Raw genomic sequence first — 135,597 nt, forward strand, 5'->3', positions numbered from 1 at the left:
ACTTCAGATTATTCAGGTTAGATGGTCTGCAAAATTATAAAGTGTATTTCTTAAGTTTTATTATTAATGACAATAATTAAAGGTTATTCCAAAAAGTTCCAAATATTTTTTTTATTTTGTTTTTGTTTTAGTATAACATGGTATAAATATAAAAATCTTTATACATCAATTCATTATTGTAGCTATGTAGTAAATATGACTCTTAACAAGCTGAACAAGGGCAGTAGCTCTAAAAAGAAGCTAAATAAATTCCTTAAAATGCAGAGGGAAGATGTGGGTCATATGAATTGATTATAGATCAAATAACAAACATATGATTAACATCATTGTTAAACTAAAAATAAAGATTTATTGGCAACCGTTACATGTTTGCATTATTTCAACACTTTCCAAAAAAAAAAAAAAAAATGCCCAAACTCCCAAACTGCTGTTTTTCTTTGGATTCTGTCCACATAACCTGACAGTTTTAGCTTGTTAAAATTCTGTTCCTATATGGCAGTACACTTTTGCACATATAGTTCATATTAGTACCTTAGAGGCGCATATTTGTACATCAAAAGTACACATTTTACCAAATAGCTGTACCTAAATGATACAAATTAGGACCTTTTTTAATTCATAAAGTGTAGAGACAGGAGCTCTCTCACACAACATTATCTAGATGCTTGAAGGCTCATGGCTTCATAAAGAGATGTTTCAATGGGTTTGGATAGTGATCACATTATATATGGCATATTGCTAAGAGAAGTAAGCAACTATGGAAATTTGCGGGCTGAATATGATAAGCCCTGTTTAACCCTGCCTACTTGCTTTATTAATAAATATTTTATTAAAAAAAAATAGCCTACTGCTGAATAATCACTAATCGGTTTTGTCTCATTTAATCCTTTCATCTCACAGTTTATGATTTGACGATATATCGAGTTTTGGTTATATATTTTCCCATACATCACTTCAAAACCTTCAACATACGCATTCTTCCTCACATGCATGTGTGGCTATAAAGCATACTAAATCAAAGCTACATTAATAAATAATGGAAATCTTGAAGCCATAAAATAATCTAATCTTGACCTCAATCCAGATCAAATTCGCAGAGGAGTGGTCTATTCACTTTTTTTGCCTTTCATTTAAGCGCTTTACACATCGCCATCTGCTGGTGAATAACTGGGAAGGCAAATGTATCACTGGGGAAATGCTAAGTGAAAGCAAAACATTTTTACAAAAATGATGATCCATGCAAAAATGAATCTAAGAAAGGATAGATGTTTTCCACAGTTTTGTTAAAGGGGACATTTCAAGACTTTTTTTAAGATGTCAAATAAATCTTTGGTGTCCCCAGAGTACATATGTGAAGTTTTAGCTCAAAATACCATATAGATAATTTATTATAGCATGTTAAAATTGCCACTTTGTAGATATGAGCAAAAATATGCCGTTTGGGGTGTATCCTTTTAAATGCAAAGTTGATCTCTGCACTAAATGGCAGTGGCGTGGTTAGTGCAGATTAAGGGGCGGTATTATCCCCCTCTGACATCACAAGGGGAGCTAAATTTCAATGACCTATTTTTTCACATGCTTACAGAGAATGTTTTACCAAAACTAAGTTACTGGGTTGTTCTCATACACATTTTCTAGGTTGATAGAAGCACTGGGGAACCAATTATAGCACTTACACATGGAAAAAGTCAGTTTTCATAATATGTCCCCTTTAAAGTTATATAGGCTGCAATGGCGCCATCTGCAGTACTGTAAATTACATTACACGAGCAGTCATCTAAGAGAAGCATCACTGTGAACAGGATTTGCATTTACTTTTCATTACTATATTTATTGGAAAATACAAACACCTAAATATTATAAACTTCATTAATTCTACTCTTTCTAATTTCCTATAGTCATCTCGGTATTACCCAAAAAGCCTATACAATTCCCACAGTCATATTTTTCACAGGTAAGATTGAGAGATTTAGATCTTTATTTTATTCATAAGGGGGGTCAAATGCATTTCACCTATTAAGCTAAAATGATCAATACTGATTTATTTAAGCAAACCAATGAAGACTTTCCCAAAATATTGCTCATGTCTAAATATAAATGAAGGATTTATGTGTGTGGTGGAGGTCATTCAGGGATTGAGAAGTAAACAGAACACACTTGTGCCACTTCATCCCAGATCAGAACAAAAAACCTTGTCGAGATGCATCTTTTATTAGTGTGGTTGCTCAAGGTCTTGTCTCAGGTCAGTCTAGTCCAGTATGGATTTTTTTCCCCTTAGAGCCAAAGCTTCTAATTTGTCTGCAGTAAAACTAAGCACCACATTCACAAATAAGGTCTTGAAAAATATTTAATACACATATTCCATGTGGGCTCAAATAAAATAGAAAAACACCTTGAGTATTCAGAGACCAAATGTCAGGGTTTGCTGCAGAAATGTTGATTTATATCGATAAACACATATAAGTGTGTTAAAACGCACGCACGCACGCACGCACGCACGCACGCACACACACACACACACACACACTTTTTAATAAGACATGTTTGTTAAGACTAGTGATATTTCATAATTAAACTAAGGCCTAGTCCTGGCTTAAGATAATCCTTGTCCGGAAAACCAACCCTAAATGTTTATACCGATAAAATAGTTATTAATCTCAACATAGACGTGTCAAGTCGGCCAAATTAGTCCAGTTAAAAAAATATTTAAAGGCTTTGTCCTGCCTGTTGGCTCAGAAGCTAGAGACAGCCCTGGATTTCCCATTTTTTATTCACTTCAGCATAAAGGAGGGTAAATGTCTGCTTAGATTCTCACAAAGGATATTATCTCACTGAGATATGGGAATTTCGTGACAGGAAGTGAACAGGTTTATGCCCCTTTAGCCACAGGGGAATTTTTATACAGCTTCCTGTGAATAACTGCAGTATTTTCTTCTCTCTGCAGGACCCAAAGACGTGAGGTCGGTAGATAAGAGTGAATCTTGTGCCAGGTACGTGATGTACAGCAAAGGTGACGGAATAACATTATGTGGGACAACATCCCATTTGGGACTCTTTGTGTTCGCTAAATGCTTCACACAGCGATAATTAAAGAAGATTGATTTTGTCTCGCAGGATTTGTTCAGGTTGCTGTCCACCAAACGATTTAAAACATGTTTTCTTTCTAAAATAAACATATTAACATAAATATCATTTATGCATAAGGATTCAGACCAATAGGGTAAAAGTAATAGCTAAATTAATTTTGGTTTTATATTTTATATTTTAAGGGAATAACATTACTTTTTATAAATGGTGTTAGTAATGAAGAGGTCATATTGTTTCATTTCTCTTAATCTTAAAGTAATAATCTGTTACTTTTCACTTCCCCATTATGATTATCTGTGATTTCATCTCTATCACTATCATAAAGCAACTTTCTCTGGTAACATTTTACAATAGGGTTGTATTTTTTAACATTAGTTCATGCATTAGCTAACATGAATTAATAATGAACAATACTTATACAGCATTCAAAAAGCTTAGTTAATGTAAATTTCACCATTTACTAATAGCCTATATTTTTAAAATCAAACGTTGTATCTGTTAATAATTAATTAATGCACAATGAACTATCATGAATATTTGTCATAAATAAACATTAACAAATATTAATGTATTATATATAAAAAACTATATGCTTATTATTACTTTATGCATTTACTAATTAACAAATAGAAGCTTATTGTATAAGTGTTACTGGTCTTTGTTTGTGAAACACGTGCAGAATAAATTCCTGTTTAAATTATTTATTTATGTAAATAAATTATTTAATCAGTTGTTGCGTTACATTAATGTATTATTTCAGTCATAAGGCCAAAATGGTATTTAAACATTCTGAATGTATATTTTGTTGTGCGTGTTTAATAGCCTGGATGTGTACATTTTAATTTACTTATTTACTCTAATTACTGAGTAAAATGCCAGTCCCATTGGGTTAAAAGGACATGTTGGGCATTTGGTGAAAATAGATTGGTACAGATACAATACCATTGTTATCAGCAGATGTCGAAAAATGTCCTGATTTGGTTACGTTTCTGCTGACTATAAATATTTCTGATCAATGAAGCACAATATTGTCTGGCTCCGCTCAGGTAAATCAGCCAATAGGATACTTCGTCTTGAGTAACACTTACATTTATGTTTAAAAACTAATATCCTGTTCATACATTTAATAGCCACCAGGGGGCAGTACAAACCCCATAAACATTTTCTTTTAATGATCTTGACTCAAGCAAACATGTGTCTGTTTTAAATACACAGACACTAATGTACAAATGTGACCCTGCATTTAACCCATTCTAGTGAGTAGTGAACACATGCACTGCAAATCGTGAACACACCCAGTGCAATGGGCAGCCAGCCCTACAGTGCCCGGGGAGCAATTGAGGTTAAAGGCGGGTACACAATTTTGGGAAACGTATTCGGGAAAAGTGAGTCGGACCGAGTACCAAAACACACTTGTAGCCAATAAGCAGTAAGGGGCATGTCTAATAACCGACATCGCTGCCTGAGTTGTGTATGTGTGGGGCGGGTCTATCAAAAGAAGGTCCAGATTCTATTGGGGTAGGGGTGTGATTGTTTAGGTGATTTCAAATGTCAATATTGGCTTTCAGAGATCGTGCACCCCGCCTTTAAGGTGCCTTGCTCAAGGGCACCTTAGTCGCAACTTGCCAGCCTTGAACTCTCGGGTTACAAGCCAGACTCTCTAACCATGGTATATAGAATATCTATTGACAGATGGATGTGTCATCTATTAAGGGTAAAAAAAATCTGAAAAACATCTTATCTAAATCTTTAACTATTTTCTTGAGTTAAATGTGTGATATAAGAGGGCAATGACCCAACATTTTTTTTTTTCGGATACAATAGTAAAATTGCCCATAATTTCATGCATGATTTGTGGTAATATACAATATGAGCCATTTGGCGTCCGTCCCAGCAGGTGTATTGCTTTTATTCTACTACAAAAGCCATGGTACCCAAGTAAATGACAGCATACCTGTTTAAAGGACAAATCACATCCAACAGGAGTAAATGTCTAAACAAGAGGAAGCTGTCTGTAAGGGGATTCTGGGTACTAAACCAGACTTGGTCCAAAAAAAATTGCTCAAATTAATGCAGCATTTAATACTCACACCGATTCTCCTGTTTCCATCAAAACTGTTTGTCAGGAGTTGCACAGGTGCAATATACATAGTCAGGAAAATGTATAACCATAATATAAAATATAAGTCAATGGTGCGTTCGCAGTGTAAATCTTACTCAATTAAAAATTGTACTATGAAGGTGGGGCAGTGTATCAGGATGACAATGCACCAATACACACATAAAGGGTGGTCACATACATACATGCATACATACATACATACGTACAAACACACACACACATATATAGCAGGAGCTCTGAACAATGTTTTTCGAGTTTAATAAACAAAATATCAATAAATCAAACAATATCTCAATGTGGAATGTATAATAAAAACTATTTTAGTCAGCAATTCATGTTACACAAAAAAGTCAATTATTCAGCCTCCCATCAATAATACAAGCCTCAGTATATGCACAAGAGAGGGAAGCATCTATAAAACACAACATATACATACGATATGCATAACAGTATTTACAATAGAAAAGATGACATGTTAACCCACTGTACTGAATACTTAAAATGCTAAGATATATAAATATATATTTAAATCAAAGCATTATTTATAACACTGCACAATGAAGTTAAACTCTGTAATACATTTTTTGATAACGTTCAATATAACATTACAATATGTGCGTGCTGTACACTGTACACAGAAGCATATAACTGGTATAATCTTTTGGATGCTGTTGATATATTCATACAGGTTCTGCTATTCTTAATTGCTGAGCTATACATTTATGTTTGGTGTAATGTATGGTATACAAGCACTGAGTCAGTAAAAGTGTTTTAACTTTCAACCCAAAATGCTGGCTTGTTTTAACCAATTTTTGGGTTAAATATAACTTTTTTCTGGGATATTTTAACCCAACAGCTTGGTTTGTCACTTTTTGACCCAACACTGGATCAAAAACATCCCAGCATTTTTGTGTACTCCATGATTATCCAGTCAAACACTGATCTAATGTTTTGCCTCTTCTGAAACATTTCAAATACTTGGTAAAGATTGAATTCTGATACATGATGATCTGTAAAAAAAAGAAGCTGTGATACTCTTACAAATATAAAAGAAGCATTTGAACTTTACAGTTGTATTAAAAGATATTTTCCTACTAATGTTTGGTCACCCAACAAATTAAACCCTTCCTCGGGAAGGAGTGATATTTCATACACATGAAGTCGAATTTCATATTGCATAAAAACCTATAGTCATGCAAAAATAAAGGCAAAAAACTGCATTACAGCATACAATGATGAAATATGACATAAATCAGAGTAGAATGATGTCACAGCTCCAGTTCAATCTACTGAATGGAGTTAACATCTTACTGTAAACAGGATGTGGATCTTTTCTACATCTTAGATTGTTCTGATCTCAAACGTTGTCTGTCATTTCATTCAGTCTCTTTGTCTGTACACCTCTCTTTCTTCCATGTAAAACACTGAAATGCAGGCAAGTTAAAAAAGAGCTGGATTTACAGATCAAATACCAAATCTGTGTTGACTGTGACTTTCATGCTGCACTTTTACTCAGCATAGGGTATAAACATGGCGCATAATGCCACTCATCTCTCTGACAAACAGATACCTGAAAAACCTGAAACTTTAATTTAACTTTAAATTCAAATTCAATTCTCTAATATTCCAGGACTTAATGTGGGGACAAATTTTAAGTGAGCGCAAGGTTACATCATGTTACCTTGTAAGATACATTGTTACAATTTTCATGTATCAAACACAATTATGCAAAAAAGCATTTTGGTATGGATCAAAATTCAGTATCATAAGCATTCATAACTAACAGTGTAGACCAGAGGTGCCCAAACTTGTCTCGCAATGACCTTTAATTTGGCCCATAATTCCATGTGAGATAAGGAAACAGAATAAAGGTAAATTAAACATTTTCTAAAATATAATTTTTTGTAAATTGAAATTAAATATTTTTTCATATTTTTATGTACAGTACATGGCATTCATACTTGAAGGTGTATAGGAAGCATAAAAAAAACTCAACAAATTCAGGTACTGTAGGCTTATAATGGAGATGTCACGCCAGTCGCACAAAGACGAAAGAAAATTTTTAAATTATTGGCAAAATAATTTTTATAGCTATAACAGTTATAACAGTTACCTTTGAAAATAAAACTGCATTAGTAAACAGTGTAATGTTTGCTTATTTATTTTTTTAAATATTATAATTTAAAAGTGCAATGTGTAATTTTTAGAAGGATCTTTTGACAGAAATGCAAAATAATATACAAAACTATATTATCGGGGGTGTATAAAGACCTTTTTATAATGAACCATTATGTTTTTATTATCTTAGAATGAGACGTTTTTATCTACATACACAGAGGGTCCACTTTAGGCTTGCCATGATAGTCGGTGAAACGGTGATAACCGGTGCTTCAGCCTCTCAACGGTTAGATCACTTGCCCACCACGACACGGTCTTTCCCCGTCGTTTTGATATTTTCGTGTAATTAAATCATTTTGTTTCGTTAGAGAGAGGAAACACACTAACAACTAAATTTGTCTGCTGCCTGAATTCAGCGGAGCTGAATGCGCGTCACGTCACAGAGCAGCAGGTGTCAGATTTCATTTATTTCTGTCAGAGTTTGTAAGGCGAGCTGACTGACCAGACGATGGCAGAAGCCGCGTGCTTACTCGTTTTTGTTATAATATACATATATGATGTTTAATATAAGCGAGATCGTTTTGTTGTGTTTTTCATCAAGAAAAATAATAAACCCATCATTCAAGCAGCGCTTTATGGAGAAGTAGCCGGTTGCTCTGCTTGGGACTGGCGGGTTCTTTGAGAATTACCTGCGCACATTGACTCAAGCACTTAAGTAAACCAGCTTTTGCACTCACATTGCACGCAAATTCATACGCGATTTAACACAGCGTACCCAAGCACTGTATAATGAAAGTAAAATGTGCACGTCTGCATGCGCATTTATAAGCCCCTCCCACACGGTGATACCGGTATCACCGGGTTTGTGACGCGCTGATTAACCGGTGGGAAAATAACGTCACCGCAGCAACCCAAGTCCACTTACGCAGAAGTCGCCATTTTGTGCCACCATGTTTCTACAGAAGCCCTTAACTCTTTCCCCGCCATTGACGAGATATCTCGTCAATTAAGAGAAAACGCTTCCCCGCCAATGACGAGATTTTCCGTCTTTCCGCAATACCGCTATTATCCACCAGGTGGCGCCCTTCCGCAACTTTTTAAAACCGGAAGTATTGCCCTATGGCAAGCTGCTGCATGTCCGTGTCTGTTTTAAAGATCGCTCTGAATGGGATCTCTATGAAAAGTCCGTCACAAATATGGAATTATTTTTGCTTTTTGCTCAAAATATGGTGTTTTTGCAAAAACCTACCCATATTCAAAAGCTGATTGCAAAAGAACCACTAAAGGTAGGATGAAACGGTTTTTTTTTGTTTGAAAGCAGAGGGTCTGTTCTTTCATTTGGTATATTGTACGTTTATTTATTTAAAGAAGAACATTTTCTGGAAGGCATTAAACTTTGGTGAAAATCATGAAAAACGCTGGCGCTGGCTGGCAACTTTTTTTAAAAACGCTGGCGGTGAAAGAGTTAAGGGACAAACTTAAGTTGTCTCCATCAATTACATGTTTTTCCGGTGGCGGCTACCATAGCTTCTCAATGCTTTTCAAAAGTGAGGGGTGAGCAGTGGACTGAGCCGTTGGTTGTAATTCACAACCTCACCACTGGATGCCGCTAAAATTTACACACTGCACCTTTAATAGAATCAGGGCAACCTTAATTTTAATATAACACAGAAACATGTACTTTCAGCCCACGGAAATAAAATTGATTTTTTTCCAGAAAACGTCTTGCACAAAATAGATTCAAGCACGTTCAGTGACCTTTATCTATGCGTGTTTATTTTCAAAAACCTTCCAGGGCCTTGTATTGTTTTTAAAAGATTCACAAACTTTCAAGGATTTGGCAATTGTGTCTTGTTTTCCAAAACGAATACATAATATTATCTTTTTTTAAAACAAGATGCATTAACGTGAGAAGAAAAGCTATAAGAGAAGGCTAAAGAGGAAATATATAACATAACAAAATTTAAGTTTACTTGCGTACCATATTTGCAAATAGTTTCTGTTCTACCTCAAAAAAAAAAAAAAAAGAAACACTATTTGCCATTGTGTAATGTAATATTATCCACAAATGGTTTTGTAATACAGTGCACAAATGGTTTTAACACCAACCCGTAATTTTCTTGTCGCATCTTGTTAAGACTTAAGCATTACATATTTTTTCCATATATTTGTGGTTCATTGAAAGAGAGATGCACTAAATCTAAACCTTAGTCATCTGAACTTCTCTATTCCTGCACCCTGGAATTTATTTACATCAAACGGACACTGACCCAGAATCCTGCTGTTTCAGAGATGAATCACTGTATAAAAATAGAAATAATATGAATATAACATTGAATGAGCAAGAGTACCTCTCACAATAACCATTATTTACAACCCACTTTTTTAATCTTTCGCCAAATCCCCCAGGAGAGAGAAACTGGTATAGAAACAGCATTTCAGTTTGTGTGGGTAACTTCCTCCAATGAGCACTGTGTGAATATGCATTAGACCTCATTATGATCGTCTTTCTTTGAGCTTAAAGCATTTTGGAAATGAGCGCACACAGTGTAAAGAAGCTTGTGTTACTCCCTTGTAGGTATAATTATCATATTTATATGCGATGTTGCTGATGTGCTTTGACTGTCTTCGGGCAGATCAATTAAATATAGAAGACACGCATGCCTGAAATGGACTAATAATGTGGAAGTTTCCTTGTCAGCATGCAGCTTGATTTTCATTTGTTATTTTCCCTTCTTATTATTTCTTTTTTTATCTATTCCTTCTATCCATGCTTGATTATCAAATGTACGGTAGGTCCATTTTTAATTTTTTCTCCTCATCTGTCTCTTTCTGTTGAGTTGCTTAACTACACTCCGGCTGTTTTTGAATAACAGATTATTTTAGGAGAACATTTGGCTCTGCATGTTCCACTTATATATTTTAATCGACTCTGAATGATCTGTTTCATCATTTCCACCGTCCCCTGAGAGTACTCACTGTTATACAGTCACTGTACTATCATCAGGGAAGAATATGTCAGTAACGGAGAATGCAGATGAAGGGATGAGACAGGGTGAACAGATAAATGCATGACTCATTCATGTAAAAGGAAGTATAGTTTTTGCAGTGAATACAATAGATAAATACATACTAAAAGGCATAGCAGTATACCAGAGTTGAGTGTTCTGCTGTGTGTGTCTGTTTGTTTGTTTGTTTATTTATTTTCTTTCCTGGTTAGCAGATGCTCTTATCCATCCAGACACACTGCATCAGGACCACTGTAGGTTTACACTCTAGATGGTCACCATGGAGATGACTGACAGCATTTCAAAGCTTCACTGCAACCACACAGGCTCCAGCTCGACCTAAACAGAGCGGCGCCACCTAAAAAAAATCACAAAATCAAATTAGCATTCTGTTTGGCAATCCCTGCATCCCAATTTGCATACTATCAGTACTAAATAGTAGTCAAAATAATTCGATTTAGCATGTCCCATCTCTTTCAAAAGAACTCAAATGTTTGTATTTTCCCATAACAAAAACAGTACAGGCAGGCATAATATAAGTAAGCGCATTGGGGTGCAGGCAATGACCTTCTCTGCAGTGCATTTATTGGATTGATGTTTGTAATTATCATTTATTTTTTTTGTTAACACACACACACACACACACACACACACACACACACACACACACACACACACACACACACACACACACACACACACAGTATTGCTCTCCACCACACTTTCATACACAGCTATATCTTGAATGCAGGAAGCACTGCACCAATATCAAATGACACACCATTTATAAGCACCATAGAGATTATATATGCATCCTTAAAGGGACACTCCACTTTTTCTGAAAATAGGCTAATTTTCCAGCTCACCTAGAGTTAAACATTTGATTTTTACCGTTTTGGAATCCATTCAGCTGATCTCCGGGTCTGGCGGTACCCCTTTTAGCATAGCTTAGCACAATCCATTGAATCTGATTAGACCATTAGCATCACGCTAAAAAATAACGTGTCAATGTACTTGGTTTTGTCACAGCTAGATCTGCTTGTGCTACTGCTATTACACACATGCTGTAATGAGCATGCAAGTGATGCTGCTAAACAGATCTAGACAGGTGGAGCTGGGGATGGAGGCGGGTAAATGACAAAGCTTGATAGCATGCTATGCCATACTGTACATTTTCTATGGCAAGGAATTACCTAAAAAAAGCAGTTTGATTCACACTGATGTGCAAGCTGATTGGTCAGTGGATCAAAAGTTTCATTACTGAACTGTCTTGTTTCTGTAAAGCTGCTTTGAAACAATGTATGTATTTAAAAAAAAGTTACAATACAGTCTTATGCTGCGTTTACACCAACCGCAGTAGAGGCGTGAAGCGCGAGTGATTTCAATGTTAAGTCAATGTGAAGACGTGTTGACGCGCGTCAGGAGGTCTCGCAGCACGGAAAAAGGCGTTCGGCGCGGAAAATGCGTTTCCGCCTCAAAGGCGCAAATTGAGCGTTGTGCGCGGTATGGTGCTTTTGTGCTTTTTGCGGTTCACGCGAATTTGCGGCTGACGCCTGAGTTGAAAAATTCGAATTTTGGCGGAAGTTCGCACCACGTTAACCAATCAGGAGCCTGCTTGCTGCTGTGGTGGCAGCCCCGCCCGGAGTCTCTCATTCAGCCAACGCTTGATATTGTCCGTAAGCAGTCACCAGGAGCTATACCACACAAGTTCTTATTTCTATAGAGGAGACAGGAATAAAAAGGACCTCGCTTGGAAGAGTGTCAGTGAGGACTTTGGGCAACCTGGTAAGTTGTAATACACTTCACTTTTGAGTCACGTGACGTTTATCGACCCGTGCTGTTTATTTTCCCCTATAGTAAGGTTACCAAATACAAACCGGTAACTCTCTCCATAAATACACAATCAACATCAGTCATCTTGCAAACACACAACCGCATAGCACTTGCCCCTCCCACAAGAAGCAGAGTTTGCCTCTGAATAAAAAGGACCTCGCTTAAAAACAACACATTAGTGTTGATTCTGGGACAACACACTAAATGCATTGTCCCAGAATCCACCCATCTCTGTGTTATTTTTGAAACAACACATTTTGTGTTTCTTTTAACACAAAATCAACACAAAATGACACATAATGTGTTAAAAGCTTAACGCACAAAGATGTGTAAAAATTAACACATCCTTTCTAAGAGTGTAATTGAATTGAATTGAATGTACAGTACATACACACACGTGTGATGGGTTGTGTTATTACAAATGAAACAATATGAACTCTCTGCGTGTGATTGAAAAACATCAGCTAAACACAAAGAGAAATGAAACCCAGGAGAAAGAGGCAGTTGCTACGGTGAGAGGTAATGACAGATGCTGTGATGCAGAGCAAAGCGGTGCCTGTGTCAAAGCGATGGAGGCAGCATTTACATACAGAACAAACAGCCCCATAAACAAACCTCCCCGGTAGGATCAAGACATATTGCTACTGTAGGCCAAACCATAAAAGAAACATGAAGGAAAGAAGACATGGATGAATAATGTAAAAGGGCAGAAATTGTCCGACACAGACAGATGATGTTTGTTTACCTGTGTCCACTCATTGGTCTGGGGGTCGTAGGCCTCCACGGTGTTCAGGTACACCTGGCCATCGTAGCCTCCCACAGCATACAGACGGTCCCCCAGAAGACAAACCCCTACCGCGTCTCTGCTGAGGCTCATGGGCGCTACCGCTGTCCACACGTCTGTCTTTGGGTCATATCTGAAAGAGGAGGCAAACAACGTTCAATGTATGTGCCTAGACCAGTCATTATGCAAATATTACAGATGCATACAGCAATAAATTGACTACATCTTGTTCTGCACAATTTCAGGGCACAAAGCAAACATTGACTGACAAGACCAAACTTACAGAGGCTCAGAGCAAGAGATGTTAAACAGACAGACAGACAGGAGGACATCTAGTTTTAACAAAGATGCAACAGCGGCAGACAGAGAAAGAGATGGCGTGAAAGACAGCTCTTGAAGGAGATGAGCACGAGTCAGTCACACAAAAGATCAAATGCATTTTCGGCTAATAAAATGCTTCCAAGAGTGAGAAGGACAGGAAGTGACATTTAGAGACCCACTAACCACTCTGGAAAAGATGGACTCCTGGTGCGCTGACATTTCAAAGCAGCTCATAAAATCTAAATGCTGTGGACCGCAGTGGTTCTTCTTTCAGCTTTTATTTAATTTATTTATATTCTAAAGTAAAAAAATCCTTGCTCACTGGGTCATGTATTAATAAAAACTGAAATCCTATATCTTTTTAATTGGCACACCAGCTCAGGGGTCATGTGGTGTTCAGTTGGTGTGATGAAGGGATCATTTACACCTCCTACATGGCTTTACACGCAATGAAGAAGCTACTGCCTAAATCAATAAACTCTTGTATGCAACATACATACTGTACACGCAAAGTTCATAAGTGCAACAAAATATTTGCATTAAGACTTTAAACCAGACTGTATATTAGTTTTGTAAAACGACTACAAAACGTGACCATTAGTACATTGTTCCATTGTTCCAAGTCACAGCTTTAATGGCGACACCTCATATAGGGAGAGAGAGGTGGGGATGTAATGCAATGCATATTGAACTACAGATGACTCATCAATATTAATTTTACAGAGATGGAACATAACCAACTCAAGTCTGTGACTTAAAAAAATCCTAAATAAATCAAAACAGAAACACATAAACAATTTATAAAAGTTAATAAATGTGTTTAGGAATTGAGTTTGTAAGTTTAGTGCAAGGTTTTAATAGAATCTTATTTAAGATAAGGTTAAGAAATATTTATACTGTTAAAATATGTTAAATACTAGAAAAACTGTATATTTACAAAAATTGTATGTTTTTTTATGTTAAAGGATTTATTTTGTGCCACCATACATACTTATGTAACTACTCATGTAACAGTCTTTAAATAGGGAAAACATGGAAGTGTTTGGTGGCTTCTTAATACATCCCTGTTTGGATCCTTAGGAATGAATGGGGCTAGGCCTAATGCTAACACATTCATGATGCACTGTACAAAGATTAAGCACATTGAAAAAAGATAGGTATGTATTCATTCCTCTAAGTTGAGGTAAGAACATGGTAAAATATTGAAAACGGTGGCGTTTTCCTTTAAAATAGCTCTGCGGCCCGCTGACAAGATATAAATCTCAGAATTGGCCCCAAGCCAGTTTGAGACCCCTTATGTAACCTTTCTGACTCTTTCTCATTTGTGACCCTGCCTGAGAAAATCCAGAAAAAAAATTTTTTCACATAAAATCGTGCTATATAAAATAAAAAATTGTGATGAATTTCAGTCTCAGAAAATATTTTTTTAAGAAATTCCAATGTTAAGACATCACATTTTCATAGATGGGCTCATATATTCTCAGTCTATTCTTTCCCAAAATAAAAAAATCATTTCAATTTTTTTATTTGTTCAGCACTCTTCGACTTAAGTTTCTCTACAGGGACTCATCTCAGAGACAGGCACTTTGATATAAATGCAATGTTCTGGGATTCCCGTATTGTCTTTCTGAAGTACTGCTTGAGATTTGAGACCTAACCAAAACATAAGACTTTTGTAATTTTAGCAATATATCTTGGTGTTTGGTACTTGCATGAAATGGAAACTGTACTTTTTTCGACAGAAATTGCTTGCGGAGATCATAAATGTTGAGCATTGTACTAAAAACACATTCAGACGTTTTCTCTGGGACCCTCTTTCCATTTATATGCTGTGCTAAACCAGACTGACTTTCAATTGAACACACTCTCTCCTCACAAGGGAGAAATTACTTTATATGGTTGCACATAATTTAGAAACTGAAAGAACAGTTAGCTGAAGAAGACATAGCTTAAGATTCGCACACAGTATACATATTTACTTTTACCAAATGTAGCAGAAGAACTTATTAACTACACCAATCCACACGAGAACAATATGTACAATAGATCTATCTATCCATCCATCCATCACATTTACCTTTATATTACCAAAGATTAAATACATTTATTGCTCCGTGATTTCATCCCATGACTGAACAGTGATTTGTTTATCATGGTTATGAAAGCTTGTTTTGGCGTTCTTACCTTTCGACGCAGTCTGACAGTCGAGACGCCAAGCTTGAGGCAGGGGCATCATGGCCACCGATGGCATACAGGAAGCCATTCCATGTTGCTACGCCAACACCGCCTCTGCGTTTGGACATGGGAGCACAGCTGCTCCATTTATTAGTGTGGGGATCAAAACACTCGACTGACTTCAGACATGAACTTCCATCCCGGCCGCCTACTGCATACAGCCTTGAAGGACAAGACACAGATGAGAGAATGTTACAGGTTACACACATAAATGGTATTTTAGATATTAAACTCTTAAAGTTCATTCAATTAAAACACAGACAAAGCGAATAACGGTTTGAATGTGTCAAAGCTTACTTGCTATTTAAGACCGCAACTCCCACGGTGCTCCGGGGTGTTGCCATTGACGCAACAAAGCTCCATTGGCGAGCTTGAGGGTCCCAGCGCTCTACAGTGCTTAGGTAACTCCAACCATCATGACCACCCACTGCATACATAGGGCCTTCTAACACTGCAACACCTACACACACAAAAACACACACATATACAAGGTCACAACATGCAGATAAGCTGTACGCTCAAAGAGACCTGAACCTTGCAGCTGTTACAAATGGATTTTAAAGAATGTTGCATCACCTTTAAAGGTGCAATGTGGGACTTTCAGCGCCATCTAGCGGTGAGACTGTAAATTGCAACCAATGGCTCAGTCCACAGCTCACCCCCCTTTTCGAAGTGCATAGTGACGCTACGGTAGCCGCCGCAGGACAAACAACGTATTGTAGTAACAAAACGCGCTCTGTAGTACAGTTGGTTCATTTAGAGCTATTGTAGAAACATGATGCCGCAAAAAAATGGCTACTTTCCATGTTTCCGCAGTGTATATAGATAAAAATGGCTCATTCTAAGGTATTAAAACCAATAGAGTTCATTTTGTAAGGTCTTTATACACCACTGATAATATAGTTATGTATAATATATTGCATTTCTGTCAAGAGATCCTTCTAAAAGTCCCACATTGCACCTTAAATACATGCTAAATGTGTCCCAAGCAATCCATGAATATAAAGGCACTAAAGGGGTCATTCCTTACCCAGGCCATGTCTGTGAGTGGACATGGGTGGCATGACGCTCCAGCTCTTGCTGCGAGGGTTGTAACACTCCACAGTGTTGAGGGTCTTCAAGCCATCTCGTCCCCCTACCACATACAAGCGGTCGTCCAGGACAGCAACACCAAACTGTAGACGCCTCCCGCTCATGACGGCCACTTGCCGCCACGTATCTCTCCGTAAACAGTACTGCTCAATACTAGTGGCCCCTTTAAAAACAATTCCAATCAGTTAAAATCCTAAACAACCAGGCATAAATACATCAGAATTGACGTTAACTTTAACAGCACTCTATACTAAACAGAGTCCTGCAACGGGTCAGGTACCCGCGGATACCCACATAAAAGTGTCTAAAACGGGGGGATTGTGACATTCCTAAAATTCATGTTGGCGGATAATTAACTCTGTGTGTGTTTATCAAAGTTAAGTGAATTTGTGCATAAAACAAGGAAAAACAAGCAAAAAAGTGCCAATGGGGAAAGAAAAATCTTGAAATAAGTTTTTTCTTAAACGCTTAATTCAAGTAAAAATAATGTAAAATTTGCATACCCCATCGGCAGAATTTTTTGTTTGTTTTAATCACAAATTCATTTAACTGATATTTTTTTCTAAACACTAAAGACACTAAAGGATTTTCTTAGGTAACTTTGCTTATCAAGAAAATGCATCTTGATTTAAGAATTTTTGTACTGAAGAGCATTCCTTAACACCTTCTGAGTTAAGTTTTAAAGTACAAACAGCAGTTTTTCAGGTGTTGTTTGAGTGATATTTTACAGATATAATGGTGAAGGTGAATGTAGCAAAACATCAAATATGGCCAGTGGAATTTTTCTATATATAGACTAAAAATATGGGAGAAACATGGAAATTAATTAAATGGTATAATGGGGAGAAAGAATGATAAAATATGGGAGAATGCCGGCAAAAACAGGAGTGTTGACAGGTATGACCAAATGTCAACTAGCTACAGCTAAAATAAAAAAGGAAGTTCTTTGTGTTCCTTTTTTTTTTTTGCTCTGTCTAGACAACCACAAAATAACTTTTGCTTTTTAAAACTTCATTCAACGAGTGTGTTTTCAGTAGGGAAGGCATATTAGCTCGTATTAGATTCATAAATCTTGTTAACATGCTTCGGCTGAATATAGGTTACATCTGTGCAAAGACACTGAAAACAAACTAAAGCCTACACGATTTGCATTTATCTCTGCCTTCAGCCATAATGTTCATCTTTAGCAAGTAGGCTACACTAACAGTCTCATTTAACATAACACATACAGCCATGCTGTATATCACCCAGCAAATATGCAGGTAGATAACAGATCAGCATCTTTCACCAAGAAGATATGACACAGTATAAACACAAACTGCTTACAGGCCTTTACACAAACTGGCAACACAGCATTCAAAACATTTTTCAAGTTAAACGCTCTATTAATTCAAAAGATCATTATGGCAAAATGAAAATGTTTATTACCAGCAGTCCACCGTACTAATGAATGATGACTGACAGAGAGAGATTGGAGAAAGAGAGGAGGGGGGCTTGGAGATACCTTGTTATCAGATTATGTCTGACATTCAAAGGCAAAGGCTGACCGAACTACAGAAACGGCATCAAAAGATATCGTCAGAAGTACCTTTTGTGGCATCCATGCCACCCACGGCGAAAAGCGCCCCTACAGTGGCCTTACGGGGGCGTGTCCTCGGGCTCTGGAGGAGTGGCCGTCTCTCTGGTAACAAATGATATTTCATGGCCTCCATTACCAAACGCTGACACTCCACACTGTCCCTTAGCAATGGGTTTGCCTCCATATCTGCTAAAAACTGTATATACAAAAGACATTAACTACATCCTTCCAAAGAACACACATAAAAAATAATGCATAAACAGCCCAAACTTTAATATGCATTGATATTTTTGTTTAAACACCCTTAATTTAATTAAATACTTTATTACCCCGAGTAATCAAAATACATTTACTGCTGTTCATTTACTAAATGTTACCGACATGTGAGTTCTAATAGCTGAAATCAAATTTGTCATGCTATGAAAACCAATAAAGACCAATAAGCTGCCTACCGACTTGAAGTTGATCATTGTTAGGTAAATACAAAGCGGGAGAAGATTAAAAAAAGCTTTAAAGGAATTTTCTACTTTATTAAAAAAAATCCCAAAATTTTACTCACCCCAAGTCATAAAAAACTTTCAGTCGAGAAGAAATTAAGTAAAACATTCCAGGATTATTTTCAATTTAATAGACTTTATTGGACCTCAACAATTTTTTTGCTTTTCAGAAAGTGGAGTATTACTTTAAACCTTAATACAAGCAATAGTGAAAATTGTACGAAAAGTGTCCAATTCCGTCTCTTCGGTTGAAATGGACTAACTTTTGGCTTTCTATCGCCATCTTTGTTTGAAAGTTGATAAGTAAAGTTATTTTCTTTACATGGGTTGTTCTTCGTGAATCTGATTGTTTGAGTTATACTACTGTATAGGTTGTCTGTGATCATTGCATAATATGTCCCACATGGACATGATAGTAGGAACTACCGGATTTTCCAGACTATAAGTCGCTCCGGAGTATAAGTCTCATCAGTCAAAAATGCATTTTGAAGAGGAAAAACATAAATAAGTGGCACTGGACTATACGTCACCTTTATTTAGAATATGATTTTTACAAAATCCAAGCCGAAGAACAGACATTTAATCTGGAAAGCCAAGTTATTCAACTGAACAATAGCACAGAACAGCAGGCTGAATAGGTGTCCGTACATGTTAAAGTATCTGATAGAAAGTGAACATGATGTATTTAATCTGCCACTTTTGTTTGGACCAAATAAAAACATAGATGCTTTAAAACATAGATCAATACACCAAGATAAATCATCTTCCATTCCTTCAGATCTCAAAGCTATTGGCACCTCTCAAGAGCCCTCCCGATTTTCTACTACACTCTTATTTTGGCACGGGATCTGTGACTTTCACTTATTGAATTCAGCCTTTCCACAGTTTGGAACTTGATTTTAACAGGATAAATCCTCAAATGTCAACAATTGTCTCTTAGAACTTTAAAGATTTAAAGCTGCCATTAAGATGAGAAGTTTAAATTTTAAGCAACTGTTATTGCACCATTCTGAGTACCAACAACACAAGCAAAATAACAGCTGGGTCCTCTTTTTGTGTAACCACTCATTTATAAAATTGCCACACTGACATTTCCTGAGAAATCTGTTTCCAACAGCTCACATTTACAGTAAAATCATTATTGTATACCTACCATTGTGAATCTGGGTAAGGTAATAATAATTCAATTTAACCCGAAAAAGTTACAGATTGCAGCTTTAACAACTACGTCACAGATACAGGTTCTTCCAGAGTGTCGTGCAGAAAACGTGTGGCATCATAACATTAGTTTGGGATTTTGTTAAAAGTCATGTGACAAACATAGCATTATCTGGAACCTTCAGTCTGACTATAGTTGAGGCCTGTTTCATAAAAACACATCATAACATCATAACCAGCTGTCGAGCATGGTGGTAGCAACATCATACACTGCGGTTGTTTTTTTTAGCAGAAGGAGCTGGACAGCTTCCTGGCATCATGAACAATGTGAAAAGAGCCAACATGCATGTAAATCCTTGAGGAAAAACAGTCTCAGTCAGCCAGATCTGTATGTAGGGTAAGATTAATTTTCCAGCAGGACAATGGTGCACAGCGCACAGCAAAAACTATGAGGGAATGGCTGGAAACAAGACTGTACATATTTCATCCAATGGCACAACCCAGAATCTAAACCAATTGCAGTCCAGAAACTCTAATTTTAGACTGGATACAATTTAAACGAAGAAAGTTTAAGGAAAGAGCTCAAAAAGACCCAAAGCTGTAACTTTAGCTAATAGACTACTACAGTATGTAAAGTGTGTGGTGGATACTGCTTTAAATAAGACATTCTTCATGGAAAATGTTTGTATACATAATACGATTACTGATATTACTATTATTAATACTGCATTTATTGTATTATATTGCAATATATACGCCACATTCCAATTTTACATGCATATGATATGATCCTTCCTGTTCACTTAATACGGCGCATCTTTTCGTGGTTAGAACAAAATTTTGTTACATAATGACATCCTAACCTAAACCCCAATTCTAACCCCATGGTTTAAAAATAGACAAAAACATGGAGAAACCTATATATTAAATTACATCCTAAAGCGAATCCCAAATTTAATCCCAAACCTAAGCGACATTGGTTTAAAAAAATTAAGAAACCAATTCATAAAAAGACACCAAAAGATGCGCCGTATTAAGTGAATGGGAAGGACTAGCAAATCATATGCACGCATATGCACATGCAGGGCACGTGCTATTTATATGCACTTCATGATAATGGGTTGCGATGTTATCAAATTACTGTATATATCAAAAACCACAGTATTTACATGGTACTCTATGGTATTTCAAAGAATATTGTGCATTACTTTTGCCTCTTTTCTACTGCGAGGTATGAATATGCTCGGCACGACGTGGCTTGGCTTGCATTACTTTGGCTCGGTTTGCATTTCCACTGCAGTTTACTACCGGTTTAAAATGGGAATGACTTGGAGGGCATGCACACCAAAGCTTTTACGCCAGCGAACAGCACATGTTTTCAATCGTTTCCAATGGAAGCTCTGCGTTTTTCAAAAAAGCCAGCAGCAAGCGATTTTTTACTGCACTGAAAACTGTCCGAGAGTTGAAAATATTCAACTTTAGGTGAAAAGCTCCACTCATCAATGTCAGTTCTCACAAGGCCGTCCAATCACAGTGAAGGAGGGGTGGGACATTACCACAGCAACCAACTGGCTCACAGCTGAAGTACCACAGCTACCAAAGCGCTCAGCTGAAGAAAGCTGACACTCAGCTGAAAAACAGCTGGGATTCGGCATCCTCCGCATTTTTAGCCGTGTTTAAAAGTTTTGGTGTGCACGACCCCTTATCGTTATAGTTTTAACGTCTCTACTGCCGTCACATCATTATAATACAACGCAATACAAATAAATGTGCAACACAAGAACAATTGAGCATATGGATGAAATGGTGTTCTTGAAGGTCCCTTTCTTTCTGTGTTTTTGAAGCTTTGATTGTGTTTACCGTGCGCAATATAACATGTGTTCATGTTTCACATGTACAAAAAACGCGGTATTTTTCAAGCAAAATTATCTGTATACCGCTGTATTCAGTGTCATCAAAACGGGCTGATGTCTTCCTTGTTCTATGAAGTCCCTCCTTCAGAAATACGTAACGACTTGTTTAGTGTGTTGTGATTCGACAGCAGCTTAGCTTGCCGTTAGCTTAGCTGGGGACTGACATATTCCTGTGGGCGGAGTTTAGTCAAAAACTGTTTTACTGACGTCATTAAAGCAGGAAGCAGAGGACTGTAGTCCAAACTGGCCGCTTGCTGTAGGCTTTGAAAGGCTTTGAAAGGCCTTATAATTTTACAGTTATTATTCATGCTATTATAGCAACATTACACATTAACTTTCGCCACCAGCGTTTTTTTTTTTTAAAGTTGCCAGCCAGCGCCAGCGTTCTGCCTTCCAGAAAATGTTCTTCTTTAAATATATAAACATACAATATACCAAATGAAAGAACAGACCCTCTGCTTTCAAACAAAAAAACTGTTTCATCCTGCCTTCAGTAGTTCTTTTGTAATCAGCTTTTGAATATGGGTAGTTTTCTGCAAAAACACCACATTTTGAGCAAAAAGCAGAGATAATTCCATTTTTGTGACAGACTTTTCATAGAGATCCCATTCAGAGCGATCTTTAAAACAGACACGAACATGAAGCCGCTTGCCATAGGGCAATACTTCCGGGTTTAAAAAGTTGCGGAAGGGTGCCACCTGGTGGATTATAGCGGTATTGCGGAAAGCCGGAAATACTCGTCATTGGCGGGGAAGCGTTTTCTCTTGATTGACGAGATATCTCGTCAATGGCGGCGAAAGACTTAACTAGGGTTTAAAAAATGGGATAAGGAAGAACGTGACCTTTAATTCTCGCCAAGTGGATGTTTTTCAATGGCAAGGGGGCATGTGCACACGTGTTTAAACGCACCTGAAAACAGCAGGCAGATGCCAACCTGGGGGCAATTGGTAGCGTTTTTTCATCTGGGTGCTTTGGTTGCTATGATACTTCTGTCCTGTTTATCAATCATTGTACAATGCGCCGGTTGGTTGTTGTAGTATTTGTCCCGCCCCTCCTCCACTGTGATTGGACGGCCAAGTGAAAAGTGACATTAACGAGCTGAGCGTTTTACCCAAATATGAAAATTTTTCAACCCTGAGCATGGAAAAACACATGCTTCCATTGGAAACCATTGCAAACATAAACCGGCCTATATGGTCTATATGCCCCCTAAAGGATGTTTTGTAACTTGTACAACAAAGATGATAATGATGACATCACTCGTTGTTTGTTCAATGTCCCACAAGGCTAAGCTAACCTTGCATTTAGCGATGTCGCTGGAAGTGACGAGTCTCACAATCAGTGAACTACAGTGTTTACACGTTATGTTTCAATATCAGTATGGCTGGAACCTCAATTGAGGTGGTACAAAAACAAGTCACTATGAAAAACCACCCGTACCGAGTAGTACTATGCAATTGTAAAGCGGCATTTGACAGGTCAAAGACTATTATCCATATCTAAAAAAAAAATGATATAAGGGACTGAACATTTAAAAAAATATTCAAAAAAAATATTCAACGTTAAGAAACATAATAAACAATGTCTGATTTCACTATGAATTAATGATGAGTTAGCAATTCTCAATTTCTCATCTTTCATCCACCTTTTGAATTCCTGATGTGTTCACTTAAAAAAAAAAACTTTGAATGAAATTGAAATACTTTTTAAAAACATTTTCGGCTGTGTCTGAGAATACTATAGATTTCCCATAACCGTACTTCTTCTCTGACAGGACATCTTAAAAATTCATAGCCGCAAGAGCTACAGAATTACAACAGGCTCCAAATCAAACCTTTCACTTTGACCACTTAAAGATACGCTTTGATAACCTGACAGTGTTGAATGTATCTCAGCTTCTCAGGAGAAGACTCGGGGGACTAAAACAAGCGTCTGGTGAAACATCTAACAAAAGGTCCTACCTACATCCTACCTAAATTCTTTTTTAAAAGAGGGATTCCCAGTGAGGGGGTGCAAGTATCCCCCTGGACCTCAAAAAAAAAAACAATGTAGAGATTCTTATATAGGTTACAGCTCTTGAGTAAAAGCTTTAAAGAAGCTGGAACAACGATACACACACACACACACACACACACAACCCATTTCCTGCTAGGAGTACAGCTCCAAATCATTACCACCTCATACATAAACATCACATAGTGCATTTGTTATTTTTCCTCCTTTCCTGTGACGTTTTCCCATAATGACACCTCTTTACAAGCATTCTCCTTGTACATTGTTCCTCTCATCTGCCTTGTTTATCTTCTTCCTCGGCTGGCTGCTTAAAGGAGAGGATTTTAATTAGAAGGGTGGCGTAGACAGTTACGGTAATGACAGTGAAATGAATTCTGCTACAGAGCAGATAGCCCCATAAAGACGCTCTTTAGTAGGGGTGGCGGGTACGATCAAATCTTAAAAAAGAAAAAAAATATTCGTCAAGATAACAACAACAAATCAGTAAGACTAGCAACACCGCAAAATCGATTGCATCACATTATGTAATGAATGAACTGAATGAATTGACTCAAAATTATGCATTACAAGCATTATGTGGATGAGTCATGCATTCGAACATCAGCTGCATTTGTGATCAATACACCGAGATCTTGCACTGTAAGATCCGATGTATTTTACTAGGTGGCTTATTCATATTAGACCACATTCATACATTTTTGTACGATTTGCTTTAGCCCCCTGTGGTGTTGGGGTTAGTGGTGGGGTTTCGCTGTTGTTTTTTTAATGATTAACTTTGTACCAATTAATACGAATTAGCCAACTCGTAAAATATGTAAAAATTCTTGTGAGATCAGGTTGACAAGAGCACATGTACCACTCAAACATCATGCATTTCTATGCAAATCTGCAAAAATATGCATATGCATGCATGCAGATGCCCGCAGATGCCCACGCAACAATCAGGATGATACATTTTCCATCAGCATTTGCATTGCTTGGTGCTGCTTGAGATATGAAATACCGTGCTTGTGTCTGTGTGTGCACCAGTAGTCAAGAACCATCTTACTGAATCCATAATCACATCCATCACAGCGTTAGGGAAAGAGTTAGAGCTCCAATATTCCCCCACACATACAACGCCACCTCCTTCTCACTCTCCATCCATCACCCCATTCCTCCTTATCTCCACCCCCCTTTTCTCTTTCTTCTCTCTGTGCTAAAACAAAAGCTAATGATTTTCTTCTCTCACAAAGAGCCTATGTCACATGCAGCGAACAAATACATCTGTCATAAGCTCCTATCGATCATGTCCGCTCAACGCGCAAACTGAAAAAAAGACGATGGAAAGAAATTAATGTTCCGGAGTTGAGCCGGCCGGACTGCGCCTAGGAAAGCAAGCTTTTACTCAGTGAAGAGAGCAGAACAACCGATTTACATTTAGATGGAACTGGACAAACTCTAGTAGCTAGGAATGAGAAAACGTTCACCTGGAATTATTTTCCCTCTCTCTCTTTCACCTAAGTGAGAGAGAGAGAGAGAGAGATAAAGGTAGAAAGGGGCAGTTCATAAGAATTTATCATGCATTGAAATGAAAATGTGCAAAATGAAATGAAAGCACTCTCAGTTCACGACAATAACGAATTCTGATTTATTTACCAAAACCTGTTATAACAATGGCATATGATCAGAACAGATGGACGTGGTCTGTGGAGGTCGTTTCTGGTATTTTTAGGATGTATAAGCCAAAAGAAACTTTCAATGGAGTGTGTGTCTGTGTGAAAGATGTTAAGAATATAATAAGAGAAGACAAGCCACAACAACATCTTATCACACTCACCACCAGGCTCCAAACACATCCCATCACCGAGTACAAAGTCACATAGCCTATAGCAGAAAAAGCATTGACCTTCACACACACATATAAACTAGACTGCAGCAGGAAACCTCAAACTCTACATGGAGCTCTATACACGTACATGAGCTATACAAGCTTGAAATTTAGTATAAATGCATTTCGAAATCAGAATTGTATGTAATTGCAAGGCCAATAGCTTGAAAAGAACCATGCTGTGCAAATTTGTAACAATTAGTTAAACTGTTAACACTTTTATAGCTAGCTAATAATGAACTGGCTATTGGAACTGATATTTTAATGTTCAACCCTGTCTCCCTTGAGTAATTAGGTTTTTATGGCCACAGCAACGCAGATGCACATGTTAAGAACGTCATAAAATGGTTTAAAATGGATTGCGTTAGATCATATCAAAGGTCTTGTTCATGTTTTAAGCCAAAAGCCTTCAGTTTACACTATAGCCTAGTGATATTAAGGGGACGGAAAGTCTTGTTTTAGAGAGCATTAATTGGACAAACGTTCAATGTGTTTGGACAATTTTGGCAGTAGTTTTTACAAATTTACAAGAATAAATTATGATAACCACTAGAGGTGTGATAAGACACTTATGAAAAGAGACGTGAGATTGGGTTCACAAGAACCAAACAAGATTTTTATACTTTTTAAGAAATCCTCAATGATAAAATATATGAATGCTAAACTTAAATGACAAAATAAAGCAATAAACCCCAAGAAGCAGTGGGTTACCAATGCATTTTATAACAACTAAGGGGCGTTGTTAGGCACGACGCGAAGCGTCATTTGGTCATTAAATGAAAGAGTAGAATCAATGAGAACACCAAGATTGCGAACAGTCGTAGAAGGTATTATTAAAGCAACACCAAAGAGTTTTGGCTCTTTGCTCCCCCTACAGGTTAGAAGCGTAATTGTCCATTACCCACTGTCATAAATACTGAGGCATAGCTGGCTCTGATTGGATTGTAGGTCTGCCGTAAAGCAAGTTTTTGTAGTATTCACTCGGACTACAGGACCACTACCCGACGTTTGGAAACTTCTTTAGTGCGGTTTTGGCCGATAGAGGGCTGCAAAGCGAATGTGAAAGTGCTGTTCACCCTGTTTAGAGTGGATGAACGACTGAAACTGTTTTGGAAGCGTTATTTTAAGGTAAACAAAACTCTTTGGTGTTGCTTTAAGACACCATCCAAATCTATCTGCTGACCGGAGAACCTAGAGACAACTGATTTAGAGCCAATCAGTATAATTTCAGTTTTATCAGAGTTAAATTTAAGGTAATTTCCTGCAAGCCAATGCTTGAGTTCCTTAATGCAGGTTGTTAATGCAGGTGGTGGAAACACTGAGGTGGGAGCTATGCTGAAATAAAACTAAATGTCATCAGCATAGCAGTGAAAGTTAAACCCATATTGTTTGATAATTTGTCCAATTGGTAACATGTAAGTGGTGAAGACAAGAGGGCCCAAAACAGAGCCTTGAGGTACACCAGAACAGATAGATCTGGTGGATGACTTGTGCTTCTGGTATACAACAAATTGTTGCCTCCCTGATAGGTAAGAGGAAAACCAGTCAAGGCTGTGCCAATAATCCCAATTGCTGTAAGCTGCTACAGGAGTATCTCGTGATTTACAGTGTCAAAAGCTGAGCTGAGGTCTAATAGAAGGAGAGTGCTGAGAGAACCAGGTGTTGGAAGCTATATATATATAGCTACTGAATAAACGTATTAATTGATACATTGATTAATGCAGATCAACGATTAATACAATTAATACCAGCATATTTGTCCAATTCTTTACAACAGATATCGAAACAGCCACTGTAATTCCTGAGCAAGGACATGCAGATATTAAATCATGTAAACTGCTGAGACACTTACAGGGTACCCCCAGGATTGTCAAACGTAAATTCAAGGCTTTTTAAGACCTTTTTAATACCACTTCAAATGAAATTTAATACCTACATCGCACCCATTCGGGTAGAATAAATCATTTTAAATAACGTAATATAGCTCAAATAATTACTATTTACAAGTGTTTGAACATTCATGACAACATGCCTCTGAAAGGCTGAGTCCAAGGCCCAAACGGCCTTACCCTTATCTTTACCCAACAATCAAAACTAACAATCAAATAGATTTAATAGATTTAAATGTACATTTATTGTAAATTTGAAAATCCCTAAATCAGGGATGGGCAACTGGAGGGCCAGGGGCCACATGTGGCCCTCTTGTGCAGCCCGCCACGTTTTAATATGACCATTATGTCGGATAAGGTAATTTATGTTAAAACAATAGCCTTGTTTGATCCATGAAATAAGCTGCAAATCAAACAATAACACCAATTTTAAGGTATTAATTTTTTTGCTGTTTAATATAGTTAAGATAATAACAACATCTAATACCACTCATCAGTAATGCTCCGAACCAGAATAATACTGACAAACAAAATTAACCATATTATGGCAAATGAAACAAAAACCCCTCAAACACAACAACAAATTAAAATGTAATGCTATTTTGACCCTAAAAAGACAAGAGATCTGTTCACTGCACCAAACAAAAAACTGGACACAAGCTCATACAGTCGTGGCCAAAAATATTAGCACCCTTGGTAAATATGATCAAATAAGGCTGTAAAAAATTAATCTGCATTGTTAATCCTTTTGATTTTTTATTTAAAAAATTCACAAAAATTTGTCCTTTCATTGGATAATAGGAATTTAAAATGGAGGGGAAATATCATTATGAAATCAATGTTTTTCTCAAATACTCGTTGGACACAATTATTAGCACCCCTAGAAATTCTTATTGGTAAAATATGTCTGAAGTATATTTCCATTCATTTTCAGAATTTTCAGAACTCCAGCATGATTGTAAACACAAAATCATTCAGCTCTGGCTTCTGTTTCACAAAAATATAAAGAGGAGGGGAAACAAAGCCTAAATTCCCTTAATCATCCATCACAATGAGAAAAACCAAAGAATATATTTCTGATGTGCAGCAAAAGATAATTGATCTTCACAAATTGGTGAAGTGGCTTTAAGAAAAGAGCTAGAGCAGTGAAAATGAGCATTTCCATCATCAGGGCAATAATTAAGAATTTCCAACCATCAGAAAATGTTACAAAACTGCCTGAAAGAGAACCTATGCCTATATGGTCCTAATGTGCGGTGAGAAGGAGAGTTTGAGTAGCTAAAGACTCTCCTAGGGTCACAGCTGAAGAATTGCAGAAAATTGTTGAGCCTCTGGTTCAGAAAACCTTTTAAAAAATTGTCAAACAGAACCTACATCAACACATGTTGTTTGGGAGGGTTACAAGAAAAATTCTCCTAGCTCATTCAAAAACAAACTAAAGCATATTCAGTTATCAGTCATGACTGGAACTTTAAATGGGAATGGCTTCTATGGTCAGATGAAACAAAAAAATGAGCTTTTAGCAGCAAACACTCAAGATGGGTTTGGTAAACACAGAGAAAAAAAGTACCCCATGTGTACAATGAAATATACTGCTGTGTTTTTGATGTTGTGGGCCTATATTTCTGCTGGAGGTTCTGGACATCTTGTTAAAATACATGGCATCATGGATTCTATCAAATACCAACAGATAAAAAATCCGTAAGTGACTGACTCTGTTAGAATTCTTATAATGGGCCATGTTTGGATCCTCTAAGTGTACAATAACCAAAACACAAACCTCAAAAACAACACAAAAATGGGTCACTGAGCTCAAAACCAAGCTTCTGCTAAAGCCATTCCACTCTTCTGACCTGAACCCCACAGAAAATGAGAGGAGTGAACTGAAGAGGAGAAGCAACAACATGTAGCTGGGAATCTAAAAGGTCTGGAGTGATTCTGGATGAAGGAATGGTCTCTGATCTCTTGTTAGGTGATTTCTTACCTCATCAGGCATTAAAGGAGAAAATTTAGACCTGTTAAACTGGCAAATGGAGGTTTTAAAAAGTATTGAATAAAAGGGTGCTAATAATTTTGGACAATGTGTATTAGAGAAAAACATTTATTTCATAATCATATTTCCCCCCATTTTAAATTCTTATTATCCAATAAAAGAATACATTTTTGTGAATTTTTTTAATGAAAAATCAAAAGGATTAACAATGCAGATGAATTTTCACAGCCTTATTTGATCATATTTACCAAGGGTGCTAATATTTTTGGCCACAACTGTATATAGATATATTTCTGTCAATCTTTTCTGTTAATCTTTATACAGGACCATACTAAAGTTTTCTAATGCTAATTTAGTGTGATGTAAATATGTAGCCTATAGTATATATTGCAAGATGATATTATCTAATTAAACAGTAAACAAAATATATAATAGCTTTCAAATTTGCGTTATTGTTGCAGCTTATTATTGAATGGATCACACAAGACTATTGTTTAACATATAAATGACCTTCTACGACATAATGATCATATTAAAACGTGTATTCTCTACCTAGATTTACTAGAGACGGATTGTGGAACAGAAGATTGTGTGTGTCACTGATTAAATCAAACAACCGATCACAGGTGCTTGGACACCCGTCATTGTCCTGCCCCCACCGTCCCAAAGTCAACTTGATCGAGCAAGTGCGTGTTGTGTTACTGCGAGCACATAGAGAGAGTCGAACGAGTGCTCATCCCACCCTTTACTTTATCATCCCAGCCTTTTTACTTAACTTTTTACTTTGCTCGCGTGACTGCATTTGTGCGCTTTGACCAGAGGTGCGCTCTTGGGAGGACGTTTTTCAGCGCGCGAATAGTGTTCTGTGAACACGCGAGAATGCTTTCCCGCGCGCGAATAGTGTTCTGCGCGCTCGCTAAGATGCTGTTCCAAACATGGATAGTGTTCTGCGCTCGTATCTATCACTCGCGCGTGGTTTTCGTGCACGTGAGTTTTGTGTCTGAATTAACAGCATATAAATCTATTGATCATTTGAAAAATTAAGACCTCCTTGAAAAATTCAAGACTTTGAGGTGAAATTCAATACCTTTTAAGGCCTTAATATGGGAAAATGAAATTCAATGCTTTTTCAAGACTTTTAAGACTCCGCGGGTACCCTGCACTTAACATGTGAATAATTAACAGATAAACACAACCAGTCTCAGACTTTATATGAGTTCCCAAACTAACATTATTGGAAACCCAAATAAAAAAGGGCACGCATTAAAAGACTGAATATAATGCAAGCACTGTAAAAGGTCATTACAAACTCAACTTTATGCTGATATCACAAGACAGCATTTCACCTCAATACTGTAAATTTTTATCTCACAACATCTCGTCGCACGAGATCTCATCACACCCCTAGTAACCACACAGTTGACTGTATCCATTAACTCTTCCATAGTAGGTAAAAACAAATGCTGTGGAAATCACTGTGTACAATCAACTGGGTGCTTAATAGAACTGTGGCAGGTTCCTCAAGATGTTTAACAAACTACGTTGAAAACTGTTTCAAGTGTATCAATGAGAATTGAGAGGTGTTATTATAAAGAAAAGGAGTTCACTGTATATCTATGATAAGTCCAAGTTAATTCAAGTTAATTGACAAAAAATATTCATGACATGTTTGAACAGTGTTGTATATAAAAATGTGAGTTTTGACAATGAAGTTTGAGATTTCAGCCTTTCGCATTCAAGTAGATAGGAGCTCTATTTGCATGACTAGAAATAGCAGCCTGGGGGCGGCACCAAGATGACCGCAGAGAACTTGATTTGGACTTTGGAAAAAGTCGAAGGCTATTCAGCATTCAGCGAGTGAAAAAAATACTAAATGCCTACTGAATTAACACATTAATTGATACATTGATTAATGCAGATAAATTTGTGATGTAGATTTATGGCTGTTCAATCAGGTACAAGCACAGAAGAATAAAAGGCATACTGTACTGTATTACTGGCTGACTTAGTGATGGACAGGGCTGGAAACCCGACAGACCTGTGGTTTAAGCAGAGGTAGGCGGATGTGAGCAAGGAGGTCTGGTAGTTGTGATTGACGGTTGGGTGCATCATGTCGGACCCAGCTAAGCAGGGCCGTTACCACGGTTTCCTCTTCTGGAACGTTCATGTCATCGGAGGCTAACAGCTTCTGTACCTCACATGCCGGCAGGAGGAGAAACTCCTGATGCCTCATGACCTCCATAAAGTGCTCCTATAGAGACAGAGAGAGAGAGAGGTTAATAGGAAACAGGATGTGGTCGTAACATTAACATTCATTGTACTGCAAAGCATCAGACTTTATGTGCATGCGTGTGTGTGTGTGTGTGTGTGCGTGTGTGTGTGTGTGTGTATGTATTTGCTTTTTGGCAATTACAGCAAAGCCCCTGCAATCCAAATAAATAGATGTGGGGTACAAAGTGGACAAGCAAGGGCAGCAGACATCATCACATTGTTGGGAGAGGGATGGCAGGAAGAGGTGAAATAAAAAGCAAGGCAAGAAAAGACAGATAGGAAACAGAAGCCGTGACGGAAAATCAGGCAAGTTTTCAACACAGTCTCCATGACAACCCCCCTGTTGAGAACTGTGGGCGGGCTATTATGGGTTATATTTTCTTGAATGAGTTTCCCTCAGGAACACTGGAACATCAAACACAGAGCGGAAAATGTCCAAAGAGGAACAGTAGCATGTCCAATTAAACACATTCCCCATTTTCGGGAAACTTTCCTGCTGTAAAAACCAGGCTTAATAAATGCAAAGGGGTGCATTCATGTCACGATACCTATCGTGGTATTTTAACCAAAATAAAAATTATTTTTATTTCAGAAATGGTGTAAATTATATATACTATTGATTAAAATGCTAAATTTTATATAAACTTGGGGTGGTGTCTACTTAAAAGGGACAGAGAATGAAAATACGTTTTTACCTTGTTTTAGTTTACTTTCTTTTGAGTGGCAGCAAAGGCAGCCAATCAGCGTCAAGTGCTTGCATTTCATATTGATGTTGCCAGTTAAGCCCAAAGGGATGCCAAATAGGTGCAAAACCACGCGTTTAAAAACCCCCCACCCTATCTAAGGCATTACAGACCCAACCAAAATGTTGTTGTCTACATGTCACATCACAGAACAAGGATAAATACCCCGTTCAATCATTCTATGTCACCTTTAAATAGAATTGAACTTGAATACAGGGCAACGGTGACACCCATATAAAAATAATCATTATTCTGATGCTGAAAATACTGCTTTTACTTTTTCACACTCTACAATTAAATAACGTAGACCTTTTTTACTGGTAAAATCAGACGTTTGGAATTATCAGGACCCACAAATATTTACCCATTGCATTATTATGCATTACATTTTATCGTTATAATTACAGTAGTTTGATGTAGTACTGTCTCTGAACGTGTAAACATTTTCTCACACAGTGTTTCTAATGCAGCCATTAGTTAGGCTGTGCCTACAAAGGCTGTGCCGGTGCTCACTGTCTTCTTTCTCCGGCTAATGCAATTAAGTACATGATGAGAATACATTATCTAAAATGCTTTGACAATTCATATTGCTTAAAATAAATGCGATATAGTGATTTAAATTATGTAAGCGCTTTTACCTTGAGTAGCGCCCCTTTAAAATGACGTTCGCTCTTTTAGTGTGCGCTCCAGCTTCAGATGAGCTCAGAAATTCCCAAACTTCTCAATTCCCCAAATTCGGTGTGCATTTTCTCACTCTCATGTTGTTCTTGTGCGTCGTCTAGCATTAATTTAAATGCCGGTGTTACCTCTCCTCATAAAGCCCTCCCTCCAAGAGACACAATAATAATTGTTTACATTTTAATCCTTTAATTTTTCATATTATAAAAAGGATTGTGTTCTGTTGTGCATCTCTTTTAAAATGTTTTTTTTTAAATGCCACCCCACTGATTCAGATGAGAAACATTTTAAGTAATGTTTTAAAAAAAAAAATCATGGCGCTGTCCAGGTGCTGAAACGACTCTGCGCACATTTGTAAATTCTTTATTTCCTCCTACAAATAAAGTATTTTTAGAGTACAAATCTTTTCTTACATACTTGTAAATAATTTTTTGATGATGTTGGATTTACAGCATTTAAAAGCCTGCTATTATTACTTACATGACTAAAAAAACACGGCTTTTAAAGGTTATAATCCAAAAAATAACAATTTCAGTGAAAGTGAAAACAACACAATTATTTAACATTAATCTTAAACTAGGGGTCTTCTTCATCCGCTTAGCTTTTCAGTATACAAAGCCGTGCGCTTTAGACCATGCGCTTAGATCGTTAAAATAGGGAGCTTGGATTTATCTTATACAGTAGATTTGCGACAACATGAGTACATGATGACACTATTTGCATTTCTGAGTGAATTATACCTTATATATACAGTAAGCTCCGTGTTTGATAACACTAACTCTATATCACAAATTATATCGATGCAGTTTTATATTTTAAATCTCGATACAACATGTATGGTCGTTACAACCAAAATGCACATCCACCGACACAGAGATGGACGCAGGCACCTATAGAAACTGCTCATATGGGCACAATATTGAAAGCTGGAGTCGGTCCAGTATGTTTTAGTTCAAGCATATCATATTGGCTTATGCACAATAGTGGCACTATAATTCACTTCCAAGGTTTTGGCTCGGTGAACTGCAGCAGATAAATCCTTTAAAATGTGTTGTTTTGGGAGGAAAGGTAAACACAGGAGGAATGAAAGGTAAACGATAAAAGTAGAAAAAGGAGGTTAAGACTGGGTGTTCACAGATCATAAAAAGACAAAGGGGTTTAGTGTTCTCAAAACTTACGTTTTGGAACTCTTTTTTGGCTTTGCCAGCATATCGTTTGTGCTAATTAGGAGAGTGCATAACACTGTGTGTGTGCAGAGCCTCACCATTGTGTAGTTATGTGCAACCTTATGGAGATCAAAACAGCCCTGGGCATCTGCGAAAGAGCGAATGCCCAGACAGTTGGAAGGATGAAGCTGTTTCATTAGGTAACTGCAACAGGCCTGAACCACTGCAGACAGCTGCAAAAGGCAAGACGCAGACAGCAAACTCTCTATAGTGTCCTCCCTCAACTCCAGACGCCCTACAGAAAGAAAGAAAATTTGCAAAAATTGCTAAGAATAAAACTAAATGCACAGATAGCATTCGTCTTTGCACACATGTCTAAGTTGAGGTAGCACCAGATTTAAAGGGGACATTTCACAAAAATAAATCTTTAGTTTTCCCAGAGTACATATGTGAAGTTTTATCATATAAATAATTTATTATAGCATGTTAAAATTGTCAATTTTTAGGTGTGTGCAAAAATGTGCCGTTTTGGGGGTGTCATTTAAATGCAAATGAGTTCATCTCTGCACTAAATGGCAGTGCTGTTGTTGGACAGTGCAGGTTAAGTGGTGGTATTATCCCCTTCTGACATCACCAGGGGAGCCAAATTTCAATGACCTATTGTTAAACATGCATGTTGAGAACGGTTTACCAAAACTAAGATACTGGGTTGATCTTATTCACATTTTCTAGGTTGATAAAAGCACTGGGGACCCAATTATAGCACTTAAACATGGAAAAAGTCAAATTTTCATGGTATGTCCCCTTTAATTATGTGCAAAATGCAAATCAGATCTTCCCCATTATTTTATTTTCTTTTTTCATTACCTGTGTAAGCATACTGCACCAAAACCCATAATGCATCTGGGTCCACACCCTCCATTTTGACCTCCTCTTGTTTGGCCTCTCGGACATCACTGGTGAACATGGCCGCAAAGTAATCAGACACTGATGAGAGAACCAGTCTGAGACAGAGAGAGAGAGAGAACATAATTTAAGCCGGCATGTCTTCTGGATCACTAAAGAGACACATTTGTATTCCAGGTAAGGCATCAGAAAAAGTTAGGAAAGATAGAGAGCGAGATTACAGTAAGAGACAGGATTTGTGGATCTGTTCACTGAAGCATGGTAAAATGAGGATTTCCTATTCAAATCCAGCTCTGCTGACAAAGATATTCACATACACACGCTTGGTCAAAGCTCGAGGCTTTAAGTCTATTACCATACACTTATAGACAAAATGCTAAGTTCTGTTTAAGATAACTGTTTGCATGTTTATTTGCCATATTGATCGTCATTCATTTATTGCCATCTCTGTTTGGATCATAAAACTGCAGTTTACTTGACGTGTTTTCAAAAACATTTGACATTTCTTTATTTAAATTTCTTTTAGTAGATGTATATAGTGTTAACACCACAAGTTTAATTTCTCCTACTTTGTCCAGTGGAAAAAATTGTGTATACTGTATGAATAAATAATAATTTAGGACAAGTAACGAGATAATAAAAGAGAGGGAGAGAGGAAGAGGTAGAGAGATAAGTGAGACTGAAGTGAAAGTACATTAACCAATGTGAAATCCGCTTAGCAGCGGAGTAACACTCAGCAGTTACCTTCCATCACTCCCCTTATGTTCATTTATCACACAACAGATTGATTTAAAAGCTCTTTACCACGCTGTGTACACACATACACACACACACACACACATCAATCTAGCTCAAAAAGTTCTCTGCTTTTTACTCTTATTAGAGTTTCACTGGATGACTGATTCAGCTTCTTTGACTCTTTCACTGTTTATGTGTGTGCGTGTGTGTGAGAGAGCGAGAGAGAGAGAGAGAGAGAGAGAGAGAGAGAGAGAGAGAGAGAGAGAGAGAGAGAGAGAGAGAGAGAGCGAGAGAGCGAGAGAGAGAGATTTTAGGTAAGCATTTTAGGTTACTGCTGTATAAATGTTTGTGTGTGTATGTTTGAGTCTTAAAACAAGGTTTAAGGCTCAAGGGTTTAAGTGAGGGTTAAACAAACAGCGGAACCATTGAGTACAACAGCTTAATATGCATACTAATTTATTTCTCTACGAAAATCGAAAAATCTTCCTGTAGCTTAATTGTTAGGGCATTGCGCTAGCAATGTAAAGGTCATGAGTTCAACACAAGGGAACCCACATAAAGTAATGACTAGAAAAAGCAGAAAAAACAAAGTTGCTTTAGATAAAAGTGTCTGCCGAATGAAATAAATATAGCGTAAATAAGCTAGAGCTAGAGTATAGTGAGCCCCATTTTTAACAAAAAAGCAAGGATCCTTGTATTGTGTGATATTCATCAGAATAGTACACGGCTACGCGCAACAGATTTGTGGCTGTGTCCAAATACTCACACTTGCCGTCATGGTCACACGAGAGCGTGTGTACGCCACAGGTAGTGCCCATGTTATAAAACTGGCACAATGCAGTGCCTTTAACCCACACCTAACCCACACTCTCTCGAGTTTCAGAGAGGATGTAAATCGTGAGACTTTTGCCCAAACCACGCAAGATGACACGGAAACTTAGAATTGTACGTTTAAATGGATATTTAAAATATTACATATCTTGGTTGTTAAATGGAAAGTGTTGCATTTGATTGGTGCAAAAATTGTTATGCATTTTGTAAAACATCTGCAACTGCTTTTATCACATAATTAGAAACAACATTAATTGTGATGTTTATTCAGGGACTACTGAGTAACAATAAACTTTAATTAAGCTGCGTGCACAAAATGAAGAGTTTTTACAGGTGCAAAGAATTTTGTTTCTGAAAGTGTAGATTATAATCCTTAAATCCGACAAATGTTCATTTCAGAATGTTTGTGTGTTCAATTTATTTAAAGAAAAACATGAAAAGTATATATTTTAAGTAGCCTAAATAAAAATTCATGCGTTTTGGTGCAAATTCCTGTCACTACCTGGACTGATATTTTTACACTTGTCCCATCGGGTCAATAATTGTACATGCAGTCATAAAATCTTTACGCCAAATAGGCCCTGTCCCAAATGGCACACTCCGGACTTGTGGACTTCCTCAAAGTCCACACTTTGATGACATCATGTTGTGCAGTCCTTAGGAACCCTTGACGTGAGTCCAAAGGGTGCACCTATGTTGTATTTTGGGACAGATTTGAGCATCATGCCGGAAATAGGAAGAGAAGTTGCCCATCAGTGTGAACTCATCCCTTCCTTCATCTGATTGGTCTGATTTCCCTTTCGCAAGGACTTCTGGGTTGGAGTGCAGGCTTCACCAAAGAACACATCAAGGGTTCAAAAGGGGCGCTTGGGAGCGTAAAAATGACAGATGGGACACCCTACGGACTCGTAGACTAAGCGAGCATGCGCAATTTAAGGCTACGAGACCGCAAGTCCACATGAAGTGTGCCATTCGGGACAGGGCTTCTACTTGCTCTTACGCAAAGACATCTGGGTTGGTAAAGTGCGTGAAGCCTTCCACAGTGCAGGCTTTGCCAAAGACCGCATCAAGGGTGCAGAGGGGGCGCTGATGAGCACACTTAGAGCCAGGGGCGTTGCTAGACATAAAGCTCTACTGGGGCACAGGCCCCCAATTTTTTGCTCTTTTTTTTTTTGAAAGCCTGCTGTGTGCGAGAAGTGTGCCACACTTCTATACAATGTCATTTGCTTAACCCACTATTCTAGTGCAACAGTAACTGCGGAAGATACTTATATACAAGTGTAATCTTCATCATACCTAACATTATTAACATGTTTGAAAGCATAAATGGCATAACATGTTTGGAAATAATGACAGCAGAGAAATATTTTCTACATTATACAATGATAGCAATGATTAATAACTTATTTTTACAAGAATATTTTAAGAAACCAGTCATTTTATGACTGCTATACTAAATAATCTCAGTCATAGATGCTAACTGTTTATAGTGTCCTAGAGTTAAATATTAGTAAACTAAATATTAATTTCATATCTCAAAATACAGAACAGTATAACACATACATCTGTTGATTTTCTCAGCAACGATGCAATTCTATAGACTTGATAAGAGGTTTTCCTGAGATTTTTCCTCTAATGTTTGAGACCTGACAGGGTCAGGATGTAGTTTGTCTTAACTCCCTTAAACTCATAATCTATCCTTTCTGCTTCCCTTTCCCTGCTTTGCACAAAACATTTCTTATGTCCATCTACAGAAGCCAATAATGATCGAGTCAAAATAAGATTAGAATTATTATTTAGAAACTTACTTTAGTTTCTTAATGCTTTCATAAGCACTCGCGTGGCGTCACCTTTTGAATGCGGTTGTGCGCGGTGAACGCAAACGCGCGCGTCCATGGATACATGCGTACACGCGTCAATTCGACTGCTTTGTCGCAGCCTAAATTGGGTAACTACTTTGCATAAACATCCTTTTTGCCGCGATTGTCTTTGTAAAGGAATATACTAGTTAACTGCTAAAATTTAAACTTGAGATTTACACCGGGGCACAAAAGATTTACACTGGGGCACGTGCCCCAGTAAAAGGGGTCTAGCGACGCCCCTGCTTAGAGCGTAAACACGACAGATGGGACACTCTACAGACCAAACGTGCCGCACAAGCCCTGAAAAGTGAAGCCAAAACATCTCGATCGCCCCCCAGTGACTGGTCCCAGTATAGGTCATAAACCCTGCCTCCCCATGTTATTCAATGGGACTTGAGACCAACTAAACAATTTAATTACACTTCAATTATCTTTTTTCCGAAGCTGGTTTTTGTCATTTATTGTAGTTTTTATCACGCGGATGTAAATTCAAAGGTGTGTTTATTATTTAATGATATAAAAACTGTGGTGTCACTTCATGATTGTGATATGGACATTCTGCGAGAGTGAGGGCAGGGCCTTGATTTCGCGGCTTTGCTTCCTGCTCACTACTGCGAAGAACTGGTCCTGAAATCGCTACTACGCAAACTCAAAACCCAAGATGTCAGCGCCGTATCGGGACACTGGCGGCTTCACTTTTCACCAAAGGACGAGAGCGAACAGGCGTCGTCCATCTTTTTTCACAGTCTATGCTACATACTCGTAGTGAGCACATGCAATTTAAGGCCACAAGACCAAAAGTCCACATGAAGTGCACCATTTGGGACAGGGCCAGACCCAAGCGTCACACCGGAAATAGTAAAGCAAGTTGCTCATCGGTGTAAATCGTAGACTACGCAAACAGGAGACCGAAAGTTCACATGAAGTGCGCCAAGTGTGGGTATTTGGACGCACCCTTTGTAACCTCGAGCACTTTGTATGCCTAGGTTCCACATGCACATATAAGATAACGTAGTACAGTATGTAATCCAAAAGATACACTGCATTTTGTCACAATGCACATACGCCGAACGTCTGTTTACACATACGAGTTAAATAAACTATACTTTAAAAGGCTGTGTGTTCGCATACGTTTGCGTACATGTAAAAACAGACTACTCCGGGTTTACATTGTGAGTAACTGCGATAAACTTTGTGTCTGGGCTAGGGCTGCATGATAAATCGCATGCGATATCATGCGCATCTCGTCAGCTGGGCCATATTGCATACATATCGCAGGCGATACATCGGCGATAATTAATGCGGAAATGCCCCGATTGTCAGTGAACTACAGCTCTGTGATGGCGATTAACTACTAATCAAGGAACCGGCATTACTGACTAAATGCGCATGACAATCACAAGCTCATTTATCATGCAGCCCTAGTCGGGGCCAAGGGTTATATATCATTTACTCAAAAATGTTAAGGGACAACAGAAAACACCCAGTAGCATATTACCATTACTCAGGAGAGGCATGTCAAAGCAATATTGTAAGTAAGTCTTCTTGTTACAAACAGTAAGAAAAAGTATGAAAGTTGCCAGTGTTGTGTGTGTGTGTGTGTGTGTGTGTGTGTGTGTGTGTGTGTGTGTGTGTGTGTGTGTGTGTGTGTGTGTGTGTGTGTGTGTGTATTCATGCATCATTATAAATAAAACACCAGCAAGGCCTTCAGCTGCCGGAGGCAGTCGTACAATCAGCAGAACTCAACAAAGAGGGTGAAATGAAAAAAGGGAGGATGAATAGACAAGAGAACAAAAGAGAAACAGGATGCCAAGGTGCTGCTATAAAATTACACAAGCTCTTCAAATTAAAACAAGTATAAAAAGCATTCTTCATCTCTGGGATTGCTTAATTTATGAGGAACTTTTTCATTTACTTAAATTATTAAAGGGAAAGTTCACCCAAAAATGGAAATAATGTCATTAATGACTTACCCTCATGTCGTTCCAAACTCGTAAGACCTCCGTTCATCTTCGGAACACAGTTTTTAGAGGTTTTATATTTAGTCCGAGAGCTTGTTGACCCTTCATTGAAAATCTACGTACGGTATACTGTTCATGTCGCGAAAGGTGATAAAAACATCATCAAAGTAGTCCATGTGACATCAGTGGGTCAGTTTGAATGTGTTGAAGCATCAAAAATACATTTTGGTCCAAAAATAACGACTTTATTCAGCATTGTCTTCTTAACCGCGTCTAAAGGTGTGAGACTAAAGTCAAGTGACTGCAGTGACACGGATGAAGTACGACGTGGCTGACGTGTTATCTGGTGCGCCCCAGCTGTTTTATTTTTATTTTTTTGTGCGCCCGGTCTTCGTTTACAGTCTGAGCAGTCTGAAGGAGTTAAAAAAAAAAAAAAACTTTGCGAACATGTCTGAGAATAACACGTCGAGAAGACAATGCTGAAGAAAGTCGTCATTTTTTTTTATTTTCGGACCAAAATGTATTTTCGATGCTTCAACACATTCTAACTGACCCACTGATGTCACATGGACTACTTTGATGATGTTTTTATTACCTTTCTGGACATGGACAGTATACCGTACGTAGATTTTCAATGAAGGTTCAACAAGCTCTTAGACTAAATATAAAACATCTAAACTGTGTTCCGAAGATGAACGGAGGTCTTACTAGTTTGGAATGAGGGTGAGTCATTAATGACATTATTTTAATTTTGGGTGAATTATCCCTTTAATCAACTCTGATTTTAAAGCTTGATTTGAGCCACATCATGGATAGATTATTCTTTGTAAAGAGTCTGAGAGACTACACGGACATGCTCTGATGTATTTGAAGTCCACTTAAACTGTTTGGTAAAACCAAAGACTAAAGATATTAGGAAAGACCTCACAGTCCTATTACCAGTGCCGGTCTTTCCTATACGCAAAGTACGCAATTTGCATAGGGCCCCGCACCACTAGAGGGCCCCCTTGATCTCAGAATTATTTAAAACCATTATATCAAAGAAAAATTATTATTATGTTTAATGAAAACAAGACGCTATAATTTAAATAATTTGCAAACTTCCGAATTTGTGCGGGTTTTTAAAAATACTTAATGATTTCTTAAATCACTGATATGTACTCGGACAACATGCAGGCAGTTTCTCAATCCAAAGGCTGCTGCCTTCAGAGGTCACATTTGTAGGCTGCATATGTGTCATAAAAACGTATTTTAGAATATTAACAATTATAATGTTGACTATTATTCTTAGTTAATGGTTAATTGTTATATTATGCTTATGACTTGCAAATGAAATGCTTATTTAACTTAAATAAATCAGGCTTGATGACGTATGCAGCGCGCATATGCGACATGATCCGGAGGTTGCAGCCTTCAAATTTAGAAACGGCCGCGTGCATGACGCAGAAGAGTGATTTGGTAACGATGCGCATATTATATGCCCACCATTGATTTAAAACAAAGACAAAGCTATCCGTCTGGAGCAGAATAAAGGGAAAAAAACGTGAAGCAAGGGAACAAGATAAAGGATTTGCGCGAGCAGATTAAGTCAATGTAAAGACACGCGTCCTAGCATGGGGCGATTCAAATGACGCGAATTGGGTGACGCAATTGCCGCGAAAACACGCGCTTTTTCCTTTGAACTTCAAGAACGCGCTCTCGTGCAGGATAATTTGACGAGAGAGAGAGAGAGAGAGAGAGAGAGAGAGAGAGAGAGAGAGAGAGGTAAGAATGGTGCCCACGTCGAGAAAACTTAATAGAAGACTTGAAATTTGTAAAGGATTAAAGTATATGTCACTCGTTTAATTACAGTATGTTAACTGGATAACACTGGATATAACTCATTGTATAGATAATAAAATAATGTATTTTGATTACACAAATCAAACCTAACTATATGATTGTAGCTGCTGACCAGCATAGGGAATCTCTATGGCTAATTTCTAAGACATGTTGCTGATACAGTACTGTGTGTTGTACCTTATCTTGTTAATTGAGTCTTTTTGGGCATCTTATGCCTAGAATTATTCAAGGAGATTGATTCTTTTAACTTCCTTTAAAGTTTGATCAGTTGTGCATAATGACATGTGCAACAAATGGATATAGGGTGTCAAACTGATAGATTTGCAATATTTAAAATCAGACACTATTTTTAAAATATTTGGGGTCAACCTCTGTGACAGCTTTAAAGGGACACTTCACCCATTTGCATTAAGCTTTGTATAGATAGAACTCCAGTCATGTTTTTGAATGGTCGTGCATCATTTCCTCAGTTGCCGCTGAGACTGGAGAAATACAGATTTCAGTGTTGCACATCCTTCTTTCAATGATGTAAAAATCATCATTTTGCATCATTGAAAGAAGGAAGTGCAATGTCTTTGTTGAGGGAATGAGACTACAAACACCCCTTTTCTCTGTCAAATAGGCACCAAATTCTAAATGTATGTTACATTTCGACTACAAATATAACACTTTCAATAAAGATTAATGTTTCTACGGGTGAAATGCTCTTTTAAAGCTGAAACTTATCAAATCCTATCAGAGGTCCAGAATGTCATTGAAACACACCAGTGGCTTTGCTGTCATCAGTATTAAACATGTTACCCCTCGAAGTACCCCTCCCCACAGAGCCCCCCCCCAACATAACAAATCCCAATTTAACCCCTGTGTATTAACAGTATGTATTTATATGTAATTTAATTTGATTCATTACATTCATTTAGATCAGGTTAATTTTTTAGTGCTTCTCACAACACATTTTAAATCAAAACAACTTATCAGCAAATACATGTTTCATGTTATAATCAGCAAGTTTATCAGTCAGGGTTTCAAAGTAATGTGCATATGGGAATATTATACAGCTATAAGATAATACACTATGTGGTTAGTTAACAACTAACTAACAGCAACATTGACTGGGTTTTACCCAGATAGCACAGGTACGTCTGTGAGATGTCTGGTAAAGATCTGGAGATCTGGAATACATCTGGTGTGTAAAAACATCTTATAAAGGAAAAGAGCTGCTTTACATACATTCTAAATCAAAAACGTCTTGCAGACATCTTCAATATGTCTATATGACATCTTTTAGGAGACGTCTCACAGACGTATTGCAGATGAGAAAACAATTTAAATAAGACATCTTGCAGATGTAAACGCAGACATCAAATAGACGTCTCCGAGATGTATGTGTGCTATGCTATAAGGGTCTGAATGCACTGACAGAGGGCCCCTCACAAAGCTTTGCTTAGGGCCCCCCAGCATCTAGGACCGGCACTGCCTATTACTATAAATTGTGAAACTGCAATGCTTCATATCCACGCTATGGCGAAGAAAGTCCCATCTTTTAGTTAAAAGAACCAATTGTTACACATGAAAAACAATTCTCTGGAGGAGGGGTATGTGCTGTAGCTCAAGCAACCTTGAAAAAGTGGGCGTTTTAGCACAACTAGAGTTGTAAAAACTAAATTTATGGTACAGTTAATGTCAGGTTTAATTGTAGGTTTGAAATACATTGTATTACCCCAGAAAGCATTTTTACAGATAGTGGTACTGTGTAAGTAAAAAGGACTGTCAATTGTAAGACTAAAATACCTGCCCGGAGGCGCTGCAAACATGGCCAGCAAGTGCAATGAATTTCTTTAAAGGGACCTTTTTAGGACATAAAACTATCAAGCATTTTTATTCGTGTTGTCTTCATGATGATTTCTGTTTATCTTGCAGCATCCATTTAGAGCTTCAGCTTAGTTTTTATGTTATAAGTGTTCATTTGCTATCATTTTCACTTTTTGTAATAACATTAGCAAATTAAACCAAAGCTTACGTTTGAATGTGCAAACCACTGCAAAGCTTTGTAATGTGTTTTTGTTACCTGTGTGCTGGTATTCTGCGTTCCCCAGCAAGAAGGACAACATCACACAGCTTCCTGGTCCTCAGGTAGGTCTCCATGCGTCTGAAGGTGTGTTCAGCGTGACTGTGTGCCTGGAAGTGTTCATCTGATACACAGGGCTCCATCGACGCACATGAGGACAACGTCGCAGTGCTGTTGGATGTCCTGAAAACACATGTGCACATCATATTAGAAAATACGAAAATGTGCAAATTTAAACACAACTGGGTAGATATGACCTAAATTAAGGAATATCTGTGTGCTAAACAGGGCTGAACAATATAGTAATAGTAAAAAAAAAAATTTTAAGTGATTCATTATGGATGCTATAATTCAGCCACATCATTTCAAAATGTACACAGAGTTCTCCATTTGACATTTTTATGTATTTAAAAAAAAAAGGGAAATATTGCTGTCTGTATTACTGAATGTATTTCTATAATAATAATTGGATTTCTTCATTACATTTTAGAATAATGGCTTTGCTATAGTGGTTTGGTTATAAATAGTTTCTCTGATTAACAATTTTAAAGGGATAGTTCACTCAAAAATGAAAACTTTTTTTGTTTTAAAGCTGTTTAAATTTCTATGTGCTAATCACAAAGGAAAGGTATTTGCCATCAGCAAGGAAGCAGGAGCACCATTAACTTTTATAGTATTTTTTTATTTTTACTATGGAAGTCAAGGGGGTTCAAAAATGTTTGGTTACAAATGAAGAGTTTGGTTCCAAAACGCGATAAATGCCATTTAAAAAAATATTGTAACCGCAAAAAAGTATTGTATCTAGTCAGTATTTAAAAGTAAATTAATCTTTTTTAAGTTCAGCGACGACGTCCCAAGGATGACAGCAGTGTTCTTAATATGACAAATTAAGTGTTTTACTTAATGCCATTAATGTTTTTTTAATCAGTGTATACCACTAGTCAACTAAGTAAGGGATAATGTAGAGGCATAAGAAAAAAACTGGACATGAATATGAATTTGTAACATTTTATTGGCATATTTGTTTTAAATTAAAATTTTTATTCTTCCGCGAAACTTTGCACAGATGCATAAAATGATCGTAATACCTTATTAAGATCCTCTGCTTCATACTTGTCTGTCTCCATTTTTTTTCCTTTAACCAGTCTTTGAGAAGTTTTAATGCCCATTCTGTATTTTTTTGTGTGTTGGCTTCGTAGCTGTCATGCTCTATTTTGTCAAGTTCAGTCTCAGTAAGCTGTCTGTGTCTTGTCGTGGTTGTCGAGTGTTTGTCACAAGATGGCGCCAAACAGACAGTAATCTTTATTGGCGCGGAGCGATTTTACTCGTGCAAGTAGTCCGGCTATGCGTTATTATTTTGGAGCGGTTATTATTTGAAAAGAACGAACCTGCAAATGTCTCAACTGACCAATCAGAATCAAGCATTCCAGAGAGCCGTGTAATAAATAAATATAATATGGCAAAGATGAATGCACATTTATATATTGATTTAATAGATTTATAGCATTTTGAAAAAAAATTGTCATGGATTTATTGCATTTTGCAGAAAATCAGTTTTTATAATAAATCTTTGAAAATCAAATCATGGATTTTTATGTTAAATGTTAATATAACCTTAAAGGACAAGTTCGGTATTTTACACTTAAAGCCCTGTTTTCAGATTGTGCTGATGAAATAGAACGGTTTTGACTGAAATTTTGACATATAATGCTGGCCCAAAAATTTCGGGTGTTTGTTCTATCACCTCCCACCTCTACAATGGGTGCATAGGTGCACTGGAACAATCCTTCCTAAAATGCATTAAACTTTCGTTTACAAAGACGTGAAAATTTACCGAGTGGTCAGGGGTGTTCACTGATATGCTCACACAAAAATCGCTGCAAAAGATACTTTCCAACAGGTTTTATCGTAGTTTTTGTCCAACTCCATTGACTTATATTGGAAGTGCTATGAGGTACGGTATTACTCTGCGCCGGGAACGTTGTTTGTATTCTTGCAATTGGTAAAGGTGGATTATCGCCACCAACTGGGCTGGAATGTCTATTATTCAAGCTCTCAACGGAAGAATATACGGGTGTGAGGCGTTTGGAAAAATAGATCCACAAGTTTACAATGAATGGTAAAACACTGTTGGAAAGCATCTTTTGCAGCGATTTTTGTGTGCGCATATCAGTGAACACCCCTGACCACTCGGTGAGTTTCACGTCTTTGTAAACGAAAGTTTCATGCATTTTAGGAAGGATTGTTCCAGTGCACCTATGCACCCATTGTAGAGGTGGGAGGTGAAACAACAAACACCCCAAATTCTCAGGCCAGCATCATATGTCCAAATATATTTTTGGGTGAACTATCCCTTTAAGATGGTTCACACAGAATAATATATTTAATATCTGTAGCTACTGTATATCCTAAATCCAAAAGCTAAACTGATAACGGAAATGTCACTGATAATCAAAATTATTTTAAAAGTGGCACAAGCTTTCCTAGCAAAATTAAAGCGGCGCACACTCACAATTATCAACACATGCGCACGATCAATGAATGTATAAATATAAAGGGCTTTAGAGAGCTGTTAGTAATTAGCTTTGATGATGAAGCTGGCCATGAAATATACAAAGCAATTTAGCTGGTTCCCAAACGGCTGTCGTCTTCACTCTCTCTCTCTCCCTCGCTTTATCGCCGGCTTCCTGTCATTCCTGTCTCTCTTTCTCCCTCACCGCAAATTGCCTTTCCAATCCCCGTATTTCCCCTGTTCACACTTATCTTCTCTCTCTCTGCCTTTCTTAATGGTGCTATTGTGAACACATCCCTATAGTACAACACTTTTGTCTACGATCACAGGATGGGCTTTTGACTCATCCAGGATCCCTGAAAATGAATAGTGCTCGCTGTAATTAATCACAATAGTCAGCAAGTGAGCCTGCGGAGAAGGTGATAGTTAACTTAAACTGTTTTGTTATTAAGATGAATACGAACTGTAGGATGAAAATAAAATGCATTGAGCGGTGTTTAAAACTCAGATGTCAAAATGTTTAAGCCCTATACAAGCTTTGAATCCAGCTATTTGCTAGTGGACTCTTTACTTGAAAATGGATCAAAAAGATTGATGAGTCGTGCTGCACAACAAAACAATTCTGCCCAATGAATTACTCCCTAAAATGCTCCTCCCCCAATACCATCCACAACTGATTAGCAAGAAGCAAAATTATTGTTTATGGTATTCACATAACTACAACCTTACAGACGTTTTCATAGTTGCGGTTACGCGCCTGAACCAAAGATCACAACTGTGCAGAGAGGTTTGGAAACCAGGATTCATTTTAGCATCCTCGATATCAAGAACACATCCGGGTATTTTCATGCGTCCTCTGTACTTGTGTTCTTAAGAATTGGAATTGAACTTCAACGGTTAATGATGACGGAAAGCGAGAACACAAGGACGCAAGATCGATGAAGAACGCATATTGAGAAACAGCCAATCTCCTGAACTCCAAACTGAATGTCAGAATGGAAAAGAAAGGTGATTTAAGCAATTTTGAGCGTAGCATGGTTGTTGGTGCTAGACGGGTCGGTTTAGTATTTCACAATTTGCTCAGTCACTGGGATTTTCATGCACAACCATTTCTAGGGTTTACAAAGAATAGTGTGAAAGGGAAAAACATCCAGTATGCGGCAGTCATGTGGGCAAAAATGCCTTGTTGATGCTAGAGGTCAGAGGAGAATGGGCCGACTGATTCAAGCTGATAGAAGAGCAACTTTGACTGAAATAACCACTCGTTACAACCGAGGTATGCAGCAAAGCATTTGTGAAGCCACAACACGCACAACTTGAGGTGGATGGGCTACAACAGCATAAGACCCCACCGGGTACCACTCATCTCCACTACAAATAGGAACAAGCTCACCAAAATTGGACAGTTGAAGACTGAAAAAATGTTGCCTGGTCTGATGAGTCTCGATTTCTGTTGAGACATTCAGATGGTAGAGTCAGAATTTGGCGTAAACAGAATGAGAACATGGATCCATCATGCCTTGTTACCACTGTGCAGGCTGGTGGTGTAATGGTGTGGGGGAGGTTTTCTTGGCACACTTTATGCCCCTTAGTGCCAATTGGGCATCGTTTAAATGCCACGGCCTACCTGAGCATTGTTTCTGACCATGTCCATCCCTTAATGACCACCATGTAACCATCCTCTGATGGCTACTTCCAGCAGGATATGCACCATGTCACAAAGCTTAAATCATTTCAAATTGGTTTCTTGAACATGACAATGAGTTCACTGTACTAAAATGGCCCCCACAGTCACCAGATCTCAACCCAATAGAGCATCTTTGAGATGTGGTGGAACGGGAGCTTCGTGCCCTGGATGTGCATCCCACAAATCTCCATCAATTGCAAGATGCTATCCTATCAATATGGGCCAATATTTCTAAAGAATGCTTTCGGCACCTTGTTGATTCAATGCCAGGAATTAAGGCAGTTCTGAAGGTGAAAGGGTGTCAAACACAGTAAGTTTGTATGGTGTTCCTAATAATCCTTTAGGTGGGTGTATATGTAGAAAACAGTAAAACACACACACAAAAAAAAGATTTTTGCTAAATTTTCACAGGCAGGGTCACATTTAAGCCACAATCTCTCATCCATTCAGATCATGATCAAATGAAAATCCATTCAATTCAAGTTGATAATCAAAGTGAATATGGAGCTTATTCACTTAGACATTCACACAGCTTTCAATTACACCATTTGAAGAGAAGACAGATGGTAAGGTGATAAGAATGAGTGTGAATTCATTTGAGCTTTAAGGTTGCAATCTCATAAAAGCAATTAAAGACTAATTCAAACAAGTGTTAAGAGAAAGAGTGAAAGAGAGAGAGAGAGTTGTGCAAATGTGCATAAAGAAGACTATTGTGGAATTGACAGCGGATGTTTGTAACTCTCAAATCTCATAAGCACGTTCAAAATAGTCACCAAACATTATTGGTCCCGTAACTCAACACCTCATTTTTAGAAGTGCAAATTATTAAAATAATTATATTGGACAGTGATACAAAGGTTTATATGTAAATCTGTTCCTTACACAAATAAAGCTTTAGAAGACATTACCTTGCTTGTGAAATCCAGGTTATAAAGTCTCATAATCTATGAGATTAGAAGCATCAAAGTTTGAATTTTAAAAAAGGGGACATTTTTTTAGATGTAAAATACATTTTTGGTGTCCCCCAGAGTACATATATGTGAAGTTTTAGCTCAAAATACTATATAGATAATTTATTAAAGCATGTTAAAATTGCCACTTTGTAGGTGTGAGCAAAAATGTGCTGTTTTGGGCAAATGAGTTGATGAAATGCAAACACTGATTACCATGATGGTGGTTTGTTGAAATTAAAACTTAATTGTGCTGTCAATTATTTTCTCTCACTCTCTCAGGGCTCTATCTTACACCCGGCGCAATGCAGCGCAATGCGCGACGCAAGTGTCTTTCGCTAGTTTCCACCCTAATTTTCACGTTTAGCGCCGCGTTGTTTAAATAGCAAATGCATTTGCGCCCCCTTTTGCGCCCATGGGCGTTCTGGTCTAAAAACGAGGTGTGTTCAGGCACATTGTTGGCGCGTTGCTATTTTGAGGCAACTAAAATAGACTACGCCATTGACCAACAAAAACCTGGTCTAAAGTCTAAAGTCAATGGCGCAATGTGTTTTATGTTATTTAAAGAGCGCATTAGTAAAATGCGCCTATAAACGGGAGGACAACGCAGGTTTGCTTATCACAAAGTACATGAATGCGCAGCAGCACAAAAATGCTTTTAAATATGAAAGATTAAAGGATTGAATGTAAAAGATTATTATTGAGTCTCTTGGACATAAATGAGGACTAATTGTGAGACGTTAGAAGGCGCAAAGAGTTGCTTCAGCTGCTGCCTGGTAAGTAAATAAATGCTTTGCTTTAAACAAATGCATCTGTTTTTAAATGTTTTTTTAATGCTACCTCACGGATTTATTGTATATGATGACTCTGTACCTGTGGATATGGTGAGATGAGAAACATTTTTAAGAAATGCTTAAAAAAACTCTTTGCTAAAAAACCGCTGTCCAAAGTGCTGAAACGTGAGGAGAGCCGTTTGTAAATTCTTTATCTCCTGTTTGTTACAAATAAAGTATTTTTAGAGTACAAACCTTATCTTACATACTTGTAAATTATGTTTTGATGATATTGGATAGCCATACATTTAAAGCAATTACAAGCCTGCTTTTTACTTCCATGACTAAAAGAAAACGGGTTTTAAAGGTTTTGATAAAAAAATAACAATTTCAATACAAGTGAAAAACAACACAATTATTTAACATTAATCTTAAACTGGGGATCTTCTTCCTCCGCTTAGTTTTTCAGTTTACAAAGTTCGTCATCTAAATAGGGATTAGACATAGCGCCAGCGCAACTTGCCTTTAAAGGGGATGAGAGCTGAGTCTCTCATTGGTTTACTGCATGTTACGCCCAAAATACTCCCATTACAACAGGACCAACCCTTTTCGACCATGCGCTCGGCGCACAAACCATTTTTCCCGTCGTTAAATTAGCAAAAGTGGATTCGTACACGCCCATTTAGACGTTGCGCTGTGCGCTTTAGACAATGCGCTTAGATCGTTAAAATAGGGCCCTCATTCTCTCTCTCATTCTCTCTCTCTCTCTCTCTGCTCTAAATGGCAGTGCCATAGTTGGACAGTACAGATTAAGGGGCGGTATTATTATAATACGATCCCCTATTGACATCACAAGAGGAGCCACATCTCAATGACCTATATTTTCTCAGGCTTTCAGAGAATGGTTTACCAAAACTAAGTTACTGGGTTGTTCTTTATCACATTTTCTATGTTGATAGAAGCACTGGGGAACCAATTATAACACTAAAACATGGAAAAAGTCAGATTTTCATGATATTTCCCTTTTAATCATTGATTTTACTTTAATTTCAATCTTTGACATGACCTTGAATCAGTATTAAAGATATTTAGCTCATATTTTCACAGAATGTTCTTTCCATTATGTAGGATGATTTTATAAGCAAGTATGAGATCACACATTTTCACTTTTTGGAGAAAAGTTTCTTTTTGAAAAGAGGGAAAATCACAACTGTTTGGTGAGATAAACTGTAGAGATTTCCTCTTCAGTGCTTTAATATTAAGTTATTGGTAGCGGGTTTCCACCCTTTGGCTCTGAGTGCCAAAATGACTCAGTCTCATATGACATTAGAGGCTGGAGGCAACATTAAACACACACGCTTGCCTCTCAAACACAGCATGCACAAGAGCAAACTCACAATTCTCCAAACACGACCAGCATAAGTAAACATTACACACGGCTACACACAATCACAGAGGAGAAAAGCAGCAAGTTATCTGAAAAGGGCCAGATAAACACCTGCCAGTTCTTGAACATCCCCAGCGGGCAATCGTCCCTTCATACAGCATTTGCACTGTTTTTCTCCCTCGCTCAGTTTCCTTTATCTAAGACTATCCTTCCTCTTTATATTTTACATTGACTATTTCTGCTGTCTTTTCCTCATACCCTCCTTGAACTTTCCCACTCTTGAGAATCCCTCAGTCTTCCGTAGCCTCCGGGTCTCTTCCTTTAATCACCTTATTATTGCACTCTCTACGCCATTGTTGGTTTCCAGTCACCTTCACGTTTAACTGCTCTCTCTACCTCTGTTTCCCTCTCTCATTTTATGAGTCTTCTGATCAGTCTTTGGGAGTAACAAACTAAGCCAAAAGCACACTGTACAGTTTTTCAGCTATTTACGACTGTTGCCTTTCAGACTGTGATATAATCCCAGTGAGATCTTTAGGTAAAAGCCACAGCACGCTGTGCAAAAACAGCATTTTATGCCAGACCCTACAATATACAAAGCCACGATTTGGTTCACAACATTATGTCCATATGGATGGTTGATTTAGGTTCAAAATACATAGTGCAAAAAGCGCATATTAGTACCTCAAAGGTACATTTTAGTACCTCATACTGGTACCAAATGTACAAATGTACTTAAATGGAACATATTCGGATCTTTTCAAATGGTACTGCCCCACTGACAGCTTGGGGACAATTTTTCTGACATTGCAGCACTGATTCTGCATTATATTCTTAATTTCAATCAGTCCAAACACTTTGACATTCAGTACTTAAATATGCCAATTTTAAATTCATACATGATCACTGAGCTGAGGTTAAAGTGAAGTAAGGAGGTTTTCAGGTCTTGATTAAGAGCTAAGCCTCTGCAGGCCAAGTCAAGCAAATGTATCAGATTCAGAGGGATTTTGTATTTTAGGAAAGTCTGTTAAACATTAACTATACACAATCTTTTATCAAACAGCATCTTACAAGACTCTACATCTCATTTTACAATAGACTTACATAAAGACACATACATCTTTCGACAACTTTATGCACAGGAGGGATCTGGCACAAATAGGGTTGCAAAATTCAGGAATTTTCAAGGCTAGAAACTTTCCATGGTAATTATTGGGAATATATGGGAATTAACGGGAATATATAATTTGAAAAAAAATTCAGATTTGCCTATAACAGGGAACTTAAATGTCAAAAAGTTTTTATTAATACAAGATTTAATGCAATTTCAATTGAATTTCTACCCTGCACACTCTTCATTCACATGCACACAGCTTACTGAAGGGCCATTGAGGCCACACCCCCTGCATGTACTTGCATTCTTTCATAACATGCACAGATAATTTCTTGCACACAAAATAATGTCAAAATGTCCATCTTTGCATGTATTCACTTAATTAATTACATACATTTGTTGAAAACTTCCTTGTGCTGTGTTAGCTAGTGTGCAACAACATTATCCATTGTTAAGACAAATACAAACTGAGAAAACATTTAGGTGAGATAATATAAAAAAGTAGTGTCTAAACTCACTCCTCCTGAAATTAAAAAAATCCTTTGTTTATACCTTAAGGGGCATTCCCCTCCATTTTCCAGACCTTGAGTACCACAGAAGCCATACTTGCTGTATTTTAACTAGCAAATACCAAAATGGGTTTATACAGTAGCTAGCTAGCTAGCCAATAAGATACCTAAATGTAAACTAGCACTATTATAATAACTATAATAATGTTTATTATGCTTTTGAGTTACTTAAAATTAATTAAAGTTACAATAAAATCAGTCAAGACATCCTTTTTAAAATTTGTATTACCTTGCATGCATGTCTGCTTATGAGTTATGACCAAACAAAATGTTTATTTATTTGTATATGATATAGTTTATATAAATTTCCCTAAATTTCCAAATAATTCCCATAAATTTTCACATAAATCCCATAAATTCCTGTTAAGTTTCCAATTTGGAATATTTCAGAAATTTCCCAAATTAAGTTTCCATGAAAAGTTTCCGGAAACCTTCTACCCCTTTGCAACCCTAGGCACAAAGAACACGTTCAATTTAATCAGAATTTGTTCAAAATGGGTAAAAAAAATTGTGATATAAGGAAGATAAAAAGTAGGAAGAAAGGGAAGAAGAGAAAGACACTGTCATGTGGCCAATTAAAGACAAGCTGTCCAAATTATCACCTCAATTCCCAGTGACCTTATCACAAATTTATAAAGAACAAGTTAAAACCTGTCTGATATGTCTTATATAATGTGTATAAAAACAGCCTTATTAAATCCTTGTAGGTTTATTCTGCTCTTGTTGCTGTCAGGGAATTACTGTTTGGGGAATATTGTTCAAGTCCAGTCTGCTCAAGCTCTCTTGACAAAAAACATTCATATATACAGCAGTGTTTCCAGGTTATCCAGTTTTTCATAAGTAATAAAAAAAATCTGACACCCTACACAGTGTTAAGTCTGGAGTATACTTTGTTTTACGCATTTGCAAGCACACATGCATAGTCAAACACACAGCCTTGAAAGGCACAGTTTATTCGATTCATGCAATTGCAATACCTCCACTGGCCTAAATACTACATATTTTCTGAACATACGTGACCTACATGTAAAAAGTGCGCGTTGTGGTTACAAAAATTAGGCGGTGCATTTACAGTACAGTACACACATACTAATATGCATCACGAGTATGCGTACTGAACTTTACTTCAGGCTTTTATAATGTTTTACTGTACACTGCTATATTATCATCGTGTTTACCTTTGTAATATCTACAGTACATTATACTTGTATGATTAGATAAAAATTAAACTAAACAACAGAGGGCTGTTACACTGTCAAAACATTTTTTTTCACAATGTCTCCTAGGAATAGGACCGACACCTATTTTTCACGCCACACGCAAGCGTCTTGGAAGCGTCAGGTCAGTTTATCAATAGGAAACATACATACAGTAGGCTAGCAGCAGCAGCGCTGTGTCAGAAACGCTTCTGGTAAGCAAGGGCATAGAAAACGCCACGCAGCTGACATGCGAAAGACACGCAACAGACATGCCTTGGGACCATTTTTTTTAACATTTTCTTTCACAGTGTATATAAAATGAGTAGAAATTTTTCATCTGTTTTTATATAATATGCAACTTTAGGATTTGATGCCAAAAGTAAAAAAACATACTACACAACTAAAAACAACCAAAATATACAAAAGCTATAAATTAAAGACCAAAAAAACATTTCTCTCTAATTTCAGAATGTAGAATTTAACCACAAAATAAAGGATTGCATCCAAACACTCTATTGCTCTATAGTTGCCTGTTGAATATGGTACAGTATGTGTGTTTGTGTAACCATATAATTGGATGTGTGAATAAAAGAGAGAGAGAGAGAGAGAGAGAGAGAGAGAGAGAGAGAGAGAGAGAGAGAAAGAGAGAGAGAGAGACTCCTGGTTAATATGCTCAGAAGATATCAGATGTTTTGCCCCATTATCTACAAATCATAATTGGAGTTTTCAGTCATCCAGACAGTTCTCCTTCTCCTCTTTCTCCACCATTACTCTCTTTTCCATTCTTTTAAGTCATAGACAGCCTCAAGGGTCTGAAGGCCTATGAACTTATACATGAATGCTTAAATACTGTTTATGCTTTTACTGTAAAAAAAAAAAAAAACTTTAAGACAAAGGTGCAAGTCATAGCACAGAGTTTATGTATATATGTGGTTTGTGAATATACTTCTCACTAATATACATTCAGTAGACACATTCAAATATACCGCAGTTTATTAATGGTGTAATTTTCCCACCAGTAAAAGTCTTTTGAGTATTTGTATGTGTTTTTGTGGTTATTTCGTCATGAAGCAGAATTGGGTGAGCAAAAGTCTTAGGTTGAATCAACCGTCTCCAAGGTGACAAGTGACTAAGTGCTTTTTAGAGCTACACCACACTGACAGACCCACATCCTTCTCACTCATGAACACAAAGCAGCAGTTACTTCTTTTGTCAAAGTTTTTAACTCCAGGTCAATATCCAAAGCCCATCCACCTCCCCATCAAAGTTTGCACTTGCTTTCCAGGCTTTGAGATGAAACAGTGACTTTTAACATAAGATGCATCAAACAAGTGTGTTCAGATAGCTGTTAAGCATTTGCATTTATGCATCTGGCAGAACCTTTTATCCAAAGCAACTTACAGTACATTGAAGATATAAATTTTATCACTAAGTGCATTCCTTGGAAATTGAACCAACATCCGTTGCACCGCTAATGGAGTCTCTGGTCTGTTTTGATATTATACCAGAAAAATAACAACTTTGGGTACACTTGACACTGTATATTTGGTTTATGTGCCTACATTTAGCTGGATTGTGCATTTTACATATGCAAATTATGTATCTGTAAGCGGGGACTGTACTGACTCAGAGTATAATTTTGCAAGGGTGGGCGGGTGTGTAAATCACCTTGAAGTACTGGGATGGAAAATCAGCCCATGTAAACCTTTATGTGGCAAACAAAAATTTTAGAGGCAGAGCTTACAGTGCTTTACGCATTGTATATCTTGATTTTTGTAGCTGTTTTCAGCATTTTAATTAAGTTAATTTTGCAATAGGGAGTGCACATCTCTGGCCTGAAGCACTGAGTGTTTTTTATAACATTCAAAGTCTGTGCTCCCAAGCACAATGATGACTTCATTACTAATCCATCATCAATGTAATGCACGTTAATGGTCCAAAATGCAATCACATGTCAGTAAAAATTTACCATATGATCGCGTTTAAAGGGCTATCAGTGGAGACAATCAAAAAGAGATACAATTTCTAGAGTGCAAGTTTTTTTTTTTTTTTACTAAATAATGATTTGCCAGACTTTAGCAAACTGGCTATATACAAATATACACTATGACATGTATGCAGAGTGTTTTGTCTATTCTTTGTTACAATTTTTCAATCTCTCATAGCCTACAGTATTTAAATTCAAAGCACTTTATTATGCTAAACTTGGTAGCGTATTGCGTTTGCAACGTAAAGACACATACTAAAAATGTATTGAGTACACTGAACACTGATTTGGATAAAAGCGTTTGCCAAATGCATTCAAATGTAAATGTGTATACAGTACATAACAAACCCGATGTATCATAATCACCCCATTTCACCTAAGTGGGCTCATACATCACACGCGAGACGGATAACCGCTTCACGTGTCATTATGAAGAAGCAAAAAGCGCGTAAATTTAATCGTCCTGTCACGCGTAATGCATTGGTAACGCCACACCCCGCTGGTTTGGGTACGATTATTAAACTGCGTTTTTTCCTTTTTCTGTTATTTTGTTTTTGAAATATGTTTTCTGTAAAGCTGATTTGCAACCATGCAAATCGTTGAATTTGACTTAAATTAAAAACATACTAAAAGATAATGTATTCAATAAAGTAACAGAAAATATGCAAGTCTATACATTTACATTAATGGATAAAATACATAACAAAGTGTTACGAGTGACCAAAAGTAACGTCCTTGAAAATAAAAACACTCAGGTCTTAAATCCAATCAATTATTTTAATATATGTGCGGTTTACTACACAGAAATAAATGTCACCTTTATCCTAATAGAGAGCAGCTGGCTATACATCTGTTGTGAAGTGGTACCAGTAAGGTACAAGCTTCCTGCTGTGTTGGACTAAAGTAGCACTACACCAGTAACGCTTTCTTATACCTGCAGGAGCTGGAGTCAGACTCCACGTTGTGATTGTTGTTTTCTTCATCTCCCGGACCCGGAGCTTCTGGCACACGCGTGGACGGCGGCGGCTGCTGCTGCTGAGGCGGCTCCAGGTTCTCGCTGGAGCGTGAATGAGCCGGGAAGACCCACGGCGGCGGCGGAGGGCTCCGGCACTCCTGCTGGCTCATGGACCGAGGGCACGCGGAGGCGCCCACTGCCGCTGTCGAGAGCCCGTTGCCGGGAACCGCATCTCCAAACTTTCGATTGTTGTTGATGTTAGAGGAAGAGTTGACGTTACTTGGGCTGGCACCGGCGCTACCGCAGCCACCGAGGGAGGGCTGGTCGCCACTGGATGAGGAACCCCCCGTTCCCCGGCTGTTGCTGAAGTGATCTCCCGTAGGCTGATTACCGGGAGGAGACGTGGGGTGACCGAACCATCGCCATCGGATACGCAAGATCTGTTTCACGTCAAAGTCCTTCCTGGGATTCGACACATACCCGTGACTCCGGTAACGGGAGACGCGGGGACGGAACGATGAGCCTCGTGATCCGTGATTGTCTTGGTAACGGAACACGCGAGCGCTGCTGGCGAAGACCACGGAGACGAGTGAGGGGGAGAGGGAAACACACATCTCTCTCTCTCTCTCTCTCTCTCTCTCTCTCTCTCTCTCTCTCTCTCTCTCTCTCTCTCTCTCTCATAAGCTATGCAGTAAAACCTGTGTTCATTGTCAGTAAAGTGATCACGTGCAAGAATAGGATATTTAGGATATTCAAGACCAGATGTTAAATATAGAAAAATAACATTTCCAAAGCATAATACTACATTACATGAGGTGCTTCTACATGGACTGGTAAATCAATAATGTTCCCTGGTTAAAAACAATTCAATTCTTAAGGTTTTTATTACAAATTATCACCAAATACCAAAAATTGTATACAATCAGCTGTGTGCATCATTTATCAAAATATCTTCTTTTGTGTTCATCAGAAAAATAAATGTATACAAATTAGGACAACATGAGGATGAGAAAATGAGGATCGAAGTTTCATTATTGGGTGAATTATCCCTTTAAAGATTCAAGATTGTTATTTGTCACGTACACAGTTATACGCATACTGTATACAACCGGTAGTGAAATGTAAGTCTGGTATGCTCTTTCAGACTGTGCTAAATGACAAAACCACCCCCAAACACCACCTAAAATATATTGCAGCATCACCTACAGTATGAACACCCACTCTTAAGTCTTAAATGAATCTACATTTTAACCAGAGAACCACCAAAAAGGATTCCATGCCAAACCCCCTACACTGGTGTTTGAAGCATGCCCACAAACCTCTAAAATTAGCAGTTGACGATCTTTTGACCTTTCTACTTAAAACTCACTTAGTCAATAGAAACACACACCAGACGACCGCTCTGCAGAATCAATAATATACAGGAAAGCTCAATATCCCTTATACACACATTTTCAATACCACAACAGTACACTTCCATGGGAAATAGACAAGCAGTGTAAAAAGATAATAATGAAAGGAGAATAAAAGCAAAATAAGACATAAATAAACTGAGCTGAAGTGTTAAACAGACGAGTTAAAAAGCTCCAAATAGACTAACAACATCAACAACAATGTAAACAGTGTAAAAGTAGATGTCGATTTTGCACAGAGAGACAAAGCTATGAAACGTATCAAGTTTGTAGTCCTCTTTTGAAAAGCTGAAAAGTTCCCAGGGAATAAAACTGCTTTTAATTTATATTCTGTTATGGGATGAGTATGACGCCAATGGCAAATCCATGGATTGGAGGCGCAGAGAAAAAAGTATCCACAGCAGGATCGGCCTGGCATTTTGGCTCAGTTCATGTAAACCACAACAGCGATGCAGGATTTTTTGACTACTTCGTAACAGTATTCACTGATGTTGGCTTTAAGGCTACATAAAGTAAACACATCCAGATCCACGTGTCCAAAGTGCCACTGACAATCAATAAAACAGTGGAATGGGGAACAGTACTCGTTCAGTGTTTCAGATAAACACAGGTTTCATGCAGAAGCATTCTCATTGAGGAAACCAAATACAAACCACATGCTGCAACGAAGGCAGATTTTACAGCATCTTGCGCATAATTCTTCCTAAATATAGCTTTTGCCTGAAATAAGCAGTTTCACCTCTGGATCTGCAGGTTAGGAAATAGATTCCCAAAAACGCACAAACTTTTACATGGACCAAAATAGAAATTTGGAGGTGGGGGACAATGACGTCTTTATAGAGAAATTATTCCTTTAAAGGGGACATTTCACAAGACTTTTTTAAGATGTCAAATAAATCTTTGGTGTGCCCAGAGTACACCTTAGTTAACTTCAAATTCAAGGACCTTTCAAGGACTTACCAGGTCCAATACTCAGGATAATAAGGATTTTTTTTCCAGAAAACTTCTTGCATAAAATAGATTCAAGCACTTTCAATGACCTGTATCCATGTATATATTTTCAAAAACTTCCCAGGGCCTTGAATTTCTTCCCCAGATTCACAAACTTTCAAGGACCTGTGGAAACCCTGAGGGCACATATGTGAAGTTTTAGCTCAAAATACCATATAGATCATTTATTACAGCATGTTAAAAGTGCCACTTTGTAGGTGTGAGCAAAAAAAAAATTGCAGTTTTTTGGGTGTGTCCTTTTTAATTATCTATTTTTTCACATGATTGCAGAGAATGGTTTACCAAAACTAAGTTACTGGGTTGTACTTTTTCACATTTTCAATGTTGAAAGAAGCACTGGGGACCCAATTATAGCACTTAAACATGAGTCAAATTTTCATTATATTTTCCCTTTAAAATAACGTATTTATGGCAACTGCTCCATTCCTTGTTCGCTGACCTGACAGCTAATGGATACCGCAGTGAGAGAAACCACAGGTCTCAGGTCAGTAGTTGTACTCAAGAGCTCAATACAGAGTGCTGCAGTATCCAGCGGTGACCCTGTGATGGTCAATACCTTATTTCATACTGATATAGGACTGCAGAAAACAAGCCTGACATGAGTGCTAACCCCTTCACGTGCTGTCATAAATACACATGCTCACAGCCACACAGACACCCTGTTGTCATAAAGCTTTATGGGTAGTGTCAGTGCACGTAACATCATGAAATGATCGGAAGGATGATTAAGCAATTTATTCTTTATGGGCCCTACTTATTTTCTCAAGGTTAATCCAATCCTCTCTCCTGCCCTCTCGCTTTTTATCTGAACGCCTTATTTCATTTTTCATCTTGCTGCATGTACGTCAGAACTGCCCAGTAAATATACCACACAAGTAGGCACATGTAAGAGGTGCTATGGAAATATACAATATGCTGAATTGACAGTCAGAGGTCAGCTTAATAAAAGGCAAAAATCCCCATTTTCAAAAAGATCATTTTTTTTAAATAGGTGGGTGGTGTATGAATACGCTTTACTTTAGTATGAGCAAACATCCCCACATGCTATTTCTGAATGTTGTGAGGTACTTGCAGAAACAAACAAATACTCTAAGAAGGTCTCTAGGGGTTTATTTGTCCTTTGGTGTTGGAAAATGATAAGGAAAAAGAGACAAAAAGGTGAAGAAATGGATGGAAAATCATCTCTGTGAAATGCTGAAAGTGACCTTGACACACAGCAATGCCCAATCACAATTATTTGAACAGAAAATGTACACAAACATCTCTTTTCATTAATAATTGAGTCTATCATCTGCTTTCTCCAGGCAAAGAGTTAATGGTGGAAGGCTCCAAATTGAATTAAATGAAAATGGCTCAATTTTAACACTAATGGGGTAGTGTTGTTTCAGCAGATTTATGGATTAAATCTGGATATGGAGGTGCCGTTTTTAACGGTAAAATAACAAGTGTTAAGTGAATTTGCCATATGTGTATTACCATGCTTCCTAGAAACTACACATATACACAAACTGAATTTGAAAAATAGCCTGCAGCCAAACTAACCCTAGGAAAGGTTTCATTGGTCAAGCAAGTAATTGCTTACCTCTATTTCTTTCCCTCTTTCCATCCATTATCCTTCTATCTGCAAGAATCCGCATTGAACAATTTGCTATAGTTTTGAGTTCTCACAGCTGGTGCTGGTGGTTTCCAGTAGTGTTGTACCTGTGATAATTGTGACATCCTACAGTCATTTAACTCTTAGGCTATGTCCACACGAAGCCGGTGCATTCCCTATCCGATAATTTTTTCCTTGCTCTAAAAAATAATCTGTAAACACGAAACCACTGAAACCGACTGAAAGCGGTGTAGTATATATGCCGGACCAGTATGGGGCACTGTAATTCTGCAACAGATATACACTATACACAGAGAAGAAGACTTTGAGCATGCGCATAACCAATGTATGGTGTTGTCCATTATCGCTTGTTGGTCACCACAATTGCATAGAAGCAATAGATTTTGCTGTAATAAAGCTAGTAGGCTTTAGTAGCTTCTGTAGCACGAACACAATCACGTAGTCCGCCGTTAATGTTGTTGCAGTTACGTGTGACGCTTCCGACACGTGATGTGATGACGTTTTCGCTTCACAAAATATATGGATTGGCTGTACAGACGAAACCGTAAGGGTGTCGGTTTCAGATTTATCCACTTTAGGACCCGGTTTCAAAAAATAGCGGATTCAGTTTCCCAAAACGCCAGATAACAAATTTATACGTATACAATAATGCGCGTCTCCGTGTAGACAGCCCCTTAAAGTGCACATATTTCATTGCTAAATAACAATGTTATTTTGTGTATTTGGTATAATACAATGTGTTTGCGTGGTTTATGGTTAAAAAAACATTATTTTCCACATATCGTAAATTTTTGTAGCTCCAGATTTCCCTCTCTTCCTTAAATGCACAGATTTTGTACAAAACTCATCGATTTGAAAAGCTCTGTGTCCCTGATTGGCCAGCTAATCTGTAAGTTGCTATTGGTCTGAATACCTCTTACATCAGCCGGAAATGTGACGCTCCTTACCATGTTTAATAGATTCGGTCATAGTGCAATGCTTACAGGCTGAGTCCGAAGCGGAGGAATTATGATAATGTCGGTCTTCTCTACATCCCAAAAGGCATGTCCAAATCCAATGTTTTCTTCAGAGTGTGTGTGTGTGCATGAGGAATGTGATTGGTCAAGCCTGGTCAAGAAAGTGGCTGAAGCATAGTTTTAGGGTAAATAAAGATATATCTGTATCTGTACAACTTTTGATTGCATTTGTAGCTAGAAATTAGTATTGTAGTTTACAAATATCTCAAAGGAGCTCTCGGTTTATATTTCAAGCTGAATTCCGTTATGCTGCACGAATGTTTATTGTAACTGCCTTCATGCACAAACACGTCACAACCTCGTGAGGCAAGATTTTGGACATAGACCTCGGCAACGATCAAGACATATGGAGGGATCTAAGCTAAATTTCAAGTGTTGTTGGAAAGGGTCTGAAAAGGGTAAATGTGATATTTAGCTTTTCTTTTTAATAAATGTACAGACATTTTTAAAAATTCTCAAGTTTTTTACTTTGTCATTATGGGGTACTGAGTGTAATTTAAACTATTGTAGTATCAGGCTGCAACATAACAACACTGAAAAAAGAAGGGGATCTGAATATGGTCTCAATTCTCTCTACACCTAGGATGGCTGTAGTAAACTTTTCACTTTCACTTTGGTGAACTATTAATATGAAAATACATATGGAAACAACACACCTACTTCCACTCTGGTATTCAATGTAATCACATCCCTGAAACCTGAAGCTGAAGAAAGCTGAGAGGTTACATCTCCGATTGCTTTGATGAATGTCTACAGTGCCAGTGGAAGGAAACGTGTCACACTCCTAAAGAGAATAAAACTATACACACACACCTGACAAGTGTTTTCTCAGAATTGTGGACCTTTATTGTCATACAGCACCATACATACATGCATACAAAATGACAATCATCTGCCATGATTTTCTACATTTCAGAAAGCCCCACACATATAAATATAAACAAACATTACTATTCAGACTGTGTCCATCTGCAAACAGCATTCTTCCTGCTCTAGTGCATTCCTATTTCCACTCCGGCTATTGGTTAAAATTATTGGACAGATTCAGCCACACACACACACCTAAATGCACAATCAATTCACTCCAAACTCATCAGCCAAAATATCACCAGCATCACACATAACCAATGACATTTTCAAGCTCCGCTCATCCTAGCTTTCACTGACTCTAACATCTGTCTCTCTCTCTCTCTCTCTCTCCTCTCTCTCTCTCTCTCTCTCTCTCTCTCTCCTCTCTCTCTCTCTCTCTCTCTCTCTCTCTCTCTCCTCTCTCTCTCTCTCTCTCTCTCTCTCTCCTCTCTCTCTCTCTCTCTCTCTCTCTCTCTCTCTCTCTCTGGACAGGAAACAGTGCAGGGATTAGATGCAGACAGAGGTGATACAAGGGCGAGTCAGTCGGGTTTAGAATGTCAGTATAGATAAATGGAATGGGTGGAGCAATAGATTTAAATAAATCTCGTCTGAAATACACGTGTACAGGCCCAAGGTTCAGAAACTGGACACATCTGTCTAGCAGAACACCTCCAGAAACAATATCCCTGTTTTTCCTCATGCAGTTAAGAGAGAATATAAATGTTCAGGATATGTGTTATAACTCAAGCCCAGGGCCTTCAGGAAAAATGAAAGTGTCTTCATGCCAGTTTAAACATACAATCCCATATTTTATTAACAAAAAGTAAAGAATTCCATGATTCCTTCAACATGGTACCATAGTCATGTTATGGGTTTCTGCTTAAGTATTATGTTTTTTGGATATGTGCCTTGTAATGCTATGATGTTCTCGATATTTAAAGGGCCTATGGCACAAGACTTTTTTAAGATGTAAAATAAATCTTTGGTGTCCCCAGAGCATATGTGAAGTTTTAGCTCAAAATGCCATATAGATAATTTATTATAACATGTTAAAATTTGCCACTTTATAGGTTTGTGCAAAAATGTGCAGTTTTGGGTGTGTCATTTAAAATGCAAATGAGCGGATGAAGTGCAAACACTGATCACAATGATAGTGGTTTGTTGCAATTGAAACTCAGGTGTGCTGTGAATTATTTTCTCTCTTTTTTCTCTGAACTAAATGGCAGTGCTGTGGTTGGATAGTGCAGATTAAGGGGTGGTATTATTATAATAAGAGCTCCTTATGACATCATAAGGAGAGACAAATTTTAACGACCTATTTTTTCCTGTGCTTGTAGAGAATGGTTTACCAAAACTAAGTTACTGGGTTGATCTTTTTCACATTTTCTAGGTTGATAGAAGCACTGGGGACCCAATCATAGCACTCATGCTGCATTTACACCAACCGCGGTAAGGGCGTGAAGCGCGAGTGATTTCAATGTTAAGTCAATGTGAAGACGCGTTGACGCGCGTCAGGAGGTCCCGCGGCGCGGAAGAGGCGTTCGGCGCGGCGCGGAAGACGCGTTTCCGCCTCTTTCGCGCGTGAAGCTCGGGCGAAAGGCACAAATTGAGTGTTGTGCGCGGTACGCGGTAAGCGCGAATGGTGCTTTTTGTGCATCTTGCGGTTCACGCGAATTTGCGGCTGACGCCCGAGTTGAAAAATTTGAACTTTGGCGGAATTTCGCGCCGCGTTAACCAATCAGGAGCCTGCTTGCTGCTGTGGTGGCAGCCCCGCCCGGAGTCACTCATTCAAGCTGTCACTCGGAGCTATATGACACAAGTTCTTATTTCTATAGGATACAGGAATAAAAAGGACCTCGCTTGAAAGAGTGTCAGTAAGGACTTTGGGCAACTTGGTAAGTTGTAAATACACATTTCACTTTTGAGTCACGTGACGTTTATCTACCCGCGCCGTTTATTTTTCCCCATAGAAGGTTACCCAATACAAAACTGGTAACTCTCTTGATAAATGCACAAGTAACATCAGTCATCTTGCAAACAGACACTCGCACAGCAGTTGCCCCTCCCACAATAAGCGGATTTTGCTTCGGACGCGCGTCAAATGCTTGCTTTTTCCGCGCGTCTACTCCGCTCTACACGCGCGAATGCATCCAAATTGTTCAAGCGGCAAACCACGCGCGGTAGACGCGATTTTGACGCCCAAACAGCGTTTGTTGTAAACTCAGCATCAAACATGGAAAAAGTCACATTTTCATGCCATGGTCCCTTTAAGGTATTAGAGCTTATTACATGAATTTTATTTAACTAAGTTTCAGGGAGCATGGTTGCAGAGATGGGGACTCGAGTTTAAGATTCGGAATCGAGTGCGACTTAAGTCGCACACACAGTGACTTCAGACTCGACTTCAGACTCGTCCTCAAAGACTTCAGACTCGGACTCGAGCCGCGCGACTCGTGAACAATGTTTATTTTTAGGAAACGTCTGATGAGCTCGTCGTTATTCCCCTCCCTCTATTACCTACAACCTGCCCATGACGTATCGGTTTGGCTCGCATGCGATTCGCGGATTAATATGCAATTTAAATAGGGTAAGTTTATCATTAACGTGTTTTTAAGGCTTGCAATTGTTTAAATGGTTAAACAATTTAACCACAAAAAGGCGCTCAAGTGAGCAGATTTATGTACGCAATGCGGTTAAATGTGTCCGGTCCAGCTCCATTCAGGTCCAGAGTTGTGCTACTTTGTGTCATACTGTAGTCCATTAACATACATTTTTGCTGAATATAGCAATGAAAAACAATGTAACGTTATTATGTGAAGTGACTGCTGCATCTTCTTCCTGAAGCGCTGTTTGAAATTCACCCTCTGCCTGTGTGTGAGCACGCGTTTAAGTGCCCTCAGTAGTGCACATACAGAGAGGAGTGTTTCAAAAAGTAAGCCAACATAAAATCTTTCTTTTCTTGACAGGGCACATACACACAAAATGATCTCACAGTATTCTTTTCTAATAAAAACATTTGTTTATGTCTTAAGAAACCAGTCAGAAACCAGTCTGGGCTTATTTGTTCTTAAAGAGACAGTAACCTCAATTTACCTACTTAAGTCTGTGTCATTTATGTTAATCAAACAACCCAAGACAAACAGAAAATCACTTCTGTTGCTCTAAAAATAATAATAATATTTAATTTGTACAATAAAGACAGTGTTATTATCCATTTACTTCGATTTCTGTACCTAATGCTAATTTTAGACCTTACTTAATGTGAAACTTTGTTCTTTCTATAAATGTTGTAATTTCTTTATTTGTTATTAGAGTTTTATTTGTTACAACGAGACTTGAGACTTGACTTGGACTCAAGCTCAAAGACTTGAGACTTGACTTGGACTTGAGCTCAGAGACTTGTGAGCATCTCTGCAAAAATATAGATCTCCCCTATCTCTGTCCTGTGACAGATTTGTGCAGCATCCCTCCTCCACACTATCACTTCACTCTCAGCTGGTATCTGTTATTATCTATTAATCTCTGTTAATGAAGAACAGGCTTTCACTGGAGCATGTTGGCTAAATATGGTTGTCTTTCTTCACAAAAACATGTCAAACTAAATTAAGAAGATATTCCTATGCCGACTGTGTAGTCTGTTATGTAGGCTTTGTTTTTTAGTTGGCTCCAGGCTCTCACTTGGTGTTTTGAGTCTGTTTGCTTGATGATCGGGTACTTTAGGTCAAGTCCTCAAACTTTAAAATCTTGGCTTAGGGTTGGGGTATAATATTTGATATTATATAATTTCTGTAAGATCGAACAGTACTGATTTACTGAATTCGTACTAATGGTCAACTTAAAAATTCAAGGATCCTTAAAATACCAAGGATTTGACTCAGCCTTCGCTCCGCATGTGGTTTTAACACCATTTTTCTAGGCTCTTTTTATCATTCAAAAAAAAAATTACAATGTTTTCAACTTAAAAAATACATATATACAGAATATAAGCTAAGATTATTGTGGATATTTTCTCATTATAAGACTTTATTATTGTGACGAAGCTTCATTCTTTCATTCACTTTTTTCATGACTTAAATTTTACAAACTATAACAATACATATGTTGATTCAACTTAAAAAAGTTTTCGTGCTGCGTTAAATTAAATTTAACTTAAAAAATTTAGTATAATATATTAGGTTGAATTAACTAAAAATTTTAAGGCAGCATGAACACTTTCTTTAAGCTAAACCAACGAATGCTTTAACAGTGTGTAACTTGGCTTGAAAAAGCAATGAAGCTCCACCCCAACTACGCCCCTAAACCACTCATTAAAAATTGACACCTAGCAAAACAGTTTAACGTATTTAATGTAATTAAATGTATTTCACGCATTCTGACTTATTAACACAGTTTAAAAGTTGGATTTCTCAGGCTAAACATAGGCAAAGTGTCAAAAAAGCTGGATATGTGGCAAATGCACTTCGCCAAGGTTCGAACAAGTTTCGGAAAGTTTTTTACGAACATTGGTACATCTTACGTACCATGGGTACCATTATGTATCATATTTCTTTTATGGGCACTTCCCCCAAAAAAGCACACCCACACCTCCAAGTAAGCCAGCCTTATGGAAACAATTGATATAGTGTGTTTATCCTGGGTAGCAGCGGAGTTTTGCATGTGTTTTGCTGTTGGATTTTGTTGAAAGTCCCAACCGGGTCATGAGTTGCAGGCGGTAGTAAGACTTCTGTTTTATGTTGAAAAGCGGTATGTAAGTGTATATAATGTAAATGTCCTACTACCGCGAGATTCCCCAAGAGGGTTATGTTTTTTTCGCTAGAGCTGATCTGTCATAACGATTAATCGTGATTAATCGTTTGCAGAATAAAAGTTTTTGTTTACATCATATATGTGTGTGTACTGTGTATAATAATTATGTATAAATAAATATACACACATGCATGTATAATTTTAAGGAAAAAAATATTTATAGATTAAATATTTATATATAATATAAATTATTTATAAATATAAAAATTTATATACACATGTAAATACGCCTTAAATATCTACATGTATGTGTGTTTATTTATGCATAATTATTATACACAGTACACACACATATATGATGTAAACAAAAACTTTTATTCTGCAAACGATTAATCGCGATTAATCGTTATGCAGCCCTATGTCTCTTATAAATCTGATAAAACTAAAGTCTCTTCGGAGATATGAAAGATGTTATACTACTTTATAGGTACTCAAGATTAACATGAGATAAGCAGAAACAGCATGTGTTATGGGAGCTTTAACAGTACTAGCGTGTTTTTGCCAGAGTTATGTTTCCTCATGGACAGATTTGCACTTGATGAGACGCATTAAGATTTCATTGATTTTGTTTTATGGTATTGATAAACTGTACACTTTGGAAGAGAGCTAAACACGCAGAGACCCTGGAGATCAGGAGATCTCTGCATTATTTGCTTTCCATCAAAGAGGAGATAAACAGCAAGGTCCTAAAAATAAAATAAATACGCTTTAAACCTTTCCAGACCTGGGGAGTCTACACGAAATCATAAAGCATGTCATGAAATATTGAATTCTTAAAATACCTCTCTCTGAAACATAAACAAATAAATACCCTTGTCCCTGGTTCGACTGTGCTTGAGTCAAGTCACGCACGTTTCCTTTATGAGTCTCTAGAAGGCTAAGCGTTTAAGGATCATAAATAGTGTTGTAGCCTCACAGTGTAACTAAACATACAATTCAGGTTTTCCATATTTACAGCCATGAGAGAAATGCACATGCACATACAGACACTTATATGTCATTAAACTGATTAGCCAAACATGAATTAATACATTGCAGTTTTTCTTTACAGTTAAATCTTAGGGTTGGGCCATAGAAAATACCATAAGCTTGGTAAAACAACAATAAAACGTATGAGATGATGTCACTAATATAGTGAAACAAATATGCCTGTGAGAGAGAGCAAAAAACAGCAAGAAAGATAGAGAGCAAGAGAAGACATAGAGATGGACGAGTAAGTGCTGACTTTGCAATTAAACTTCTTCATCCCTTCAATATCCATTGCTCAGTGTCTCTAACATACTTTCTCTATTCAATTCTTTCACTTCCATTCAACTCTCTATTGCCCTCAATTTCTGTGTTGGCCTTTAGAGATGCAGACTATTAAATTTTGGATATATGCTCTGTTCTAAAACCTGCAGGGCTGCCAGTGGTGGCAACATTTAAAGGTTTCATATTGTAGACAGCGTGCTCCAAAAATAATGGCTGCTCCAAAAGGTAGCCAACCTGATTATGATGTTTCCTAATCTGCCACCTTTAAAGCAACACTATGTAGTTTTTTTTACCTTTAAATAATGTCTCTAAAATTATTTCAGTGATAGAACAACTTATAACTGGACAAATTGTACTGTTGCTGCAACCTGAGCAGCCTCCTAGCTGCTACAAGCACCCTCTAAAAAGTGTCGGTAGAGGGTAGGAAACACAGCCCCGCCCCTCCCCCTGCCTGCAGAAGAGTGTCTGATACCAGGCACTGTTGCGCTTTTCAACCACATGGGGGAGCTGTAAGTCATTTTTACATGGAAACTACATAGTGTTGCTTTAAGAAAACTTGTTTTTAACGATTAAAAATGCAAGGTGGACCACACAACCTTTATTTTATTGACTTCAGAAAAGATCAGTGCTCTGCGTTTTTTTTCCAAGGCCGTTCGCCCTCCGTCTTTGTCTGCGCTTGAGTTTAATAAGTGCACTCAGTAGTAGTGCATACACGGAGAGGTGCGTTTCAAAAAGCAAGCGAACATAAAATCTTTCTGTTATTGACAGGGCACATACAAACAAATTGATCTCCATAGTATTCTTTTTCTAATAAAAACATTTGTTTATGTCTTAAGTGTATGTATAGATTAGAGTCAGAAACCAGTCTGTGCTTATTTGGTCTTAAAGAGACAGTAACCTCAATTAACCTACCTAAGTCTGTAATGTTAATCAAACAACCCAAGACAAATGGAAAATCAATTATGTAGCTCTAAAAAATAATAATAATATTTAATTTATACAATTAAGACAGTGTTATGATTCATTTAATTTGATTTACCTTATGCTAATTTCAGACCTTACTTAAAGATGTAAGAATGTAAAATATCCAAAAACCACTAGTGTTATATATTTTGTCCAGCTGATTACTAACAATATCTATAATGTTTTCAACTACTTGTAAATTATGAGAAAAAAGCTGCCCTAAACAGTGACACGGGCAGTGCAGTTGCCTGTAAATGACGTTAATATCTATGTTACCCTTTGTTACCGCCTTTACTGATGTAAAAACCACATGACAACAGTGTCGTGGACAAATGCGGAAGTAATAGCGTCTGTCGGGCCACTCGTTTTTTAAGGTAAGTTTGTTCATCTGAACACTTAATTCTGTGCTGTGTTAACAAACCATCGTATTGGACTAATACTGTAACATCTATGACTAACAATTGCGTTTTGAACATTACATGAAATCTTACATAATTAAAAAAAAATGATGTCATCAAACACAACATTTATAAAACTTGATTACTTTACCTCATGTGTAACATGATTTCTCGCTCCCGTCTGATTGATGGGCATCAGCGTTTGAGTTAAAAACAACAAATCCCATCAGTCCACGCTGCTTCAGAGCGTCATTAATCTACGTCATTGTTATTGATTTGATCTGGCGCCCTCTAGTGGCACGGATTATACAAATTGCATCTTTAATGTGCAACTATGTTCTTTTTATAAATGTTTGTAATCTCTTTATTTGTTATTAGATTTTTCCCACACATTTTTTGCTGATCCCAAAAATGTTCCGATCTGTGCCTCAAAAACTGTAATGTGATAGGAACTGTGGGTGTTGTGATCCGTCAAGTTAGTACACAGTCATGGCCATAAATGCAATGGTACTAATAATTGGCATAATTTCTTTCGGCGTTTTCGGCCTTGGTTTCCTCTTTTTCGGTTTCAGACAAGAATTTTCATTTCGATGCATCCCTAGCTCTGACAGTGAGTAAGTGCAGTCTCTGGTTATTCCCAGCCACTGTAAACTTCTGTCAACACAATGAAAGGCCCGCCTCTCCCCGCATGCAATTGGACAATGAAAAAACGTGAATGTCGTCGAGTGATTTCCGCTCGGAGTTGATTTTTTTTTACTTCAGGTGCTCAGAGCACTCCTGCAAATTGCATGGCACGGCAGGTGGCGAAAATGCGAGCCATTCGGCACACATTAACAACGCGCAAAATGCTATCTGCCCATTGAAAACAATTTAAAAAATGCGCCTGCCACTTCCAGAAATGCGTTTTGTGTGATCCACCCCTTAGGCAGCATTGCATCTTTGATCCTGTCCCAAATGGCACACTTCATGTTGACTTTCGGTCTCGTGGTCTAAAATTGCACGTGCTCACTTATAGTCTACAACTCCGCAGAGTGTCCCATATGCACTCTTGATGTGGTCCACTTTACCAACCCAGTCCTTGCAAAAAAGCAATCAGATGACGGATGGGAGGAGTTTACACTGGTGGGCAACTTCTCTATCTATTTCCAGCGTGACGCTCAAGTCTGTCCCCACGTGGACTCGCGTCAAAGTCTGCACTACATGATGTCATCAAAGTGTGGACTCTGAGGAAGTTCGGAAGTCCAAAGTGTGCCATTTGGGACAGTGCCTTTCTTTCACTATTTAAGCAATCCCATAATGCACTGCGTACACATTTGTATGTGTCATGTAGTGTATTGAATCAGTTGTCCAATAAGTCTATTTGTGACATGACCTTACTCAGTCAATATTAAAGATTTCAAGATTAAATTAAATGTTCTTTACATTATATAGGATGACTTTATGTAGAAATAAGTAAATCACTAAGAAATAACTTTAGCTGGGCTTTCACAGACTGGGTCAAATTTGTGTGACATGCAGAGTTGCCACCTACATAGAGGTCTACATCAATCACTTAAGATAGTTAAAATGCTAAATTAGAAGTTAGCTACCTATGTGAGATATGTACGAAACAGTTCACTATGAAACACAGTAGTTCTCTTTCACTGTTTGTTAATGTACCTGATTATAGTGTGTGTCCAGTACAGAAGGAGAACATGTATATCACGTCAATGCTCAGGATCGATAATGGTGGCAGCCTCATTCGTCTCTCTGCTGGGAAAAAACAAAATGTATAATAAGCAAAAATAAATAATAAATGGCAGTGGAAAACTGTGAAATCTAAACTATGCATTTGTCATCTGACAATTTGGCATTGCTTTTATCCAAAGCGACTTGCAAGGTATACATGTTTATCATGTATTCCCTGGTTTTGAACCCATTTGCACATATGCAATGCTCTACCACTGATCTATTCAGGACCACTCAACCTATAAGTTTGTGAGTGTTAGCCTTCTGGTTCTTTTCCATACATTCACACACAGAAAAATACCTGTGTCCACATTTTTTCAATTGCACATACAATTAAAGGTCAAAATCTTGTGATATAAGTTGACATAGTTCTGTCAAACACGCTTTAGTAATTGACAATATAAGCAGACAAACCGTTTTTGGAAAAAACTGAGAAATAAGGGCGGGATGAGGGGGAAAGGAAGTGCAAACTTCAACGATGTATTAAAAACTCAAAACTCAGTTTGAGAGTGTGTGGATGTGTAGCTTAACACCATCTGTGAGTATGCAAAGCCAATTTTCTGCCCCTGGACCTTCAAAACCAGCACAGCTCTGCCAAGAAAAGAAAGATTTTAATGCCAAGAAAATCCCTTTCCTCTTTCAGTGTGCCATACAGCCTCCATCTGCGCTGACAGGAGCTGGTGTGTATAAACAGCTCACTTCCATATTTAATCATCTGTCCTTTATCTGCGTTTCAGGCCGCAATTCAAGAAACAATTAACAAACAACCCACACAAACCTGAATATGATGATTCATAAAACTGCAATTATTCAACTCTGTGTTCATGTGATGGATGAGGTACTTAGCGAAAAGGACCTTTAAAACATGAATCTGTAAAGAGTGTAAATTTTATATTTATTATGCATTTTATTCTTGAGATTCTCAGATTATCATTTTATTCTTGAGATTGAATTCTCAGATTCAGACGAAAGTGGAGATTTAGCAGAAAATGACAAAATTGGGATTGGGAAATTAATTTAAAAGGACCACTACACAGTGTATCTGAACATGCAAATTAATTGCCAGGGCAATATCTTTTTGACATTTTTTATTAAAGCAACACTAAAGAGTTTTTGCTCTTTGCTCCCCCTACAGGTTAGAAGCGTAATTGTCCATTACCCACTGTCGTAAATACTGCAACATAGCTGGCTCTGATTGGATTGTAGGTCTGCCGTAAAGCAAGTTTTTGTAGTTTTCACTCAAACTACAGGACCGCGACTCAACGGTTGGAAACTTCTTTAGTGCGGTTTTGGCCGATAGAGGGCTGCAAAGCGAATGTGAAAGTGCCATTCACCCTGTTTCGAGTGGATGAACGACTGAAACTTTTTTGTAAACGTTATTTTAAGGTAAAAAAAAAACTCTTTGGTGTTGCTTTAATATATGGTAAGTGAAAAGGGAACAAGATGGGTGGAGGCATTTATAAATATATATATAGATATAAACATTAATATCTTACATTAATATTTAATAACTTTAGTGTAATATAATATTTAATATAATTATATAAATATACATTATTATTATAACACATTTTTCCCCACAGATAAGCGTTACTTGGACTGATATCTGCTGATACCAAAGCCAATACAGATTGTTTGTTAGTTATATTAACTTGTATTTAGTGGTCGACCAATATGGGTTTTTTATGGCCGATAGCTATATTAAGAAAGCTGAATGGCTGATTTAAGTAAATAAGAGACAAACAGCAATTGGTGAAAGTAAAAATACATTAGTTGTGCATAACATTTATAAATATTTTATAGCAATGATATTAGGCAGCAGCCGAAAATAGTTCCCTTAGTAACTTTCAATAGCAGGGGACTATTTTCGGGCACTGCATAATATCAGAATAAGAGTATAGTTCCTAGCCATATCTGCCTAGAAAATCTAAACTTTTAATTTTCTGTCAGTCTTAGTACACGATGCTAATAGTCTAATCAGATTCAATGGATTATGCTAAGCTATGCTAAAAGTGGTACCGCCAGACCCGGAGATCAGCTAAAGGAATTCCAAAACGGTGAAAATCAAGTGTTTAACTCTAGGGAAGCTGGAAAATTAGTAAATTTTCATAAAAAGTGGAGCCAGGACCTAGTTTAACTCTTTCTCCGCCATTTGTAAAAATCATGAAAAAATGCTACAGTAGCAGGGAAAGAGTTAGAACTATGTGTCTTACTAAAAACATTAATTGTGTGCATTTTAAGGCAAAACAAAGGGCACTCATGTATTTGTAAGATATGTCAGTGCCAGTTGTTTTCAGTTTAGACAGCTCTTACTAGGGGTGTAACGGTTCGTGTATTCGAACCGGACCGTTTCGGTTCAGGGCTTTCGGCACGGTGCGCACGTGCACCGAAAGTATTTTGTGTGCGCCTGTGCGGAACATAATACGTGCGTTTCCGCACGAACATATTAAGTGGCGGAAGTCTCCGCGTTCAGCGCAAGTCTTCTGTCAAACATATAACATAATTCGGCCCGCAGAAAGATTTTTATTTACTTAGTTGTATATCCGTTTGATTATTGATGTAAACGTTTACGTGTCGTATCTAAAAGCGCATGTTAAACGCGTGTCAACGCGCTGCTTTGTTCTTTCAAAAGTGCGTGAGAGGATGCACGTCTTTCGTTGCTACGCAATCATGAGACGCGCTTTCTGTGACAGCAAGAATAAGGAATGCGTGATCAGATTTTTCATCTGCATATCACGTCAATCATATCATTGTCACAATGCGATCAGCTGGTCGGGACAGAGAAAAGCTGTAACCCGGGCTTACTCAGCTGTTACTCAGCTGCGGAGGGGTTCGTAAGTAAAGTCACAGCTTACATTGATGACACAAGCAAAGATTAGGAGAAACGTGCAAAAGATCAAAGATGGCTATGTATGCAGCTCACTAATCTCAAAATGAGTGTATAATAAGTATATCATCATGTTGCTTGCTATGCAGTTACACATAGAGCAGTAATATTATTTTTATACAGAGATGGTACATAGCCAATTCAATTCTGTGAGTTAAACAATCCAAAATAAATCAAAACAGAAAATTTTTAGTGGCAAAAATGTAGGCTAATAGTTCATAAATGTATTCAGGAATTGAATTTGTTAGTTCAAGGTTTTAGTAGAAAAAGTTTAAGAGAAGGTTAAGATAAGAGTTACCTTCTGTTATAAAATAATGTAAAAAATAACTTTGCAGTAGTATTTTATTTATTATTTTTTCATTTTATATATATTTTATACTTTAATAAAGTGTTTAAAAAAGTGTAAACAAATTGTAAAAAAAAGTTTAAAGTAATAAACAACCTGCAGTTTAATGTTTGCATTTCTCCCTTACTGTACCGAAAATGAACCGAACCGTGGCTTCAAAACCGGGGTTCGCACCGAACCGTGATTTTTGCGTACCGTTACACCCCTAGCTCTTACATTTATTTTAGTCTAGGACTAGTCTAATCCCTGTCCAGGAAACCGCCCCTATGTGTCATTAAATATGTTGTCCTTAGATAGATACAAAATGTGGTTTAAACACATTCGTTTTAAGGGTGTGTACTGTTCTGTTGTGCTATTCTCTGCTGCATTAAACCACCTTCATTTTGTTTTTTTGATGATGACTGAAAAAATGCAGGACATTGCACAAACATTCTTTGGCGGAGGTCACCTTAAAGTCTGCCAAATTGATCAGAGAGAGAACGAATATGAATAAGTACATCCACTGCTGCAGTCTCCTACTATTGAAAAAAAACACTCAAACAAATGGTTTGTGCATGAGGTATAAAAATACAATTAAACCTGGTTGACTAAAAGGCAAACTTTTGAAAAAAAAAAATCCTTAGCTTACCAAAACATTGGCATGTACGCTACGTTTAAAGGTAAGCACTAAAACGGCTTTTCATGCCAAACCATGAAGCAGGAGTTAGGTACCATTTGTATGTAACACGGTGCAGAGCGAGGCCCGCTGGGAAAAATTAGTCATGAGCTGTCATAAAGAAAACCATGAACCATAATGTCTGCACATCTGTCCACTGTTAGTGACAGCTATACTGGGAAAATGGATCAGCAGAAAAACAGGGCAGTCAGGGCTGGTAGTTACAGTTATCAGTCGACTTTGCAACATTAAGGCCTACTGACTGCAGGTGTGTTCCTCTTTACACAGGCCATTTATCTTTTTCTATGAACAGATTTATATCACAGAAATGCACACTTTGGTGTTAATAAATAAACAATTCAAAGACATATATTAACAAAAAAAGGGGCCATGGCATGAAAATCTGACTTTTTCCATGTTTAAGTGCCATGATTGGGTCCCCAGTGCTTCTATCAACCTAGAAAATGTAAAAAAAAACATCAACCCAGTAACTTAGTTTTGGTAAACCATTCTTTACAAGTACATGAAAAAATAGGTCGTTGAAATTTGGCTCTGCTTATGATGTCACTATCCAATCACAACACTGCCATTTAGTGCAGAGAAAAAGAGAGAGAGGAAAAATAATTCACAGCACAATTGAGTTTCAATTGCAATAAACCACCATCATTGTGATCAGTGTTTGCACTTCATCCGCTCATTTGCATTTTAAAGGACACACCCAAAACGGCACATTTTTGCACACAATTTTAACATGTTTTAATAAATTATTTCTATGGTTTTTTTAAGCTAAAACTTCACATTTGTGCTCTGGGGTCACCAAAGATTTATTTGAAATCTTAAAAAAGTCTTGTGGCATGACCCCTTTAACATTACGAGAGTCATTTGGATACTTTAATGATGGATGCATGTGCTTTTGGGGGCATTGCAATTTTGAGCACCTTATAAGTTGATGACATGACAACATTTTAATATTTTATATTAATAGTTTGTCATAAGTCGTATGCATCTGGGATGGCACGAGGGTGAGTAAATGATGAGAGAATTTTTATTTTAGGGTCAGCTATTCCTTTAAGGGACTGGAATATATGAATCATAATTGTAACCAGAATAATTAAATTCCTTATGATTCCTGTTCCTATTCATGTCTGTGATACAATATACATTTTTAATTTATGTTTCACAATGCTGTGTGGACTTCAAATGTTTCAGAGCTTTTTTTACAAAGAGATGTGATGAAATTATGTAATAATCCAGCAGTCCATCTTTAGCTAGAACTGAATTCACTTCAATCCATTATTCATCTGCTATGACTTATTAATGTCTCTTTTCAAAGAGACACAGAAAGAAAAATCAACACATCCCGACAGAGGAGATCACAGGATGGAGGGACAATTTATGGAAAAGCATATGTCAAAATGCATGGATTTTGATAACTATTTCTATACAGGCACTTCCAAAACCTGAATCTTAGTGTATCTAAGTGATTGTGGCACAGATATTTTGACCAGAAAAGAGGTAACTAAATTTGCAGGTGTATTTGCTTACAATTATTAATTTAATATGAAACTTATAACAAGTCTCCAAACCAAATTCAATCATAAGGATGTAACCAAAGCAAGTGAGCAGTAGTCAGCTGGCATCATGTGATCTCAACACGATGGCCTCCATAAGAGGCCTTCTAATGAATGTAGTTTTTTCCAAGACACTAACATGACAAGATACTATGAATCTTTATATTATGTACATAATTGTTTTTTGTGCTTTACTGCACCTTTAAATATATAACCTTACAATGTATCTGTAGTAATATAATCATGTTTGCCCAAAACAGTTGAGAAACAACAGAGTAAAAAATTTTCTACTTAGTTCATGCCTGAATAGCAATGAGTTTTGCATGTCTGAGTATGTTGATATGCCTATTAAAATTACATCAGTCCTGTAGGTTCTTTCTCTCTAGTTTGTGTTTTCAGGCGTGAACCTTGTTTATCATTGTGCAATCTGGGTGACAACCCCTGGGGAGAATCATTATCGATTAAATGAGTCAGGAAGGGAAGAATAGAAAATAAGGAAATAAATCCAAGGACATGGTGCACAGTTCTCCTTTCATGTTGGGCATCTGCTCCCACTGTAGCATACTATATATAGTGATGGGTCATAGTCAGAAACGAAACTAAACATAGTCACATCCTAAAAATATAAGAAAATGGCTCTGAAAAGCCTATCCTACTGTGGGGTGTATCTGTCATATGCATCTATTTTCTCAATGCATGTTAATAAACACATGTCATCCAGTCACGGTTTACGATTTTATGATAGAGTATCTAATTTTTCACTGGTTAGGAATTTTTGTATTCTAAAGTTACATTTTAATAGTATAAACTTTTGAACTCCTTTATTTTAAAGCTATCTCATGCATTCTGACTTTTTAACGCTGTAAGAGTTGGATTCCTCATGCTAAGCATAGTTTCAAAAAAGCAAACATAGTAAAAACATAGTAGCCTACACAACATTGGCACTGACTAAATAGTACAACTAGTTTATTTATACAATCATATACAGTAAATGTATGGCAATACGGCAAAAATGTGCACTTCTTATACTGAATGCATCTTTGCTCAATGGTGTTGTTGTGATTGTAGCGTCTGACATCACGCACAGTAAAATAAAAGTTCGCGAGACTTAAGGTTTCGGATAATAATCTAATAACACTGAATGACCCACGTTGTTTTTGCATATCACACTTTCATCTCATTGAAAGTGGCACAAACGGGCACCTCTCTGCACTCACTTTACCAAAACAGCGGAGCGGACAGGCAAGTATTGCCGTGCATATCTAACAACATTTAACTTACATTATCTTTCTGGCATAACTCTCACAGGCCAGTTTGAACCTCGCGCTTTCCTGCGTTACGAGTCCGCACTTAAACACACCGATTACGGGCTGATTCATTTCCCTTTTTACCGCACAACTATCAAGGAACTTACAGCTGTAAACTTTCTACACAGACTTCAGCGGTAGACATCAACAACCTCAAATCAGAGCGAATGAAATGAACTCTCTCTTACCTGTTGGTTAAATAGATGCCGTTATCGCTTTTTTCAACTGTAGTAAAACGCTCACTGAGTAGCCTAGTTGAACAGGGACGACAGCTCTTTACACTGTACCAAGCGTGTGATTCACTTTTGGTTAGAAAAGGCGTAGATGTAAGATTGTCGGGTAGTAGTCAAAGTAGACGTTTTTCTGTAACATTAAAAACAACCCTCGCGCTGAGTTTGCCCGTGCACCTGCATCAGGAAATTAAATGCACGCGCACTCTACACATGTTGAAACATTGCTACACCTGATGTCATGTCATCCTCTTCCTTTACGATAATTAACCATGGTTTTACTACACAGCAACTATTTACTAACTAACTTATATTTGTAGTAAAACCAAAGTAATCACACATTTACAATCTTACTACAATTATTAGTTTAATCATTGTATTCATAGTAAAACTATGGTAAATTGTCACTACACTTTCACTATAGTAAAACCATGGGTACATTTCCCAAGGGCTGTTTTTCACAATAAAAGTGGAAAACGTGTAACATAAGACTTTTTGTTTTCTCCTCAATAATAATAATCTCACATCCTCCAACATATGCCGCTTCACACACATGCACAATGCTTTGTAGCCAACTTTCCCCAGTTTCTCAGATTCTGTCATTCATCAAAAAGAAAACAAAGTGATGTGAAGTAAAAGTGATGTCCTTGTGAATCTTTGTGGTTTATTTGAAATTGTTTCCAACAGTGAAGTACAGCATCAGTGCTCACAAAGTTTAAATACAGCAGCAGTCTGCTAAAGCCGCTGGATGATGCTGATAAGGGGTTTGATGCTGTGAGCACTTCAGATCCCACTGTGGGTCCTGATGAGAATCTTCCTTATGTCCTGTAACTGCTGAAACAAGTTTTCTCGGCAACAGGAATGTCCTTCAGGTTTAAATAAAAGCCTTACACTGTCACACACTTACTGCTTCAATCTATATGCAAAGCTTTCTGCCAAGAGTTTGAGTTCAGGGAGTCCTTAAACAGATTCCTGCGGTAGGCTACATGGATTTAAGACATTAAAACCGAATTTACTTCTTAAAGATCTGCAATGAATCACAAAGATTATGAATTGTAAAATATCAAACATTTGTCAATATGAATGCGAAAGTGTCCTTTACAATAATATGAGCAGATGCTTTTTTTATAGGCTCAGCATAGTCTTCTCTAGGGTGACCATACCTGCCATTCTTCCCGGACGGGTCCTGGCCAGGATTTTGGGTTCGTCTTCTGAAAGTTGTATTTGTCGACCGCATACGTCATAGAGGATTATTATTTTTAGGTACTTTATTATTTTAAGGTAAGAATGAAACTACGATTGCATGTCTTATGTTTTAACTGAAGGGTGTATGCAGTCAACAAATATGACTTCCGGAAGACGCACCAAAATCCTGGCCAGGATGCGTCCGGGAAGAATGGCACATATGGTCACCCTATCTTCTCCCTTATAATCATCATGAACCTTTCAAATTCTTTTCCCACATACGTAAAAAATACCAGTTTTGTCATTAATGATATTTTCTTTAAAAAATTAAATTAAAAAAAAGGAATTTTCATAATTTCCTACTCATCTCAAGCTCAAGGGTCCACATCAAAGCGAGAGAATGCTGTGGCACTTAAGTATTTATTCTGTAATAGTGATCGTTTCAGTTAAATAATGAATTATTGCAACAATGGGCACTTGAAAAATATTAATGATTAATCGTATCAAGTGTAATCTGATTTTGTTTTTAAATTTGGCGCTGATGAAAAACCTTACGTAAAGGTATAGCTCACCCAAAAATGAAAATTATATCATCATTTACTCACTATTAAAGGGACACTCCACTTTTTTTGAAAATATGCTCATTTTCCAGGTCCCCTTGAGTTAAACATTTGATTTTTACTGTTTTGAAATCCATTCAGCCGATCTCCGGTTCACTTTTAGCATAGCTTAGCATAATCCATTGAATCTTTGCATTGCATATAAAAATGTGCATATTTTCAAAAAAGTGGAGTGTCCCTTTAAGCTGTTACAAACCTGTATTTCTTTGTTCTGCTGAATACAAAGAAAGAAATTTTGAGCAATATTTGTAACCAAGCCATTATTTGAGCACCATTGACTTCCACAGTATTTTTCTTTCCTATCATGGAAAACCAATGGTGCTCTAGTTTCCTTCTTGATTACAAATATCTTCCTCTGTGTTCAGCAAAACAAAGACATACAGGATTGTAACAGCTTGATGGTCATTTAAAAAATGACCAAATTTTCATTTTGGGGTGAACTATCCCTTTAAGGCACTGAGGTTCATAAGACAAAAATGTTGAATCAATAGTTGATTTTTGATTCATGTTAGAGAGAAAATGCAATAACAATATTCACTTTTGTCTCTTTCTTGATTTTTTTGTGCTCTTACTTTCTTTCTTTCTAAATTACACAAAACAGGAAGACAGAGAGGAAGTGATGTGGTTAGACAGTTTGCGTCTCTTTATAATAATGATGCTTAAAGAGAGGAAAGACACTTAAAACGTAGGTTAGTAACAATTCAAAATTAAGAGTTTAACCAAAGAAAGTGTTTGATATTTCAATGTATATTCAGATAGCTCAGAGGTAGTGGAGCTGCCAACAGGTCATTTGCTATGAGAAGAGCAGATGTCATCAAACTCAGCATTATCTTCTTCCTGATCTTCATCTTATGCATGCTAGAGTTTTTCCCACGTAAGTAAAAATACAATAATAAGACTAAATGTGGCTTAGGGTACTCGAGCAAGCGTAAGTTTGAAGTAAAATGTTGAAATGCTGTGGCTTTGTGTGAGCACGTGTTTTACCAAGCAGAGCGTTGTTTGACCGCATGGGTAAACTTCAACTGTAATTAACTAGTTTTCGAAAATATGCCATGAAATGTTTGCTTGTTACTTTGCTGTCTCTCTGTTGGCCCACAAAGTTAAAGTTTGTAGACGCTCAGTGACAGGTGACTACCCCTAGACTGAGCGTTTTCAAATTTTATGATTGCAGGGACCCCCACACATGATGAACCTTTAGGGACTCATTTCCTAAATATATATCCATATTTTGTATATACTGTAGAGACTGTGTTTCTGGAGACTCCTTGAAACCTTTTAGGGGACCCCAGGGTGAAAACTTCTGATCTAGACATAGCATGAGGTGAATGAAGTTGTAAAAAACACTAAATGTGTGTTTAATGCAACAATCCAAGTGTTCAACAATCCAATGCCACCATGCCCCCTCAGATTTGTTGTGTTAGCAATGATAAAGTAATTACGCGTAATAAATTCTCATTTTTTATACAACCAGAAGATGAAAATGAGCAAAAAAAGCTTTAATAAGGCAAACTGTCTTTAGTGCTACATCCCCTTACACTTGAGCAATAGCAGGAACTTGCAGGTAACCTAAATACAAATGGAAGGCAAATTTCTAATTCATATCTAAAGACTTCAGGCTGTCAGAGGTCACATTAAATACTGCTTTTTGCATAAAAAGCCATTTTTGTGTTTAATCGAGTCACCATTCCCCCTCAGATGTTCCCCAAGTGCTGCAGTGATAGCTGCGTGTTGTATAAAGAAGCAATTTTTGCATAATGTGTACATTTCTGGTATATAATACTGTAAAATGGTAGCACAGATTGTGGGTATTGTGTGTGACAACAATAATGGTAAGGGAGTTGAGCTGGTAACCCGAAGGTTAGGTTAACCAGTTAGTTTTTTTTTGGCACTAAGTGACTGAGGTGGTCAGACAAGTGCTGCAGTGGTACACTCTCATAAATAAAGGTACAAAAGTTGTCACTGTGACAGTACCCTTTCAAAAAGGTACACCTATGTACCCAAAGAGTGCATATTAGTCCATTAGAAAAATGGTTCAGGTGATGTACTCATATGTGGACAGGCTGATCTTCCTTGTCCAACAGAAATAATAAATGGCAGCAGTCAGGACGAACCTACAGACTGGTATGTCTGCAAGAGGGAGATGGATAGTGATGTTCTTCATGATAATACCTCAGTATCAGGTGAGTTGTATGTGTGTTGAAGAATATATACAGTACATAATAGACTACTTTACGAATTGTAACACTTTACTTGAAGGGGTGTTTATAAGACACCTTCATAATCATAACATGACACGTGTCATGTACATGAGATTTTATGCATGTTTAGGACAACTGTCATTAAGTGTCATTTGTTCAATTATTGCATTTATAATGCAAAGATGACATTTTTTGAGATGTCTTTGTTATGACGACTTGACATAAACCAATACATCATAACTTGTCATAAATCTATCATAAACATGACGAATACATTTAAACATTTTCATGGTTTTGATTTTAAATTAAGACCAACCAATAGTAAGAGTGTGCATCTAGTATACGTATTTTATTTTGTAGGAGACCACGTGATGATGGTACTTAGAAAAGGATTCAATCTGTCAGAATGGAACAGTAGTATATTCACGTTTCTAAACCACACCAACCTGTACACTGGACCCCAAGATCACCAGAGACATTTTTACTGCCTCCTTCCACCAAACAAAAGCAAATGTCCAGATATCACAGAAAACCCCCCAAAAGAAAACTTCAATCCACCAATCACTTTCCAGTTAACAACCACCGCTTCTCCAAAACCAAACACCTCTTCATTCAAAAAACCTATACTATCTTCAAATGAAATGAGTTATGCACAAAAGCTAAACTGCCAGCCCGGCAGCAATCATTTTATTCACTACCAGGAAAACAGCCCATTTCCAAAGACGCAGACAAAAAAAGGTGAGACTTCAACCTTGGCATCATTAATTTTTGCAATGTTATCTCTCCCTCATTTCTTTAAGTACACTGAGGGACAGTTTTGCGGACAGGGTTTATTAATCCAGGACTAGGCCTTTGCTATATTAGGACATTTAAGTACTTTTGAGACAAAATGGCACTGATATGTTAAGATCCAGTATGTCAATACAAGGTGCTTTTAAATTAAGGCAGCACAAACATGGACTAGAATAAGCCCCGTCCGGGAAACTGCCCCTGAATGTCTAATAAGCCTCAACATGCAGCAGAAGCATCTATCTTACCAAGGTCAACAAACAAATAGATGTACATAGTGTAGGTCTGATGTATTGTTTGAGTTTAAAGTAATGCCCTTTGGCTTCAATAATTCATCTTTCCACAACTCACATACAGTAAGCACTGTCTGACTTTATGGGTTAAAAATGATAAATAAGCCAATAATGTATCTCTGTAATCTCTAGCCGTTATGTATTTGTAGGATTCTCAAAAAAAATTTTTTTTATTATTTTAGTTTCAAGATTTTATGGAAGCTTCTGTTAGCTTGAAACACATCCCGTTTGCATTTTATTAAACACAGATATAAATTACATTTTGTTCTGTTTCTCTATACAGTATGAACAATGAGAAATGTGTAAGTTTCTTTAATATGGAGATCTGCATGCTATATTAGATTCGGTGTAGACAAAGTAATAAACCGTAACATTATTACAAATACTGCAAGCTTTGTCATGAAAAAACCTTTTTCCCAGAAATTTACTCCTCGCCGGAGTTAAACTCTTGTCTGTTTCCGCCTCATAAATTTAGCTTAAAGGAGTGTTGAGTCTGTCTTTTATCCTTCATATTGATTCAGCCATGGAAGGAGAAGACAGGTCCTTATAATTCAACCTAACCTTTGATAAATATATTACAGTAATACATCAACCCTGTCTGCTAAGAGTCGGCCTTATCCAAAACCACAAATCCTTTAGGAGAGCACAAAGACACACAGCTATTTATGCTAATGTAAGCATTAAACGGACTTGGCAAGCATTTAAGGAAAAGGGAACATTGTAAAATTTAATGAAGAATCGTAGTGTTTTATGTTGTGTTTATATTTATATTAACACTGTGATATCACATCTTTATTTATTTCTCTTGTTGCCTTTTCGTTAGGATTAGAAAGCTGGTGGTGTGTGACCACTGCAGTGTGGTTCTTTCTGGTACTGACTCTGCTCATCGTGGCCCTAACAAGTGTGAGCGTCCGGATCTCCAAGAGCAGACGTATTCACAAAAGTGAGTATCTTTTTCGTCAAAACAAATCTAATTTTAACTTTAAGCGCCCTTGAGGGGAACATAGAGAGGTTTTTAATATGTAATCTATAAGTGACCATGACCATGCATCAAACAGTGGGGAATTTATCTGGATTAAGCTCTCTCTCAATGTGGGTTTGTCTTTATTTAGAAAAGTCTAATTTGGTGGTGGTTTCACCCAGAGACTATCAGCTCACAGAGATCAACGAGCACAGAGGAAATTGTGAGTGACACTAACAAGTTTAGCTGCTCTCAAAGGATATCTGTTCTCGTGCTGACACCTTTACTTTCTCTTTAAGCGAGGAACAGCGCGTCTGATGTGTTTGTCACAGTATGCAGTGAAAATGGTAAGCAAATGTAGTAACGGAAATTTTATGGGAATAAAGTGCATTGTGAATGGGGTTTATGTGATAACCTTTTCAAGGTTTTTCTTTTTAGAAGAGGTCTATTTTAGTAAATTTAAGTACACATAAAGCACTAATGAAATAATACAATGTTTATGAAAGGACTGTAAGTTGCTGTAGATACAGTACAGTAAATGCATCTACCAAATGTGTAAATGTAAACCTGACTTATATTGTGGTGGTACCATGGTACAGGTATGTGGGTATTTTTACATGGTACTACAAGTTATTTCAAAGAATGCAATAGATTTACTTAAAGGATTCATTTTCTTAAAAAAAATCCAGATAATTTACTCACCACCATGTCATCCAAAATGTTGATGTCTTTCTTTGTTCAGTCGAGAAGAAATTATGTTTTTTGAGGAAAACATTTTAGGATTTTAATGGACCCCAACACATAACAGTATTAATGCCGTTTAAAATTGCAGTTTCAACGGACTCTAAACCATCTCAAATGAGGCATAAGGGTCTTATCTAGTGAAACGATTGTCATTTTTGACAAGAAAAATAAAAAACATGCACTTTTAAACCGCAACTTCTCGTCTATCTCCAGTCATGTGACGTGCCAGCGCGACCTCACGTCCAGAGGTCACAGATGACGTATGCGAAACTCCGCCCCAGTGTTTACAAGTGTGGAGAAAGAGGACCGTTCCAATGTTGTTGTATGTGGAATGATACTAATTAATGTCTTTGTGTCAGTTTATTGTTTAAAATGGTCCGAAAATGTGCGTTTCATATATGTAACACGTGACCTTTCCACGGCATTACGCAGAGATAGATGAGAAGTTGTGGTTTAAAAGTGCATATTTTTTATTTTTCTGGTCAAAAATGGCAATCGTTTCACTAGATAAGACCCTTGTGCCTCGTTTGGGATCGTTTAGGGTCCTTTGAAACTTCGTTGAAACTGCAACTTCTAATTGTTACGTGTTGGGGTCCATTTAAGTCCATTAAAATGAGAAAAATACTAAAATGTTTTCCTCAAAAAACGTAATTTCTTCTCGACTGAACAAAGAAAGATATCACCATTTTGGATGACATGGTGGTGAGTAAATTATCTAGATTTTTTTTTTTTTAAGAAAATTGATTAAGCCTTTACCTGTATATTTCAACCACTAAGATTTCTTGAATCTATACATTTACAGAAAACCCGCTCAAAGTGACAGTCCCTTTTAAAAGGCGTAAGCATTTAAATATGATTTCTTACCACAGAGTATTTGGAGTCTATACATCAATCAATGTGTGTGTGGTACTATTTATATTTATTCATATGTGTGTTTTGTCTCTCATTTTAGCATTGTCACCCATCAATGAGATTACAGGTACACTGTTTCAATTTAGACTGATAGACAAATCTGATAAAAATAATAACTTAGGTTTGAATAAAATTATGCTGGAAATGTAACTTTAAAGAGGAAATATACTGTTTGTGTGTGTTATTCTGTCTGTATCTGTTTCTAGAAAACTCACTAGATGAAGACCACGAAGAAGAAGAGGAACAGAATAGCTTAGTAACAAAGCAAGGTACTATAAATATCTCCAGGGTATGAAAGAAATGAGGGTTTGGCTTCATGAAAATAATAATAATAGAACTTCATAATAGCAGTAATTCATTCGTTTGGATTATAGCCTCTGGGTTTAAAAGCCAAAAACCCAAGCATGGATGATTTTATGTGTTTAGAATATCAAAGATAGCATTTGTAAGCTTTACATGTGTTACTTTCAAAAGATGTCCAGACTGATTTCCTCATTGTTCGGTTGATGTAAGACAGTCTGAGGATGGTAGGTTTTTAATGTATTGCGTCAGTGTTGGTTTCCATCTAGTGTAACCTGGTACACTAGAATCTAAGTCTTTGAATCTTGCAAAATGTTCCACATTGATAATAACACAAGCTAAAGATTGCATCTTTGATGCCAGTTGCTTAAGGCATAATGAATGAACTAAAGATGGCATCCTGGATGCACTGATTCATGTTGACATGGTTATTGTACTTAATGAATTCTTAATAACTTTCTACAGAGTTTACAGAATCAAAGGGACACCTTCAAACATCAGGTAAGTTACTGTTTTTATGCTCACTCATTCTTGTTTTATTGTATTTTTATATTAACCTCCTAAGACCTGGTGTCAATAAATCACATTTATTGTTGTTTGCACCATAATACTTAATTCTGTGTAACTGGAACCTGTTGTACACAAACGTGGACAATTGCACTGCTTCATGTTCAAAGAAAAATATTTGGTTATTATATTTATTGGTACAAATAGCTGGAAGAAAAAACAAACAAAAGATCGGGTCTTAGGAGGTTAAAGGGATAGTTTTCCCAAAAAATTATGACATCATTTATTTACTCACTTTTTATGCTGTGAAACATAGACAAATATTAGGGCTGGGCAAAAAAATCTATTTTTCGATTAATCGTTTTTTAAAACGTGGTCAATTAAAAGTCGATTTTCAAAGAGCAGAATTTTTTCCCCCATATTTATTTCCGCAAACATTGAACGGAGGAATGGAAGCATTTTAGATTTCGCAAGCAAGACGTGTTGTGGCTTTTAATTTCTTTTTATTTATTACCCAGTTGTAAACTGCTGTTCACTGTTCTTTTTTATTAATATAGTATTTGTATTAAATCTATAGTCATTGAGTTGAATCGAGAATCGAGTATAAAAACCTACCTGAGAACCGGAATCGAAAATTTAATCGAGAATCGGAATCGAATCGATAGTTTGTGAATCGAATCGATCTGGAACATCTGAATCGATAGCCAGCCGTAACAAATATAACAAATATATTTAAGGGTGCTGATTTCCATACAGTGAAAGTGAATGCTGACAATTCATTTAAAAAAAATTGGGGTTCCACAGAAATTCATATTGGTTTGCATAGACATAAGGGTTGAAAAATTATATCTGAATTTAATATTTTGAAAAGTTTATTCTTGTAACATCATGTTGTTTTGTCAATAATTTATTAAAAATCTTTGAAATATATGAAAAAATATAAAAATTATTTACCCAATAGTTCACAGATATTTGTTATATAATATATATTTGTTGACATTAGCATAAACTATTTTCTTAACATTAAATTAACCTACATTGATTGACACATGTAGGGCCCTATCTTGCACCCAGCGCAATTGACTTTGTCAGTGACGCATGTATCATTCGTATTTTGCGCCGGCGCACAGCGGGGTTTTTCCCTCCACAGATGCACGTCAGCAAACTAGGGAATGAACTTGCGCTCCCTGGGCGGTTCAGCGCAAAAAGGAGGCGTGTTGCGGCGCAAACCATCTCTTATGCTATTTTGCAGTTTCAAAAAACAATTGCGCTACTAACCAAAAAAAACTAGTCTAAAGTCAGTGGCGCGTTGCGCGTGGTTCATTATGCTATTTTAAGGGCGCATGCTTGACCATAATGTATAGCGTGCACAACGCGCATACACTTTGCTTATCTAATCTACACAGATGCAACAGTTATTTTTGCAAATCATAAATTGTTACACTTAAAAATATTAATACACGAGATAAGGGGAATCATAGTGGTGAGCATTGTGGTGATAGTTTTTATTTATTCTCATGCAAATAACGATTAAAATATTTTCATAACTTTGTTGTGTGGCTGTATTACGTTTATTTTATGTAAATAATAATTAAAATGTTTTCATAAGAAACCTTAATGTATATGAACTTGATTTGTAAGAGTACTTTGGGGTTGGACCTTGCTTGCGTTTCTTGGGTCTGATTTCAAATCCCCCAAACCCTTTCAGCAGTGAGGGTGGACGCAGCGATGTCCTCTGCTGGCGTCAAGTCCTGAGGCAGATCCACCTCCCGTTACACGGCGTGCCCGATTTATGCTGGCAAGCGTGGGATTCCCCCGTACAAGGACGTCGGTCTCCTCGGCTGTGAACCGCTCCTGGCGTGCGCCTGGTAAATCCGTCATAATAATAGCAACCCGCCATGGAACTTGCGCCCTTGCGTTTAAAGGGAATGTTGGCTAGCGTTCTGATTGGTTTATTTGACATTACGCCCAAACCACACCTATGAATAATGAACCTACTTCAGACCAACCCCTTATTGATTTGCGCCCGGCGCAAGAGTTATTTCTCACGCCGGGAAAATAGCAACAGCGCCCAAGATCCGCCCACAAACTGACTTGCGCGTTGCGCTTCTCACTTGCGTTTCAGATCGTTAAAATAGAGCCCTAAATGTCTTTAGAAAATAAATTTTGTTTGTTTGTCTGAACATTTCTAAACATTCACACAATTTTGAGTTAAATGGATTGCTCACAAAAAATTAAAATTCTGTCATTATTTACCTGTACCGTCAAGTTACTCCAAAACTGTATGAATTTCTTGTGCTGAATAGAAGATATTAATTTTTTTACCAATCAGATCTGGGGCATCATTGACTGCTTTGGTAGGAAAAAAATGGTGCCCCTGCTATGTTTTCAAAAAATTTTTACTTGTATTTAGCAAAACAAAGAAATTCATACAGGTTTGGAATAACTTGAGGATGAGTAAATAAAACCAGAATGTTTGTATTTTTTTGGTGAACTCTCCATTTAAATTCGGGTTAAATTTTGAGTTTAAATATATTTTGACATGTCCCAATTTTAGGCAACAGAGCCGCAAAAATTTCAGATAAAATACACTTTCAGTTTGACCCTCGTGAGACTGACAGACGTGAAATTGCTTTATGTAAACCGTTTCAGGGCCTGTTTTGTACTCCGTACACGGAAAGTGCATTTCATGTCCTTCATTTGTTTTTGCATTTCCAGCTCACCTGCATCATCGTAGCAATCCGTCTCGCTCCTGTCATGAAACAGATGGACAGCTTTAACCCTTCAACACAGAAGAGACACTTCATAATAAAAGAAAATCTATGTTTATTACTGAATGTGGCTTTCTGAATTTGCTAATGGAATGCAACATCATGCACAACATCATGTTAATTTACAAGGGCACAATAGTGCTACTTACAAGTAAACAATATTAGTCTTGGATAATAAATAAAAATTATTTAGGCTTTTAGCTGCATACGACACCTTTCAGATCAAGGAAAGCCACATTCTGTGACATAAAAACATCTGGCAAAGGACATTTTATTATCACGAGTTTCACCGATAACTGTTTTAAGCTTCATTAAGTGGCTAATTTTGAAATCCATCTAAAAAACGGTGGTGTGTGTATCTCTTTGAAACCCATTTAACAAGCAGTATGGCTACAGTTATGTGACTCCCTAATTATACGACACCATTCGAAAGCTTGTGGGTGAAATTTATGTTCTCATAAAGCACTTTTCACCTTCAAAAACAATATACTGCCAGACTGCTTACCAGTTAGACATGAAATCACAGCGTGTCAAACAACAAAGATGTAGGCGGAGATGGTTGCTGTCAAATGAAAAGATTTAATGTCTTAATAGCTCAGAAGAATACAGTCTGGATACATTTAAAAAATCACTTGGGTTAGTTTGATATAGTCTGTACTTTCTCTGTTTTATTTAATTTAGAAAAGCTCAAGGCCATTTGTACTACCAACATTTAAATTGTATTCTTTATTTTTATTGCTCTACTGTATTTGCTATCCAGTGTTAAGCAGGTCATTTATACTTTTAGATGCTATTCTGATCACTACGGTTCTACTAAGTAAACTAAAATGTAAACTTTAAGATTTTACTGAGCATGTTTGGTCTTTGTAATACTTCATATTTATAATATACATATTTTGATCTTTTTTATCCATAATTACTGATATAATTATAAGGTGTGTGACAGTTAAACATCCAGGTCTGCTCAGACAATACAACATGATTAATAAATCTTCATAACATAATACGTAATAATATAATATAATATCGGGAAATATCAGACAAGCAGCATCCTAAAAAACTTAGGAGTCTCTTTCATTATCTTTTTTTAAGTCTATATATAGACTAGAATTGCACTTTTTAGTTAAAGCTCTCATACCGAAGCAACACAGTACACAGATAGATGAACGGACAGACAGAAACACATACAGTACAAACATACACAAAGGACGCTATTCTGTGGTTGTCGGTTCTGGTCTGACAGTGGTTCGGCTGGTCTGGATGTGTGAGACCTGGAGGACTGGCAACAGCAGCTGGAAAGCGTTGTGGATGTAGGCAGTGCTATTAGAGCCCTGGGAATATAAAACAAGAGCACAGCGCGTTGATGAAGGGTCATCATTACCAGAACAATAAACGTTATCATTATCCTCAAATCTTTCATGGCAGTCCCTCAACATCGGTAAGCAGCGCATTGTAAGTTTTACGCATTAATGATTAATGAAAACTCAAGTTTTACCTCCAGCGTCACGCTGTCCACTAGAGGATTTATTTCTTCGGCCTTTCTGTGACTCTACATAAAAGTAAGAAGTAAAAGAAAGAAATGAAGGATGGCAACTCAGAGCAGTATATTGAAAAAACTGCACACCTTTCCTGGTGCTCAACTAGTGGAGCATAATGCTAGCAATGTGAAGGTCATGGGTACAAATCCTATGGAGTGCATGCATCTTTTATGCACTAGATAAAAAGTCCATGCATAAATGTACTAAATTCATTTTTGTGACAGTACAAGTGGCGGCTCGTGACTGATAATCCGAGGGGTGCAAAATCAAAATATGTGTTCGCAGTGTCGTGTGTTGCCCGTGTTTTCAAAATATGTGTTCTGCGCGTCGAGTGATCCTATGTGCATCACATGTTTTTTTTTTAATAAGTGCCTGTTGCAAACGCATAAAAAACTTTTATGATAAAAGAGTCGCTCACGTTCACAAAATACACGCAAGACACTCCCTTAACAGTAAACTCGGATTACACATGAGATTATGCGAATATCTGGCAAACACGAGCGTCTCTTTTATCATAAACCCTCTTTTATGAATTTGTATTTCAAAATAAACTGTGTTCTGGTAAGTAATACCAAACACAAGATATAACGAGATTAGGCACTACTATTACTGTGAATGGGAAGCAATGCAATCAATCAACAAAGACTGACGATTTGCTTGGTGAAGGGCTCTAAGCAGAGTCGCATGAGACCTTGCCAACTTGTGCGCATACTAAGTACCTGAAACGACCTTGAAAAAGGTGTTTAAACACAATTTGAGCTAAAGAAACAAATGTTATGGTACAGTTGATGTCAGGAATATGTTGTTCATTGTGATTTTACCATGCGATTTTCGAGATGTCTGCCTTTCCCCATTCAAGTATAAATAAATAGTACTTGCATCACTTAAATAACTGCCCCAAGGCGTTGCAAACATGGCCACCTAGTGGCGCGACTTCCCTAAAGGGACTTTGGTAATACTCACCCCTACAGCCAGTAGTGTTTTTGAGAACTTTCTCGCCAAGCAGCCAACCTCCTTACACATGGCATGGGTTAACCTGATCATACACAAGAAACACAAGATCATAACAGCTAACAGAAGGACTTGACTAATGTAAATGACAGAGGAAGTGAACGATGCTCACCTGACCAGAATTTTGGCTTGTTGGCAGGCTGGTTTCTCTAGCTCCTGTCCGTGTAAAATTAACTCAGCGACTTTGTGTAGCTGCTCTATACTACGAGCAGTCACCTCTGCAAGACTGCCAACCGATGACAGATACACCTTCTAGATAAACATAAATATTAAAATCATTATTATATAATATACCATATAGGGGTGGTTTTACCGGACAGAGTTCAGATTAATCTAGGATTAAGTCTTATTAATATAAGGACATTTGATTTTTTTTAACAAATATACCTTATAAAATACATTACTGGTGGTGTGCATCTTGAGACAAAACAATGGCACTGATTTATTTTAGGTTATGTCAGTGCAAGCTCTTTTCACTTAAGTTCAAACATACATTTTAGTCTGGGACTGTCTGGGAAACCAGCCCATGGAATAGTAATTGTATACTTTATTGATTTAATAAAATATACAAAATATTTGAAAAGTATTATTATAGGTTAAAAGGGAATAATTCACTGGTAATATGTACATGCACATAAAATACACGCCCATAAACTCTCACCTCTACAGCATCCGACTTGCCATCCTTTGTATTACTCTCCTCATCTTTCTCTCCCTCTTCTCCTTCCTGTTTCTTATCCTTCTCTTCCTCTGTTTCGCTTTCTTTTATCTCCTGCTCCTTCCTGTCCTCCTTTTCTGGAGCCGAGTCCTCACCCGTTACGTTCTTGACTTCACTCGACCGCTCCACCTCTCTCACCCAATCATGAGCTTTAATACGGGCCTGCGGGGAAAGTGTGTCACTTAGTTGATTAGAGTGTGTGCGTGTCTATGTGTGTATTAGTGTTTGGTGTAAACTTTTTGATGAAGCATGTGTGTGTTTGTGTGGCTGTACTTTGTTCAGTTTGTCTGGAGTTGCAGCAACATGAAGTTCAAACAGTAGCTCGGTAAGAACGCTAACAAACTCCTCTCCGTCAGCAGCTGAAACACACATTATATCAATTTAATACTTGACAGTGAAAATGAGAAAAACTGAAAAATGTTTTTTCATTCAGATTTTCTAATATTGAGTTTTCCCCTATAAATTACATAATTAAATTGATGACTTCATGAATCGTTTAATAATCTGAATAAATTTTGAATAAATGTAAAATGTAAAAATTTGACTGAATAAATGTCTACCAAATTAGACAAGATCTGAATTGCGATTTAGATCTTGACTGTGGTTTAGATTTGTTCACACCAGATCGGTCTGATCAGGTTTGGCCGTATGAAGACTCACAGAGAGGAGTGGAACACTGAATTTGCGAATAAAGATCACCATTTTCCTCTGAGTTGGCATCGACTTCCTCCTCTTCGTGAGCGATGAAAATCTCCTTAATCTCAATCAGCTGCTTCTTTAAAACCTCCAACTCTTCCTCTTCCAAAGAGGACAAGAAGGTCTGAACCTGAGACATAATAAAAAAAGCAATGGAAAAAAAAGAGTATGATTAAAAAACTATAAACAGGAAAAGTCATAAATAAGGAAAGAAAATACACAGCTTGAAATACTTTAAAGGGCCCATATAATGCAAAATCCACTTTTACAAGGTGTTTGGACATAAACTGTGTGTTGGCACACCACAATGAAAAAAAATCTACCCACTACTCATTTTTAATCCCTATTAAACTAAAGCAGTCTCGTTAGACATGACATTTGGATTCTCCTGTTAATGTGATGTCACACTGACAAAGCCCTGCCAACATCCACTGACTGACAGCTTAACTTTACCCAAAAGTTTTCCTTAATGTGATTGTTGGCACATAGTAGCACCAATGCAGCTGAATATACTACTGACCCAGCTCGTGGGTATGGATTTGTAGTGTTTAGCCCATTGGTGGGGGCTGGACTCTGAATCTTGTAAGGGGTTCGGTGCGGCGACCAGTGACTTATCCAAGTTCTCCCTAAACCAAACTGTGAAGAGTCTGTCACAGGGGGGATGCTGTATATTCAATATCTAAACTCTTTCTTTTCTCTTAAACAGATATTATTTATAAAATAGTGAAAACATGTATCTTGTTATAATATACATTTGTTTAATAATTAAAAACTCTATAACTGACTCAAATTAATATTTCATGCCCATTAGCAGCATAACATACTAGTCAAGCAGTCATTATGGAAAACACAAACCGCTTTTGTTATGATGAACAAAACCTGATGACCCTGTCTATAATTATTTCGCGATAATGGTCAGCTGTAAATGATCACTTACTAAATAAAATAAAAAATAAGAAAACTAATACAAATATAAATAGAGATAAGTGTCTGGGGACATCACAATGGGCCTCATGTATGAAACTGTGCGTAGGATCCTTACTAAAAGTCTACGTACGCACAAAAGCCAAAAATGGCATACACCAAAAATTATGAAAATGTATAAAACAAAGCAATGTTCCCTTTATAAATCACAGATCACCTGCAAGTGTGCGTACATGAATCATCCTAATATCCCACCCTGCAAGCCCATTCTCCCATCAAGTTTGTTTTTTTATAAATCACAACCTTTGCGTGGGAACTGGCGTACGCACGTTTCCAGCCCGGTTTTGTGCGTACGCACGCTTCATAAATAAGGCCCAATATGTTTAAATGTGCATATGCGTGTGTGCGTGTATGTTACTAACCCTCCCCTCGCTCTCGTTGGAAAGTATCTCCAGCGCCTCTAGATGAGACAAGCCTTGGTAGTCATCAAACAAGATCCCATAGTGAGCGGTGGGTTCTGTGATCATCTGATTGCCCAGTCGCTCTCTCTCTTTTTCCTTTGCTTCTTTTAACATCTACAATAAACACACACAGACAAAGACATATATCAAATATGGTACACACAGAGACCCACATCTATCCGAGCACTAATGCTTAATGCACTAATGCCCCACAAGCCATCTGGAGAAGCTTCACCCTGCTCCTTCACCTACTGTTATGTTTTGAATCACAAAAAAAAATGATTTAAAGAAATTGGTTAGCTGTATTACCTGAGAAAGGGAAACCGTTTTCTGCATCAGTATTTTGGTCTTTTTAAAGCCTGGGTCACTCTCTGCCAAGACAATCATGGTCTTCTTGCCAATGAACTCCAGAGCATCAAGACCGCCCGTTATTACAGATTTACCCTAAGATACAGAGAGTAGATCAGTACATTTCACTTGGGCAATCCAGTGACAAGTGGTGACATCACACCGGCTTTTATCATGCATTTTTTTGACCACATGTTCAGATGAGAGCAAGGTCTGATTTTGTGACACATTAATGTGTTGGTTCTTGTTGATGTAAGGTTGTGAAATGCATTTGGTCAGTGGAGGACAAAGATAATGGGGCAGTTTGTACATCAGCATGCTTACAGTATTTTGGACTGCACTGGTGATGGTCGACAGTACTCCTCTGTGCGCCTCCTCCAGCTGATCATGTTCTCCCATCAGCAACTCAGAAGGCTCATGTGACTCCTCTGCCTCCTCACATGATGAGGTCTGACGCATTCGAAGCGCCACGCCTGCTTTCTCTCTCACTGAGCTTAACCCCTGACCTGAGGACAGTCCAAAGAAACAGTAGAGCACACTTTAGAGCTGCATTTATTCTGTAAAACCAAAGTCCAATGATCATTTGGAAATGAGGGCATATCGAGTGGCACGACAGCAGATTAGACTTACAGTATCTGTAAAGAACAGACACAATAAAATCAGACAAAGCAAACAGTTATAAATATGGATTGGTTCAGAAAGGCAGCAGAATAAAACATTTTTGACTGTATTATTATTGCAGTATTATAAATATTGCATTCAATACGTAACAAAAACCGGATGAACGATTTAGCTATTTAAGACACAGTTCATGAATTTGTAATCCTTATGCCTAAAGCTCAATTTGTAATGCAATGTTAATGCTTTGCAAGGCTATGTATTGCATAGCTAATGCAAATGATATACTATATAGATAGTTTTCAAACTATCTGAAGAAATGGATCAAATTGTACTAGAATGACAGAAAGTCAGTCCAAAAGATTCAAGATGAACAACAAATCTCAAAACCAAGCCTTCATATTAAATTTAGTACCACAAATGAATGTGTCCCAAACCACATGAGACAATGATCTACTTGTAATTGTGTTCTGGCTCTTTATAAGCACACAACAAGATCCAATCCATGCTAGAGATCAATAGCTGTGCACCAAATCGCATATCACATTGCACATCAATTTTCATTGACTCAAATTGTGTGATGCATCTGACATCATTTTGAAGCATCAGGTTAAAAACGTTTTCATACACATGATGGTCATATTTATTAGATGGATGGATGGATGGATGGATGGATGGATGGAGAAAAAAAGAGAAAGAGGGAGGGGATGGATGGATGGATAGGTTGATAAATAGGTAGGTTGATAGATAGACAGACAGACAGACAGACAGGTTAAGAGATAGGTAGAGATAGAGTATAGATAGATTGATAGATCGATAGATAGACAGACAGACAGACAGACAGGTTAAGAAAAAGGTTTAGAGATAGGTAGAGATACAGTATAGATAGACAGACAGACAGACAGACAGACAGACAGATAGACAGATAGACAGACAGATAGGTTGAGAGACAGGTTGAGAGACAGGTTAAGAAAAAGGTTAAGAGATAGGTAGAGATACAGTATAGATAGATAGATAGATAGATAGATAGATAGATAGATAGATAGATAGATAGATAGATAGATAGATAGATAGATAGATAGATAGATAGACAGACAGACAGACAGACAGACAGACAGACAGACAGACAGACAGACAGACAGACAGACAGACAGACAGACAGACAGACAGGTTAAGAGATAGGTAGAGATAGAGTATATATAGATAGATAGATAGATAGATAGATAGATAGATAGATAGATAGATAGATAGATAGATAGATAGACAGACAGACAGACAGACAGACAGACAGACAGACAGACAGACAGACAGACAGACAGGTTAAGAGATAGGTAGAGATAGAGTATAGATAGATTGATAGATCGATAGATGGATAGATAGACAGACAGATAGACATGCAGACAGACAGGTTGAGAGATACAGTACAGACAGACAGACAGACAGACAGACCGGTTAAGAAAAAGGTTAAGAGATAGGTAGAGATACAGTATAGATAGACAGATAGATAGACAGACAGACAGACAGGTTGAGAGATACAGTACAGACAGACAGACAGACAGACAGACCGGTTAAGAAAAAGGTTAAGAGATAGGTAAAGATACAGTATAGATAGACAGATAGATAGACATACAGACAGACAGGTTGAGAGATACAGACAGACATACAGACAGACAGACAGACAGACAGACAGGTTAAGAGATAGGTAGAGATAGAGTATAGATAGATAGATAGATAGATAGATAGATAGATAGATAGATAGATAGATAGATAGATAGATAGATAGATAGATAGATAGATAGATAGATAGATAGATAGATAGATAGATAGATAGATAGATAGATAGAAAGATAGACATACAGATAGACATACAGACAGACAGGTTAAGAGATACAGTACAGACAGACAGACAGACAGACAGGTGTTGAGAGACAGGTTAAGAAAAAGGTTAAGAGATAGGTAGAGATACAGTATAGATAGATAGGTAGGTAGGTAGGTAGGTAGGTAGGTAGGTAGGTAGGTAGGTAGGTAGGTAGGTAGGTAGGTAGATAGATAGATAGATAGATAGATAGATAGATAGATAGATAGATAGATAGATAGATAGATAGATAGATAGATAGATAGATAGATAGATAGATGCCAGATGTAGCACCTCCGAATTTCATCCATAGTAGATATATAAAGTACTGTTTCATTTAAGTAGGTACTTCATTTAATTCAGTATGTACTGTCACAATATGCGGATTCGGACACAGGGTCAGACACTCTGTTTTAATGGCTAACTCTGGGTGGATCCACTGTGAGATTTACTATGGCAACCAATCTGAACTGACAGGTTGCTATGGAGACTTACCCACAGTAGATGTAGCAGTGGTCAGAAGTGACTTCCCCCAGGAACCCCAACTACTCCACCCTTTAGACTTAGATTCATCCAGTGCCTAATAACACAGCAAACAAAAAAACACATGCATGCACACACATACAATCAGTGTTAATATTAAGCTGCTTTGTCTTTTATAGATTATGCCACAAACTATCATTATAAAAAAGCTCATAACAATTAAGTTCACCTCTGTTCCCTGCTCTTCTTCCTGCGTTACATCCGTGTCCAAATTCACAGAATCCACACATTCAGTGACCAGACCCTCAGGCTTATCCTCCGATGGGTGTAACTGCTTTTCTTCAAAATCTCTGGCTGCACCATGCTCTTCTACAGCCTCATTGGTTGATGTGTCCAGTGAGAGCTGTGATAAAGATGAGACCTCATCTGGGTTCATGGCAGCAGATTCATCAGTGGAGGTTTGGCAAAGGGAAGGAGATTGCGAAGTGAGGTCTTCTGCTGGCTCATCGTGCGACATGGTGCTCTGATTAAAAAAATAGATAAATAGACAATGCCTAATGAAAGTCCAGGTAATCACTGACTTGACCATGCATGAATCTGATTGGCTGCCAACAAAAACAACAGGTTAAACATTAGGCCAACTGAGCCCTTAGAGAAGTCTGCAAAACGAATGGCAATTGATTAATTGAAATCTTGTTTCCCAGTTCAAAAAAATCCTAAAGTATTGTTTATGGACTTGGCTGCACACAGGTACTCTAAGTTCATACTGATTTCAAATTCAGATAAATGTGTAAAATGTGAATTTTGGTTTATGCTGTAAGATTTAATTTATCTTTTTAAGATTACATTTATATTATAATCATGAAATTGAGTATTTGCACCCGAGTGTTTCGACAGAGCAATGCAATTCTTTTTCTAAATATTTTAAGTTAGGTTGGTAAACTAGATAGAACAGTATTCAATATTCAATAGCTCAGCACAATGAAGACACTGTGGTTTGTAACATCAGTGGACACACTATCCCTTGTACAGTGAAGCTGAATGGAAAAGACATTCCCACATACAGAATAATAGTGCTGTCCCTAAATGGTGCTGCAAGCTCAAGCGCCTTTAGATTAAAGTGTATTGTGTCGCCATCTAGCGGTTGCTCTATATACTTACATGTCAAACCAGCGAATGTAAACAGACGTTCTTTATGAAAATGGATTGATTTACAGTGACATTGCAGATTGTCGTATTTTAAACGATACATTTACTAAACGTCAATATTCATAAAGCTTAAAATATCTGTCAAATTTTGCATTATTTACAAATAAACACAAACGCCACATGAGCAATCATATAATTTGTCGTTTTGACATATCGTATTTAATTCGTTTTAAGCATGTTTCTTTATTTAGATGTTATACAATACAATTTAAAAATAACATTTAAGAACCTCAAAAGGGACACAACAAGTCAACTTAGTTTGAACAACATTCCCTCAAAAATAACAAGCAACATATAGAAAGTAGCTTATAAAAAACGAACGCTAAAATGCAACAGCGCACAGGTAAAATACATAAATATGTACAAAGTTGTCTATACGTTGTTAAAAGAAAACGTTAATTCATAAAGTCTTCCCATCTTACCAGTTACGATGACAGTCGCGCTCGCGCAACCCTTCCGCTCGAGCTCGCGCCACGTCGGCAGCAGGGCAGCGTGCGCCGCCAGTGGCGGGTGACGTCACCTGAACTTTTCCACTCTTTGAACCAACAGGAAATAAAAATGTATTAAAAGATATTATTTAAGATTATACGTATACTTTTTATGTTTGTCTAATTATGTGCATGTTCGTGTTTATTTTATTTTACAGTTAAACTAACGGTAAATGAACGGTAAAATTCCTAAATATTCCAGAAGAAAAAAACAGTAAAAAAAAACATCTCCACTCACGATGAGTGTTATGGGTTTTATCTTAGGTTTAACATTAAGTTAGAAATAGAAAAGCTAAAAATTAGCTGAAAATTAAATTAGTAAGATTTGGTAAATAAATACCAAAACAAACAGAATGCATGCATGTGTGTCACTTACTATAGAGCATTTTGGTACTACTGGCTCGTTGGTCTAGGGGTATGATTCTCGCTTAGGGTGCGAGAGGTCCCGGGTTCAAATCCCGGACGAGCCCTCACTTTTAATATATGCATTAGTTCAGAAAAGGAACATTTATTATAAATAAACTGTGGCCTATGTGAAAATATCTCTTGAACTGCTTAAATCAATTATAAAATAAACACAAACCAAACAAACACAATGACAACACATTTATGCAAAATATTCACCATAAAAAGTTTATTGAATGATACATACATATATATAAATCAACATAATACAATAAGTGTTTGAGCATTCACAGTTTGATATAATGACACAGCATAATATTCCCCTTTGTGAACTGTGAAAATAAAAGGAATTTAAAAAAAGAAGATTCACATCTTTACAAAAGTGTAGTATTTGTTTAGAATAAAAATATATAATAATCATGCTGTCTATAAATTGCCCATTCAGTCATATTATTCCTTAACATATAATATATATTAATATATTTATTATCAAATCTAATTGGTTCATTCTGCCTAGCATACAGCATTGCTTTGGTTTACGGGCCAGTAAAAAGATGCTTCCTCCTATTCTCTGTAATCTTTCTTCAACTCATCTCAGTACTTTCTTTCTTTTACTCCCTCAAGGCTGACCACAAAAAAAAATTGAGGATTTTGGAAGCACAATTAGGTCTCTAAGATAAACAATAAAACGCTGTGACTTAAAACTATTTATTGACCCCCATTAAAAAATATTTGGCTTTCTAATTTTTAAAGTGCACCGTTTCTGTTCACACATTGCCCTTTACAAACATTTGTTCACATATAAATGATTTTAAAACCTACAAACAGAAAAACAAGAGTAAACTTGTCCCTGCATATATCCATGTTAAACATCTCTCACAAACAAATTTGTAAAAGCAATAATACAATGTTACCCATAACCTAGATGAACTCACTCGTGTGTTATATATAATGCCCCTTATTTAATGGTTCACATTTTATTTCTCCACCTGAAAACCCCTCAGAGAAACTAAGAAATAAAGTTGCTGACACTTGGTTTGATAAAACAAAACGAGACACTACTAAATATTTTCGATTATATGATTAGTATGATTACAGAAACTATTCAAATGTGAATAATTGTGACATTTTGCAAAATGAAGCTTTATAAGTCCTTGCAATTCATATTTATAGTGTGGATATTATCTAGTGAAGAACAAGGACATTGACTGGACGCATTTATTAGCATTTAACACTCGACTTGGAGGTTAAAAAAATTTTCTAGGTGTATTTTAAGAATTCAGGTGGGATATTATCGTTGCTTTAATATCATTATCATCATTGTGCATGTGCGTAGTTACAAAGAACTTACAGAAGTACATAGTACTTACAGTAAAAAACTACGGTATTAGATCATGATTACAATTCATTAAACATGCCACCGTCTTACTGCTATGTAAGAAATAGGACTGGCTTTGGGAACCAAACACTTCGGTCTCATGATAACGCCATGTATTAACCCCCTAAGAGACAAGTATATCAATTGACAAAAGTGTGAGACAATGAGCTTGGTCCTTGAAGCAAAAAAACATTGAAACATGCAAAAGACATATACAGGATCTGTGTATACACATTCAATTGGATAATAATAGCCTATAAAAAGAGAAAAATTCACATTGTACAGGTTTGACCCGATTTGCTTCCAAAAACTACATTATAAATGTGATGCTGTGTGCATATACAGTATGTGTGTGTGTGTTTAACTACTTATGTGTGTAGTTTGCACAACTGGTACCCTCTGACCTGCAGAGGACAAAACAGAAGAAAAAAGACGAAGATGTGTTAAATTTGGGTCTGTTTGAGGATCATCTCCACAGCACTGTCCGCATTTGTCCATGGTGGTGAAAATCCATCAGGACAATGATTTCTTTCATGAACTAAGAGCTATGTGGGATCCATCAACTCCATTCTCTCTTCCCATATGCTTCCTTCTGGACAAGACGGGCTGAGATATACAAAACGCCCCTTAACATCAATGAAGATGAAGCTCGTCTGTTGATCAGACTTAAAGATGCAATTTCTGCCCCGTTCACACGTGGCGCTTCTTGTGCAGGGCAAGGTGATCGGAGCGCGAGAAGGTGCGATCGCAATCCGGGCATTGGAAAGGCTTCACGCCCGTGTGCTTCCGAAAGTGACGGGTCAGCTCATCGGAGCGGGCGAACTTCCACGTACAGCCTTCCCACATGCACTTATACGGCTTCTCTCCTAACACAAAGAAAGTTTTATTAAACATTATGAAGAGTTGCACAGTAAGAAGTGAGCATAAGTAGTCATTATATTTACCTGTATGTGTGCGTCTGTGAGCTTTGAGATGGGAGCTTTTGGTGTAGACTTTATTGCACCCGTTAAAGTCGCACCGATGAATCCGACGCTTCTTCAACGGATCTGGAGACTCCACCTTTCGACGTACGATTACAGAGTGTGTGTTACACCTGTTTAAAAACACAAAGAAAGATAAATGTCAACCCATTATTTTTGTTAAAAAAGTGCAATATTCAGTTTAACCACCAGGGGTCAGAACAATGACAGCTATTTGACATGTTAAAATAAACTAAGTGAAAATCCCATAGACTTGTCCAGGGGCCAGAATGTCACTGAAATTAAGAAGTGGGTTCAGGACAGGGGGCAACAATATAGAATCCAACCCAAACCCCCTATAAAATAGATCCTGCTTAGTTTAAATGTGATATAATTATAGTGCTTGTAAATTCCGAGGGTGAACTGTCATGTTGCTTTTTGTCTGTCACATATAAGGAAATGTTTAAGATACCAGTATAGCAAAAGTTACAAAAGATTTTTGTTGCAAGTTCCTGTTAAAAAATACAGTTTACTGTACATTAAACACTTCCTTTTTCTCTATACACCTGACCCTCCCTGTCCTTCATCATTTACATTTTTTCTAATTTTTTTTCCACGTTTCCGACATTTGTTTCTAAAAGTAGCTCGTTTTGGCATCCGCCCCCCTATAAAATGATCAATATGCCTTTTTTTCGCCCTTCCTTGCACACATTCCTCCTTTCCACTATGCGCTGCATTTAAAAGTTTTTTTCTATAATGCCTGATGCTACCACACCCAAATGAAAACATCAAGCATATAAGTCTACACTTTAAAAACTGGCAAGCATGCATTTGTACACACTCACACACAGATAGATTCCCACCCCATGCGGGTTTCTAGAATACATGGAGACACATTGTCTCTGAAGTGCATGATGGGAGATCTTATCAGAGCAAAAGCAAGAAATATCAGATATGACGGCAGGTGACACATCGCACTTGCGCATCCATTCTTGAACCCTGTACCACGCTTATTCTTTATGAAATTTGGGTCAAGCAGTCTCTTGCCCTATTTGAATATATGAACACTTAAACTGTCCTCACATCTGGATAAATAGATGGATAGATCAGTCAGCATGACTGTGTGTTAGTAATAATAGCAGGTTAATAGTATGGTAGTTTTTACAAACAGATGCACAGTGTTTACTGTATATGTGCACCGCTGTCAACGCTCGAAAACTTGCACCCAGACCCCCTAAAATGACAAGCTGTGGCCTGTCTCTAAAGAAGAAACGTGCACACACAGATACTTTTTGTGGCAATTCCCTCTCTATTGTCTCTGTTGTAAGATACAAATTTTCAATGAAGTTCTCATAATATGCATGAAATTGGTTGTGACCATACAAAATAAACAGCAATTCAGTGCAGCACAATGTTAACGTGTGTGTATGTTTAAGGGTCCAGCACTTACTCATAGTTTGGTGTTACAGTAATTACGGATGAGGTTGTTTCCTGGCTGTGAGAATCCTGGGAGTTTTCAGGGCGGGACTCCGTTTTGATTGGCCTAACGAGCTCATGGTGATCAGGGGGATTCTCAGACTTCATAGCTGGGACTGAGTTAAAAGAGGTGAGAGACAAATCAATTATGCACGCAAACATACGTAAGGCTTGTTATAATTGTCATGCATTTAAACGATCGAATGAGATTGTGTGTGTAGTTTGCTCAAAGCTGCGATTCATAACTTTTGCTTCTTTATCACCTATAGCACTAAAGTTGTATTATGTGGATTAAAGGAAAACTATTTCAATTTTTAACTATGTTCTTACCTCAACTTAGACAAATTAATACCATCTTATTTCAATGCATGCACTTTTAATCTTTGTACAGCACGTCGTGAATGTGTTAGCATTTAGCTTTGCCCCATTCATTCCTTGGGATCCAAACAGGGATGAATTTAGAAGCCACCAAATGCTTCCATGTTTTCCCTATTTAAAGACTGTTACATAAGTAGTTACACGAGTAAGTACGGTGGCACAAAATAAAAATTTTGTTTGGAGCCATAGGAATGAATGGGGCTAGGCTAAATGCTAACACATTCACGAAGCGCTGTACAAAGATTAAAAGTGCACACATTGAAAAAAGATAGGTATGTATTAATTCATCTAAGTTGAGGTAAGAACATAGTAAAATGTTGAAAAACGGTGGTGTTCTCCTTTAAACTGACCCAACTTGTTATTTTAACCAACAAAATTACGAATTGCAGCTTTAAAGGGATAGTTCACCCGAAAATAAAAATGTTGTCATCATTTACTTACCCTCAAGTCGATCCAAAGCTATATAATTTTCTTTGTTCTGCTAAACACAGAGGAAGATATTTGTAATCAAAACAGAAGCACCATTTACTTCCACAGTAGGAATGAAAAATACTATGGTAGTCAATGGTGCTCTAAATGGTTTGGTTACAAACATTGCTCTAAATATCTTCCTTTGTGTTCAGCAGAACAAACAAATTAAAAAAGTTTGTAACAACTTAAGGGTGAGTAAATGATGACCAAATTTTCATTTTTGGGCAAACTATCCCTTTAAGGATCAAATGCATGACTAGATATTGCATGTGTTAAAGGTTGATAAAATGTTCTCTCATTTATAAGTCCCTTTGGATGAAAGTGTCTGCCGAATAAAAAAAATTGAAATGCAATGCTGTATGATTCCTTACACTGTTTGTGGTTAGTGGGATCATCAGGTGTCACAGACGATATCATGATGGATGGCGGCAGGTGTATGGAGGGGTAGAGGACGGATAACGGCATTGAAATTACGGGGATCATGCTGGAATTTACATAGGGAGTCAAAACCTGCGTCACCTGTCAAGCAAAAATACACAGAGGTATAAGAAAAGACAAATGTATACAATAAAACAGGTTTTTTACTTATATGAATTATTTTTGGATTTTTTTGTAAAATCATTTACATTTTTTGTCCTTTTTTTGCAATTTACTGTTTTCTAGATAAAATCATTTACGTAATATAATGAACATTCTGTGAAAATATAACCTACATATCTTTAATATTGACTCTAGTAAGGCCATGTCAAAGTTTAAAAGTAAGTAAGGAATAATTGACGGCAGGCTGAAAATAATGCATACCCAAGGTCAATTATTTTCCTTACACCACGGTTACCACAAACATTGCTTTGGTGGTTATTTTAAGACATTCGACAGGTTAGGTGTGCGTTATACAGAAAATTATCAACACCCCTGGAACATTTTTCAACCAATCAGAATAAAGCATTCAACAGAGCCGTGGTATAAGATCAAATTAATGCATGAAATCGGGAATATCATGCATTCGTTCTTGGCAATCATAACATTTCTGGATGTGATGAAATGATGGCCGCACCATTCTTACCGCAGGCATGGGAAGAGCCATTTGTGGGTTTAGCTGTCCTGTCTGGGAAGGCCCGGAAACACTTCCTGTTATAGATCCGGAGCCAGGACGAAAGCGTGGGACCGGGCTGACGTGCTCGTATGGAGAAGGGGGAGTTGCTCTGGGTGATGACGAGAGAGACGATGAAGGAGATGAAACGGAGGGTCTTTTTTTGCTCACGGATAAGTCGACGGGTTCGTTTTGGGAGTGATGGGCCTCGTGGGAGTGAGGGTGTGTCTGAGTGGAGCTTCCGTAAGGGTAGTGTGCTTGATAATTGTGCGGGTGGTAGTGAGTGTGGTATAGGTGGGCCGTGTGGGCAGATGGCAATACAACTCCGTATGCCTCCGACTGTTGTTTGATCAAGGCGGGGTAAGTCTGATATATAGACTGAAAGAGAGAAAAAGAGAGATTTTAAATACACATACATAATTACACAAGCACACAGCTGTGTTAAGCAGAATATAAACCAAAAAGAAAGATTTCCAAACTTTGAATGACTGAGTAATAGGCAAATCCAGTTTCCCACCCCACATAAACATCTAACCTAATAAGAAAGGAATGCATGTCCATGTGCAGTCCAACAAGAAAGAAAATCCGAGAGCAAGAAGGAAAAGTGTACAGAGTAATGCATATAAGCACCGTTGGCTCCCATGTTTAAGGGCAACCTGGGTCGTATCCTCTCTTATCTCTAATTTCCTGTCTTTACTTCACTTCCCTGCATATAAAAGGCAATCTTGTGCTATTGCTCAGGATTCAAGGGTTCTCTGGCACTCGAACAAATCCACAAGCTAATGACCCGGCGTGGTTGTGTGCCAGGCGATCCTATTGTGTGTTAGTCGGTAAGGAGGTTTGTTACTGGAAACGGAAAGTGGAGCATTGTTTTCTTTAAAGTCACATAAACCGGATCCTAAGAACCAAGCAACGCTTAGGAACCTTTCAGTGTAGTAGATAGAAGAGATTTCTACAAAATAGCTGGGTTATTGGAAGTTACCTCATTGGTTGCGCAGCTTGTTTGCTTTTATTTAATTAAAAACATATTGTTATAATCTACAAGCCTAAGAACTGCACTCACCGTCTCCATATCTGTCTTTATTGGGTAATCATACATGAGCATGGCTGCCGCCACTGAAGTTCTGGGAAACACAAAAATCAATCAGTTAGTGACAATCTTTCACTTTAAAGATGAGTACCTGTAGGAGAGGTCATGGGTTTGCTTTAAGGAATGATACAGGTATACAATATAAGCATATGCCAAATGCATAAAAATTTAAGACCCATATCGCGTATTGCATTCGATAAAATCGACAAAAATGCAAATGCAGGTGAAAATCTGTGGCTTAACCTACATGTTACTCATGGATGGAGTTACACACGTACAAACTGTGTTAAAAATGACACCAGGAAGTCATTCTTCATTCCAAGCACACAGAAGCAGAGATGCATGAGTTAGGTGTTGAAACGGTAATCGCCGGTTAAAGTATAGGGGAGCGAGTGAATGCCCACGGCTATAAACCGAGCATGTGTGTGTCTATAATATAATGCAATGAATGTCTTATCTACCGCATCATATCATCAACCCAGTATGGTGTAAACTTAAAAATACAGAAAGGTCAGATCCAAGCCACAAGTATATCCTCTAATGATTCATTAACTGAACATACGCAATCTTAGCACATTTTTGTGGCTTAATCTCTGTTTAGATCTTGTTAGATGGTTTTGAAAACCATCTTGTACTGTGTACTGTGTGGCTTTGAGGGAAAGTAACCTGATTTTATCATCACATCACATTTATTGTGTTAAACTGTAAAAAAATGCAGGTTGGGTCAAGTATTGGTCAAATAAGGGTATGTCCATATTTTACCCAACATATCCAAGCAAAAAAATGAAAGAAAAAACTTTTAAACAGAATTTGTTACTTTTAAAAGCAGTAAAAATAAATAGAGTGGTAAACTTGTATTAATAATGCCGATACTGACATGTCAGTACATTGTAAAAAGTAAAAATTTATAGTAAAACCTAAAAAATGTAAGTTTGTTTAACTTACATTTTAAAAAGTATAAAAAAAATTTAGGTGTTGCTAGTTAAAGTCATTCTTATTCTTTCCTTAAATTCCTTGTTGCACTTTATTTTTAAAATTCCAATTAGTTTCAACTTTCTTGACTCTAAATTATAAAAATAAAGTTGAAATAACTTAAGTTAATTCAACTTTATTTTTTATTATTATAAAACGTTATTGTTTATACCAACTCCTTACTTGTCAAGAACGTTTGTAAAGTCAAAGTTGATTAAACACAAAAATGTAAGTGCAACAAGGAATTTTTGTACAGTGTATGTGGTGTACATAACCCTTAATTTTCGAAAACTAGATAAACAAGTGGACCTCACAACTTGACTAGTTGGTTGTTGGGCAACTAGGTGGCCATTGTGCTTACAATTGAAAGGCAGTCACATATATTCAATCAAGAAACATTTTACAACACATTATATCTTGTTTAAATTGCAATTGGTATACCAAAATCTCAATACCAGGTGTAAATCCCAATGTAGCCATGCAGCTGGCTCTCTTTAAATGACACCGATAAGAAGGTTATAATACACAGAGAGGAAACAGCTAAACTATAAGGTCATCAGATATCTCAGATATTATCTTGTAAACACAAAAGGACTGTTTATGTGTTCAATAAGTACAAGCTGCAGCTATAGTTTGCATCTGCTGATTTTAACATCATTTTAACATTTTAATTTTTAAAGCAACAGTTCACCTTAAAAAAACATATGGAGATACTGTCATTACTCGCTCATTTTTGTCATTTCAAGCATGTAAAACACATCAAAAGATTTTAAACACTTTATGGGGTGCTCTTCTTTTTTACAATTGCAATGAATAGGTAGTAAAACTTTAAAAAGATTCAAAAGCACAATAAAAACTTCATAAAGTTTGTTCATACAACTCAATATTCCAAAACCTTTAGATGCACTCAATCTCTTCTTCATGAGAGTTAAAGGTGCCATGTGTAAGGATCTTTTGACAGAAATACAATATGATATACATAACTATATTATCAGTGGTGTATAAAGACCTTACATAATGAACTGTATTGTTTTTATTATTTTATAATGAGACGTTTTTATGTACACACACAGTGGGTCTCCTTACATGGAAGTCACCATCATGTTTCTACAGTAGCCCTAAATGGACAAACCGTTCTACAGAGCCCGTTTCGTCCCTACGTTGCCTCAGGCGACGACATGTTTGTTCTGTGGCAGCTACCGTAGCTTCTCATTGTGTTTCAAAATTGAGGTTGGTTGCAATTCGCACCACTAGAGAAGAACTAGTTGATCCATTTCGCAAAATCATTCGAAATTATGTGTTTACCAATCAGACAATTTCAGAATACAGCACACGCAATGTATAGACCATTTTAATGCCACTTTTATTGTGCTTTTGCATTCTTCTTGAAGCTTTAACATTTGTATTACATGGAAATAACCAACCAGTACAATTCTTTACAATTGTACCTTTTGTCAAACCAGTTTGTAAAGACATTTCTGTAAAAGTTAAAATTACACAGAACGTGTCTCTGTGCTATTCAGTCGGGAGACCTGGCTGAGAACGGCCGGATGTGGGACACTTCATTAGTGAGCTATGAGACAGACTCAATAATATTTGAGTGCTTTAACAGTCCAAAGTCTCAGAGAAAGAGAAAAAGAGCTGAATGTAAAGTCTCTTTATACAATCATTAACCCAGGGCGGTGCTGTGAGCACACACACACACATGCAAAACAATCCATACTAGGTACACTAAGTCCAGATACACTCCCAGTACATCCAACACTTGTTCTTTCCGAAACGTACATACAGTATGTGCACACGCATAAATATAAACAGGTCTACTATTGCAAGAGACAATGCCAGTCACGTTCTCAGATGCACACACACACACACACACACACACACACACAGAGGCTTGTGAAATGCTTAACACTCCCACTGGCCTCGGGGTCAGGTGTGGGTTAACAAAACACTGAAACATGCACACAAATACACAAACTCATCGAAAACTTGCGAGAACAGTATTGAGTACTAGTTAGAAAGGACAGGTCAAAACAGACTACTTAAAAACCTTTTCATTTTCTAACACACACAAAAAAAAATATTATTATTGTAAAAACAACATAAAACACATATTCAGATGCTGAGTGCTCCACAAGGGGTATTTTAATAAACAAGTGAAAGAGATTTGAGAAGTACAGATCATTCGTCTTAAATTTCAATTTCAGTCTCTCACGCAATGCTATTGTATGGCTTCTTGAGAAGTGAATGTAGCGTCATGTGGGCACTTTTTTTTTTTAGAAATTAAGCTATGTCAGTCCTCATTCACTTTTATTGAATGAAAAACAGCAGTTTAAACTTTATGCTCTTTTGTGCTACACAGAAGACAAGAAAAGTCTTAGAGGTGTGAAAATTATAGATAGATATAAGGAGTCTAGATGCAAAAACCCCTAAATGCATTCTATGTTTCTCATCAATGAGCATTTTTTATCAGGCTCTTATGTTTTGGTTCAAGAAATTTCACTTTAATGGCAATGAAAATGTCACACATTTGACTTTAGTCATTTTATTGGTATTTAACAAATGTGACTATCTTTCGCTGCAAAACCCTCTAAGTCCATCCACTTAATCTCTACTTTTTATAAAAAATCTAATCCTTTGGAGATGGTAAACAATTGTAAAATCATTGAAGATGCAACTAGAAACATTGCAAATTATGAAAGTCAGAATGTTAAAAAATAAAGAACCGAACTATACATTAGGGGGCGCTGTGATGCATGTGGCTACCACATTCGGTTTGTATTCAGGTCCAAGTACTCATCTGCCGAGAGCATTCGGTTAATATCACTGTCTTTTTTTACGAAGGTGGCACTTAGTGTCGTTCGCATCTGAGCTCCTCATATATGTATCACATTAAATAAGTAAATCATTCAATATATGCCTCAATTTTCATTTTTATGTACATTTTATGTCTTTTTAAATGTAATGGTCCTGTGTGGGTTTTTAATCAAGCGGTGAGATTGCGAATTGCAACCAACAGCTTGGTCCTCAGCTCACCCCTCAATTTCGAAATGTGTAGAGAAGCTACAATAGCTGCAAGAGGACAAACATGTTGTCCACTGAGACAGCGTAGGGACAAAACACGCACTATAGAACAGTTTGTCCGTTTATGGCTACTGTAGAAACATGATGGCGACTTCCATATAAGGTAACAATACATACAATAAAAACAATACAGTTCATTATATGTGAGGACTTAATACATCACTGATAATATAGTTATGTATATATTGCATATCTATCAAGAGATCCTTCTAAAAGTGCTACGTTGCACCTTTAAAATCTCCAAATTTAAAATACATTGCAGGAGCTAAAACATCTTTATGACTTAAAAATCCATGAGGGTTGTAACTGTTCGGCAGACTTTTGTAAACAAAGATCTCTACATGCACTTATCAAAGCCCGGCTTTTCTTTTCAACTTGTCTGCGGACGCATCAAAGCTCGCAAAGCTTTTCTGCTTCTAAGGAAATCTTAGTCAAACAAACAGACCTTTTCCAAATAACAGATATTGCCACAACCGGCACTGCCCGCGTACGCAGTACCTCACTTAAGCAATATAAAAGGGGGGGGGGGGGGCTTTTTTCCCATGGATTTTCTTAAACAATTCTACAAATGAAAATTTGATCCGGGACAGGGGGAGAAAGGTGTTAACAACTGTCTTTAGGGCAATAAAGTTGGCAGCGTTGCAGTGAACCTGCTACATTAATCATGAATCAGCCTTTCAGTGTTAACAGCAACAAAACCCACAGACAAACTCACACGACTGTCAATTATTCTTAACAATCTCATAAAAACAAAGTGGTTAGTACACGCTCGGCTAGATGTGGTTGCTATGCCGTGATGGGAGTGCCGACTAGCTATAAACTTCATAACACGTAAAATACCAGCAATTATCATTCTATAAGTAATTTAAAGAAGGCATCTTATTACTTTAATCTATTATAATTATAATGCTAACTTTAATAATTATTTTAAAGCAATTGAAGGCTTTTCTCATACATTTTTGTCCCTATTATGTGTTTGACTTTGGGCTGATTGCGCGAACCTGAATTCAGTAACACTCTTCACTTTACATAGCAGACTGGTGAAGTAGTCAAATATGTTAATACACACACACACACACACACACACGCTTGAAACCACAGATTGGCAGTGTTGGAGATACGCTCTACCGAAGTTTCCTAGCAGAGAGAAATGGTCTGGTTTGCTGACAAAGAAGAAATGCAAAAACCAAAATTACAAAGTAGAGAAACTAATAGCAAGCCCAAGTAAAACCAAAACCAGCTTGACAACTCCAGATTAATGAGCATTACCAGTCGATGCCCACTGTTTATAACAGATCACCCTAAGCTTTCTATCAGAGATGAGATACACAGTGATGGTCACAACATGGAAAACTTCACTGATAAACTCCATCTAACTCAACAAATTCAGCAAGAAAGCCAAAACTGTGTCTCTCTGTGGGTGTATGTTATTATTTCCATGAAGTGAGACTAAGGCATTTGGCGTGCTCTACATGGGGTCTACAGTTTCCTCTTTGGCTTTTTGATGAAGAGCAGGATTTTAACAATGGTATGCGAGTTTGACGATGATCCTGAAAGAATAGTGTGTGTGTGCGTGTGTGTGTGTGTGTGTGTGTGTGTGTGTGTGTGTGTGTGTGTGTGTGTGTATGTGTGTGTTTTAATAACATCAGAGTATTGATCCAAGGAAAGAGTCATGTCAGTGGGTGGAAGGTCTGTGTGTGTGTGTGTGTGTGTGTGTGCGCGTGTGTGTGTGTGTGTGTGTGTGTGTTCGCTCCCCTTAGGCTGCCTCCCCACGAATGCCGAAAACAGGAAAAGAGGCTCCATGTGCCAAATGGAATGTCTGACGCAAACCTCAACCCTGAAACAAAAGCTCAGGATACAACAGCCTTACTGACCCACAGTGAGAAAGAGAGAGAGAGAGAGAGAGAGAGAGAGAGAGAGAGAGAGAGAGAGAGAGAGAGAGAGAGAGAGAGAGAGAGAGAGAGAGAGAGAGAGAGAGAGAGAGAGAGAGAGAGAGAGAGAGAGAGAGAGTCCTATAATGTAAAGCTGTGGTTAAGTGAACCCACACGCTCTGCGAAACATACAGGACCAGAAGTTTACTGTAAGCCAAAACAATAGGAGATTTTAAAAATCCTAAAAACTGTGAGTGTTTTTAACCAGAACCAATAATTAAAAGTCATAGGATCATAAATCATACTGTCAAAAATAATGCCATAAAAATCTATACTCTAAATAATATGGATGACATTAAACAGGTAAAACTGGGTGCAATTGGCAAGTGTACAGAAACTGAAGAGAAACCTGCTAACACATGACAATAATAACTTAATAATACCTTATAATAATAAATTCACCTTTTATGACAACTACTACAGCATGAAAATGTTAATGTACATGAAAATACCTGATTATAACACTATGAATGTAGTGAACATTAACAAATAATTTAGGATTTTAACAAAATGTAGGATTTTGTTAATAATTTAACCTATTTAATACAACAGAAGTGTTACAGGGGCATTCTGTATGTTGTCACAAAAGTACTTCTAAGTACAGTTTGGTGCATTTAACTGTAGCCTATCTGTATTTATGGTGTGAAACTGATTAGTAATGAACTAATACATTGTATAATCATGATAAGAGATTATACATTTGGAGATGAAAGGTAAAGTTTGTTGAGAAACCGCAGTTTATAATTGCAAATGTACAGGTTGTATAAATGCTAAATACTGTACAAGTACAATAATCTATCTGTTTATAAATGAAAACAAATGAAGCCAAATAAATTTAATGATGGCATTCACATGCCAGCTACAGTAAGTGCCAAAAGACAGCAATGTTTCCAATAATCATAACAAATACACGAGAAGCCTGTACAAGCATCATATATATTCAATAGGTAAAAAACACTTAAGATATAAAATACAAAAATATTATGTATTTTATTGTATTCAGGCTAACCCACGTGAACAAATACTGTAGTATACTACTATAGTAAACTTTAGTTTAATTCCTAGATAATACTGTGTTTTGAACCTTACTGGAAATATTAAAGTAGCCTATACTACACAGTATTTACTACAGTTTAGCGATTCATTATAGTTAGTATAACAGAAAACTGTAGTATACATTAACAAAGTGCAGTATTTACTAGCTATATACTACGGTATAATAAATATTTACTACACTAATACTAAAGTACAGCATAATACAGTATTTTATCAAGTGGGTAAATCACAAGAAACACTAAAGATTAAACGTAGGTTGATAACTAAGACAGGACTGCTTTATGTTACCATTAAAATCTAGTCAGTAATACAATTGAATACTTACTTGCAAGTTGGTGATAAAATCCTCAAATTGTAAGTTTGCCTTTAGTGAGTTTTCGCGAGAGCTTACGAAAGCGTGAAACACATCCAAATGACACAGTCGCATTAAGCAGGACAAACCTTTGACGCCAAAAAAACTCCCCGAATTACGAAACAACTTCTTGTCCAAGTGTTTAAAGTCTCCCTGGAGAGCTGAGCGCGCATCACATGAGCGCGCCGCTCAGTGGGCCGGGCGTGACTCGCGGAAGGTGAGGGTGGGGCGCGCTCACGGGCGAGCTCTTGCCTCCAGATACGAGCGAGCGGAGACAGGAGGGGACAGAAGAGAAAGGGTTGGGTGTGTGCCTGCCAGCCTCTCCCTCTCCACCCTTTCCTTCCTTCTCTCTCTCTATCTATCTCCCTTCCTGGCAGGACACGCCTCACAGTTTCAAAGATCTAACAACAAGCGTAAAGGTCACCCTCTTCTGCAAGTATGGGACAAGATATCAGTGGATCTCAACGTTTTTTACCTCAAGGTCCCAAAATTGTCCACAAACAATATTTGAAGCCCCCACTCACAACTTAAAACATTCTAGGGGTTGGCATTTAAAAAAACCAAACACCAAGAAATATTTTGTTTTTTTAGTTGTTTATGCTTATTTAACTGCTTGTTTTGTTTCATTTTAAGCCATCTTAAGGCCCCCTATTGGTCCCGTACACTGCTTTGCATGACTTAATATTATATCATATGTGATGATATTTGTACACACTTCAAAATAAAAGTTTCCATGTCGGGCTGTGTGGGTTCATAATGTTTTTTAAACTACATTAGTTAATTAATACATTAGGTTATTTTTAGTAAAATAATATTTTTTAGGGAACCAAAAATGTAAAAAAATAATTATCATGAATAAAAAATGGATTGTGCTATTTAAAAAGCATGTAAAATGAGATTCTGGATGTCATATAGCCTGCATCGTGTTGATGCAGCACCATAAAGAAATGTTGTAAAATGTGTATATGGCTGAAATGACAATAGAGCAGCTATACAGCTGCATAAAGAAATAACAATAGCATGGAGTGTGATGTAATGAATTATCATCGCATTTAGAATGCATTATTAGCATGAAATGCAGTCCTGTTATGTTCTTATGTGATTCACACAGTGGTGTGTTTATACACTGGGGTTGGAGTTATTATTTGATGGAGTTATGACATGTCATCAACAACAATAACGTATGGTGTACTTGATGACGTAAGCACACACCCTGTTTACTCAGAATAAACAACTGAACCTTAATATTCAAATTAGCATTATACACGCACACACACACACACACACACACACACACACACACACACGCACGCGCACGCGCACGCGCACGCGCACACAACACACACACGCACGCACGCACACACACACACACACACACACACGCACACACACAAACACAAACACAAAAACACACACACACACACATGTTTTCTTTCTTTTTTTTTTCTTTATATCAGGGTTTAAAATAACCTTTTTCAACAGAAAATTTAGCTTATACATTATAAAATTATCTTAATCGTTACATTTGTTAAACCTTCACCATAAAAATATTATGCTATACACTCTAAAAAATATTGGGTTGTTTTTTAACCCAGGGCTGGGTAACTATAGGACAGAACACATTTCTGGGTTTAAATGACCCAAATAATGGGTTGTTTTTATTCAACACATTATTTGGGTCATTTTAACCCAGAAATGTGTTCTGTCCTATAGTTACCCAGCCCTTGGTTAATAACAACCCAATATTTTTTAGAGTGTAGCTATACGCAGTAAAAGTAAGTTGGCGTAAAATGTACTGCTTTTCTTAAGCTTTTTAAACTTATTTATTATTATTATTATATATCACAATTTATATAAGAAAAGACTGATCTCAGTACTAGCACAGTTATTGCTTGTTGAATAAATTAACACAAATCGCAATAACCATTGTGTCACCACAGTAAACACAAGCACCACTATTCTGAACAACGGTAACCAGAAAACAGAAAACTCAAAGAAGAAACAGAAACTATTCTAAATCTCAAAAATAAATTAAACAATAAACAAGAAGTCTTATTTTAGTGAAAAACACATAAAATAGGGTTTAATTTTAAAATGTACTCTCCAAATGAAGTCCCAAGCAAAGCATGCTGGGAACTATAAATCTACTAAAATCATTCATGTAGTTTGAACAAAAAAATATTAAGTTAATTTCCTTCAAGGGGAATAAACATGATTAAATTAAGTTGCATTTAATCAATAAGTGTTCATATAGAATTACTCAAATCACTCACATTTTAACTTAACTTTTCGTTTAAAAAAACAAGAGCTACATTTTTTAAATATAATTTTACTAATTTATTTTATTAAATCTACTAAGACATATAATATTTTTTTTTTCAGAAAGTTTCTTAAAAGATCTTTATAAAATACATTGTAAGTAACGTATGAACCAACCGAACCAAACACTGGCACGTATCATATAGGCGCTTAATAAAAGTTTTGTTTAAGTATCCAATATATTTTATCCAAATATTGTATTTCTGTTTGCTGCCATAACTCGTGGTTAAAATTGAGATATATCTTTCTTTTCTTTTGGCAGTTGGGGTGTGGACATTATTGGCAACGCTCCAAGCACACAAGCATGACAACCATTTACTGTATGTGTTTGCCCGATTCATTGAAGTCCTTTGTATGTGTGTGTATGTTTGTCAAATGATCCTGACATTATTGAGATATATAACCTCAATAAACGTCAGTAGGTATGTGGGTGAATAAGTGATTGAGTGGGTGTTTAAACTGGCACGGGTTGGATTTACAGGATTAACCCCTGTGGAATGAGAGTCTGGGTTTCATTAATTAATGAACACAATACAACAATAAAGCAGTTTGTGCCAATTCTTTTTTATAAGCGCACAATAGAAAACACCTTAGCTTCAGGTAAGACAAACTGGCCAAAAGCCTGTAATGATAAAGAAGCTGACAACCCAGAAACTATGTGGTTTTATATCCGTAAGATGACAAAAAGTGACACTCCCTTGAATGTAAATTTAGACAGTCATTAGCTCATTACATTATGCAATCTGTGAATCCAAAACAGAGAAAAAGGTGTGATTTCAGAAAAACCATGATGTCACATAGACTTATTTTGTTCAGCCAATCAGAATTCATCCCATGATGTCACGGAGAGTGGGACAGTTTACTTATCTCATTCAGGGTGTTTGTCAAGAATCAGTCAACGCTAACCAATAAATGTTTGACTCACTCAGTCAAATACTTCAGATAAAAATTAATTAACACATATTTTTACAGGTTAAAAAAGAAAATATGACATATATTTTCATGATATACAGTAACTTATAATCTGTGTATAATCTCTTGTTGAGCTAATTATTTAAGATTGTAAAATCAAATAAAGGCTCAATGAAATCTCAGTTAGTGATTGTTATTCAGATACACCTGGACACTTTAGCACATGTGTTCACATGCCTGTTCACAGGTAAGCATGAACACACATGTTCGAACACACATGTGACATCTAACGCTTACTGTACCTTTACTGTTCGTCATTTACACTGGAATTTTCTGTTAAACTTACAGAAACCCCAAGGCAGAGATGAGCCTGAAACAAATCAAAGAAAATACCACAAGTAGCTAATAGGCTGTTAACAATGACAGAAAGAAAATATGGCCATACTTTTTGTAGTATAAGAAAAGTGATGAAGTTCCCATTATGTCCCCTCAGATTCATTATTAATAATATAATGTAAGAATATTTAGAAATAATGATGGCTGTAAAATATGCCAAATTCATAATTGACCCACTTATAAGTAACTTATTTATAATCTTTATATATATATATATATATATATATATATATATATATATATATATATATATATATATATATAAACAAACTGTACAGGTTTAGTCAGTAGCCACATGACAGAATGATTCAAGAACAGAACACTTGCGTAAGGTTTTTCTTTGAAACACAATATCAGTACATACATGACTGGAAATGAATGGAACATATTTAACAGTTATACAAAAGCTTACACCACAGGACTGTTAAATGCTTGATTCTGATTGGCTGAGAAACGTTGTACGGGTGTGCGTTTTTTTTTTCAGTAAATGGACCCCCATGAAGTAGTTTCAGGTCTGTCGACTGCATGTAGTTCCAAATCACAACACCAAGGGACAAATCATGAAAATCTGACTTTTTCCATGTTTAAGTGCCATAATTGGGTCCCCAGTGCTTCTATCAACCCAGAAAATGTGTAAACAATCCAGTGACTTAGTTTTAGTAAACCATTCTTTGCAAAACGTGCAAAAATAGGTCATTGAAATCTGGTCCCCCTTGTGATGTCAGAAGGGGATAATACAGCACTATCTGCACTATCCAACCACGGCACTGCCATTTAGTGCAGAGATCAGTTCATTTGCTTTTTAAGGACACACCAAAAAACATTTTAACATGCTATAGTAAATGATCTATGGTATTTTGAGCTAGAACTTCACATACGTACTCTGGGGACACCAAAGATTTATTTTAAATCTTTAAAAAGTCTTGTGAAATGTCCCCTTTAATTGAAATAACAAAATGATTTAATTTCAACAAATAAAGCATAAATATAATGCAGTAGCGAAAAAAATTATTGAAATTAAGTTCAATATAGTTAAAAATTCAAAAGAGAAGAAAATGTATACAGTTAATAAACACTTTTTATTAACTGCTCGTTCAGTTTTGTTTTTGCTTTATTCTTAAAAGTATAAAACTATAACAAATTAACAAATAAATACTGAAGAATAGACAAACTTGTTTACATTACTGTAAACATAAGTGCAAACATTAGCAAAAGCTTAAGATGAGATGCGTAACAGGACAAAACTTGTCAAATGTCTTAAAATAAAACATCTAAACAATGTTTTGTGGTATAAGCAGAATAATTGTCAGGTCCACACTCTTCGCTATGTCTTGTGGCTGCATTACCACCTCAGATATGCATTATATTTGTGTAATTCAACGGCCCGATGTCAATTATTCCTTAAATGATAAGCGGTAGAAAAACCTGTACTGTCTTATACTGAACAATAGGCGAAAAAAGGTTATGGTCTAAATTATGTAGGGCAGAGGTGCACTACTTATTTTTAATGAACCACTTTACTGCAAAATGATGTCGAAATTAAAAATAAAGATGAAGAACCAGAAGAACCATTTAGTCTAAAGCTCTTGACAGAACAATTTATTTCTTACCTTTTGATTATCAAAATAACTTTTTTCTATAGCAAAGAAGCTTTTGTTAAAAATAAATGTTAAATTTTCTTTGATTGTATCATATGGATCTTCTAAGGCAACACATAGCACCTTTATTTTTAAGAGTGGTACAGTAGATGCCCTATAATGATATCCTTAAATCTCTGCCTTAAAAAAAATTCTAATTAATTTTAGGAATGCAGTTCATCCAGTGATAAGTGATACATGTTGTGGTTAAATGTGGCTTTAAAAGTTTTCATTTAGATAATAAGATAACTGTGTAAGGTGACCACATGTTGTAATGCAGTTTCATTGTATTGGGTTTTACACTGTCAAATATCTAAATGTAGAAAGCATACATAAACACATTTTTTATATTGTCTATTGTATGTAAATAAACAATGTCACCTTATTCTAAGTCACCTCTTTATTTTATAACCACAAATTACTTGTGAGAATTTATAAGTTACAATATGATATAGAATGAGCTGAGATCAGGGGAATTTTTTAAGGAGTTGGTTGGGTGTGTCACTTGGAAAACCTTTTTTTTTTAAAATAATATTTAATTACATTTTCATTCATATCCGGTTTCAGCTTTGTTATAACAAAAATTTTGTTATTCCCTTGATATGTTGACCACACTATGTATTCTGCTTCTGAACTTCTCACCTTTTGTCCCTAGATTACGTGTAAAATAGTAACTTACAGTGGGTCGCTTTTGGCAAAATGCAGGTTAAAAATTTGCCTTTAACACACAGGTATGTACACAAGAGGTTAAACAGGCAGTTGTGACAAGCTGCGAGTGACAGTTGATATTTATTAGCTTTAAATACTTCAGAAAGACAGCGTTTCAAACATATAGCAGCACATGGTCAAGACCTGACCAAAGCCCGCCCCTTGAGCAACACTTAGCCTTTGGAGGGTTATTGAAGACACGTAACAGCGACCCCACCCAAAACTATCTCTAAAGAATCAAAACCCCCTGGGGTTCTGTAAACTTGAGATCCTTGTTAACATATTTTAGGATCACCTGACAAACACATGGAAAATCCGCTGGGCTGTCAAAGAGAAAATAAGAGGAATTAACACAGAAAGAGGAGACTGCATAGCTATTGGTTGTGCAACATATTTTGGCACCCTGGGTTTAAATTAAATGTGTATTAATGTGTGTTGCTCTCAAACTAAATCCAAACATGCCATTTAAGCCATACTGTAAAAAAGATTTGTTAGTTTAAAAAGCATTTAAGTTACATGGTTGCCTTAAAATGTTGAGTTAATTCAACTTAAAAATTAGTTAAGAAACAGAAGAAACATTTTTGATTCCTCAAAGAACCATTAAGTTAAAGCTTCTTGAAATAACCATTTCTTTCTTTCCATTTTACAGTCTGTTCAATCTTTTCTCCACTATAAAGAACCTGTCGTGAAACAGAAGGTTCCAAAAAGGTTCTTTTTGGAACCATACAGCCCAACAAAGAACAAAAAAACAATTAGTTTGTAAGGAAAGCAGACTGATGTGGGCGGTGTGGCTTAGTGGTTATAGATCTGGGTTGCTTCAAACCTCAACCAAATCTAACAAACCAGAGCTACCTGTACAACCAAATACTTTTGCATATCTTGGTTTGTTGTTTTAAATGTCTTTACACGTTCCACCATCTCCAATTGCAACCACACCCGTTGCATAATTTTCATATTACAGAAAAGGTGTCAGGCAGAAACAATAAAGATACCAGGAAACTCTTGGCACCTGTACAAGTCATTTGAAAAGTATTTGTGTTCTGTGTGTACACTGTAAAACATTTGCAGCATTTATGACAAATCAACATACATTTTTATGTTAAAATGAACAATTTTAACTTGAATTTATAAGTTATGTCAACTTTTTTAAAGGGGTCATAGCGTGAAAATCAGACTTTTTTATGTTTAAGTGCTATAATTGGGTCCCCAGTGCTTCTATCAACCTAGAAAATGTAATAAACATCAACCCAGTAACTTTGTTTGGGTAAGCCATTTCTGCCAGCGTGTGAAAAATAAGGTTGTTCAGATTTCGTCTATTTTGTGAGGTAGGTAGCAAGGCAAATTACAATAATACCGTCCCCTTTATCTGCAATATCCAACCACGACACTGCCATTTAGTGCAGAGAGAAAGAAAAAAGTACTCGAAAGCACAACTGAGTTGCAATTACAACAAACCACAATCATTGTGATCAGTGTTTGCATTTCATCAACTCATTTGCATTTTAAACGACACACACCCAAAAACGGCACACTTTTGCTCAGGCCTACAAATTTGCAATTTTAACATGCTATAATAAATTAGTTGTGGAGTATTTTGAGCTAAAACTTCACATAGGCACTCTGGGGACACGAAAGATTTATTTTACATCTAAAAAATCTCATAATAAGACACTTTTAAGCCAAAACTTAAAATATTGGGTTGAACTAACTTGAAACGAAGTTGTTTTAACTTCATGCTCCATTTTTTTACAGTGTATTTTTTTTATATTAAAGTTACAATAAAATTGAAATTATTATTATTATTTTAATATTGTGGTGTTTTTTTAAAATATCTGTGATAATTATTTTAAAAATAATTCATGCTCCCTCATAATATTTAATCAAAACAGCAAAAATTTCTAACCAGCATGCACTGCTACAAGTCAGTCGCCAATACGTCACCACACAGGCTTTAACAGTGGGTTTATTTGTGCAGTGCAAAGTGATTACAAGAAATACTAAATGCTCTGGTGGACACTACCGTCAGCATGCCAACTGCACATTTCCTCAAAACTTGCGACATATGTAGCATTGTGCAGTGTGATAAAAGAAGCCTAAGGCACACCTGTGCAATAATCATGCTGTCTAATCAGCATCTTGATATGCCACACCTGTGAGGTGGATGGATTATCTCAGCAAAGGAGAAGTGCAACACAGATTTGTGAACAATAAGTGTGTTTACATGCACAGAATAAGCGGATGACTAGCAAAAATCTGCTTATTATAGAAAACTGATTTCATGCGTTTACATGCAAATCAATAAGCCGGCTATGCAGACAACTGCGTTTACGTGGAACTTGGAGAATAGGCTTTATGCCCAGCTGCACTACTTCCTGAACTTCAGCCAGCTCCTTGTTTCCTGTCTTCCATTATTGGACAAACTGATTAATCCAGGTGTGCCTGATCTTAGTAGTCACAACAACAATAATCAGACACACATGGATTAATCAGTTTGTCAATAATGGCAGACAGGAAACAAGGAGCTGGCTGAAGTTCAGGAAGTAGTGCAGCTGGGCATAAAGCAGATTGTCAGGTTTCATCGCAGGCAGTGACGTCACCGGCTCAACACAGTCTCACACCCATGGCGTCAATATTTGACGACACTTGACCATGCGTCAATATGTTGACGCGGAGGGTATACCTTTCGCGTCACTTTTTGACGAACTGGGGACTTCAATACTATTAGGTACGCGAAATTAAACAGTTGTCGCCTGACATTGGGGTTAGGGATAATAGTTGTTTAAAAATCCGACGACATATCTGTTTTAAGCCATACTGTTGTATCTTTTTTTATGTCTACAGAACCTCTGCCAACTGCTTTAATCGAGCGGAGACTTTTATCCATTTTACTTTGTGCTTCCGCGTGTGACGTTAATCTTTCACAGGCGGAGACATGCGCACATCAAGAAAACGGCAAGAAAGCCGGTTATAAGGTGTTTGCATGACACACGAAATCGGGGTAATCAGCAAAAAACTGTGCCGATCGATTTTTGCTTATGGGCTTTCCCCGATAAAAGAAAATTGTTTTACACGTTTACAATACCCCACGTGTTATCAGTTTATTAAGCATAATCGGCATAAGACTGTGGATGTAAACACACTTATTTGAGAGAAATAAGCCTTTTTTATACATAGAAATAGTCTTAGTTCTTTGAATTAGGGGCAAAAATGGGGGCAAAAACAAAAGTGTTGCATTTATATTCTTTACTACAGAAGAGGATTAGGGCCACTGGTGAAAAAAATATTTGAATTCTGACTTTATTCTCAGAAATCTGACTTTAATCTCAGAATTCTGACTTTAATCTCAGATTTATGACTTTAATCTCAGAATTCTGACTTTAATCTCAGAATTCTGACTTTAATCTCAGAATTCTGACTTTAATCTCAGATTTATGACTTTAATCTCAGAATTCTGACTTTATTCTCAGAATTCTGACTTTATTCTCAGAATTCTGATTTTATTCTCAGAATTCTGACTTTAATCTCAGAATTCTGACTTTAATCTCAGAATTCTGAGATTAAAGTCAGAATTCAAATATTTTTTTCACCAGTGACCCTTAATCCTCTTCCGTACTTTTCAGTGTATATACTATTAATAAAAGATCACTGCTTTAAGCGTCAATGCCACGTATAAAGAAATCCGAGCCAAACTCTTGGTTCAAGGATTTGAAAAGATTTTCAAGTAATTCTACATTCCGAGACGCACTTCTCCCTATTTCCTTAGAAAGTTTAAAAATATTTACGTAGTATTTGATTGACTTACATAGAGTTTCTGTCAGACAAGATTACAGTTTCAATTTCACTCTTACTGAGTCACACTCCAGTTTATCAGGCTCAACACAAAGCATAACTACAGCAAACATTTTCATTTCATTTCAAATTTTCATTTATTTATATTTGTTATAAATAAATTAATATATGCTTGCGTGCCACAATTGTTTTAAAGGTGTTTATCTGTATATGTATAAAAAGCAAGCTTTAAATGCTAGTCAGTGGAAAAAATTGTAATAAAAGCAATTAAATGAAAATCTGAGGATCGCAATTTACCTAAAACTTAGCACAGTAGATACTATGGGCACTTGCACACAGGACAATTTTTAGGGTAAGTTTAGGGTAAAAATCGAAAAAAAAAAATGTGTATTTTTGAAGCATTTTGCATACAAACAAAATAATTATCAAAATGATCCCTTTTCACATGGATGCATTAAAAACAACAAAAAAGCTGAATTTTCCAGGCCAGACCTGGAGCACGTTCAAGCTCACACCGGTGTGCAACTTTTTGCTACGGTTTCCGGGTTGAACGACATGTTTCCTGGAAATGGTGTGCAATGGCGTGCAACAGGTTTTAGATGCGTTTTCTCTTGTTTGGTGGGTGTGTCAGAAATGTCGGCCCAATCAGCGGCAAGATGTATAAAACCACACGTAGTAAAGAGACTCGCTCAATGGGTTCAAGTTGGGATGTTTTTTTTTCGTTCTGGACGGCAAGGTCAGTGACTGTAACATTGAGGGATATTTTACAGTATTAAACACACATTTGTAACGATTTCATCAGGCTTCAGAAACATTTAAAAAAGAACACAAAGAACGGCCTCTCAGCTACCGTAGTTGCAACTCTGCATCACCGTTTCTGTTTAATAAACGTTATGCAACGTTTTATCGGGGCTGAACCATAGACTGTAAAAAAGATCGACGACGCGACGTCGCCTTCCTCCATTGTAATGAATTGAAGCCAAAAATGTCCGTCCACGGTCGCCGCCATGTTACGTAAAAACGTCAGTTTGGAGCCAGGGCATGCGCAGAAGGAATCGTCCTTGGAGCCAGAGGCGGGGCCGCGGTATCAAACTTCCGCCCAAACGCTCGCTCGACCAATTAAACCATGCCAATCTTAACGACACGCACCGTTTCAAATAACTAGCTAAAATGAAAGTTATCACAAAAATGAACACTTGAACATATATCAGTGTGATAACAACTACTTAAAAGGACTAAAACTATCTTTCGGAAACTTTTATTGGAAGTGTAAATAATTTTTTATTTAGAGCAGAGTCCCATTTGTTTGAATGGAGAGGGCGGAGTTATGACTTGTACTGCAGCCAGCCACCAGGGGGCGATCAAAGAGCCAGAGGCTTCACTTTTCAAGACTTATGAACGTAGAACGCAGCCCAGTAGTTGGCTTTGTCACATGATGCTTAAACATGTAATATGCGTGAAAAAAATTGTCTTTGTAGTTTACACAAAATCGTTTTTAAAATTTGCACTCTTTTTCAAAAAGGTGTGCATTTTCAGGTTTGCAAAATGAAGTTATCGTATAAATAAACATAATGCATTTATGCGGCTTTCACACAGCCTGTTGTGTGTGCTGCACTCGCCGCTGGATTCAGTGCAGCCAAGCGATTTGCGCTATGCTGGCCAGACCAAAATAGGCGGACTTTTCAAAACTTTCAGCATGATTACTATAAATTACTACATTATTTTTATTTGGGTTAAGTAGTGGAGGAGGAATACAGACGCTGCTGTTGCCCATTTCCATTTCACGCAACTTAACGTAACCGCCTAACTACAACAAGCTACCTGACTTAAAACATGCCTGCCATGCCAACTTGAATTGTTACGTGTTTCCATGACAAATCTTTTCTTCCAACGTCTCTATGGGGCTGTTTACACTTGGTATTAAGATCTGTTTTCATCGATCGGATCACAAGTGGACGAGAGAGACACATTACATTTACACCTGGTATTTAAATCTGTCTCTTTTGTTCACTTTCGACCGCTTACTTCCTGAATACTGTGAGGGGACGGTCCGTGAGACGGTGGGCGAGTCTCTCTGCTCTCTGCGAGCCAGAGTAATTATGAGTTCATATGGACGCAAACTAATGTTATGTCGGAGTCCGCTGCTTGTTTAGCAAGTATACATGCTGCACAGTGTTTTGTACGTTTATATGTTGGAGCTTTCTCTGAATTTTCAGCGCAATTGATGAAATAGGACCGCGCAACTTTAACACGCTTTCAAAACGAAACTACGGAGAACACCCGCAGTAGTTTTATCAATGAAAGGCTAAAAATAGCGCTGTTCACCGTATGTTCACACCAGAAGTCAAAAAAAGACGTAAAACTTGTGTTTAATACCTCAGATGAGATAAATGGGCGGAGAGAAGGCGGTCACGTGTGGCTGTTCGAACACATTCAACCACATTTGCGTTCCGCAACTCCAAAGCGATCCGATCGAAAGTGGTTTCGACTACCTCTGGATGTGGTTGAAAGTGGTCGAAAGTGGACGCGTGCAAAATGTTTTGAACACCGTTTACACCTGGCATTAACGTCGTCCACTTGTGATCCGATCAACGAAAATGCATGTTAATGCCAAGTGTAAACAGCCTCTATAGATTTCAACACACACTGTACAAGCTTTCGTCCATTTTGCTTTTTGCGCCTGTTTGGATGGCCCGTTTCTATAGGCCGCGTGGGTAATCGTCACAGAGCTAATTCAACTTTATCTTATGAGTTACAGCAAAGATAAAAAATCCAAGTTGAAATGACTTGTAAATCCAAGTTTATTAAACTTAAAAATGTAAGTGCAAAATAAATTGGTTTTGAATGTTTTTGGTGTGGGCATATACATCGATGTCTTGATTACAGAGGTTTTAAATTTATAAATCTGTATCGACCTGGAAAATGGGGCATGTTGTCACAGTTTAAGTAAGCCTTCAGATCAAGCTACTGAGAAACACCCCTTGATAAATTCTCATTTCACACCTTCCCTGGTCCCTGCTATATAGTATACAATGAAATCTATAGCTAGCATACTCAATGCATTTTTAAACTTTAAATGGGACAGCTGCTTATGTGTAACAATGCTCAGCCGGTTATCAAGATCAAAACAAAATGCAAAGCAACGTCCTTTGACATAAATGACTGTATGCAAAGGAATCAAAAGAAACTAGATTAACAATACTAGCTTTGGCCACACCTTAGATATTTGCATATAACAGGTGGGGTTACTGATAATATACTGTATGAAATAGGATCATTTAGGCCAGCAGGCTGAAACAATATGCGCCAGATATAAACACATACCATACAACTCCCATTCTAAAAAAATGTCTCTGCTCATTTTACATTTAAATCATGCTTTTGCCTTGTGACAATATGACTTTACCGACACACAAAAGGCTGACCAAACAAAAAGGATGATTGACCCATATGTGCCAAGAGAAAAATACGGGTGTTTAAAGCAATATGTATATGCATGGTGTGAAATATTTGCATGTGCATTGAATAAGGCCTTTTGCCAGCAGCCTTTTGTACTGTATAAATGTACTTAGAACAGAGAAGAAAATGTGCTGTGAGACTCAGAGAATAGACAAAAAAAATTAGTATAGGGCGGAATGGGCTAACAAATGGGTCAGTTGCCACATTTTGGGTGTGACCTTCATGTTACAAACGACCCAATGTTTCTGAATACAGGGCTTTCTTAGGACAGGCTGACATAAGACCAGGGAGGTTTGGGTGTGTCTCTAGAAGCAAAGCTGTAGTGTATTAGCTTGTGTGTGTGTGTGTGTGTGTGTGTGTGTGTGTGTGTGTGTGTGTGTGTGTGTGTGTGTGTTCAGATGCTCTCCTGGGTTCCATTTGTTTTCTCTGCACTTGGGAGACTATCAAGGCAGGGCAGACTTTTTCCTGACCATCCTATACAAATGATGTATTAAGCAGTGTAAACTGAATAAAGTGTAAAAATGTTATAAATAGTTTATTTCCTTATTAAAAATGTATTTAAAACATAACACATTCAGTATAAGGTAAGAAACTCAACCTTATTTTGTTCCACTCAGAAATGGTATTGTTAAAGATAATACATTTTTATTAATCATGATTTCTTAATTTCTTTGGGTTTATTATAAGCAGCCAGTTATATAAAACACGTAGGCTACTGTAGTAGGATTTGTATAAGTTATTTTGATTAGTTAAAATTAAATTCATAAATTACATGTTCTGTAATAATTTTACATTTATAGCAAAATATCATTGCAAAACCATTTTGGTATGAATCAACATTTGCATACGGGAGATAAAATCATTTAATGCGAACAGTTTAGCATGTAGGCTTAAAAAAATCTATGATTTTATGATATTATCCTACACTACACAGGGAATAATATCGATTTTTTTCCAAAAAAGACAGATTCTAGCACTTTCAATGACCTGTATCTATCTATGTATACTTTTTAAAACTTTCCAGGGCCTTGAACCCCCCCCCACCCGAGATTCACAAACTTTTTTTTCATAAAAACTGCTTTACACAATAAAAATATATTGAGTTAGTCCAACTCACTTTAAAGTAAATGCCAATACTCAATTAGTTGCCTCAACTCAATTTAGTGTAGTCTGAATAACTCGATTTAGCGTAGTTTGAATAACTCAATGTAGTGTAGTCTGAATAACTTTTGATATTATCATTATTAACTTTTTAAATATTTGATATAAAACGTTTTTATATCATACTAATTAGCATAAGCACATGTTAGCATGCTAATAATAATAATAACATATGATACTTTGGATGAGCATGTGAGAAGAGACTGATCTCCAAACAGGCATTAACACAGTTAGTGCTCATTGAGAGAAATACGTCACATCCACAACCTAACCACAAGCGCCACTCTTCTGCACTAACCAAACAATTTGAAAAAATATAACACAAACGCTTCTAAATCAATAAGATAAACGAACATTAAACACTATTAAGTCTTTCTCTTTAAAAATGCATAAAATAACACTTAATTTTAAAAAAATACTCTCCGAAAGCGGTTGCAAACCAATTGTGTTAATACAATTAAAAAGAAATCAATAAATTATAGGACATATTCATTTTGTGTTAGACTAATTAAATATATATATATATATATATATATATATATATATATATATATATATATATATATATATATATATATATATATATATATATATATATATATATATATATATACTTATTGCTCTTAATGAGGTATTTCAAATTAATTGAACACAATTTTAATGTGTTATTTGGGCTTGAATCATTTTTATGAGTGATTGCCAACATTTTCTTTCTGTAGACACATAAAACTTAAAAGAAATAAAAGAAAAAGAAATTTCATAAGATTAACCTTCCCTTTAAACCATTGAATTACTAATTTACTAATAATTTATTTTCATAACGTGTTGTTGAGAACTGTCTGGAACTAAGATTTTGCCCTCTTGCTTGTAGGGGCACCCATTTTGGGGGCATTTCCTCTTCTGCAAAGGGCAACATAATCCCTTCAAGTATTCGGATGTATTCAAACTGATTAATGTTTCCTCGTACACAACAAATAGGCCCAACATGGTAGTGGGATAAACATCCCAATACCATGATTTTTGCATCACGTTTATCCGTCTCTATAGTGTAATGTGGCTTTAATTCAGCACCTGGGGATCGCCTTAGGCCGGTGACACACTGGATGCGTGGCGTAAGCGTCTCAGCTGCGTGGCGTGTCCGTTTTTAATTCGGCTTCCATGTTAACAGGTTAGAGCTTGCAGACTGCCTGCATGAGACGCGCGTCTCAGGCGCGGCTCGAGCCGCGCGGAAAACGCGTGCTTGCTAGAAATAGAACCGACGCCTATTTTTCACGCCACACGCAAGCGTCTTGGAAGCGTTTCCAGCCAAAATATATGTCACCTATAGCAACAGCAGCGCGTCAGCGCCGAGTCAGGCATGCTTCTGGTATGTACAGACACAGAAAACGCGACGCAGCCGCCACGCAACTGACACGCAACAGATACGCCACGCATCCAGTGTGTCACCGGCCTTAGGTTCTGTCAATAACCACTAGACTCCAAAATAACAATTTAACTCTCATCAGTCTACAAAATGTTACGCCTGTTATCTTTGGGCTAGTTGATGTGATTCTGCTCATGCCTTTAATCAACAATGCTGCTTTACGGGGACTTTTTGCAAACAGTTTAGCTTCAATCAGATGTCTTCTGACTGTCACACTACAAACGGATGATTTTAGATCATCTTTGATCTTTCTAGAGGTGATGAAAGGGTGAATCTTTGCCATCTTGACAATTTGTTTTAACCGTAGTTGGTTGTTTTCTTCCATGTGTTTAAGGTTTTATTTGCCATTTTTAAAACATTTGAGATTATTTTAGCTGAGCAGCCTGAACTTTGAAGCATTTCTTTATACGTTTTCCTGTCTCAAATCAACTTTTTAATCAAATTGCGTTTTTTCCGAGCAATGTTTGGAATGGGCAATTTTACCTAAAAATTCAGCAGCACATATATTTTATAACAATGGGCGAAACATCTGAGGGGCTAAATAAGTGTTCGGAGTATCATGTGTGTTGCTTGTGCTTTCCAACTATGTGTTTGTTGCGTCATGTAAACCATGTGCATCACGTGTTTTGTCAAAATAAGTGCCTGCTGCACACGCGTCAAAACCGTTTATGATAAAAGAGACGCTCACGTTCACAAAATACACGCAAGACACTCCCTTAACACTAAACTCTGATTACGGATGAGATTATGCGAGTATCTGGCAAACGCGAGCGTCTCTTTTATCATAAACCCTTTAGACGCGTCTACAGCAGGCACTTAATTTGACAAAACATGTGATGCACATTGGTTCACTCGACACGCAGAACACATATTTTGAAATAAGGAACCACACACATGACGGGCTACATACATGTTGTGATGAACTTCGTATCGAAGATCGCCCTCAAAAAAAGAAGTCACCGGCCGCACTGTTGCTTCCCCTCTTTCTTAATAAAGGACAAAATGGACCTGTTTTTTTACAGAATTAACTAATTTTGTAATAAAATTTCACACTTCTATTATTTTGATCATGCCACTTAATAATTAAGTCTATAACTCGAAAACATGTATGGATATCATAACCAATGGGTCTATTGTTTTTCTATTAAACTACTACATTTGTAAGTAAATAATTTCCAATGCAGGAATATTTCTACTAATAATACAAGTGGTTTATCAGGTTATTTGAAAAATTTGTAGCACTTTTTTTAACATAACTGTATACTGGATAAGCATTCTTGTTCTCTCTGGCCTTTGTGGCCATTCAGTAAACCTTCCCAGCACTTCATTACTCTTCATATAATTATCAGTATAAAATTCAGAGCAATGAATTTATATTACTGTAGCAATTAGCAATGCAAAGGTGCCATTTTCAATCCCCAATGCTATACATACTGAATGCACTTTAATTTGTTTTGGTCAAAAATTTCTGCAAAAAGGGTTGCCAGATCCCTGTTGCAAAGTTACTAAGTAAAACTGAAGTGGGCTATTAAAATAAAGTATTAATGTTAAACCTTTGTAAGACGCACAAACACTGTGCTGATGGTCCATTGTGTCCTAAACTGGTTACAACAGTGTGGCAAAAGTTTGCAGGCGGGGCAAAACCACAAGCTGGCAAGCAAGCAAAACAAAAGATTGATCAACAAGTGCATAAAAGTGTTAATAAAAGGCCAAATAGCAAAAGACGATGACAAGCAATGAGAACAATTAAACAACGGCTTTGCTAACAACTGCTAAATACTGCTTTTGTGAAGAGATAGAGGAGTATTTAACTATTACACAAAACAAGCAAGAAAGATTTACGTGAAATCAAAGACGGGTGAGAAGGAGTGAGTAGGAGGATATGTGTGTATTTGTTCTGAAAGTATTGTTGATGGTACAACTGAGCCAAACTGGCATGGAGATGGAAAACTCCCAGTATTTAAACAAGGAAACTCACTTACACTGAGTTCTTATGAGAATGACAACAACAGCGTTTATATTAAAGCAGCCTTTTTTAAGAGATGACATGATTTTATGTCAATAAATTAAAAATACATTTCGAAACTTGCAGCAGCGCACCTGTATAAACCTAACATAAATTACATATCATAAATCTGTCACCTTATAAAACCATGCAGAGTGCAATAAAATTGGCCAGCTATAAGCAAGCAAGCTTTAAGTCGATATATCAAACCTACACCTGTTGCACACCTATTGTGTTTGCAAATGTGAATGTTTTGTGCTATTGCATGTAAAGTACTGCTTTTTCAGGGCTCAAGTTCAAACACACAATGTTTGCTTGTGGCTTCAGAAATGCCTGATGAGCACAGATGAATGATGTTGAACGAATGCTCGGTTATGCAATCTACGTACACCCGCATTACATTATGCATTTATTCAATGCTTTTCTATAAAAACATTCATTTTCCACTACATATCTATAAATAAAGGTGCTGAAAAGGTTCACAGCGATGCCATATAAGAACCATGTTTGGTTCCTCAAATAACTATTTTGTTTAAAAGAAACCATTTTTTTCTTACCTCTGAACTTTTTTCGCCACAAAGAACCTTTAGTGAAACAGAAAGGATGTTACAGGTTGTTTATGAAACTATTTAGCCAAAAATTATTCTTCTATGGCATCACAAAGCACCTTTATTTTTAAAAGTGTATAAAAATGTACATAACATTTATGGGTGATTCTCGCGAAATTAGACTTATAAGGTGTCATGAAACATTTTGATAAAAAAGTAAATGCAAATTAAGAGTATCAAAATAAGAAGCACACAGTTACAAACATATCTTCATGTACTATTTTGCACATGATTTCAAATGACATCATACAAACCAATTTTGATGTTTTTCCCACATTTAAGGGGAACATTTTCATTACCGCAATGTGTCTATGACTGGATTTGGGTTCTTTGACATGGAAATATTTATAATAATAAAAAAAAGCTTCAGTGCGTGTTATACTATAAACATTTACAGTAAAGAAACATGTGGTATTTGGTGATCATTGGTAAATGTAGAGACAATAATAATGAATATAAATGTGTCCAAGACCAATTTTCTCATCCTCCACAACAATTTTCAATCATTGTTTAAGCCCTCAAGGAACTAACATTTAAAAGAAATTGTTGGAAGGGACATAATTGACTGTGACACACAAGATGGCTACCAGGTAAGCAGTTCTTATTTTTTCTCTCCAGATAAAAGTTGAAATTTTGTTTGTCATAGTACCTAAACAACTTTTAGTTATCATTACCGAAACATGAGTTTGTAAATGCATATATTTAATGGAATATCATGTTGCGGTAATGATGATTTTTGATCATGATAATCTTAAAAATTTAATGATTTCTATAGGAAATATTTTTTAAATGCTCTAAAAATAATGGCTATAGTAAGTTCAGATCTAAATCTCATATTTGCAAAAAAAATATTTCAATGGCTTTTTAGAAAATCTAATGCTGGACATTTTCTAAATCTGGATTTCGTGAGAATCACCATTATGCACTTTTCCAGAAGCGATTTGCATATATACTGTATAGTATTGTGCCAAAGTCTTAGACCACCACCACCAGACTTCTTGTTTTAGAAGCTTTAATGTCCATCCATATTTATTTTTCAATCTTTTTTATTAAGATACAAACAAAAAAACAGGAAATATGGAAAAAAATCAGGCATCATCTGTGTTTAGTGTAACCTTTCTTTGCACTAAACACATCTTGAGCGATTTTA

At 37.0% G+C, this 135,597-nt stretch overlaps 4 protein-coding genes and 1 non-coding gene across 12 annotated transcripts; 2 read left to right on the plus strand and 3 right to left on the minus strand.

Annotated features, from left to right (window-relative positions):
* Positions 1 to 5,444: 5,444 nt before the first annotated feature.
* Positions 5,445 to 80,452, minus strand: klhl5 (kelch-like family member 5). Of its 3 annotated transcripts, none has more exons than XM_065254562.2 (12): positions 79,715 to 80,452; positions 72,692 to 72,781; positions 44,579 to 44,761; positions 35,238 to 35,374; positions 34,469 to 34,665; positions 31,551 to 31,763; positions 18,189 to 18,375; positions 16,539 to 16,763; positions 15,806 to 15,968; positions 15,458 to 15,670; positions 12,914 to 13,085; positions 5,445 to 10,693 (listed from the first exon to the last, which is right to left on the minus strand). In XM_065254562.2, exons 3-12 carry the CDS (start codon positions 44,719 to 44,721, stop codon positions 10,637 to 10,639), a joined length of 1,707 nt encoding a protein of 568 aa, XP_065110634.1. In that variant the 5' UTR covers positions 44,722 to 44,761; positions 72,692 to 72,781; positions 79,715 to 80,452; the 3' UTR covers positions 5,445 to 10,636. The 3 variants fall into 3 exon arrangements, with proteins under 3 accessions (XP_065110634.1, XP_065110633.1, XP_065110631.1); XM_065254561.2 differs by having other exon boundaries at positions 72,692 to 72,784; XM_065254559.2 differs by lacking the exons at positions 72,692 to 72,781; positions 79,715 to 80,452 and adding an exon at positions 57,691 to 58,028.
* A 38-nt stretch (positions 80,453 to 80,490) lies between these two features.
* Positions 80,491 to 91,097, plus strand: LOC135735901 (uncharacterized). Of its 4 annotated transcripts, none has more exons than XM_073814399.1 (12): positions 80,491 to 80,628; positions 82,317 to 82,435; positions 83,643 to 83,741; positions 84,120 to 84,497; positions 85,665 to 85,784; positions 85,954 to 86,025; positions 86,102 to 86,149; positions 87,349 to 87,384; positions 87,499 to 87,525; positions 87,665 to 87,727; positions 88,224 to 88,259; positions 90,984 to 91,097. In XM_073814399.1, the coding sequence occupies exons 2-12, from the start codon at positions 82,357 to 82,359 to the stop codon at positions 91,043 to 91,045; spliced, it is 1,020 nt and encodes a 339-aa protein (XP_073670500.1). In that variant the 5' UTR covers positions 80,491 to 80,628; positions 82,317 to 82,356; the 3' UTR covers positions 91,046 to 91,097. The 4 variants fall into 4 exon arrangements, with proteins under 4 accessions (XP_073670500.1, XP_065110640.1, XP_065110639.1 ...); XM_065254567.2 differs by lacking the exon at positions 80,491 to 80,628 and adding an exon at positions 81,140 to 82,246; XM_073814398.1 differs by lacking the exon at positions 80,491 to 80,628 and having other exon boundaries at positions 81,141 to 82,435.
* fam114a1 (family with sequence similarity 114 member A1) lies at positions 91,068 to 101,430 on the minus strand. Of its 2 annotated transcripts, none has more exons than XM_065274937.2 (13): positions 101,320 to 101,430; positions 99,918 to 100,211; positions 99,701 to 99,785; positions 97,057 to 97,238; positions 96,694 to 96,828; positions 96,346 to 96,498; positions 95,003 to 95,129; positions 94,577 to 94,662; positions 94,247 to 94,465; positions 93,698 to 93,837; positions 93,538 to 93,610; positions 92,532 to 92,585; positions 91,068 to 92,367 (listed from the first exon to the last, which is right to left on the minus strand). In XM_065274937.2, exons 2-13 carry the CDS (start codon positions 100,203 to 100,205, stop codon positions 92,248 to 92,250), a joined length of 1,662 nt encoding a protein of 553 aa, XP_065131009.2. In that variant the 5' UTR covers positions 100,206 to 100,211; positions 101,320 to 101,430; the 3' UTR covers positions 91,068 to 92,247. The 2 variants fall into 2 exon arrangements, with proteins under 2 accessions (XP_065131009.2, XP_065131007.2); XM_065274935.2 differs by having other exon boundaries at positions 94,964 to 95,129.
* Positions 101,431 to 101,783: 353 nt separating this feature from the next.
* On the plus strand, positions 101,784 to 101,855 carry trnap-agg (transfer RNA proline (anticodon AGG)). The gene has a single exon. It is a non-coding gene; the product is annotated as a tRNA-Pro (tRNA).
* Positions 101,856 to 102,004: 149 nt separating this feature from the next.
* klf3 (Kruppel like factor 3 (basic)) lies at positions 102,005 to 116,278 on the minus strand. 2 transcript variants are annotated; one of them, XM_065254569.2, is made up of 7 exons: positions 116,004 to 116,278; positions 108,606 to 108,666; positions 107,507 to 107,920; positions 106,824 to 106,971; positions 105,578 to 105,719; positions 104,113 to 104,261; positions 102,005 to 104,034 (listed from the first exon to the last, which is right to left on the minus strand). In XM_065254569.2, the coding sequence occupies exons 2-7, from the start codon at positions 108,645 to 108,647 to the stop codon at positions 103,859 to 103,861; spliced, it is 1,071 nt and encodes a 356-aa protein (XP_065110641.1). In that variant the 5' UTR covers positions 108,648 to 108,666; positions 116,004 to 116,278; the 3' UTR covers positions 102,005 to 103,858. The 2 variants fall into 2 exon arrangements, with proteins under 2 accessions (XP_065110641.1, XP_065110642.1); XM_065254570.2 differs by having other exon boundaries at positions 107,516 to 107,920; positions 116,004 to 116,268.
* Between the last annotated feature and the right edge of the window lie 19,319 nt (positions 116,279 to 135,597).

Source organism: Paramisgurnus dabryanus, chromosome 4, assembly GCF_030506205.2.
Source record: "Paramisgurnus dabryanus chromosome 4, PD_genome_1.1, whole genome shotgun sequence".
Taxonomy (NCBI): domain Eukaryota; kingdom Metazoa; phylum Chordata; class Actinopteri; order Cypriniformes; family Cobitidae; genus Paramisgurnus; species Paramisgurnus dabryanus.

Bases quoted from the DNA above. Each gene is read 5' to 3' on its own strand.
- klhl5 (XM_065254559.2), bottom strand. From the start codon at position 57,881: ATGAGCCAGCAGGAGTGCCGGAGCCCTCCGCCGCCGCCGTGGGTCTTC. The intron at 34,666-35,237 runs GTAATGAAAAAA...TTCTTTCTGTAG, and splicing joins GGTGCAGTATGCTTACACAG to GGCGTCTGGAGTTGAGGGAG. The intron at 31,764-34,468 runs GTGAGGCTCTGC...CTGTCTCTATAG, and splicing joins TTGCACATAACTACACAATG to GAGCACTTTATGGAGGTCAT.
- LOC135735901 (XM_073814399.1), top strand. From the start codon at position 82,357: ATGAGAAGAGCAGATGTCATCAAACTCAGCATTATCTTCTTCCTGATC. The intron at 84,498-85,664 runs GTGAGACTTCAA...CCTTTTCGTTAG, and splicing joins AAAGACGCAGACAAAAAAAG to GATTAGAAAGCTGGTGGTGT. The intron at 87,385-87,498 runs GTAAGCATTTAA...CTCTCATTTTAG, and splicing joins GACAGTCCCTTTTAAAAGGC to CATTGTCACCCATCAATGAG.
- fam114a1 (XM_065274935.2), bottom strand. From the start codon at position 100,205: ATGTCGCACGATGAGCCAGCAGAAGACCTCACTTCGCAATCTCCTTCC. The intron at 93,838-94,246 runs GTGAGAGTTTAT...ATGTTTATCTAG, and splicing joins GCAAGTCGGATGCTGTAGAG to AAGGTGTATCTGTCATCGGT. The intron at 92,368-92,531 runs GTAAAACTTGAG...TTATATTCCCAG, and splicing joins TGGACAGCGTGACGCTGGAG to GGCTCTAATAGCACTGCCTA.
- klf3 (XM_065254569.2), bottom strand. From the start codon at position 108,647: ATGCTCATGTATGATTACCCAATAAAGACAGATATGGAGACG. The intron at 106,972-107,506 runs GTGCGGCCATCA...TTTGCTTGACAG, and splicing joins CCATGCCTGCGGTAAGAATG to GTGACGCAGGTTTTGACTCC. The intron at 105,720-106,823 runs GTAAGGAATCAT...CTTTTAACTCAG, and splicing joins TCCCACTAACCACAAACAGT to TCCCAGCTATGAAGTCTGAG.